Genomic DNA, 127454 nt, shown 5'->3' on the forward strand with positions numbered 1-127454 from the left:
GCAGCTCATCACAGCAGTGAGCACCACAAGCGGGTACCGCAGAGCCCTGCGCGTCACCCTGAGCTGAGGCCGGGCAGCTCATCACAGCAGTGAGCACCACAAGCGGGTACCGCAGAGCCCTGCACGTCACCCTGAGCTGAGGCCGGGCAGCTCATCACAGCAGTGAGCGCCACAAGCGGGTACCGCAGAGCCCTGCGCGTCACCCTGAGCTGAGGCCGGGCAGCTCATCACAGCAGTGAGCGCCGCAAGCGGGTACCGCAGAGCCCTGCACGTCACCCTGAGCTGAGGCCGGGCAGCTCATCACAGCAGTGAGCACCACAAGCGGGTACCGCAGAGCCCTGCACGTCACCCTGAGCTGAGGCTGGGCAGCTCATCACAGCAGTGAGCACCGCAGAGCCCTGCGCGTCACCCTGAGCTGAGGCCGGGCAGCTCATCCCAGCAGTGAGCGCCGCAAGCGGGTACCGCAGAGCCCTGCCCGTCACCCTGAGCCAGGCTCGATGGGTGCTGCGGCCATAACCCTGCGTCCCCCTCTGTGCCACCTCGCTGAGGATGAGGAGCTGGGGGCATCTCCGTCCCCGCTCGCGCAGGCTGGGGCTGTGCTGGGGTCAGGGCTGCCCTACGTGTCCCGCTTACGGGCAGGTTCAAGGTGACCTGCCGGGGTGTTTACCCTCAGAGCCAGGTCCCGGAGGGACTCTGGGCAAAGATAACCCCGGCAAAGGTAACCCCATGTGCCACCTCCTGCCTCCACCGCGGGCAGTGCTGCTCCTCCAGCCCCTGCTGCAGCCGCTCGCCCCAGTCCTACCCCGGCATCTCCAGACGATGCAGAGGTGCTCGGAAAACCTGCCCTGCTCCTACGCGGCTGCCACCGCAGGGGCGCGAGTTCGGTTCGCAGCTGCAGCGGTGCCTCGACGGCACCCCCAGTGCTGGTGGATCTCATCTGGTCCCATCCATCCTGTTTTCTTCCCCCTTTCCTCATGCTCCCCAAGGGCCGGATCAACCCTGGAGAAGCCAAACGAGCTACAAAAGACAGGAGGGAAGGGAAGCAGCAGCACTGCTCCCCACCAGGCCTGTTACTAAGCTAATATCCGGCGGCTGAAGTCATCTGGGGCTGCTGGAAATCTCTGGTTCTCCAGGGAGCAACTCTGGACTCCCAGTACCCCCAGTGCTGGGCTCCAGACTCCGAGTACTGCCAGTGCTCAGGCTAAGCCACCAGCAATGTTACCAGGGCATCGCACAGAGGAGCAGCCGCTGCGTCTTACCAGTCCACGTGTGTACTGGTCGAACTGGTCCAGGATGGAAGTTCACCTCCACGATGCTCCTGAAGCACCTGCGGGCAGCCGTGCCCTGAGCAAGCCCCTTGCCAGGACTGATGCTGGACGGAGGAAAGGACTCAGAGGGTGGGGGGAGACAGAAGGAGACAGGGGTGACAGGAAAGGACAGAGACATCGATGCCCACGGGTGCTGGCAGCCCCAGTGCCCATCGCTTTAGCTGTCTGCAACCCCAAACCTCAGAGAGACCCCAAAGCCCACCCCAAGAAAGGAAACAGAGGCAGAGAGGAGACTTGGTGAGAGGAGATTTGGTAAGAAGAGACTTTTAATCGGACTCCAGTACAGCTGTTACAGGGTTTCTCTCGACTGCCGAGGAGTCCGGCCGGCACGGCACGCGTGGTAGATACACCGGCTACGAGGATACATGGGACGAGTTACTACGAGATCTGTGCTTTTACCTGTACAGGAGGGGTTTGCCAGCATTGTGCTTGGCCGCTGGGGAAGCGGCCGCATCCTGCGTGCTGCCATGGCTCTGCCCGGGCTGCGTCGTGTCCCCCCTGGCCACCAAGGCCACCCGGCTCTGCTCGCCGCTCCTGCCAGTGAGACCCAGGCTTGGGGAAGGATGGGGGACAGGAGGAAGGCAGTGGGAGTTGCTCCAGGGAGGTGCTGGGGTTTAACGTGACCTGCCGGGGTCTGGGTGGGGGCCAGGAGGTGAAGCAGGGGCTGGTTTGGAGGGATTGAGGGGAAGGGGCCAAGGGACACCCGGGGCTGGTGCAAATCAGCAGAGTAGAGCCGGCTCCAGCCGTCCCCTCTGCTTTGCACCAGGGTCAAGGGCAGATCCAGCCCCCACCCCCAGCACCGGCAGCGCAGCCCGATGCTCCGGGACAGAGCATCCCAGCTCCAGCCCTACGGATCCAACCCCTCGGACCCGCAGCACTGCCGTCCCGGCGTGGGCACCCTCCTGCAAAGCTCCTTTCTGCCCTCAGCACCAGCCATCCCCTCTCCAGAGCCACTTAACCCCTCCCCAGCTCTGCCCCCAGAGAGGGGACAGGGTTTTGACCCCTCCTGATCTACCCAGCACCTCCTTGTCCCCCAACCAGGGACACCGTCCCGCTCCGAGCAACAGGATCCGGGCTGGGAACCAAGCGGGGAGCTGGCGTGGGGGACAGGAATATCGGCAGCAGTTCCCCCTCCTTCTCCCACCGCCTGGAGGAAAACCGAAAAGTGCCTGTGCTCACAACTAGCAGCTATTCCCTGTGCCTCTGTGGAGAAAAAGAGGGAAAAAAAGTGATTTTCAGGGCTTCCAGCTGCTGGGGGTCGGCCCGATCCACAGCCCGGGACCCCAAGAAGGTGCATGGAGGGAGAGCCTGCCCCAGCGAGTGGGAGGAACCCCCAACGCAGGCTCCAAAAGTGACCGAGTACAGCGAGAAGTGAATCCTAAACAAAACGCACCCGCACACACGTACACGCGCACACCCCCACGCACGGCATCTACGGACGAACACGCGCACGCTCACACGGCGACGACACGGATCACTTAAAATTTAACACGCACACACACACACCCTCCCCCCAACACCCTGTGTCTAACACCGAGCAAATGCCACAAAGAAATACAGTATTTCCACAGATAAAAATAAAGGTGTCGTCCCTCCTCCTCCTCCTCCTCTCTGTCAGATCCCCGGGGGCAGCTGAACCCCCTGGGGCTGGGCGGGGGACGGCCACCCACCACGCACGAGAAATAAAAAGGTAAAAATATGTCCCGATATACAATGAGAATTGATCTGTACAGCACTGGGAAAGAAAATATGTCACGGGCCACTTTGGAGTACGCTTTGTCATTTAACAGCATTTACAGTGACATTTACAGAATAAATATACAATAGAAATAGAGAATCTCTAGGTTATTATTCCATCTCCTCTCTCTGTATATATTTTATATATATATAATATAGCTTTTTTGTTACCTTCTTATTGACTTTGCCTCTTATTGACGCTGCAAGAAGAGGGGAGGAAAGCCAACGCCTCCCTGGCTGGTTTGGGAATGGTGATGGGAGAGACGGAGGGCCGGATCCTTCCCCCCAGGGTTCGAGGAGCATCACACCATGGGAGCGGATGGGACTAAGCGCTTTGGCTACAGGAGGTGTCCTGCTCCGTTAACTCCATGGGAGCTATGGTGGGAATCCGGCCCCCAGGCTCAGGGACATCGGGACGGTGGCGTTGGGCAACGAGTTGGCTCATCTTGTGTTTTGCTGGTTGGGTGGAGGAGGCTTGGGGACAGAGGGAGAAGAAACAGATGGGAGGGAACACCTTGCCTGATGATGGGGAAACGCCACGGGTTTTGTGCTTCTCCCATTTGGAGACGATGCGGTGGGGATATTTCTATGTCCCTCTGCACGGGCGGGAGAAGGAGAAAGACAGCAGTGGGGATGGTGAAGGGCGGGGGCCGCTGGAGGAGAGACAAGAGCGTGGCTGATCCTGAGTGCACGGGGCCGGTGCTTCTCAGAGCCAAAGATGAGTGCTTTGTTTCAGTCCATGCCTCCATTTCCTCCCTGGAAAAGTGGCTAACGAAGGGCCTGGGCTAATTGTCCAGGAAGAGTCTCCAGGTCACCAGCCAAGCCCATGGAGAAGGACTATAAAGGCTCACAACCCACAAGAGAAACGTCATTGTGGGGGACCTCCTGGCCCCAGGGATGCTAAGAGGAGTCAAGGATGGACCAGGTACTTTCTGCCTTCGCCTCCCAGCTGAAAGGAGAATCGAGGTGGAAGAAAACCCGTTGATAGGAAAGCAAAGGAGAGAAGGGCTCGTGGGCAAGCGCCCACAAACTTGGCCTTCAGACTGGCTTGAAATACCATCATGCGTGATCTAAGCCCAGCAGGACCAAGAATGAGGAGCTCCCTTGGCTTTTGGAGGCCGTAGCAATGTGGTGAGAGGGAAAGAGGCTGCAAGCAGGCTGCCGCACCCTTGTCCCCATGGGGAAAGGAGGAAGATGCCACGTAATACTGGTACCCTTGACAGAAATGCTCGGCTACATGTAGGATTCAGGGAAACAACCCTCAGTCCCAGTGGGAAAGACTCTGAGCTGGAAGATCCCAACCTCTCCTAGATAGCTGGGGAGAAATCAGGTCGCATTAATGTGGTCCCCAGAAAACATGGACGGGCACGATAGAGGCCCCCGGGCTCTAACAGGGGCTCACCAGCCTGGATCAAGGGCTAGCGGGGACACTGGGACCTGGCACTGCTGCGGCTCAGCAGACCCCTGCTGTCCCCAGGAGCTGGTTACCCCCATCCGAAGGCTGGTGAGCCCCTGTGGAGATGCAACGGGAGGCAACGCAGACCCCCTTGGCTCGAAGTTATGAGAAATGAGGACATACGTCCAGAGATAATCACTGCCCAGTTCACCTCAGCTGGTGGGTGCAAGGGAGGTAAGTCAGGGGGTGGTTTCCTGAGAGCTAAACCAGGACTGTGGTAGGACTGGATGCCCCACAGCTTCTCTGCTTGTCCCTCTGGGACATCTAAAGAGAGTGGCAAGAGGAGACGATCACCATGCCAGGGATTTTGGTTCAGCAGAGCATTCCACGTGTCAGGAGTAATTCCAGGAGAGCGCTCCTGACCCCCATCATGGTAACCCTATCCAGACCCCACACACGCTCACACATCCAAACCACCCTCACTTCAGAGGTCCTTCTGCCACTCAGCATGATAACTGCCTAACCACGGAGCATGCTGACCGCTTCGCCTCACGGACGTGACATCTCCGTGTCTCAGAACAACCTACAGGCGCTGTCCCCATGCTGGTGGTAACAAAACAGATACCAAGGATCCACCATCCACTGTCTCACACATTGCAACATCTCAGCCAGCCCTGTGCTGCTCCCTGCCAACCCTGGTCAAAATTTGGGGGTTATTTGGGTGTGTCCACAGCTATAAAAACCTACAGGAGATACAACAACAAGAAGGATGGTGACAACAACAGCACCTTTTTGTGCTATGAACATCAATGGTTAATTGTGCTCGTTGGAATAAGGCCATGACACCTCCCGGCTAAAGGACAACAGACGGGGAGGGAAGAGTGCTGGGTTACAGGAGGAAGCGTGGTTGGCTTTCCACCTGATGCCAGGTCCTTTTTCCAACCATCAGCTGCTTAGAAAAGAGAAATTCTTTGCTTCAGATTTGAGCTGCAAGAGAACAACTCTTGGAAAGATATTGCAGCGTCTCTTGTTCCTCCTTCCTTCCCCAAAGGCAAGCCTGGGGGATCCTGCCTTTCAGCCAAGGGTTGTCGGAGGAGTCCTGCCCCTCCCGCAATCCCTTCTTCCCGATGTCGTCTTAGAAATGGCTGCTTTTGGTTACAATTTTAAGAGGGGTTTCTTCTTCATCTTCCTTATTAATTAATTTTCCTGTTGCCTGGACAGCCAGGATCCACTCCCCAGTGACCTCCTCTCCCGGTGGGGGTGGTCGGCAGGCAACCATCACAGTTCGGATTCAGGGGTGCTGGCCAGTAGGTACCCACTCCCGTATCGTCCATTGGGGACACTGCTCATTTCCATTGGGGAGTTGCTCCCGGGACCCAAGTAGGAACGGTGCGTGGGCATGGGGGATGGGGTCTCGCTGGGCACTTTGCTCAGGATGAAGCGGGTCTCATCATTGTCTTCCAAATTGGAGATGTCTTTCATCATCCGACCCTTCTTGTAGGTGACAGAGAGGGTGTTGGAGCCATCCGACACGAGGTGGAACTGCCGGAGGATGAAGACCAGAGGCAGAGGGAGGGTTGCCAGGATGATCAGAGAGATGAGGATAGCCATGGCCCAGGTTGGGTAGAAAAGGAACTTCTCTGCAGCCTAAGAGAGACAGATATTAGTGTCAAGGGGCTGTTACAGCAAAGGTGATGCACACCAGGTACAACTCCTAAGTGCTAGACAATTCCTGCCGCCTCCTGCCAGACTTCATCCTCAGGGGCACCACACGAAGCTATCAGAAGGTGGGTTCAAGTCAAGGAAAAGGACATGGTCCTGCACACAGCATGTAGCTGTGGAAGCAAACCAAAATCCAAGCTCAAACTTCAGCCCATGGTCAGAGCTGGCTGGAGACTTCTGAGCAGTGTGGACAAACCTGATTGCTTGCAGAGGATGAGCGGCCACAGGCAGGATGTCTCCCAGCAGGAGAGGGGAGGAGAAACAAGCAGAGCTGTGAAGAGCAGGGTGGTCTGCAGCTCTCAGCTGCCCCCTGCTCAGCCTGGCCCTGGGGTGGGGGTGGCTGCAGGGAAGGGAGCTGTGCTCACCTCCTCTCTGATCCATGCACTGTAGCCCGGGGGGCTGACTCCCAGCTGGATGATGCTGGCAGTCATGAGCACGGCCATGCAGATGGGAGAGACGTACTTCCAGGTGTAGTAGTAGAACTGATAGGGCCGGAAACCCAGCATTTCCGTCAGCTCCTGCATGAACCTGCCAAGAAGAAGAGATGAAACCATGCCATTCCCCACCTTTAAGTGAGGAAACTCCCTCCCAGGAGACCCTGTTGTAAATTAGGCTCAAGGTAGAGCCTGAAGAAGAACCCAGCTGATCCAGGCAAGCATCTCAGTGTTCCTCAAGCCTGTAGGACTGGTTGGGAACCTCCTAAGGAAAAGGCATTTGAGCATTAGCCAGAGCCCCCTTTGCTCTGGCCAACTTAAGAAAAACAAGAAGAGGCACTGGGGGGAACAAGGTCCCCTTCCAGAAGGACCTGGAAACCTCAGACGAAAGGGTAATCACAAGTGACAGAGCACCACAACCAACAGTAGATACCCACTAGAAGGACCTGCTCCTGGGGCCGGGTCACACCTAGGGCAGGGCAAGAGGATCAAGGTGAACTGAGGTCCTGCCTCTATAAGGTAGCTGCCCCTGGGACATTTGCTCCATCAGAGCTGGCCTCTTAGGGAAAAAGTCATATGGAAAAGAGCTGGAAGGAGGGGTTTTTTTTAGCCAGGAGTTACAGCATGTTATTCTCTTCATTGTACAAACGTCTTACTTCTTGGTGCCGTAAATCCAGGCCACAGCAATGTTCTCCAGGATAACCACGACTGTGAGCGGCAGCGTAGCTGAATAATCGTCAAACATGGTGACGAAGTAATTCCCAGAGCGCTGCACAAAGATCAGTCCCACCACGAAAGCGAAGATGCAGGAACCAACTATGGGGAGCAAATGGGCATGGTCAGCAGAGCACCCCAAGGGGAACCAAGGCCTCCACCACAAGGTCCATTCCCTGCATTAGCAGGGCCCAGGACATGTCCACCACATCCACGCTCTTCTGGAGTGACTCCCCAGGGCAACGGGGACCCTCCACCCCTTCCCCAGGAGGTTGCAGGAGAAAAGACCTCACCTGTGAACACTTCCTTCCGCACCTTGAAGGTGTCGATGATGGGTGTAGTGATGCCTGACATCGTCCCGATCATGCTCCCCAACCCCAGGTTTATCAGCATCAGGAAGAACATGACGGACCAAAACGGTGAGGCTGGGAAGTGGGTCATGGCTTCTGTGAAGGCAATGAAGGCCAGGCCAGTTCCTTGCACTGACTATTCAGGGGGAGAAAGGACCAAAAGATGAGAAGAAACATGTCAGGGACACAGCCTGCAAGCCCCTGCGTGCCTCAGGTCTCTCTCACTGAACCACTCTTCAAGGAAAGAAAAATCCAGTCTGGCACCCCAGCCTGGAAGTGGTGATGACCCTGCTAGGTTTGCTATGGGTAGAGTTTTCCCCCATCCCAGGAAGGACCACTGTATGCTGGGGAAGACCACAGGGACAGGGAATCCCCATCCTTGGAGGGTCTCTTAAAATAGATTTTCCAGATCCATGTGCCAGAAGTGACACAAGTAGAGCAGCTCCTACCAGGGAGAGGCAATGGGGTAGGTGTCCTCCTGGTCCTACTAGGAGTGCACCAGGTACCTTGTCGAGCTCGTCCTCCAACAGGCAGGCATCCAAGCCCAGTTCTTTGAAGTGTCCCTCTTTCACTGTCATGATCACCCTGTACATCTCATTGTAGTCTTTGGCAGTGAGGTGGGAGAAGTTCACGTGGGGTGGGATGAGGTCGTGGCTCAGCACATTGGTGTTCAGGTAGCCCAAGATCTTCTCAGCGTTCCTAAGGGACAACAGAGCCTGGTCACCCAGAGCTGTCCCCTTCCTCCCAGGGTGGAGGACGGGGCCGGAGCGTGCAAGCCCTTTGCCCCAGGCAGGATGAACCTCCCTGGGTTGCGTTACCCAGGTCTCAGTCAGAGGACCTCTGCAATTTCCCGAGGTGTAAGTAAACATCGCATTAGGCCACATGACAGAGGATGCAGATGGGGGCCCACCAGGGAATGGGCTCTCTGTTCTTCATCCTCAGCTTTATCTCCTACTCTGGGACTCCACACTGCATGGCCTGGATTTTTATGGATGCAGCTCACTGTCTAAAGATAACACTAGGTGCACAAGTTCACCTTCCTCCAGCTACTTCTAGGGTACAGCAGAGCAGCTCCCTTAACCTTGCAGACAAGTGGACCCTACAATGAGTGGAAACTGGGGGAAACCCAGGTGATGTGACCAGACATGTTGGATTTACCCTCAATTTGCAGGCTAAGAGCCCATCTTAGGGCTGGATTTTAGGTTGGAGGAGCTGAATACCCAACTCCTTCAGCTACAGCAGGACATCTCTGGAGGTCTTGACCACCAGAAACTTGGGTCCACCATACACAGTATCACCCAACTCCAGAGCACTTACTCTACTGCCTTCAGACCCACCACAACCAGCAGTAGCAAAGACCTTCCCACCCCAAAAAGAGAAAAAGCAAATCTTACTCCACCACACATTTCTCATTCATGATGTTGGCCTTGAAGCCCAGCACAGCAAACACAACCAGGGTGGCCAGGACAGATGTGAAGAAGTTGATGAAGGAGACGAGCGTGGCATCAAAGTGGCAGTTGTTGTCCTGCTTGTTGTAGCTGGAGAAGGCAATGACTCCTCCAAAGCCCAAGCCCAGGGCAAAGAAAACCTGCGTAGCTGCCTCCCGCCACACCTGGGGGTCTAGCATCTTGTCCAGCTTGGAGGGGAGACAGAAGAAGTTAGATCATTTGGTGGCCCCACAGCTCATCCCAGTGGAGCCAGAGCTAAATTAAAAGGCTGCTGTGCCTACAGCCTGGGCTGGTTTTGGAGCAGCCGTGGGCATGCTTTGATCTGCCACAATCAGGCCTTGCATTACCCAGCACTCATAGGTCCTTTTTCTCTTTCCCACAGAGGGGAAAACTGAGGCATGGAGAAGAGCAGGTGAAGATTTGGCCTGACCATGTCTCTGGGTGCTCTATCTGCCCCAGAGCCCAAGCTGGGTGCCTGATCTCCCAGTGCAAAGCCCTACAGCTTCCCAGTGGACCACCCAGCTGCCCTGGGGAGCTGGCATCCATGTCCCCCCACCCAAGGGAGCCACGTGCCACCCAGCGATGGGTGTCCATCCCCCCTGGCCATTTCCTGCCTCCGGAGTGCCTGGAGCACTTGAAATCAAATGTCTCGGCTGGCAGGTTTGTTTAACCTCCCGTCCCCCAACCACATCCCACCTCTCCTGCAACCCAGAGCTGCAGGCTGGAGGGCCTCCGAGCATCATTCTTCAAGAAATCATAATTAATTAGTATCTTCTAACAGCCTTGCCGGCTGAGCTGATTCATCTACATCTCTGCTTAATTAATTAAGTAGCTGGTTAATTAATGGATGCATACCACCAGCAGAGGTTTTGCTGCCAGCCAGCATCTTCCCATTAAGTCTTTAAATTTATCACCTCAGGCACCCCCCCACCCCCACCCTGGCATCTGGGCACCTAAAGGTGATGGGAGTGATGCCAAGGCTCAAAGCAGCTCCAGGGTGGTGAGTCTGCGAGGCTCTTGGCTGTCCTGGCCATACCCCATATTTAGGGTGCTGCTGGCACATCCTGATGATATATCAGGATCTCCAAGGTAGTTTGGGGTTGGTACTCTGGTTTTTGGGGTGGAGAGCATAAGGGAAAATAGAGTGTGGCCAGCTGGGAGGAGAACCTGCTTGGAGACTCTTACCTTGGGTGTGAACATGTGCATGATCCCATCCACCGCCCCGCGCAGCAGAAGTCCCCGCACCAAGAAGCAAACCAGCACCACGTAGGGGAAGAGCGAGCTGAAGTACATCACCTAGGGCAAGAAGGACGCAACCCGGGCACAAGCTCATTTACTGCCCGCTGAGCTCAGCCACCTCCCCATCCAACCCATGGACAGCTCAACAGGGGTGAGAAGGGAAGGTTACCCTCCCCAAAATGAGGTCTGCTTCTCAGGCAGAGCAGGATGCTACAAGTGCTGAAGCTCAGGTGGATTTGCAAAGTGCTTGGACACACTTAAGAGAGAAAACCCGTTGGGGCTGCTGAGTGCGAAGATGCTGGTGTTGGCTCAGAAAATCCCTGAAACACCAACTGCTGGTGCCTGGGGGAGCCCAAGGGAAGGACAGCTCTGCACCCCCACCCCTTCCCCCAGCATCTGCCAAGGGCTGCCGGCAGCCCCAGCTGGTTCCTGAGGCGTTTCCAGTACCCCGATCAGCAGATGTGGATGGGGCTTCATCCTGGGCAAGAGGAGACCTGCTGCTGCCATGGCCCTGCTCCTGCAGCTCACTCTCCCCCCCCTGCTCTTGGGGCCACGGGGCAGGGGTCTCATTGCCCTCTGCTACCTGCTAACGCACCAGAAGTTTTGTAGAGCACATCTGGAGACAGGGATGTTCAGGTGTCCCAGGAGACCATACCCTTCTGCATCTGATCCCACTGCTTACACAGCCTTGCTTGAAATGTCAACGGCCTCTGCAAGCTAATGGCATCCCTCTCCCAAAGCTTTCTGTTCCTCCCTGCCCTACTTCTCGTGTACAGAGTCCCAATGCCCCCTCTGCAGAAGCAGGCTCAGCTCTCACCCCTACTTCCTACGAGCGTCCATCGAGATGGCGTGCATCAGGGGATGAGAGAGTTGAGGGCCCCCGAATGCAGGGGCTGGGGCAGGCGATTTGGCTAGCCTGATGTGGCTGAGCCCTGGGCCATTGCTGCAGGTGTCAGCTGGACCAAACCTCTTCCCTACACCCACTTTTGATCTTATTCTGGACCCCCCCAGGAGATGGCCCCAACTCTGGAGTGGGTGTGAGCATTCCCCAGGGGACACAGCATCCTCCAGCCACCCCAGATCAGGCAGGAGAGCATGGTCCAGGCTGGAGGTTTCTGCCTCAAGGACAGACCCCAGCCAGGTTCAGGTGGCCACCGATACCCACCTTCCCCGAGGACTGGATGCCTTTGATCATGGCCAAGCCAACAAGGCTCCAGGCCACCAACAGACACAGGGTCATCTTCCAGTTGAGCCCTCCGCTCTCCGAGATGGAGTTGGAGATGTCCAGGGTCTCCCGGTACCAGAAGTAGGTGGTGGCCGAGCTCCTCTCGCATTCGGTCTCCACAACTGCAATTGAGCAGAAGCAGGAGAGTGTGAGGGGGCTGGAGGAGTCACCCACCATGTCTTAGGGGATGAACGTCAATTAATGTCACAGACCTGCCGGAGCCGGCCAGGGAAGGCAGGCACCCCTGGAGACTAAGGGACAGGAATTAATGGGACTTATTTTTAGCAGGAAAAAGAAGAGACAGGACATAAAGCCATTGTCAGGTGAAAGTCATAGAATCATAGAATGCTTTGGGTTGGAAGGGACTTTGAGAGATCATCGAGCCCAACCCCCCTGCAGTAAGCAGGGATTGAACCTGTGAACTTGGCGTTATTAGCACCATGCTCTAACCAACTGAGCTAACCCGATATAAGATGTTAAATACAGGGAGAGACATTTGCATTTGCTAAAGAACCTGCCAGAGTGTCCCAAGGAGATGCTCAGACGCTATTAAACACCATTAGCTCCATCAGCATCTCAGTCAGGCACCGATGGAGCAGCCAGGTGAGCCCTGCCTGGCTCTTGCTGCCTCCCTCCATGGGTCGGATCCTGGCCCCGAGCACTGAGGCAACCTGGAGACCCAAGCTCTGGATCCCCCAACTGGCATCAAATCCCATCATCGGGGACAGACCCTGAGGGGACAGCACGGGATAGACTCATCCAACCCAAGGGAAACATCTCCATATCATCAAGGCAGCTGGACCGGAGAGGACCCAGTGCCCCGGGAGACACCTCAACCTCCGGCGTCCCCAACCTGTGATAGCTACAGATATTGAGGGGTCCCCAGTGTCCCACAGCCCCCTTCCCTGGGACTGGCTCCCCCCTGCGCCAGCGGCCATCCCTTACCGGCCACTGAGCCGTTCTTCACGATGGGGCACTCGCTCCACGGAAGAGGGTACTGGAAGGACTTAAAGAAGTAAAAGATGCTCCAGCCGATGATGACGTTGTAATAAAGACCGACAAAAAAACAGACCTGGGGGGAGGAAGGAGGACACGGTATTAAATCACAGGGCAGTGACACTGTCCCCAGCACACCTCCCGCTGGGCAGGGACCCCCGGGGGAGCAGGGCTGTTGGGATCAGGGGACGGGCACATTCCCATCCAGCCCTAAGCCCACGGGTGGAGCTGGAAAAACTCCCCTTGACCTCTCAAACCTCCACACGGGGCCCCTCAAGGTTTGCTTCTAGGCCACCCACACACACAGAGCTAGCAATGCTGTCCCATGCACCCCGAGGTGGGGGTCCGAGGGGACCCATGGGTGCACTCACGAGGCAGCTGGCGTAGCCGATGCCCCCCAGGCGAGGACAGATGTAATTCCAGACGCCGATGCTGCCCCGGCGGATCCGCTGCCCCACCGCCAGCTCCAGGAAGAAGAGGGGGAGCCCGATGATGATGAGCAGGACCAGGTACGGGACCAGGTAGGCACCTGGCAGAGGAGAGAAAGCTCTTCATGGACCCGTCTCTGCCTGCTCTCATGCAGCCAAGGATGGACGGACAGGGATGGACAGGCAGGGCAGAGCTGAGACAGGCTCTGCCCGCTCCATCGGTTCATTTGCAATGGATCTGGGAATGCAGAGCAACGCTTGGGCAGCAGAGAAGACAGTCATGGAGCGGAGCAAGCACACGTGCGTGGAAGGGGAGGGTGCAACATCCCCTGCCAGCGTGAGTGAGTGTGCGATAGACCCCAACACACCTAAAGACACACCGCATCCACACAGGCGCATCACCCTATGGGCAAGGAGACACCTCCGGAAGCCAGCCCATGGGGACAGGCACACGTTCCCAGCCATCTCAGACACACAGGCAGGCAGGAGCCCTCCTGTTCACCCAGCTCCTGCCTGCACACGCGTGTCTGGACACAGTCGAGCCCGCTGCACCGACACCCCCGCCACGGACACCCCGCATGCCGGTGGCAGCATTCACCATGCCACGTGCTGCCCAGCGCCGAGCGACGTCCTCTGGTAGGGGTAGCAAGAGCTCACATTCGAAACACGGTTAATCTCTGCCTAATTGAGGAGGCCGGAGAGAAAGGAGCAGTTCCCGAAGCATAACCAAATGACCGTAAAGGATGCGATGACTCACGCTGCAGCGCCCGGCTGATGAATTCCTCCAACTCCTGCCAGGGGCTGAGGAAGAGGCTCGGGAGCGTGTGGCTCGCTCCCACGGGGCGGCAGGCGATCCAAAAGCATGCACCAGAGCCCGGTTGCTTTGGGCAAATTCCCGGCTGGTTTTACGCCCCGGTGAAAGCCACCATCCCCTGGCCCGGGGACAGGACCTGTGGCAGCTGATGCTGCTCTGAGCAGCGGGTGCTGCAAAGCGGTTCAGGTGGGGAGATAAATTAAGATGCAGCAGCGCAGGGCGATGAGGAGGATGAAAGGAGAGGCAGAGATCAGGGCAGGGCTGGAGCCCAGTGTAATTCCAGAAGGACCACGAGCACCCCATCTCTGCAACGCCCTCCTGCGCATCCACATCTCGACCTGCGGACGGACGGAGCGTGAGACAGACGGACAGATTCAGGTGCAAATTTGTCCAATATTGGAGATTTTTTTTCCTGTGATCCCTGGAAAGATGGGCACCAGCTCATGCCCCGTGCATCGCTATGCCCGGCAGCACCTGCGTGGAAGTGTGGCGGGCAGCGTTGCCAGCCCGTGCCAGCTCCTGGCACACTGAGTCCTGGAAATTTGGCTCCAGCCCATCTCACCAGCGGCACGCAGCCATTCTCCCCTGCAGACACCTGCCTGGGGAGCAGGAGAGAAAGCAGCAGCCGCCACCACATCCCGGGGCTGCTCAGCACACCCAGAAGTGGTCTGTCCATCGCTCCCCAGCTCCCGCATCCGTCTGTCTGGCACCAGCCTCACAGCCCTGTGGGAATCCCTGAGGATTAAACATGGTGGGAAGAAAAGGCAGAAAACCAGTGTCTGCCCCATGGGACAGGGGAGATGATGCCACTTGGCTGAAAGAAAAACTGCAGGAAAGCTCAGCAACCTGCTGCTGAAGCCAGCTCCCAGCTCCGTGCCTCAGTTTCCCCATCTGTAAAATAAGGGCGATGGTTGGAGCCGCTTGTAAAGCCTTTTTTGAGACCTGCTGCAGGAAGATGTTATACAACAGTAAGGAGCTCCTCAAACCAGCCGCTTGTCCCGGTCCCTGCCTGGCTCAGTGCCCCTGTGTCACGCCGCAGGATGGGGCTGAGCCGCCGAGTTCAGCACACCCGTCTCCTCCGCTGCAGCGGGTCTCAGGGCTGTTGTAAGATCAATTCCCCGTCCCCACTTCACATCCCATCTGGCCTTTTGTCTAAAAACACTTGCTTAATGCTCCCCACCTACAGCCAGGAAATTCAGCCCTGGATTTGCTAGGGAATACACCAGGATGAATCCCAGCCGGGGAACACAAGCTGCTGCTGCTGTTACCCAGCGCCTGAGACAGCCGAGGCTAAAGCCCCACAAACGTAGAGAACAGCAGAGACCTCAGCATAAGCTGAGAAATTTTCATTCATTGCACTAATTAAAGTTAGTTATCAACTGCTGTGCCAGTGGGGAAACTGAGGCACGGCTGAGTTAAGTGCTTCCAGAGAACAGGACTCTGAATCTCCAACCTCTGGGTCTGAGTTGGATCCCAATCTCGTTTAATCAGGAAAACCTGCTTGGAAGTCAGAGGCCAGATGCAGAGAGTTGTGTAATTGTCCTGGTTTCAGCTGGGATAGAGTTAATTTTCTTCCTAGTAGCAGGCACAGTGCTGTGTTTTGGGTTTAGGATGAGAATAACGCTGATAACACACCGATGTTTGAGTTGTTGCTCAGTACTGCTCACACCAGGCAAGGACTTTTCAGGTTCCCATGCTCTGCCAGGGGCACAAGCAGCTGGGAGGGGGCACAGCCAGAATAGTTGACCCCAACTGCCCCAAGGGCTGTTCCATCCCATACGGCGTCATGCCCAGTATAGAAACTGGGGGGGGTTGGCCGGGGGGCTGCGATCGCTGCTCGGGGACAGGCTGGGCATTGGTCGGCAGGTGGTGAGCAATTGCATTGGGTATCACTTGCTTTGTATATTATTATTATTATTATTTTCCCTTCTTTTTCTGTCCTAGTAAACTGCCTTTATCTCAACCCACGAATTTTACTTTTTTTTTTCCAGTTGTCTCCCCCATTCCACTGGGGAGGGGGAGAGTGAGTGAATGGCCGTGTGGCCTTCAGCTGCCTGCCGGGTTAAACCACAGCAGTAATGACAGCAGCAGGGCCGTATCAATCCATCCCAGCCCTGAATTTACCCCAGGCTCTGCCTCCGACCTCCTTCAGGCCACGCGTACAACCCTCCGCGCTGCATGCGATGCACACGCGCACCGGCACGTGCAATGCAGCTAACGCAGGCGTTTGCGCCCCGTTAAGCCAAGACCACGCCGAGACCCCCACCGTCGGCTTTGCAACGTGGCGAATGCACTGTGAAAAGCTGTGCCGCACCGAAACCGAGCCTCGCCTGGACCCAAACGGGGGCACCGGGAGCCAAGCGTGCCAGCGGCGGGGGAGACGCTGGGCTGCAGGAGCCGGCCGCAGCGTGCTCCATCCCGGCGGGCAAGGGAAGGCGATGGGCGTGCGAGCAGCCCCGGGGTGGGAAGTGCTGACTGCACAGGTCTTCATTTGGGAGAATGACTCATCGTGAAGATGACACCAGAAACGTTTTAATTATTGAGAGCGCTGCAGGCTCGCCAGCTCCGGGGCTGGGGGCATGCCGAACGATGCAGCGCCGGGAACAGGGCGAGGGCAAGGGGGAGAGGGGAAAGCTGGGCTGATCCTGGCTTTGTTCAGTGCCGCAGGCAGGGGCTGCTTCCCATCGCTGCAAAGGGCAGTGCTGCGCGGGAGAGGCCTCGAGGGCTGGGGTGGGATTAACGATGAGCAGCCTGCTCTCTCATCAGTGTCACGAAGGGTGTCGGGTCTCAGCACAGCTGAAGGGACCTGGCCCTCCAGGCTGCTCCTGGAAGCCCAAGGAGAGGGCACGGGCTGGGACGGGAGGACAGGCTGGCTGGAAGGAGGCTTTGGGAAGGGGCTGGAGCCTACACAACACAGCTTCAGGACCTAGGGACATGGAAGGACACTCTCTTCTTTTTTCCCCCCCTAGTTTCCAAATTGCCCCAACAGGAATTGTGGGCTGCAGTGAGAAATCCTGGCTCCCGGCCTGGGATTCGCCCTGAGTTTGGAGCAGGCAGGCGGACCCCCTTTAGGAAGAAGCTGTCCTGAAGGTTTCTGCACCTCTGCACTGATGCACGCACAGCGGCGAGCGGCTCCTGGCTGCTCCTTCAGAGCCCAAATAACCCCCATCCCAACCTGGGATCCGCACGCCGACGTGCAGCGAGGCAGGATTGGGCCGTACCCTCTTCCCCAAGGGCTGAGCCCAGCTCTGCCCCACCTCTCACCTCCTCCGTTCTTCTGGCAGAGGTAGGGGAAGCGCCAGACATTGCCCAGCCCCACGGAGTAGCCGATCTGCGCCAGGATGTACTGCAGCTTGCTGTTCCATGCCGGCCGGTTCTCCGCATCCAGCTCTTCCTCTCCATCCTTCTGCTTGTCCCAGGTCTCCCCCGTCACGTTGAGGACGCTGCGTTTGTAGTCCACGGGCTCTTCATGGGCCAGCAAGTCAGCCACCGACTCGGTGACATGCTCGCTGCTGTGCTCCCGCTGCGTCACCTTGCTGTTCTTCGGCATCGGGACGGCTCCGCACGGCCCCGGGGGGCGGGATGGGGCGAGGGGAGAAGATGAGCGTCCCGCAGGGAACGGCGCCCGTGTGAGCTATAGCTCGGGCCTCACCTCCTCTTCATCAGCAGGACCTGGGTGGGGAAGGGGTCAACAGAGGATGAGTTGGTTTTGCCTTACCCCAAGGGTGTCCTGGTGCTGGTGGGAGCGGCAGCACCAGGGGAGAAGGGTCTCCATCACCCCATGCCTTGGGGACCTCCCTCTGGGCTGGGGGATGCTAAGGGCCCCCCTCTCCATGAATGATGAACCAGAAGCAACCCCCTGGTTCGGTATTCATGGAGAAGAGCCTCCCGCAACCCACAGGAGGGAATTTCCCTGGGCTGCAGGGGATGGTGATGAGCAATGGAGCCGGTCACATCGCCGTGACACCTCTTTTATCCTCTAACAACCCCGTTCCCGGGCCAGCAGCACTGCTGAGGGCTGACACCGCATCCAGCTCTGGCCAGGGCTCTGCCCTCCCTGCCCTCCTGGCCCAGGCTCAGCCCCACGATGGCTCGAAAGCACTGGGGGCACAGTGACAAACGCCCAGGCTATCTCTCCATCCCTGGACATTATCAGCAGTGACTTAAAAGCCTGGGAGCCTGCAGCTAAATCTTCCCAGGCAGCTTTACAACAGATAAGGGCTACAAAACAGCGGCTGCCGAGGCAAAGCCATCAATCGTCCCAGCCCCTCCACCTTCCCAGCCTTCATCGTGGGCCAGCTTTGGCTGGGGAGAGCGATACCAGTCCCACAGCATCCACGCGGTTACACCAGTTACACCAGTTTGTCCCCACTGCCTCATTCCCAAAACCGATGGCACCAGATCCCACGGGCGCGGGGCTGGGATGGGCGCAGGCAGGGTAATTTTTGGACCCGTGGAAGGGAGCATGGGTGGGAGCATGGGTTCACCGCTGGCGTGGTGATGAGTGGATATGCGTGGCAGGTCGTGTTTGCAAACAGGCTGCTGCGTGCTTGCACCAGGGACGACTCCGGCTGTGGGAGCCATCCCGCATGGAGGCCTTTCAGGGGGTGCACACAACCCGGCCCAGCCCTGCTCACCCCTGCTTCAAAAAGCTTGGGGGCATCAGGGAAATCCACTCTGCCGGGCTGGGGATCCCCAACCTGGGAAAGCACCATGGTCTCTCCTCGCCATACTGGGAGAACTGGGGTCGAACTGGCAGCTCCCACCCCAGCTGGGACCGTGGAGTTTTACCAGCTGGGAAAAAGACAAAGAAAACCCCCAAGAAACCCCACATCTTGGAAAAATGACTCTCCCAAGGGGCCACGCTTGCTGCTTTTCTCTCCCCAGCCTCCCTGCTTCCCAGGGGACAGCAGGCTTGTCACCAGCCCCTGGAAGAGCGATGGTGCCGTGCCCGAGGGCCTGTCCCACCCCAGCCTGGCCACAGCATCATTTCACCCTCACCCTGGGGGCTTTCTCCTTCAGTTCAAGGCTCGTACAAGCTGGGTCTCAGCCACCAGCACAGTCCTTGGGCAGCCAACCCTCGGTGCGGGTGGCCGGTCCCTACCAGGGTAGATGATACAGGATGGGCGATGCGGGAGGGACCTCCCGCTGTGCCCCTCGAGGCGAGCAGAAGGAAAACTCACATTATTCCAGAGCCACCCCCAGCTCTCCTTTCCTTTGGACAAACATCCACTTTCTTGACCTAATTCAGCCCCAACCAAAGCCCACAATCCCAAAACTTGCCAGAGCAGTGGGTTCAGCCCAGGCACCAAAACCCATTCCCAACCATCGCGCTGAGGTCCCAACCTGGGAGGGAAGCAAAGCATTGGCAGCAGGAAACCTCACCCTCCCTCACCCTCACCTTGGTGTTTTTTCACCCCTGAAGAAAGTTCCCCGTTTGCCCGGCCCCGTTCTTATTAGAAAAGCTATTTTCGGCTGTCGGCTGCATCTGTTGCCAGGCAACCGTGTCGGCTCCATATCTTTCCTGGATCCGGCTCCTCCGGAGAAGCCGTTTGAATTATTCTTTCAAGCCTGGCCCAGCAATGTTTAATTTCCTAACGAGGGCTCATTCACGTAAACCGCTCATGGCTCGATCGCGGCAATTACTGGCACGTGGCTGCCTGGGGCTGGAGCATCCTGAGCTGGGATGGGGACAGGCGCAGAGGGTAGGGAAGGGCCTCATCCAGCAGCCAGGAAATCACTGTGATTTCCATCGATTTTGGATCAGGCTCTGTATAGATTAGTGCAGACCCGGTTGAATCACCCAGGAGCTGTTTGCTGCTCCCTGTCTGCTCAGCAGCCACTTAAGCTCCTTCCGAGCGAGGGTGACTCAGACCTTCGGAAGGACTCAGCCTCGGGGGCCTAAGTCTCTCTTTATATTGGGGATAGAGCCCAGAATATCTAGGATCTGCTGGCTGAGCCCCCAGAGCTCAGTGCCCCATGGCGAAGGCACCCAAACTGCTCTCCTGGGACAGCTCAACCCCTTGGAGCAAAGCCTGGGAGGTGCCCAGCTCTGGGGAACGTGATGTTGAGGGGCCAGCATGATGGGGTCAGGACAGAGCCCACAGCATCTCTCTCTGGATCTCTACCTCTCCCCCTCCTCAGTTTAGGTCCCCCCCCAGAGTTATCCTTAGGAGCTGAGAGGCAGCAGGACACGGCGGTCCTTGAGGAGCAGGTTTCTTCAAGCACCTCCAAAGCCCCAGAGGCTCTCAGTGTCTTGGAGGAAACTCAAGACAGCAACATTCCCAAAGGATTTGGGGATCAAAAGGGGTGCTTGGCTGCTCTCCTGGGGCTGGGGCAAGGGCTCTCTAGGCTTTGGGATGAGATGACACCAGAGGATGAGAGGAGGGTGAAGGAGCAGAGGTACAAGTCTTCCTCCCCATGGAAGATGTGCCCAAATTGAACTAGAGCAGGGGAAAACCATGGTAGAGGTCCAAATCTTGATCCCGGCATGGCTCTGCCACTGTGTCCCCATGGCTTGCTTGGGGAGGTGCTGCTCAGCCCCTGCCTGCTGATGGTGGTGTTGCCCAGAGGAGATCCAGGCCCGAAGGAGAGAGGACCGTTCCTGACAGCGACACCGTGAGCGTACCCAACCTTTGCCGCCTACATCCCTGCCAGTACCGTGAGGCGATCCCAGCCAAAACCAGCACAAAGCCACCGACCCATACGGCACAGGGACCCAGTCCAGGGAGCAGCGAGGTCAAGAGGGCTCTTCCTATTCACTTCCCCAGCATTTTGCATCAGCCCCAAGGTCCGCACCCCTCAGATCGGAAAGCACTGTCCAAATCCATCTGAGAAAGGTATTTCTACTCATTTCTTTGATTGAAAAGGGAATTTAATAAAAAAATCATCTGCCAAAAATAATAACCGCCCCGCGAGAAAGACGAGGCAGATCAGCTGACAACCAGGAGCTTTCCGGGCTGGAGAGAGATAGAAAACCCTTGTCACTGACAGATGGAGATTCAGCTTGTTTACTTAGCCCTCATGACCTTAATTTTCTTAAATGTGCATTTTTTTCTTTCTCTTTAGAAGACTGATTAGGGTCTTTCAGAGCCCAAAGCTTGTAATAACCTCACTTGCGCTGCCGGACCAGGGGTGCCTTTGCACCAACCACCTTGCCCAGGTAAAGCTGGTGCTGATGCCACCCAGGCAGGCACCTGGAGAGGGACCGTGGCTTTTCCACGGCAGGACCAGGGAAAGGACCGGCTTGTGCTGGGTCAGTGCCACTGTCTCTGGAGATGACTTGAGAGCAGCCAACACCATCCCACAGGGCATTATGAGGGGAGACGTTGGGGAAAGCATCACTGGGTTGTCCCTGGGGATAACTTACCTCCTGCGTCTCCCACCGCTCGATGTCCCTAGGTAGCTCCTTGAATGAGATTCCCACTTTCATGGTCCCCCGCGGGTGCCTTCACGTCTAACCCCGTGCAGGACCTCAGCCCCCCCTGCAAAGCAACCACCATCCCCTGAGCCCCGCTCCCGCCCCAGACCCACTGGCTGAGCCGGGGGCTCCTGCTTGCACCAAGTGACAATCCCCTGCCCATGTCCCCCCGTCCAGGTGACACAGGGGTGGCCTCGACCACCATATCCCTTCACACTGACGGCTCAGGAGCCACCAGTGCAGCGGGGCGAAGGCACATGGCGATGGTTTGCCGTGGTACAGGCTAGATTCACCCCACCCAGGGACGGGGCAGAGATGGAGAAGCTCTTGCTTCGCTACACCCAGGGGGTTTAAGCCCTGCCCGGAGTCTCCCATCGATCGCAGCTGGAGATGGAAACACCCACTGGGGAAAAGCTGCTATTTGGGATGAGCGAAGACCTCTGGGAGCCGAGGGCACCATATTCCCCAGCCCTGCCAGCAGCATCACGAATGGGTCAGCGGAGGAAGGATGCTCCAAGATGCGTGTCCTGCCTCGGCCCGACCTTGCTTTCTCAGGAAGGCAGCTGGGGAGCAATAAAGCAGGCTGGAAACGTGTCAGCAAAGCTTTCAGCTAGGCCTGGGAGCGCAGAGGCAGGCAGGGACGAGATGGGGATTTACAGCAGCCTCCGAGGAGAGCAACCACCAACAGCAAACACGCTCTGGGTCTGAAGGATGGGCACGAGGGGAGATTTCTCCTCTCCTGTGTCCAAATTTTACACTTATACCCTGTTTGGGTCCACAAAGGGGAAACTGAGGCAGGAAAAAACACAGGCTGAGACTGGGGGAGTTCAAAATCAACGTTTAGACTGTGGGGACTCTCTGGTCCCTCCCTACCCCATCACCTCTCCTCCTTCAGCTGTAACCCCGCTGCCCTCAGCTTCGAGGCAAATCCCCAGCAGCTCCTGAAGGAGAGGGGAAAGATGCTCCCAGTGCATTCAGCGCACCGGGAAGGTCTGGCTCACTCCATCAAGGTCACAGAGCAGGGAAGGGAGGGAAGAGCAAAGGGGCCAGAGGCACAGAGGGATTTCAGGAGGTGGAAGGCCACTCTCAGGTTCAGGCTGGGAGATCTGAGCATCAATTTGCAGCTCCGCACCCTCCCCAACACGCAAAGGGCCAGGGAAACCTTGCACCCAGGGCCAGACTATTTGGTGCAGATTGGGAGACTGAAGCAGGGAGGAGAAGGGATGGATCCAAGGTCACCCAGGAAGCCAGGGAGCCCGGGAAGGAGAGGCAGAGGGAAGGAACAAGCATCCCTCCCGTCGTCCCTCTGTACGCCGCAAAGCCAAGCAGCAAAGGGAAGGAGCCCTGGATCCACATCCCGGCTTTGAGACCAAATCATGAGAAAAACAGCTCCAGGCCCCTCCCTGCAGCTCCCCGCGGTCAGGAGCCCCTCTGCGATGGGAGAGGGATCGCCCTCGCAGAGCGGGTCCTTTGGGAGGTATCCCACCTTCGGAGATGTCCCACTCTTACAAGCCGCAAGAAATCAAGGGCAGGACCCTCCCAGCAGCACCCAAACTCTGCTTCAAAGCCCCGAGAAGAGATTTTTACCCAACGCAGAAGCATTGCAGCTCTGATCCCTCCAGCCCTGCTCCTGCAGCCTCCATCATGCAAACTTCCCTTCCACGAGCCCAGGCCACTCCAAGATGCCTCCATCTTAAAGCTATTCAGTGCCGGGGCTTGCTCGTCCCTGCTCATCCTCTCTGGCTCCATGGGGAAGGGTTTTGCCATCTGGGCTCATTAGGGCTGCTCCCTCTCTCCCCTTCTTTAAACGATCCCTGTTAATTAGCGCCAGGCTCTCACCGCCCTGCGGAGATGCCACGCAGTGACTCAGTCCCACCAGCCGAGCTGCATCCCGGTGCACTCCCTCCCTTACACCCACGCATGGAGAGGCGCAAACTTTGGACGGGGTCAGCGTGAGCAGATGGGAGAGCGCAGGGGTGCCCGAGGACAAGGGCACCCGCAAAAAGCTTCACTGGAAACCAAGCTCCCAGCCCCGGCGTGGGGTTGAGAGCAGCTCAGCACCATGCACCCGGCATTTCCCCGCCGGAGATGCTCTGCGCCGCGTCCTTCCCGTGCGAACGCCCGGGCCCGCTTTAGCATCATGAGACGGGAGCGGTTCACGTTCGCTGATGAATCAGAGCTGCCTCCGCTTTTGTCTTACACCTACCTAAGTGGCTTTCGCCAGCAAAAGAGCCCAGATGTTATAAATAACCCCCAGCTCCTATAAAGGCAAGCAGAGGTGGGGCTACCCCAGCCACCGCCACCCGCTCCACCCCAGAGGTGGGTGTGTTTCCCACCGCCCCCAGCTCAGGTTCTTTTACGCCCCGTGGTAGGTTGTGACATTACAGCGACTCTTTTTTCTTTAATAGGCGCCAAGAAACCTTCGGAAAGGGCACTTTTGCTGATGGGTCATGAGACAGACACAACAGCACCGGAGGAGGGGAAGTCTTGGCACTCGGGTTTGTCACGAAGTGTGTGAGCCCATTGATTCATCGCATTTGGTCTCCTTTCCTCTCTCATTTAGTATCATGAAAACATACATCAGCCGCATCAGCGTGACACCGTATCAAAGCCAACCGTCATATGATTCCTTCGGGGCTCCATTTGATTCACCAGATGACTGGGAACAGTTAGATCCCAGTGATCCCTCTTAACTCACCCGCTCCGGCTGACGGTTAGTGACTGAACCCCAAACCAGTCCAGGTTTATCCAAAAAGGCAGCAAACAGGCAGCATCCAAATCCCTCTGCACGCTCTGCTTTTCCCTATTGTACTTCACGAAGCTGCTGCTACGTTTGTAAACAAAGTCGTCCAAATGCAAGCCAGGATGGGGTAAAACAAGAGCCTCTCCTCCCAAGGCAATGGTTTAGTCTGGATGTGCGTAGGTCAGGATCTGATCTAGGGAAAATTTGATCCTCGTGACTCCGGCTCGGCTCTGGTATAACTCCAGCTTCCCTGCTCTGTGCAAGCCTGAAGTAGCAGCAGAGTCACTCCAGATTTAAACCAAACCCTTTTATTCCGATTGACTTCAGCGGAGCCGTCTCCAATTTATCCCGGAGGGCAGCTCAGACCCGCATTTTATTTCCCTTCCAAGCAGCTGAGCTACAGTCAAACCACCATCCAGGTTCCTTGACCTAGTCCCGACACCTCCAGAGAGATATTCGCAAGAAACTCTATGCCCTGCTAAGAATAACTCGGCTGCCGTGGCATTTTGGGTTTTTTCCTACCAAGACCAGAAATAGTTGCATCAGCTCCTGACGGATTCAAACCTCAGGTGCCTCAGACACAAGGCACGATCCAAGAAGCAGAAGGATTTCACCTTCTGGGTCCTTTACAAAGAGCTGGGACCAGATTTCTCAGCCGGTCTAAGCCCCACGTCCCCAGAACGATCCAAATCTGCACCTGGCCAAGACGCCAGCCCAAAACACGCACCTTCGGGCACATCCAGCGATGCAAGAAATGCACAGAAGGAAAGAAGGACTCCCCACACCCAATACTAAGAATTGCACGAAAGCAGGACCCCAAGCTCCATTTTTCTGCCTCACAAAACCAGCCAGCCACGTTCAGGGAGCAACGTACCCAAAAAAAAAAAAAAAAAAAAAAAAGATAAAATAAATCCCCAACACTTGGGGGGCCAGGAAGGAAACACTCCATGCAGCCGAATGCTTTCTCCTCTCCCAATGTTATTGTCAAGGTCAATCTGGAAGCTGCATTTTCACCCATCCTCAGGCAGCGGCTGGGAGGGGATGAGCCCCCCGCCAGCCCCAGCCGGGCAGCCAGTGCCGCCCCCCCGGCGGCTGCCCCCGCCTCTCCGGGGTGGCCGAAGCCATTTTTGTCCCTAAGGGTTCCCCCCAACCCTCGATGCCACCACCCTTAGGGCCACGCCTGATGCCTCCAGACTTCGGTGTCGCCCCCCCCCAGCACCTTCCCCTCCCAAAAAGGCCCCGAGAGCAGCGGTGGGGAGGGGGCAAACAAAGCAGGCAGCACCCGCTGAGGCGGGGACCCCCCCAGGAGCGGCACCCGGGGGCGGGGGGCGAAGGGAGCAGCCTTACCTGGGCGCTGCGGCGGCTGCCGGGGAGGGGGAAATTGATCCGTTCCCGCGAGAAATTGACCAGCTTCCCGGGAGAAATTGACCAGCTTCCCGGGAGAAATTGACCCGGTTGCTCCCGCCCCGGTGCTGCGGGCGGGGAGGGGGCGGCGGCGGGGCCGGTACGCGGTTACCGGTGCTGCACAGGACCGGGCAGCCGCCGGGGAAGCAGCGGCCGGGAAAGCAGCCGGGAAAAAAGCAGCCGGGAAAAAAGCAGCCGCCGCCGCCGCCTCCGCACCCCGCGGCGGGGAAGCTGCGCCGGTCCCGGTGGCTGCGCGCCGGGCGGCCGCTGTCCTCCCCCCCCCGCCCCGCCACCGCCCGGCGGATGCGCGCTGGGCTCGGCCCGGCCCCGCTCCCCTTCGCCGGAGGGGAGGTAACTCGGCTGGGCTCCGGGAAAAAAAAAAAAAGGATAAGCAATTTAAAAAAAAAAAAAAAAAAAAAAAATTAAAAAAAAAAAAAAATACGGGACACGCAGCCCCTGACGCAGGCTTGAGTCACCGGGGCTGCGCGTCAAAGCTGGGGTGCCGGGCAACCCCCCCCCCCCCACCTCTCCGAGGGGGGCTTTTGCATTAAAGAAAAAAAAAAAAAAAAAACAGCGAGTCCTGGCAGGAGGGGTGAGCCCACGTTCAGCTTTGCCCACCCCGGTGCTGTGGTGTGTGGGGTGGTGGGCGCAAAACCCCCTTCGTAATGGCCCCCCCCGGGCAAAAAAAGCGGCCCCAGAGGGTGCCCCCCCGGGCGCTGCTGTGGCTCTGCCCTGGGCGAGGGGCGACGATGCGGTCACCCCTCTCCCCCAAGGATAACTCGAGATATTAGAGGGGTCGCTTTGCCTCAGACCACGCAGGGACAAAGGGAGGCAGGAGGAGCGGCGGGGACCCAAATTCCGCTCCCCGTAACGCGGGGGCAAATCTGGAGCCTGCCCGTTGAAGGCAGCGATGCTCAGCGCTGGCCCAAAGCCCGGTGACACCCGGGGACCCCAGCCCCAGCGCTGGCATCCCCCGCCGCGCCAGGTCCCCCTCACACCAAAGCTGAGCCCAGGAGCGGCACGGGCTGGAACGAAGCTGAGCTGGGGGTGTAAACCAGCTTTGGAGGGGGAGGTATTCACACTTCTTAACCCACTTTTAATGCCGACGGTGAAATTCTGCAGGCAAAAGGGTCCCCATCCCAACAGGACACAGCGGGATACAGTGGCACCAGGTATTTTATCAAGAGGAAGGCAGACATACACGTGCACAAACAGCTCTTCAGGGCAAGCAAACCCCAAATCCAGCTTCTTAGGCTTAATTTATCACAGCCTCTGAGGCCGCTTTGATGCGGTAACGGCGGTGCAGCTAGCGGGGGGGCCAAGCACACCTGTAGGGCTCAGCCCTCCCCTTTTATTCAGCGCTGCCAAGAGTCCTGCCCTCCGAAAACGTCTAATTGGGTTAATCAGGAAAGCCAGAGGGCTGTTAGGTTGGTTTACTGGTGGGGAAAAGGAGTTTTTAAAGGAGTTTTTAAAGGAGTTTTTAAAGGAGTTTTTAAAGGAGTTCATTGCTGGTTCAGCACCTGATGGAAATGATTAAGGTCTCTGGGTCCTGAAAACCCAAATTCAGCCCGCCCAAACCCCAGCAGCGTAGCCTGAACACATTTCTCCAACCAGTGTGATACTGGTACGGGGGATACTGGTACCAGTATCCAGCTCCTGGGCCTGTGAGAAACCCTGACAGGAGGAAAAATATATTTGGAAGAGAAACCCCAGAGGATTCAGACCTCCAGCCCCGAACCACGCTCCTTCCAGCTCCCGGATCTCAACGCTCATGCACGTCTCTGGCCTTTGGAGCCGTTTCCCTTTCCAGCCTATTAGGCACAAAATGATCAATTCTCCCAGGTGCTTGGGAGCTCAGCCAGCGCCTGCACCGGGATCCAGTGGCCGAGCGCAAGAACGCCGGTCGTAACTCTCCCTCCTGTCCCCCCGGGAGAAATGAGGCCACACTCCATTAAATCTGTGCCTTTACCCAGCCCAGGCAGGGGTAAGGCAGCTCGACGCGGCACTTGAAGGGGAAGAGGTGCGTCGCGCTCGTGATTTAACCCCGTCCAACATCCCCAGCATCTGCTCAGCTTATTGCGATGTTTCCGCACATCTCACGGGGGCCGATGGACCCTGGCAGGGGCGAGGGGAGTTTGAGGCTGATGCAAAACAGCCTGGAAGAAACGGGCTGTGGGTCAAAGCCTGCCAGGGGCTCCTCTGCTTTGCTGTCAGCCTTCGTGAGCTCTCCAAAAATTTGATGCTTTCTGTGTTTTAAACGCGGCATCTTGTCGCAGTCCTTCCTGTGGGTCACGCTTTCTGCTTGATAGGAGAAGCAAACGTGGAGGGCATGGATGCAATGCCCGGGCTGGGGAGGGAAGGTGATGCTTGGAGCTGTCACAGCCGGGACACGGATGGGGGGGTGCTCTGCTCCCTCCTGGGGGGACAGGCAGGGGACGGGCAGCGCAGGTATTAACGAGCAGGGAGAGAGAAACGTGCCCCGCAGCATGTCACCTCCCCACCTCCCTGGGGACCGAGAGCCCTCCGCGGGGACGCTCCCTGCTCCGCTCCCACGCAACTGCCCGGGGGCCTGGCTGCAGTCGGGGGCCGGGGACGAAGCCGTGGGGGAGAGGGGCCAGGAGACCTCATGGGGTTTGGAGGAGCTTCAATTCAACCCCACGCAGGGTTGGCGCGAGACGGGCTCTGCCCCGGCTGCAAGGTGACGGCCACCCCGGTGCAGAGCAGCACCAGGCTCGTCACGTGCGCTGGGAAGAGCCCAGTGATGGGAGGAAGGCTCTGCTGTCTGCAGGCGTGAGAAAAACTTCCTAATTTCCAAGTTTTATTGCATCCCAGCGCTGTCCCCATGGGGAGATGGGTACAAGCTTGGGAGGGCTGGGGAAGGGGAACTGCAGAGTCCACGGCTGCAAACGCCAGCAGCGTAAAGCTCTCTGCACGCCCAGAGATTAAACAAGAGAAGATTGAGTAACATAATTAAAGGGGTCTGAAGCAAAGGGAAATCAAGCAACCTTATTAAGAGGGGCTGAACCAGCCATTCGGCTCCCCTGCCTCTGCACATCTCAGTGGGGAGCAGGGATGAGCCTACGCGAGCTGGGGAGGGGGCAGTTCCTGGGTCACGGGGGGACTCGATGACACCTTGAGGTGTCAGAACCCCTCCCCTGAGGATGTAAAGATCTCCCTTTGGCTGGCCACGCATCACCGAAGCGTGTTGCCAGTTGGTAAACTGAGGCACGGAAAGATCTCCAGCCACATCGGAGCTAAAAAAAGACTGGACGAGGCTGGATCCGGGCTCTGCCATGTACGCCCAGGACTGAAATTCCAGGTTACGACCCAGGCTGTCACACTGCAGACAGTGCCCGCGATGGGCGCAGAAGATGCCACGGGCAGATGCAAGAAGCTCTGGCTACAGCTGCCTTTGGCTGAGGCTGAGCCAGAAACTCAGGCTCAAAAAAAAAAAAAAAAAAAAAAGAAAAAAAGAATCCCCCAAACCCAGAGAGCTCGGTACTTTTCCAACACCAGCCTGAGCAGCGGGAACAGTCTGGATTAAAGCAGAGCATGAGTAATGCCTCTCCTGGAAGAGCAGTGCCCCAGAGAGCCAGCGAAGGGCTGATACCACGGTTGAAGATAGACGCATTTCCATAAACGCTGGAGCAGCAGCCTATAAATAACCGCCTGAATTTACCGCTGCTCTCATGTGACCCTGATCCCCGCATTTTCGGCTGCCATCTGTCACCATGGAAATGGCATCACGGGGCCACCAACCATTCATTCATAGGACTGGTCCAGGGGAGGGGGCCTGGCGTGGGGGAGGCATCGCCGAGGCTTTTTAAAGAAGGAAAGTTGCAATCCGGGGAGGAAAAATACAGCGGGGAAGGTTTAGAGGGAGAGGGTGAGGGTGGAGCGGTCCTTCCCAGGAGGGATGCGGCAGAGCCTGCGTTTCCAAACATGCTGCAGCCGGGCAGGGGCACCCAGGCAGAGCTATGGGAAGGGAGGGACAGACAGACAAGCCTGGATGGCCAGAGAGCGGGGATGGACGGACATCTGCAGGGAGCAGAGAGATGAGCAAATCCCTCCTTGGCCAGTCCCTGGCAGTTTGGAGCATCACGAGGGTGCTGCCAGCGTGGGGAGATGCATTTACCACCCTGTCTCCCCCCAAATCCCTCCTGGCCGCAGGGACCACCCCTGTGCCTTTAGGAGATGGCTGCCTTAATAATTTACCTTATTGCCTCCTCCGCTGGTGAAATGGCTCCTAAGCCCGGCTTTTCCCCCCCAAAGCAGGGTGTGAACAGGGAGGGATTAACAGGACAGTGAGCGTGGAGCTGTCGGTGCGCTCAGAAGATGATTTTCCACCTAAGCTGCCAAGCCGACCTACATTCAAGTGATAATAATCAAAGGGGATAATGCCCTCCGGTTTCTAAATATGTATTTGCCTGCAAAGCCAGGGCCTGTCGCGGCTCATTCGAGGCCGGGCGCTGCTAACGCGGAGGGAAAGCAGCAGAGCCTGGGAAAGGCGAGCCCGGCCTGACTCAGAGCAGAGGAATTTCTGGCTCTTACGGAGCATTTTCCACCCAAGGATCCCGACTCGCCGTGCCAGGCTGCTTCCCCCATCCCGCGGGGCGAAGGGATGCGCCCAAGGCTGCAGGTGAGGCGGTGGCGCAGCCGGGATCCCGACCAGGACGTTCCCCTTGGATTTGCCCTGCCCATCCCAGAGAAGCCCCATCCTCATCAGCACGAGGGGGAACAGGGACACCTTGGGTGACCATCGAGCCCACGCAGACGTGGTGGCAATTCCGAGGGCTCCCAAACCTCGGGGTCATCCAAGAGCAGACGACAACCCCGCAGGGTACCGTGTCCCCAGGAGAGGGACAAACGCCAGACAGCCCCAGCTGGAAACGCCAAGAAACACAGAGAAAATGACCTTTAAAAGAAACAGCTACCATTTATTAGTGCTCTTAATGAAACCAGCCTCGATACCCCTCTGCGCACTCACCTGTCGGCTGGTTTTTCTCCAGGGCTGCAAGGAGCAGGGACCATCTATTTTTGTCCTGGAGATCATGTCTAAAAAACAAAAGGGTGGTTGGGAGGAGGCAATAAGCCGCGTCTGAGCGCAAGAAGAAAAACCACACTGCTTCATTCAGCCCCGGGGGACAAGCATGCAGGGAATAAAGGGGATTCTGCACAATAGAAGGAAAAATAATAAACCCCAGCACAGGCGTAGGAATGAGAACCATGTCCCATCGCCCCTGGGCAAGGGCTCCTAGCAGCGGGACAACACGCTTTAAAGAGCTGCTGCTCCTGAGTTCTGGTCTTAATTTTCTTCACATGTCGAGCTGCCATCGGATCAAGACGCGGCCGCGTCTGCTTCGTGCAAGGGGACAAATTCACGAGTGCCAGGGCTGGGTGGCACCGCGCTGGCTCGCGCTGCCGTGGCGGATCAGGCTCTGTTTCCAGGTGGTTTTGGTGGCCTGGATGGGTCTTTTTGAAGGGGTTTTGAGTGGTCTAAGAGGGTTTTTTGAAGGCTTCTGCCCATGGCTTGGCTGATGCTTTCCCCCACAGATTCCCAGTGCTGCCCCTCGCTGCCTGCGCTCCCCAGCTGAGCCACCTCCATCTCCCTGGAGGGTTTGCAGTGGGACAGACCCCAAAAGCCCTCCCTCACGGCCGGATCCAGCCCTCCCTGCCCAGCACAGGGGCCTGAGTCAGGGATCTGGGACGGTCTCAGTGCCTGGACCCGCTCTGGGGAGCTGCATGGTCCTTGGACATTTTGTCCTTGGAAATGAAAACAAAAACCCTTCAAAGGGCTGCTGAGCCTCAGATCTCCTTGCACGGCCGCTGCCGGCTGTGCCATTTATTCCTGGAGGAATAAAGAGAGAGACCTCAGCCTGCCTTTGGGCTGGCTTCTTTGAGAAGGGGCATGTGTCCCATTTCTGAGTCCCGAAGGGAGGACACAGCCCGGCGGGGAAGGAGTTTGCTATGGCCTTGTCTGATGCTGCCCGAACCAGCACACGGCTCATTTCTCCGATGCTCATCCTGACCGTGCAACCTGCCTGGCAGACTCAACAGGGCTCCAAGCGCCAAAACTAGGGGATTTTCACCCCAACCCACATTCCCTCGGGGGAAAAGAAAAAAAAATTTAAAAATCCTGGGCTCTTGAGCCAACCCCGCTGAGCTGCTCATCATCCCTGCCCTTCCCGGGGGAGATAACCCCCAGCGACTTGGCACCCGGCATCGTTCTCTCCCCAGCTAACGAGAAGCAGCCAGACGCCATCCAGCCGGGCCCCACCAGTAGCTGCTTTCAACAGAAGTCACCCAGGATCCGCCCCGGGGCCGTGCAGCCGCAGCCCCGGCTGCCGGGGAGCAGATGGGAGCCAGCCGGCCACCTGCGGTCCCCCCGGCCGCCTGCCACCGGCCAGCCCTCCCCACCGTCCCCGGCCCGCCAGCACAGCTCCCGGCTCATGGGAGCCACTGGAAGAAGGGAGCAGAGAAAGCAAAACCGCCGGCTTCAGCGGGGAGATGTTTCCCACCCCATCCCCAAGGCTCCCGCAGGACTCGGTGCGTGGAGCCCATCGGCTCCGGTTTCACCAGCAGCCATGTGATTTTGCCGTGGATATATTTTAAGAGCTGCCTTTGACGTCATACCTGCTTCCCCAGGATGCTGCTTTCTATACGTTTCCAGGTAAAACAGTCCCCAAATCTCCCCTTCTGCTTCCCCCCCATCAGGCACTGAGCTCCCCTGGCCCAAATTTCCCCCGTCCCCTGTGGTATCGCCTCCCCACAGCCAGGTCACCCCTTCGCAGCTGAACAGAGCTGAGGATGAGGGAGGGGATATTTAATAATCCCCTTCGGCAGAACAAGGAAAAGGTGGAAAAAACCCACAGGCTGCGAGATGCCCGGCTCACCCGGCAATCGGACTCGGGGCAGGACCGGTCCGTGGGCCCCACAGGGCGGATGCGGAAAGCAAGACGTCAGGAGATGGAGCCACCCAGGGTGGGGGGCTCACCCAGCTCCCTCCTTCCTTTCAGAGCTGGGTGCAAGTGAAAAATCCTTCCCATGCCCCAACCGACCGCCCTGCCAAGCCCCATCGGGCCTCACAGGATCTGCATCAAACTGGGAGCCAGACCTCATCCCATCCCCTCCATCCCAGCTGCTCTCCTGGATTCGTCCCAGCCCCAAACTGAATTGCTGCGTCCTGCCCCAGAGCAGGAGCAAGGCTCCGAATCCCTCACCTCCCAGGCCTGAGCACCTCCAGGAGCGGGATACGGCCATCTGGGGAGAAGGACGCGGGCAGGGACGGAGCAGCAGGGCTGCTGCGCTTGTTCCAGCAGCTGGGGAGCGTTTTGCAGCACTGCAGCACAAACGCACACTGAGCTCTTCGCGTGCATGTCTCGTCCCCGAAACAGCCGCCGTCCGTCCCCAGAGACCTTCACATGAGCCTTGCTTTACCTCCCATCGAGCTGTCTGGGCTGACCCATGACTGGTGGAGAGCAGCAGAAGGCAAAGATCCGACCTGTTTTTTCCCCTCCTCCTGGGAATTTTCACCTGCAGCTCGCTCTCAGCACATCCCACTGGATCTCGGTGCCAGCGCCAGGCACACAAGTGCCTCCGTGTCCTTCCTCGGAGGTCCCCAAAGTCCGGCTGCCCGTGGAGATGCTGTGGGGATACCCACTGCCCCGTACCCCGCACAAACCCACCCTTCAATGTCCTGTGAGTGCCCCTGGCCCGGGAGAAACCCAAAACATCTGGCCGAGGGAGCGTGTTTCCTTACCCCAGCCCCTGGGCACAGCCGAATTTTTCTCTTTGAATCCCCTGGCCATCACCCAGCCGGGAATTTCCATGGGCTCTCCTGCATCTCACCTCCCGGTGGGATGCCCCCGGCTGCGGTTCAGCCCCCATTTGAGCCATACTGGCGGGAGGGGGAAAACACAAGATATCTTGGGGCTGGGAGAGGTCACTCGGCAGGCTAAAGCAGCTGATAAAAAAGAAAAAAAAAAAATCCCATCCCAGCAGCTCAGCTGGAATCGATCATCCACGTGAAGACAAGCGGGTTGGGACAAGCCGCCCTCCCCTCCCTCGTGCCCCCGAACCCTGTGAGCTCCCCACGCAAGGGGGTTTCACTGCGCTTTAAGGACAGAGCAAGCCCCAAGGTATGTGAAACGCTGCTGGAGAGAAGAGCCTGGATGCCATCCCTCGCCCTCCCCACTGAGCTGCCATCCACCCAGCGAGACAGCCGCCCGCGGGGCTGCCTCTCCCCTGCCTCGGTGCGGAGAAGCCGCTGATGCTCGGTCCCTCCGGAGCCCTCTCCCATTGGGAAGAGCCGGGCAGCCCCACTGTAGCTGGCAAGAACGAAGGCATCTCCCCCCATTAGCCCCCTGGGGCTGATTCTTCTCCTCTCCTACCCAACAGCACAGACCCAGCCCAGCTGCAGCGGGGCCAGGAGGAGGAATCGGGCTCGGGAGAGCTTTGAGCAGCGTTTCTGCCTGGGCAGCATCTCCTGGGCTGAGCCGTGCGGGTCCGACATGGCCACGCTGCCCTGGCCCACCCGCACCAGGGATGCAGGCTCATGCCTTGAGCATCCTGCACTGAGGCAGAGTTTGCTGCAGCTTTGCAAGGAGCTGGGAGAGCGGCATTTTCCTCCCCACAGCTCCTTACCTGGACAGGGGTGACAGCGGGAGATGGCTCTGCCGAGGGGAGATGTGCCGGCCACGCAGCGTGATGGGTGCTACCCCTGACCGGAGTGGGGCTGGCTGTGGTTTGGGGTCTGGCTTCGTACCTGTTCAATCCTGCCGCGTTTCTGGCTTCTCCTCCTTTTCCCCAGCGCCCAGAGCTTTCTGTGCCGGCTGCGCGGTGGGGGTTCCCCCGCTGCCCCCCACCATGCCTTCCCCGGAGGCTCCAGCACCGCCTGGAGCCAAGCGAAGCGGGAGACGGCGCTGAGATCAAGCAGCACTTGATGGGATCAGGGAAGGATTTACTCAGGCCTCAGGAAACAGGACTTCCCTCCCTGTTAACAGCACTCCGACCTTCAGCGAACGCACAGCGGGATCCCAGCTGGGACCCACCCCCCACAGGGCACCCCCCCACACACAAGAGCACCTCAAACCCAGCCATTTAGGGACCTCCCAGGGCATCTTCCAGTGGAAACACCCACCCAGCTCAGCCCCCACGTGGGAAACCATCCAGGCACCAACCACCCGTCGGTTCCCATCCCATGTGCGTCCCCCCCGCAGCATCCCCGCGGCTGTCGGCACGCAGAGCTGCTGCCAAGACAGCAGCACGCTCCATTGTGCGGGTCAGGCTTTGGCCGCTGCCACCCGAGAGGAGGTTTGGATACCCAACAAAACTGGCAACGCCAAAGAGACCCCGGAGGTGGTGAAGAGACAAACAACCGGAGAAATCAACCCCGAAAAAACAATGCAGCTTTTTCAGGCCGGGATAAAGCCCATCGTCCCCGCTGCAGGGCTCGACCTCGGCTGAATGACACGGCCACCGCTGCTGAGAAAGGGACCGTGGAGGAATGCAGCCACGCAGGGGTCCCCGGGGGGGGGGACATGGGGGACGTTCGTGTTTGGGAGAGGGGATTGCAAAGCCCGTGGCCTTTCGAGCTACGGCCCTGTCAGAGACGAATGTTTGCGGCTCCATTTCGGCCGCACCATCTGGAAATTTAACCCACGGGCAGAGCTGGGGCTGAGTCCAAGCCAGGAGCTGGGGAGGGGGCTGCGAATCAAGGGGAGGGTGGGGGGGGTGCAGGAGGAGCTTGGACAAAATAGGAACCATTCAACCAGGCTGATTTTAGAGACATTTTAACCTTCCCTTCTCTTTGTTACCTGGAATTTACAGCCCCTTCCAGAAGATGCTCAAAGCTGGAGCCGAGGGCACAAAACACGCAGCACCAGCTCTCTGTAGCTGGGGACGGGGAAGATGAGATGGAACCAGCAGGTCCCAGTCCCCATCACGCTTTAATTTCTCCACGTATGAAGATATCTCCCTGTGGTGGGGTGACCCTGGCTGGATGCTGGGTGCCCACCAAAGCCGCTCTGTCACTCCCCTCCTCAGCTGGACAGGGGAGAGAAAACAGAACAAAAAGCTCGTGGGTCGAGATAAGGGCAGGGAGATCACTCACCCATCGCTGTCAGGGGCAAAACCGCCTCGACTTTGCGGAAATTAGTTTAATTTATTACCGATCAAATCAGAGTAGGGTAATGAGAAATAAAACCTAGTCCTAAAACACCTTCCCCCCACCCCTCCCTTCTTCCCAGGCTCAAGTTCACTCCCGAATCCTCTCCCTCCTCCCGCCAGTGGCGCAGGGCGACGGGGAATGGGGGTTGCGGTCAGTTCATCACTCGGTTCATTCACTCGTCACCTTTGCTGCTCCTTCCTCCTCAGGGGAGGACTCCTCACACTCCTCCCCTGCTCCAGCGTGGGCTCCCTCCCACAGCAGACAGTCCTCCATGAACTGCTCCAGCGTGGGTGCTTCCCACGGGCTGCAGCTCTTCATGAAATGCTCCAGCGTGGGTCCCTTCCATGGGTGCAGCCCCTCAGGAGCAGCCTGCTCCAGCGTGGGTCCCTTCCATGGGTGCAGCCCCTCAGGAGCTGCCTGTTCCGGCGTAGGTCCCCCGTGAGGTCCCAATTCCTGCCACCAAACCTGCTCCAGCCTGGGCTCCTCTCCCCACGGGGCCACAGCTCCTGCCAGGAGCCTGCTCCAGCGCAGGCTTCCCCCGGGGTCCCAGCCTCCTCCGGGCACATCCCCTGCTGCGGCGTGGGCTCCTCCCCGGGTGCAGGGGGATCCCTGCTCCCCCGGGGGCCCCCATGGGTGCAGGGCACAGCTGCCTCGCCACGGGCTGCACCAGGGGTGCGGGGGAATCTCTGCTCTGTGCCTGGAGCACCTCCTGCCCTTGACCTTGGTGCCTGCCGGGCCATTTCTTGCACATATTCTCACTCCTCTCTCCGGCTGCAGATGTGTAGGTTTGGGTTTTTCCCCCAAGGTTTGGGTTTTTCCCCCACCTTCTTAAATACGTTATCCCAGAGGCGCTACCACCATCGCTGATGGGCCTTGGCCAGCAGTGGGTCCGTCCTGGAGCCGGCTGGCATTGGCTCTATCGGACATGAGGGAAGCTTCTAGCAGGTTCTTACAGAAGCCACCCTTGTAGCCCCCCCCGCTACCAAAACCTTGCCAACCCAATGCACTCATCTAAACACCTGAGCTCAGCGCGTTAGGCTTCGGGTTTGCACTCTGAGCCGCCGTTCGGGGTGGAAACAGGGGCTGGGGGTGCAGGGGAAGGTGGGGGTCCTGCTCTGGGAAAGGGTTGGGAGGTCCTGGGGGGTAAGTCAGCAAAAACAAGAATAAGAGGAGTCAGGAGAGAGGATGAGGAAAAGGAAGAGCGAAGAGGCGGCGGTGGCGGGGAGACAGACTGCACCGACCATCTGCTGCGGGTGCTTTTAATTGCTTGGGCTCGTTTCAGCTCCACTGCCTCGGCTTTGCTGCAAGAGCTGCCAGCGATGGGAGCTGGTCCCCAGCACCAGCCTGGACAGCAAGGGATGGGGCAGGATGAGACCCAGCCCCGGGGCAGGCCAGGGGCGATGAGGGCAAAGAAAGGAGCTGGGTTTTGCAGGGCTGAGCTGGGGAAAGCAGCATCTGTGCCAAGGACGGGACCAGCCAGGGCTCCATCACCAAAGCACCCGCTGGGGCCAGGAGCCTCCGGCTACTGGCTCCAGGAGAGCCACGCTGGAGCAGGGGAAGGAAAAGCTGCTCAGAGCAGCCGCAGTTGCTTTACACAACCAGGCAGATGCCCCAGTCCCTCGCAGCTTTTTAAAGATACCTCAATCCAAGCACTCGAGAAGGGGACGTGCACCTGGGGCTGCTGAGCTCTGCTCCAGACTATAATTATCCCTCCTCTCTCCCAGCAGCTCCGTCTGCACCTCCTGACACCTCCCTCGCTCTTCCCATCGCTGCCCTCCTGCCTGTACCCCCCCAAAACCCCTCACCTGGGGGTCCCTATCCCTGCAGCGTTGCTTTCCCCACACCCCAAAATCACCTACACCAACCTGATGCCAACCAGCAGGAATGGGCATAAAAATCACCGGCTGTAAATTCGGGCACCCCCCGCCCTCCTCAGCATGGGATCTCTCTCACCAGACCAGGAACCCCCATCAGGGGACCAGCACCGTGCTGGTGGCCAAGGCCACCAGCCCCTGCCACACTGCAGCCCACTCTGGGTGGTTTCGGGGGTCCCCACCATCGCAAGGGCTGTAGCCCATGAGGTCTTTGTCTCAGCCCTACCATAACACAAAGAATAACAACAAGCCCTTGCGCTCCCCACAGCCCTTTTGTTCCCTGTTTGGGGGGTCAGGGAAAACCCAGCTGTTAATTATCCCTTCATTACATATGCAAAAAGCCAGCTGCCTATTGGCTGAACCACATGAATCTACTCACATGATGAAGCATCAGCTCTCCCATTGGCTTAGTAGCCGGCAGTGATTTACGGGCTGGGCATCACCTGCCCTTCGGGGCATTCCCAGGCTCCCAAAAGGCCCCAAATCCCTCACCGGGCTGGCCCGGATCTGCCCCCCACCTCCGCAGATCCCGTTAACCGGGGCCTGTTTGTTGTTTGCACGTAGCTGGGATGGTCCCAGGAGGAAAACAGGGGGACGATGCTGCACCACAACCCGCACGTCTCTGTACACACTGGGAAAAACCAGCAGGAGCTGCAGATCCCGGCTCCTGGCACCATGGGGTTTTTGCAGGGGGAGTCCATGGGGGATCCCAGCATCTCCATACTGGGAGCGCTGAGAATGCTGAGCTCTCCGTGTTGTCTCGTGACCGGGATCACCTGTATCCTGCAAAACTGCTGGGTGTTAGGATTCAGAGGGGAAAAGGCAGCCCGGCTGCCCATGTCGGAGGTGCGTGCTGGGTGGGAGGGATCAGGGTGGTCCGGTTGGGAAGCCGAGGTGCTCGGCCAAGCACCGGAGCCATGCGTCCTTCGCCGGGTGTTTAAACAGGATTAGTGCTGCCGGCAGATTAAACGTGCTGTGCCTGGGGTTTAATTTCCTTCCTTGGGAAAGTTGGATACTGAAATCCAAGGCTACAGCGTCCAAGTGCTGGGTGCCAGCTGTGATGATTTTGTCGGGCCTCTGCTGGTGCTCGGTCTCTGAGCCACTCGCCAACCCCAGCGGGTGAAATCATATCGGTAAAGCCAAAAGCTGGGGATGGACCCTGGCGGCATCAGTGGAGGTGGGAGGCTGAGGGCGGCGGAGGGGATCTGGGAGCCAAATCGGTGCCCTGTGTTTGGGGGGAGCCAGCAGGTCCCCATCAGACCCTGAGCCCAGGCAGCTCCTTTCCAAAAACCTGCCCCAAAGGGACAGCCCAGGCAAAATTGGGAAGATACATCCAAAGCGATCACTCACCAAGCAGCTTAACGCAATCAGCTTAGAGCACCAAGGAGAAAAAGCCGCGGCTGAAAGAAGTCAGACCCTTAATCTTGGAGCAAATCCCGCTCCGAGCCCTCCCCTCCCTGCCCCATCCATCCCCTTGGGACTTCACCCTCCTTTTTCCAGCATCCCAGGAGGGTTTTTCCATGTGTGGATTATGGGGAGCAGGGTCAGGCTGGGGACGGGCCAAGCGCTGGGGACATCCAGCTGCAAACACACGGAGAAAGGCAAAAGGGAGCCTGTGGGAGACGCTTTGTGACCCTGCCATGGGGAATCTTGCGGGTAAGGCTGGCACGCGTGGGGCTGGGGAGAAAGGCTGGTATTCGGGGGGAGCCACCACTGCTGGGATAAAGCCTGAGGGTCAGGAGTTTGAGCGTTAAAAGGGGAAAAAAGGGTGGTTGGAAAGGGGTGGCTTCAGCAGGATGCGGCCGAGGCACCGTACTGCAAACACAGGGGTCCCCTCCCCAAGAGGGACAGGGACCCCGCTCCCCATTTACCGCAGGACCGAGAGGGACAGGGACCCCGCTCCCCATTTACCCCAGGACCGAGAGGGACAGGGACCCCGCTCCCGATTTATCCCAGGACCGGCCGGGCAGGGATCCCACACGCAGCCGTGCTGGGAGAGAGCGCCAGCCCCTCTTCCATCTCCCTTCACCAGGTAATTGCCTCTCCCAATTACACAATTAGCGTAAGCAAAGGTAATTACAGAACGGAGGCGTACAATCACACAGCGACTGCCATGATTTCAGGTGGCAAACTGTGGTGCGAGACACATTTGGGGAGACGATGCTGGGAGGGAAATCACCCCCAAAAAGCAGGGGACGGGGACAAGACGGCGGCCTCGCACACACCTTTGCACACGCGTGTGCGCTAACAGTCCTTACGGTCCCATTAACAGCTTGGTGGAAGGATGAATTACGGAGCCAGGCAGCTGCCAGGCGATTTGGGATTGCGCTGCGTTAATTATATTAACGCACACAGGTCCTCTGCCCCGTTTCTTCCTCTTCCTCTGGCGCAGGGCTCAGGTCTGCAGCATTTTTCTGCTTTATAATCGCCCGGAGGGAGGCATTAATGGCCTAGTGGAAGGATAAATTGCAAGGCCGGGCAAGCTGCTAGCAGTTTAGGATTGCAACGTGTTAATTATGTTAAAGGCACTAAATAATTTCCCTGTTTTGATGAGGGAAGGGAGGGAGGAGGTGGCGGAGAGATGCTCCGGGAGGCTGCGGCGTGTCCAAGATGCTGGAGGGAATCGGGTACCTACAGCCAGAGATGCACAGGCACCTTGTTCGCACCAGCTCCTTTGGAAAAAGCAAGTTTTTAAAATATAACAGCTGGATCTGGAGATGCGTAGAGCCTGAGCACATCGTGTTCGGACAACCAGGGCTGGAGAAGCCGTGTCCCCCCCGGCGATGCCAGGCTGCCCAGGCAGGCGCCCGCGGCGGGTTGCGCAGGGGAGGACAGCGGGGAAACGCTCTGTCCTTGCAGGGAAGAAATGGGGCGTGATGGAGAAACCTCCTTTGGCCGGGGGAGCCGGCCCAGCTCCGCTCCCAGCCCCCCTCCCGGGGCCCCGTTGTCACTAGATGGCAGTGGAGCATCTCCGTGAGGTTTTGGGGGAGCCCGCAGCCTCGGGAGACCCCCCCCCGAGCCTCTCCCATCCCCTCCAGCCAGACCCCCGAGTGATGCCCGGAGCCATCCTACCCCAGTGCTGGTCCAAAGGGATCCCAGATTGGATCGCAGCAAACCCGAGCCACGAGGCATCGGTGTTGCCCTGGATACAGCCCGTTTTCTGGCTGAGGTTTTATTTGGGTGGAAAAAAATTAAGATCTTGGCTGCTTAGCAGGGATTTCTTCTGCAACAGTCTCGGTTCTGGGCTCACGTGCGCTGCCCACGTTTCTGCCCGACGGAGCCCAGGCACAAGTGCGATGCAGATCCCAAATTCCCCGCTCGGTTCCGGCGCTGCAATATAATCCCCAGCCCTTGCACAGAGCCCGGCTGTCCCCTCGCCACAGGGACAGGGCCACATGCAGGGACCCCATGCTATACAAGCTATAAATGGGAGGCAATCAAACCCTGGAGCTGCCATCCCCATCCTGGGCTACCATCTCTCTGGGGTAAAAACAGACTCTTTACCCAGGCACAATCCTGTGGGAACAGGGAATTAAGCTGCCCGGCCGGACTGGCAGCAGAGCGGCCGATGCCAGCACTCCCGAACGAGAAATCCCTCAAGAAAATCAGTTTAGTTCAATCGCTGCAGCGGTCGGCACATGGCTACAAACCAATCTAGAAGCCAGCTCCATTAAATTGGTGTTATTTCTGGGCATGCATCGGCTCTGGTTTTACAGTCCTTCAAGCAGGGCGCTCCGTTTACAGCAGAGTGGACGTTTGGAGATGTCCGGTTTTTCCTGCCTCAGCATCGCACCTTCCCTCTGCCCTCCAGGACCAGCAGCCGGGATGGGGCAGCCCTGGAGCTGAATCAATTCCTGCTTGGGAAAGAGACAGCAAAACCTGGAGAAGGTCTCTCTCCAACGTGGTCAGGTCTGGGACGTGCAGCTCCAGGCTCAAACACCTGGTGAAAATGCACAGGAACACCTGAAAAGGCAGAAATTCACCCCAAATTCAAGACTAGCTGGGAGGACAAAGCCCCCAGACCCAGCAGAGCAGGGGGACACTGCAGCACCGGGGTGCAGGGTTGGGGGTGAGCTCAGGGAATGGACGTATCCTGAGCCGGGTTGATAAAGGATGGGAATAAATAAGCCAGAATTGCTCAGCTCCCCCGGTCCGCATGGAGGGGCAGGGCTGGTGTGATATGAGATGTGCCCCCAAGCCCAGCCAACCCAGTATCCCACCAGCACCTTCATCTGGAAAAATCCACAGCACCCACCACCTGCCCAATATGGGCTCCCAGAGCTGCTTGGCAGAGAGATTTTAGGGTTTCTCCCTTCTTTTGGGCATGGCCAGGCCAGACCCCAGACAAGGGGAGGTGAAGAGGGACGGAAAAACCAGACAGAGCCTTGCTTTGCAATCGCTGACTCAAAACTTACCAGGGAACAGTGGGATCTGCGAGTCCCTGGGACTTCAGCAGCCACAGCAAAGCCTAAAAAAAGGGGTGACATTAAATCACCCAGTTATTTATTGGGTGCTTCAGTGGGCACAGGTGTGCCTGGCAGCTTCTAACCGCGTAGAAACCAACACCCCTGGCACAAATCAGGGTGACGCAGTCCAGCCGCGGTGCCAGAGAGCGGCACTAAGACCACATCCATCCTCCAAAGGGATTTATTTCTTTGGCAGCGAGCAGGAGGGAAAACAGCAAGATCTGTTCATTCTCAGCTGCGTTTCCACAGTCCCCCAGGACCTGCGGTCCCTGACACCGGGGCATCGGATTTCCACGGCTGAGGATCAGCCTCTTATCGCCAGGGTCTGCAGGAAATTGGGGCTGATGGGAGGCCCTGGGAGCCAGGATGGGGTTTGGAGGCTGATGCCTTCAGACCGAAGGCGCCCGTTGTCCCGGTTGCTGCTGGGACAGGCACAGAGCCCAGGTCCCTTGGGGTACTATGGGCTGGGTAAAACACGATGGGTGCACCCCCGGGGGGCATTTGGGATTTACCCCAGGGACTGGGGGAGGGCACAGCACTCGCCTCCTGCCTTCTCGCGTCACCACACAGGTCCTGGGATGGGCGCGTGAAATCGGGTAGCGGGGAGAACACGAGCCTGCGCTGGGCTCTGCAGCCAGCGTGGCAGGGAGCCATCCTCCTCCTCCTCTCCTACAGGCTGCGGGAGAAGGAAGGAAAAATGTTTGGAGGCAGCCCCCAAGAAAAGAAACCCCAAGGGCTCAACCCCATGTCCCGTTACCCCTCAGCCTCTACCCTAAACCAAGAGGAAAAGAGGAGGCAGCAGGTATTGAACAGGAGCCCCGCCACCTGCTGTCAATCACCCTGACTTGGGACAGCTGATGACAGTGATTGACAGCAGCTCAGGATGGGGCTGAGCCCCTCTGCCAGGGTCTTCCCTGCTCTCCCTCCCTCCCAGCCCATCCAGCTCCTGGGAGGAGAGCTACCCCACGCTGGATCTGTCTGTTCCGTATTTATTAAAACAACAAACAGGGGCTCTGCTCCAGGTGCCCTCGCGTATTCCTGCGGGGACAGCAGGAGCCAGAGCCGGCGGCGGGTGCCTCGGAAAAAAGCATCATCCCACACCCGGCTGGCTCCATGTCCTACCGAGCCGCCCCGTGAGATGGGGGGTCCCCGTGGGAAGGGGGGTTGGCGCAGCACGCCGGGTGCCGCCGAGGCGGAGGTGTCCCAGCAAGCAGCAAAGGGGTGGTGGGATGATGGAGCTCGTCGTGGTGCACGACTCCTGCACCTGACTCTGGCAGAGCTCGTGCAATTTTTCTTCTTATAGCAAATGCGCCTTCTGCCCAGTTCCCACCCAGGGAGGGTATTTCTGCTGCCCTTTGCTGGCTTTTGGGGGCTGCATACAACTCCCCCACTCCTTCCTGCGATAAACCACTACCTTGAGCGGCTGGTAAAAGGCTGCCACGCTCTCACCCCGAAGTGGTTGCGTTAGTGGGCAAAAGTGGGGGGGAATTAATCCTCCATGCACAGCCGAGGGGAATCGGCTGGGCTGGGAGATGGCCCCGCTGGAATCAATGAAAGGATGGATTTCAGCCTGCAAGACATCGCAGCCGCGACAGGGTCAGCGTGTCCACGCTGCCAGGGTCTGGCTTCCTTTGAATGAAACAACTTAATGAAATTACTGCAAATTGAAGGGACACAGAGGAGTCTCTGTGCCTTCCTCCACGGAAAAGCGTTCCCACATTCAGCTCACCAATACTCCCTCCGTGCCAGGGACCGTGGCATCCGCGGGGGATGCCACGCAGGGCAGGAGTGAGGGGATGCTGCAAATTCCACCCCCCCCGGGCATCTGCTCTCGGTGCCCTGCTCTTGCCCGGGCTGGCGGGTGCTGCTGGACGGGCTGGTCCGACAGGCAGAGAGGATGCTGCTGTGCCGGAGGGATGGAAAGCAAATCAAACACCGCTACAGCAAAACAGACAGCGAAGAAAGATGCTGCAGCAACCTTATCACTCCCTGCTGCCAATTAACCTTCCCATGCAATTTTATCCTCTGCCCGGATCAGCAGGTCCCCCAGGCACGGTTTGGGGTGGGTTGTGAGGATGGGGCAGCCCCTTCTCGGCTCCTCGGGGAGCAGAGGCACAGCGAGGGGCATTCCGCCTCCCCTCCGGTGCCGCCGGCCTCGGCTAACAACCATGACTCCTCCGCCTGGCAGAGGAAGCGGGGTTAATGCCGAGGAAAGCCTCGGCCGGCTCCGCTGAGCTCATGCCCTCAGTGAAGTTATTGAATTTACTTCCCTCCCCGCAACGAGCTGAAGGCAAGAGCAGAGCGGGCTGCCGTAGGGCTCGCTGCGCCTGGGAGCCAGGTGGGACCCATTAAACCCCGCTCTGGGGACGAGGCAGCACCGTCCCACCGGTCCCACGTGTCCCCGGGACAAGGGTGGGGGCCCTGCTTCCCCTCGCCCCAGCAATGTCCTCCTGAAAATGGGGCTGGGAGAAAACCCCGAGAGCAGGGAAGGATGGAGGGACAGACAGAGACGCTGTTGGGGAGCAAGGAGGGGAGCAAAGGGGGGTTGCTGGTGCAGGTCAGATCCTGCTCGTGGGGTAACTCCATCAGCCTGCGAGCGGACACGCTGGGATCTGTATTACCCAAATCAGCAGCTTTAGACTCAAATACGATGGTCACGCGAGCTTCTAGCCTGTGCGAGCATCTCTCTGCTCCAAGAACCTCTGCCCCGATGAAACCATCTCGTACGGAGGCCCCCTGCTACCGCAGGGTCCCCCGAGACCCCAGCACCCAGAGACCCCCGTCCCTGCCGAGGGCCCAGCGCAAGGGGCTCCATCCCCGGCTCCCCCCGGCACGTGGGTCCCCTCTCCAGCTCCTCGCTCCAGCTTTCGGGGCTCTGCACAGCCGAGCTAGGGTGGGGAACCCCCCTCGAAGATGCTCAGAAGGAGCAGCAACAAAAAAAGATAATCACAAATCAACACTTTTCCCCCAGAATGGCCCAATTTCAAATAGGAACATGGTGCCCAGACCCCATCAGGATTTTTCCCCTGACCCAACCCCCTAAAACACTCGTTTTCCCCAAAATTACCTGGATTTGATGACTTCCCCATAGGCTGCACATCCTGGGATCTCAGCTCTCTGGGTGATCCCTCCGGGACCATCCTCTCCCGGGAGCTGGACCATGGGGTGAGCTGCTGAGCCCTTACCCCCTGCTCCAGGAGGCAACAGCCCCTTTTACCCTTGGCTCCATGCAGAAAGGGCTGATCCTGGCTGTTTCTTCCTCCCCGACTACTCTGGGCACAGACATTTAATGTGAAAACGCTGGGGGCTGTTTGGGGAGCGGGAGGAAGACATCTTTTACTCCAATTTGGCAGGGGTTGCCTCCACTTATTGCTCTAAGCTTCCCCCCCTGCTGCTCCGGAGGCTTTGAACCAGCTTAGATCCCATTAATGGGGTTAACCAACAGCAGGGAAAACGTAGGGTTAGTATCAGAGGAAATATAGGGAGCCTGCTGGTGTTTAGGACCTGATTCTGCGGGATGCTCAGGCTCTCCATCACCTGGGACAGCCCCGTGTTTCATGCCGTGGAGCTGTTCTTGATAAACGCCCAGCGCAGGGAAAAACAGCAGCGCGGAAAAGCTCAAGTCGTGGAAACCAAGCGGGGATGTATTTGGGGAAAGCAGCGTGGCACGCTGCTCTCCTCCACCCCGTGGGCTCACACACAGCGAGACACAGCCCACGTCCACGCTGCAGCGAGGGGAACGTGGTCCCGAGAGCCTTAAACCTGGAGCGAGCATCCACCAGGACGCAGGACCTCTGCCCGATCCCCCGCGGAGCTGAGCACGCTCCCCTTTGCAGAGCCGCTGAGTCTCCCGCTGTTGTGTTTATACCAATTAACTCACTCAAAGCAATTAATGAGCTCCAACACCTCCAGCCATTGCCTTCCTGTAACAGCGGCGGCTCAGAGGGTGTAAGCAAAGAGCAGGACACGTCGCCGAGCTGCACCGCACCGCTTTGGGATGGGAAAGAAAGCAAGGATGGAGATTTGCTTCTATAGGCGCATCGTGCGTCTGCTGAAATCCCAGGGGTTAAATCACCCTTTCCCAATGAGCCTGTCTCATGCAAACTTGCGCCATCACTTCTCATCCATGATGGCCCACGTGTCTGTCCCCAGTCCCCCTGGGGCCGGCAGAGGTAAAGGTCTCAGTGTGATCAGGGTCTCTCACTCTCAGAGAAGAGGAAAGGAGGTGCCAAGTCCCCCCCAAGCCTTTGCACCATGTTGGTGTGTCTCCACAGGTGAGTGCAGCAGCCAAAAGGCAGAGAGCAGATGACCGACGCTCCAGGCAACCCATCAACCCAAGACACCTCTGAGATGAGTTGCACATGCTGGCCCCATTCCCCAGCAGGGTTAAAACCACCCGGTGCTCTTCAGTTGAGCTTTTTTTTGGGTGGCTAAGAGTTTTTTTGGGGTGAAATTGCTTAAAAGTTCAATGGCACGGTTTTTGTTTCCTATCAAGGGACCTTTGAGATATGGAACAGCTTGCAGCTCCTTGCAGGGAGATTTGCAGTTGAAAGGTCAAAGCTGTTTCTGGTTCTCCTTATCAGCGTTGGCCGAGCGAGAAGGAAACCTTTTGCCATCTGGGTCGGGTAGGGGAGGTCATGCTGGGGACAGAGCACCAGGGCACCGGGGATCCGGAGATGAGGCGCCGATGGCAGAAGGTGGGAAGAAACCCAGGAGACAGGAATTATGCCCTATCTCCAGACCTACAGCAAGGCCACGGAGGGGAAGGCGACCCTTCCCACCACCCTGGCAGACCCCACAGTCCCATCCGCTGGAGAACCAAAGGCAGTGGGACGCGATGGTTTGGGGGATACCGTTGCCCAAAGTGGATTTGGCCACTGCAACCATGGGGCTGGCCCCACTGGTGGCCACTCATCTCCCTGGCCCTGCTCCACGTCCCTCCCAGCACTGCTGGGTTTGGTTTGGCTTGCACCGTGGACACGGATGAGGACCCATGTTGGGCTCGGGTGCTGGGACCCCTTCAGGGCTCTGCAGAAACACGGCAGTGGCCAGGCACAAAACCCCCAAAGCAAGGCAGAAGCAGCGTTTGCTTTACAAGACCAAGGTCTCCTGAGCACAAACAGAGTCCTGGCCCTGAGGGACGAGTTTCTCCACAGCCAAGTGACACAACGCGTGTCCCATCCGACCACCTTTGCCTTCCTGACCCAAATAACCAGGTGCTAGAAGCATCCTCCAGTGATAGCAAAGCTTGAATGCTTCTGGGCTCAGCTCTTACCCAGCCCTGCTTTGTTCCCAGCCTTTATCCCCCTCTTTCCATCCATCCATCCATCCATCCCAGACCATAGCACCACGTTGCCAATCCAACCAGTGCTCCAAGCTGTTGGGCACTTTGATCTCCCGCTTGCTTGCTCCTGCCTGCCTGCTCCTTCCCATTCCCCGCACGAGCGGGTCCTCACACACCTTAAATCAGCCAACCCAGCCAGGCTGGGAGCTGGGAAAGGCGAAACAAATCGGTGGGAAGCAAGAAGCCTTGACAGCCCATCTGGTTTTCGCGCAACCCCCCTCCCAGCGCTCTCCGTGTTGTCACCTTTCATTCATCCTGACAGGTACAGAGATCACCACCAGCCCGATCTCTTGACGTCTTGACATGCACAGTCCCGTTAGGGAAATACAAGAGCTCCTGCTAATGTGCCTTTGGGGAACGCAAAACTCTCTGCAAAGCCCTTGGTTGGGAAAAGTGGAAACCGCATGGCGAGGAGGGGAAAAACACCGCCCGAGATGCATGAAGGTGGCTCCTTGGGGTCAACCTCACCTCCCCTGGCTTCCTCCAGCTGTAAAGAGAGCCAAGCATCATCAACCCAGCAGCAAAACCACCCAAGGAAGAGCTGGTGGGATGTCTGCAACCTCTGTCAGTGCCCCATGCCTCAGTTTCCCCAACTGAAAGAGGAGCACTTTGTCCCCTGGCGTTGTCTCCTTGATGGGACCATGAGGGTAAGGAGACATCCAACGCCTTAAACACCCATGAGCCGGAGCATCCCATATGGTACATGCACCATGCACGCTCCCGTACCGCGTCCGTCTGTCCGAGCGGGTCTCGCCCGGCGGCGGGGCTCACACGAACGTGTGAGCCCCGCCGCCGGGCGAGACCCGCTCGGACAGACAGACGGACAGATGCGGTACGGGAGCAACAGCAGTGAGAAAATACAGCTCTCCCCGCAGAGCCCCCGGGGACGGCTCCTTCCCCCCCCGCCACCAGCCGCCAAAAAAAAAAAGCCAATTACTTTCAGGTGTCGGCCAGTTAATAAAATAAATCTTCCCCTTAAGGAGAGAGGAGGTTTGCAAGGGGGGATTTTTTTTTTTTTTTTCTCCTTCTCCAAAGGCTAAACGCAAACCAGAAGGCAACGGACTCCGGCACGTTGGCTCCACTGTCCGTTCGGGACACAGTCGGAGACACTCGGCTTTATTTTTTTTTCCCCTTGCTTCACCGCCCGCCAAAAAATCTTCCTTAATTTTTAGGGGCTGCTGCAAACTTATCCCCAGTAATCACAAGGCAATGCCACCCCTCCGGCTCGGCCCCGGGGAGTTACTTGCATCGTTGTTTGTTACGGACTCTCCGGAGAAAACTATTCCTTTCCCTGCAATAAATTTTCCACTTACATTTTAAGGGAAGAAAATGTTTTCCGGTGCTTTTTCTGGCTCTCTGTCGGGAATGATTACTCCCAGATTTATTGGGATTTGCAAAGGAGGCGGTGATACCTGGGATCTCCGAAATTCGCCGGGATAATGATGCAGGCAGCACTTGTCAGCCTCAGATCTGATTTATGGAGCAAGATTTCGTCCATCCCGGTGCGTATAATTTACTGGGATCTGGAAGTGGCTCATTAGGGGATGAGATGAATAAATCCATCAGTCCCCAGGGGAGGGGGAAGAGCTTTGTCCAGCTCAAAAAAACCCAAGGTGGGGTTTGGGGGTTTTCCTCGGTGGCAGCCGGCTGGGGAGCAGGGCCCTCACTGGGATAATTCAGCACCACCGGCACGGCACGGGACCCACCGCCGGCTGCTGGGATGGCTGAGCCCCGGCTGGGGGGATAAATGAGCCCCAAAGGTGGGGGGGAGCATCCTGGGGCATCCCCGGGCACGGCGCGGGTGCTGCTCCCGGGACAGCCAGGCGCGAAGCGGGGGGGTGCTGAGCCCCCCAGCGCGGCGTTGGGTCCCGCTCCTCGGATGCCGAACAAGCAGGAGAAGCTGGAGCCAAATGCGTTTGCTCTTACAAAGCTGATTTCTGGCAGGGCTTCGATTTATTCCCGATCCCTCCTGAGCTCCGAGTCGGTTCGGCTCTTTCTCACCGCACAGGCAGGAGCTGGGCTGAACCCCCCCCCCAGCACCCCAAAGCCATGCCCCACATCAGCTCCCTTTTCCCGTTTTTTCCCCCCCCATTTCCACCATTTTTCAGCCATTTTCCAGATAAAGCCCAAACTCTGCCCAGGGTCTCGCCATGCAAACCCAGAATAACCGCGCCGACTGGGAAATGCTCAGCCCAGCCCCGCAGCGACGGGGAATAATTCCCCCAGCCGCGGAGCCGGCCAGGCTGTTGTGCATCCTACGGGCAGCATAAATCTGCAATAACACCCGGCAGCAAGTTATTCTGATTTACACCTATTTAACCAGCTGCCGCGTTAATTCGGGGGCCGAATCCTGCTCCCGGTTACGTATATGTTCAATCCAAAGTGACTCCACTTATTTAGTGGCGTTATTTCAGATTTACGCCACGTAACGGCGTTACTCTAAAATGAGAAACACAGACCGACTCGAATCCTACCACTTCCCGGTGGAGCAAATCTGGAACAAATTCCCTTTAATCCCTAGGCGTATTCCTGATTTTGCAATCGCTATCAGATTTTTCGGAGTCAAAAGACCCGTTCAGCTCCCAGCTACACATCTTTTACTGGGATTAACTCCATAAGCACGCATCCAGCCCAGCATCTCCCCCAAATCCCAGCCGCTGCCGCTCCCAGGCTTCATTTCAGCCCTTTTTTTCTTTTTTTATAATATATATATTTGGAGCAGCTGGAAGGAAAAACAAGCCTGAACTTGGCATCCTGAAGCACTTTCCAAAGCAGCCTGAAAATCCCTCACATGGACAAAGCGCAAATCTTTCCTTATTAAAGCAGAAAGCCGCTCGGCGTAACGGCACGGCACCGGGACGGCGACGGGAGAAGGGATCCATCCCTCCGGCTGGGAGCTGGCAACGCAGGGCTCGCGAGTCCCCTCTGCCTCCCAGCATAAAATCGAGTTTATAGAGACCAAATAAACCGGCGGTGGAAATCCACCCCATGGCCCTGGCTGCAAGGACGGGGCCGGATCCTTGTTTAAAGCAGCCCAAGGGAATTAAGCTGATTTATTCCCTGCAGCTCCTCTAAAGGCCACTACATCCCCAAAGCACTTTATAAACACTTGGGTTTTTTTAATTCAGCAGCTGCAAAAAACCTGCTAATTTTTACGTTGGTTTGAATCAAGCCAAAATAACGTTGATTTTTTTTTTTTCTTTTTTTTTTTTTTTTTCTTTCCCCCTAATCTCTCTCCATGAAATGCAAACGAAAACAAAAGCGACGGGGCTTGGCTTTCCCGCCGGGTTTAAGCCCATCCGCAGCCCCGCAGTTTGTTTTCACGGGTTTTGTTTCCTCGCCTGTTATTGCTATCGTTAATTTACGGCACGCTTCGACACCGAACGCTGCTCTGAAGCGAGCGCTGGAAAGCAGCGCCAGGACGATAATGGCAACTTAGAGATTTCAACAACCAAAGAAAGAACCGAAAAAAACCTGCCAAAAAATTGCGATTTCAACAAATTCACTGTTTTCCGGAAAAAAATCCGCCCTCCCCGGTTGCCAGCGCTGACGGTGTCCATGTGTTACTGCAGGAGACGCGTACCCCTCCTCGCTACAGCCACAGGGCTCTAATCCAGCTCCACCGGGCTGCACGTCCGGGCGATACGATCGTAACATATTTGTACAAATTTAGGTATTCGTGCAATCCGGCGGGCGTGATTCCCACACGCTCATCCGTAGCTCTCCGCAATCTAGACGCAAACTTCCATGCGTTTAGCGTCCATGTGCTGGTAACGTGAACCGATACAGAAATACACTGTGTGTGTGTGCAAAATTACAATACGCATTTGCATGGGATTAAATTATCGGTGCATATATCTGGGTGGCTATAAATATGCATGTGTATATAAACGTGCGCGTGTATATAAATACGCATGCACGTATATACATATATACGCGTGCATGTAAAGCACGTGTGTGGCACGGAGGCTGTCGCCTGCCTTTGTGCCTCCTTACTGCACGTGGGTGGATATTCAGGTTTGTGCTTTGCTTTTGTGAGACCTGGAAACAGGACCATTTTCTCCGTCGTCAGCCTCGTTAAATAACAAATCTGGCCCCGGCTCGGTGGACCCCGATGGGTTTCCGGCAGGGTCAGACCGACGGGCTCCGTCTCCCACTCGCTAACGCAAACCAGGGTTGCAATCAGCAAGGGAGATTTCCCCAGGTGAATTAATAAAGTCATTTTTCCTGCCGTCAACGTGCACATTCCTGAGAGAGACCGAACCGTCGCTTGGGATGAAACTCTACGATGAGTCGGACGTTAGGAATTGGAGGATTTTCTGGGGTATCTGGGAGGCAGAGAGGGATGTGCAGACGGACAAGGGCTGAGGATTGAACCCGTGATAGCTCTGCAGCTTTAGCAAAAAAAAAAAAAGTAAGCAAGGGCACAGATTCCCTTCGTAGAATCATCGAATCGTTTAGGTTGGAAAAGACCTTTTAAGATCATCCAGCCCAACCATTAACCTAACACTACCGAGTCCACCACTAAGCCAATTAAGGGTAGAATAATAATTAATTATTACTTTGCTGCTCAGGGACAAGATTATTGTCCCTGCATGACAGAGAGATGCAGGGACGTGCCCAAGATAAACTAGAAGACAACGTTGGCACCTAACAAGGGGCGTAAACCAGCCAGGGATGAATCTCCGCTGGGGATGAGGAGACGGTCCTGAGCCCCACACCTTCCTCGGGCAAGGGAGGAACCTCATGGGCTTCCCCAAAATGCGTGTCCTTGCAAAGGAGGGAGGGAACGGCCTTCGCTGTGTCATCCCAGCGCCTGTTGTCCACACGCGGTGTTTCTGCAGGCTGAGGACCTGGCCTGGGCACGGAGAGAAGCAGAAGAGCTGGAGAGCAGCCTCCAAGCCCGGGGCCAAGCTTGGTCAGCACCCGCCCAGCACAGCTGGGGATGCTCCAGGCTAGAGGGGGGCTTTGGTGTCTAAAAGTGCCATCAGGAGGACGGTTGTCCCCAGACTCTGTCCCTTCTGCCCCGACCCTGAAGCTCATGTGCCAGAGGCACGTTGAGCTGAGCTGCCTCCCTGCTTTCCAGAGGAAGCCATAGCTTTTTCTCAGCAGGCTCCCAGGAACGGGCTCGCTTCCCAAACTGCAGATCGCAGAGGCAAACATAATAAAAATCAACCCCCTTGAGAAAACGCCCGCGGGCTGGACCACGACTGCTGGTCCTCATCTACGCTGCCCACGGCTCGACCTTCAGCCTGGGCGGGAAAGCGTGTCCTTGGCGAAGGAGAAGCCCGTTCCCGGTCCCGTGCGTTAGGCATTGCTCCGTGCCTCGCCAGCATTTCCAAGGCTCTGGGTAACGTTGCAAAGTCTCGGCTGTGCAGGGGCGTTCGTACAAACCACAGAGCTATGCAAACCCTCCCGGCCTCCCGCTGAGCTCTTCAGTGACATCTCCCGATCCCAGGGGAGGCGAGGCAGCTCTCTGGGATGGTTGGAGACAATCGGGAAAGCCAATGGGATGCAAAGAGGGGGAAAAGAATTCCTCCTCCCAGCAAACGAGAGAGAAACCGAAAACAGAAGACGTTTGCCCACAGAGCATCCCGCCGGAGTCCTCCCGCTGCACTTGGCGGCTCTCTTGTGTGGCTCGTTTGGTGGCAGATGCAATTAAAACAGGGCCACAAAATGTCATTTCAATCCAAGAGCCGACCCACCGGCGCTTCCCCTTGCAGAGACGTCGGAGTCGGGCACCGTGACATTGTAAAAAGTTTCTCCCGGAAGCTTTTCAGCTGAGGAGTTTGTTGGGATCGTCCTTTGCCCACAAATAACCTGGTTTGTGGCAAACGAACCCCAGCGAGCCCCGGAAGCCCCACGGGGACCTCCCTGCCCCGGTCGGTCCCGTACCGGCACCCATCCATGGTGCCTAAGGAGAGGCACCCACCTTGGTGTCCCCCAGCAGCCTTTCCCCCCATCTCAAAGCACCCCACACATCCGCGCGCCGAGGAGGATGAGGCAGCCTGGTCTGGCTCCACACACCAAAAAAAACCAGGGCAGAGGGTTGGAGGAGACCCCCGGAGTCCTGGTCCTCAGCCCTGCTCAGCGGAGGGACCAAACTGGCACCTCCACGAACCGCCACCACCACCACAAATATCCAAAAGATCTCAGCAAACCCCCCCTTCACGCTGCCTTCAGCTCCCAAATACCCCAAACCCCAGGAGACCAAACACCTTCCCAAGCCCTCTGCCACCGGCCAGGGAGGGTCCCAGCAATGGCTCAAGCCCCAAAACCAGCACCCCCCAAACCAGCCCGCCCGTCGCCCTCCGCACCGCCGGCACACATGGACTCATCCCTCTGCTGTTAAAATCCTTTAAATGCCAGCAGTAAAACTGGGAGAGGTACGTTGAAACTAATAAGCCTTTACAGGAGTTATGTTATGTTTAACAATATTTAATGACTTGTTGCGTGCCAGAGGACTCACAGTCCCTATTTAGCAATAATTTACAACACGCAGCGAGCTGTGGACTGTCGAACAGGGAAAATCTCGGCAGCTCCAGCTGCTGTGAAGGGAAAGCGTCAGGGAACGCCGCGGGATGCGGGATGCAGAGGGAGCCGTCGTGGGCATTTCGAGGGTGGGTGAGGAGGGGGCACCGCACGTTCAGACCCCCATTTGCAGAGCCAGCCCCTCGCAGGATTTGCTGCCACAAGAAGTTTGAGCCCAGGATCGCAACCCAGCCCCTATTTTTCCTGCAAATACAGTTTCCCTACCCAGGGACTGGAAAATCCAGCCGCGATTTATACCACACGCCACAAACCCGGCGCTCCTGCGGTAACACCGGGTTTTGCAACGACCCGACAACGTCGTATCAATCCTGCGACGGCTGCCAAGACACAGGGGTGACATTATATTTTTCTCATAAGCTCTTTGAAAGAAGATTGTCCAGCGATCCCAGATTTGCACCATACCTGGGATAACAAAGTACTGCCCCAGCAGCACCAATAAACCGATAGCACGCTGCATAACGGTATTTAATGGTCAGTGTTATCCTCTCGTTCCGCTACTTCATATCACGCGTCTGTGATCCGCCTGCTCCTTCCCCGCCTCTTTTCGCTGCTCCCATGCAGTTCATCCCCTGCCCTGCAGCCCCAGTACCTGCGAGTTTATTTTTTCCTGGACCTCGAGCAAGGAGCGACGCCCTGGGATGCGTTAAAAGCCGTGGTCTGCGTCATGCGGAGGGGAAAACGGCAAATGGGGGTGTAAAACATCAGCCCTCAGCCCAGATATCTGCTCCTTTCGCCGTGCCCGATATTTAATCCCTTCTCTCTTTCACGCTGAGCCTTTGAATTGCCAAACTTGCCCCATCATTTTGCATTCAAACACCCCAAAAACTGTATAACCCCCCCTCCGCAAAGCCAAACGCCCGGCCCTGGGGAGCAGCCGAAGCGGCTCCAAAGCGGATGGATGCAGGGGAGCAAAAAGGGAGCAGAGAGGGTGAAGCAGGCAAAAAAAAAAAGCCCAGGCAATCTCTGATCTGCTCTGCCCCAACCCCGACGCCCGCTGCGAAAGCCAAAGCCAGGCTGCTGGGATGGGGGGACCCAAATCCAGGGATGTGGGACCAGCGGCAGGGACACGCGGGGAGCAGGATAGGACCTCCCCGGTGCTGGGAGCAAACACCTCCCACGCCAGCAGAGCCCAGCGCCTGCTCCAAGGGCGGACACGGCACCGTGGGATCCTGGATCCCGTGTCCCAGGGTCACGCTCATCCCTGCACCGACCTGCCCAGGCCTCAGCCCCAGCCTTGGGGAGGGAGCGGCTACAAATGGGTTCCGTACAGCTTGGGAAGGGGGGAAAAAACCCCAGAGGGTGCCTGAAAACTGGAAGTTTCTCCCCCTGCCTGGGATTTTGAGCTGCTCGTAGCAGTTGGGGATGAAGCTTTAAATCAAGGAAGGGCCCTGGGCATTTCCTGTGGCTGGGAGACACTGGGAGCGCTGGGAGGGGAGGAGCGGGGCTCCCCCCACGGCCCCTGCCTCGGGAATGGGGGGGGGGGGGGGGCTGCTGGGCTCCGACCCACTCGGGAAAGGGACCTTGGGGCTGGGGGAATTGGGATTAGAGGGTTAACGAAGTGGCTGGGAGGACGCACGTGACTGGCTGTGGAGTGGGGGAAGTGGGCTGGGGTGTGCGAGTGGGTGTGGGGGTGGGTGGGGGTGGGGGGGGTGCTTGGCGATCCCTCCCTTCCCACCGCCACCATCCCCCTCCTCCCCGGCCCCCCGCACAAAATCCGCTCCCCGCCGCTGCCCCCGTTCCCTCCAACCTGCGGCATGGAGGCACCGGGCTGCCCGGCCTTCCCCCCGCCTCGCCGGGCCGGACCCCCCCCGGGGCTCCCCCGGGCTCCCACCGCCTTCACGGGCGGGCCCCCGGGCCCCCCCCGGCAGCCGCCGCCGCTCAGCCCCCGCCCGGGCCGCTGCCCGCCGGACAAGGCAGAGCCCCGGTACCGGGGGGTCGCCGGCCCGGGCCCCCTCGCCGTGGCCGTCAATGGGAAGCCCTTCTACCCGGCCGGGGCTGCAGGTACCGGGGCGAGCGGCGGGTGGAGGGGGGGAGCCGGGGCCGCCGTCCCCCTCCCCGGCCCCTTCTGCTTCTCTTTCCCCCTCCCTCCCCCCGCCCGGGGGCCTGATGCTGCCGCTGCCCTCGGTGTCTGCCGGCACCCCCAGCCCTGACACCCCCCCCGCGAGCGCCCTATCGCCCGGCTTCCCCGAGGCGGCCGCTGTCGCGATATGGCCCCGTCGGAGCGGAGGCCGCCGGGGCATCCCCCTCGACGGGAGCCGGGCCGGTGCTCCCGTGTGTCGGGCAGGCGGGACCGTGTCGCGACAGAGACCGAGGTCTCCGGGATCGTCCCCGCCCTCCCGGAGCGTGGGGAGAGGGAGAAGGGCCGGGGGCAGGGACCCGGCCCCGCGGCCGCGACGGCGGGGACCGGCCCGGGCCCGGGCGGAGGAGCGGCGGCTCCCGGCGGGGCCGAGCCCCTGACCGGGCCCGGAGAGCGGCCCCGGCCCCTCGGAGGAGGCCGGGAAGGCGCTGCCGGCCGCCACCCGCCGTGCCCGGGCCTCACCGGGCGGGACCGGCGGCAGCAACCGGTGCAGCGGCCGCACGGACCGGCCCGCGGCTCCGCGCCCGGGCAGCGCCGGCAGCTCCGGGCCTGGGGGGCCGGGCCGCGGGGCTTGCAGGGCGCGGGGCTCGCCGGTGCACGGCTCCGGGGCTCCCGGTTCCCTGGGGCTCCCCCGTGCCCGGCTGCCGGGGCTCCCCCGTGCCCGGTTCCCCGGTGCCCGCCGGGGCTCCGCACCCCGCTCCAGGCTCCAGGACCAGGCTCTTCCCGGGGCTTCCCCATCGCTTCCACCGACCCGGGGCTTCCCCATCGCTTCCACCGGCCCAGCGACACCCGCCGCTCCCTCGCCTCGCACTTTCCCTCCCGGCCGGGACCGTCGGGGGCTCCCGGGCTCAGCCCGTCCCCCCGGGGCTCCCCGCTCCCACGGGCCTTTTACCCCCCCCCCCCCCCCGTCTTTTTTCTCCCTTCGCTTTAATATAAGAAGAAAAAGGCAGCGCCGCGGGTGTAATGGGAACCAGGTGGGGCCTGGCAAAAGCTGCCCCGCTCCCGGCCGGGGGGAACAGGTAGAAAAAGCCCCGGGGACCCCGGGCCCGTCCCCTCCGCCACCCTTACCTGCTCCCGCCGCGGCGGGCGACGCCGCCATCCCCGGGGTGGCTTTCGGTGGCGGCTGCCGTATCTTCCCCCCGGTTCCCGGGAGCCCTTGCCGTGCCCCCATCCCTTCGCTAATGATCCCTTTGAGTTCTCCTTTCCCCTCCTGGTTAACCCAAGAATTGTACAGCTGTTCCCCAGCTGCTGGCTTCCCCAGCGCCGCCAAATCTTTCAGGGGGTGTCAGTTTAGGAAGGGGGGGTGGGGGGAATATCTATATCTTCCCTTTTTCCCATCCTCTTTGTCCCCCTGCGACGCCGTGTTTATTTAGCTACGCACCCGTATCCTGCTCCTTTCCTGCCTTCTCCTTCTTTCTGGCCATTTATTTATTTGTCTCCAAAGCCGAAACCCGCGGGTCGCTCGGAAATGCGGCGTGTTGCCTTTGAAAAGGGGGGAAAAACCCCAAACCCGACGCATTTATCGGACCGCTTTGTGCAGCGGGAGTTTTTTAGTTCGGTCATTTTTCCTTCTTTTCAATCACGGTTGGGTTTTCTGCCTTCGCTCCGCTCCTTGGTGGGGCTTATTTTTTATCATTAAACCCCTCCCGGCCTGGCGGCTGAGCCCTTCAGAGGACAAAGCGGGGAGGAAACGGCAATTTGGCCTCATCCCTTCGCCATTACCCACCGCTGGGCACGTAGACAGGTCGGTACCGAGAGGGACGGGGAGCAATTGCCCCCCAAATCCTCCCCCCAGATAACGTTTTCCCATTAATTCAAAGCAGCTGGACCTCGGCTCTCGGCTGCGCGCCGTAACCCCCAAATTGCCTTAATTAGGAAACAACCAAAAATCAAAACTGAAAGTCCGGAAAAGGCCGCGGCAGGGGCTGGTTTGGGGGGCACGGAGCCCCGGGTTGGTCCGCAGGGATGGGGACCCCGTACCCCGCTCCACCGGGACGTACTCGTTAACGGGCTAGGAAGAAAGATCCATCCTGAAGGAGATGATTTCCCCCCGCGCTGGCCCCGTGGGCCTGATCCTGCCCTTCTGAGGGGGCCAGTGGTCTCCACCTGCAGCCAGCCCGAGCCTCAGGAGCTGGTGCTCGGGGTGGGGGTGAGACTGGGGCAAAACCCAGCATTTTCAGGTTGTCTCCTTCCCAGGTGACACCCCTGTGTCCCCTTGGCTGCTGGGGGACCCCAAGCCACCTCCCCCAATCCACCAAGTCCCCCCCTCCGTTCTCCCTTCACCAGTTCAGCTCCTCAGGATCCCAGCAGCGCCCGGCATCGGCTGGAGCCTCCGAGCTCCATGTGTCCCCGTGGGGGGACAAACAACCCTCCCGGGGGGCAAAGGTGACGCCCAAAACGCACGGCCATGACTTATCTCCTTGAAGCCATTTCATGAGACCCCCCCCAGAGATGCCGCAGCAGCAAGAGGAAGGGGGGAACCCCCAAATTTCTTGCTCTGGCCCCCCCGGTCCCGTGGGAGGGTGGGGAAAGGGAGCTGTTCTTGAGCGAAAAGGCGGGGGGTATTTTTCCCTCCTTTCCAAACGGTTCCCTGCGAGTTCCAGCTACAGGGAGGTGCTGGCCCGGGGGCAGGCAGAGGCTCCCCTGGAAGCGAGCTGGGGCGCGGGACTCTGGCTGCAGCCCAGCGCTGGGGCGGGCTGGGGGGACTGGTGGAGCCCATGCCCCTGCCCCGGGCGCAGCGGAGCAGGGAGCGGGAGCAGAGGGACGAGGAGAGCTGAGCGAAGCCCTGTCTGCAAACGGATCCCGTGCTCGCCTTCTCTGTCCACCCGCCTCGCCCACCCCACATCCCTTGGCAGCAGCACCCAAGGGGGTCCCCAAGCACCCACTGCTCCGGCCAGGCTTCCCTCCCGCACCCTGGGGGAGCAGCACCAGCCCGCAGCTCCCCTGGGGAGCCGGGATTTTGCCCTCCCCGGCGCTCGATTTGAGCGCTGCGCGCTTGCACCGAGCCCCTTTCTCCTGCGACCGCACCCCCACATCCCCCCGGGGTGACCGTGCCCGGGGGCCTCGGGTCCTGCAGGGGTGGGAGGGGAGGTTTGGGGCTGCGGGCTTTTGCTTCGTTAACGCCTTTAACACCACCCCGTCGTGTGCCTCTCCCCGTGCCAGGCAGCGAGAAGGGGTGCAAAGGCGGGTACCAGGCGATGCCCACAGCCTGCCGGGCCCCCCTGAAAGCCGGGGGGGAGCTGGGGTGCCCGCTGGCAGCACCCCTGGGCAGCCTACGGGAGCACGGGGTCCCCGAGCTCCCTGAGCCCCTGGGCAAGAGCAAGAGCAAGAAGCGGAGGAACAGGACGACCTTCAGCACGTTCCAGCTGGAGGAGCTGGAGAAGGTCTTCCAGAAGACACATTACCCCGACGTCTATGCCCGCGAGCAGCTGGCACTACGGACAGACCTGACCGAAGCCAGGGTGCAGGTACGGGCACGGCTCCCCGGCTCCCGTAGGGATGGGCACGGCCGTGCCGGGTGGTGCTGGGCAGAGCTGGGGATGCTTTTTCCTCCTCCACAGGGTGATGCTGAGTTGGAAGCTGGTTTTCCCAGGAGGATTTTGCTAAGCCCCGGAGGGGAAATCCCAGCCCAAGCACTCGCTTCACCCATCGCCACAGGGTGCGGGTACCGGTTGCCTCTCCGGTTCTCCCCTTATCCCCTGTCTGCAGGACCCAAGGGGTGGGAAGAGGCAAAATTTGGGGGGTCATTGCCAACCTCCCCTCTCAGCATCCCCTAACATGATCCTCCCTGCCCTCCATGCATCCATCATCCCCAGCTCAGCTCCCTGAAGCTCAGGATGAGCAGCAACGGAGCTGCCATCCCCGGAGAGGGGTCCCCGGGGGCTCAGCGCAGACGGGGCTGGGGGTGGTGCATCCCAGGACGTGGGGCAGGATGAGGCCCTCCCTCGCCACCCGGCATCACGCCTGCGTCAGGCCGGCAAAGCTCCTTCCCGAGGCCTCTCCATGTGGTTTGAGGCTCCCGGTGGGAAGAGGCAGCTGGAGGGGGCACCCAGCAGGGAGAAAAGCGAAGGCAGGCGGGTAACGAAGCGAGCAGGGAGCACCCATCGGGCGCTGGGTGCCTCGAGCCACCGAGTCCTGGGTGCTGCCCTTCCCGTGGGGCAGGAGCTGGGGACAAGGCAAGGGACAGGAGCTGGGGACAAGGCGGGGACAGGAGCTGGGGACAAGGCAGGGGCAGGAGCTGGGGACAAGGCAGGGGTTGCGCGCCCTGAGCCTGCAGCCACCCAGCCGCCAGCACCCAAGCCCTGATTTGAGGTGGATTTAGATGAAATTACCTGCAAGCACGGGAGGCCTGTGGCAAGCGTCCCGGTGCCACCCCCTCCTCTCCGGGGAGATGCTGCGGGAGCCGTCGCCGCCCCAGCCGGTGGCACGGGGGGGATGCACGGGTGGCTCGTGGTGACCACGCAGGACCCAAAGAGCCTCATTCTGCAACAAAAACCTGGGGTAAATGAAGCCCAGAAGCCCAAGGGAGAGAAAAGGACCGTGCCCGGAGCAGGACTGCTTATTTCCCAAGCGGGATAACAGAGATTTCTGCTCTTGGTAGAGAAAAAAGCTGGTGCGCTCAAACAGGGCTGTGCACAAGGGCAGCTTCCTCCGTTCATCTCCAGTTTACCGGGATGCTGGGGCGTGGCGTGAGGGCTCTTTTCCTGCCGGGAAGATGAGCATGGACCCGGGCAGAGAGCTGCCCATCTCGCCCCGGGGCGGGCAGGGGTCCCTGCGCCTCAGCCCCCTCCTCCATCCCCCAGGTCTGGTTCCAGAACCGACGGGCCAAGTGGCGGAAACGGGAACGTTACGGAAAAATCCAGGAGGTGAGAGATGCCGCGGCGGCTGCCTGCCCCAGCCCTGTCCCCTGCGAGGGCAGGGGTCCCGTCCCATTGCACCCGGGGTCCCTGTGGGGTGACCCACATCACCCATTTTTTGCCCCTTCTCTCCCACGGGCCCTGCGGTTCCATGTGCCCTTGGGAAAAGCACGTGGCCCCGGGGGGGAGAGATGCAGCATCGCATTTTGGCACACACAGGACGATGCTGCTTTACGTCCCCCTCCGTCTCCAGTGGGACGATGCCCTTTGGGGCAGGTTTTGGGGTGCTCCCCCCTGAGAAACCCCCTTAGCTGTCCCATATCCAGCAGTGCTTCCTGCTCCCCTTTTTGGCAAAACTGCCTGGGGGATTTTTTTGTCCACGTTGAAAAGCGTAGAAATAATTTAAAACTCAGCTTCACGCGCATCTCCGATGCCGTACTCTTCCACGGCTGCCCTGCACGGGAGGCAGGGAGGAAGATTTCAATCAGGATTCAACCTCCCCACCGCAGGCAATTAAAATAAAGCAAAGGCGCCCATCGCTCTGCACCTTGCGGGTAGGTGGGATCCAAGGGGGGGGTGGCGTGGTCCCCACCCACATCTGGCCTCCCCCTCCCGCTTCGCTTTTGGCTTCTTATTTTGGCTTTTTTTTTTTTTTTTTTTTTTGGTCCTTTCTTCCAGCTGCAGAACAACCTGTGGCCAAGCTCCGGCCCCGGGAGCCCTGCGGGGCTCCTGCCCCCCGAGAGCATCCCGTCCCCCTGCATGTCTCCGTACCCCCACGCTCACAGCAACATCGCCGGCTTCATGGGCATCCCCGCTTCTCCCAGCCCCCACCCCGGCATCAACAGCCTCTACTCCCTGCATGGCCTCCCCCCCGCAGCCCTGGGCACCCACCCCTTCGAGCCGGCACCCGAACACGACTACAAGTCGCCCACCCTGGTGCCGCTGAGGATGAAGAGCAAAGAGGCGACCGGCAGCCTGCTGAGCTGGGCTACGTGATCCCCCCCCGGGGAGGGACACGGACCGTTCACCACCCCCCCCCCCCCCCCAGCACCAGGGTTTGGGAGCAGGTTGGTGGGGTCACCCTTACCCCCCCCCCCCCCCAGTGCACCCCAATCTCCGTGAGCTTCCTGCATCCCACCCCGCTCCGTCTCCCTGCTGTCACCCCCCGCCCCGGGTGAGGGGTGTCAAAGCGGGGCTGCTGGGGGGAGGGTAAAGGGTCACCCCCAAACCCAGCCTGCCCTGGCAGGGCTGGCCCTGGCTGCTCAGGACCCCAAAAGCAGCTCCTAAAATACCTGAGCCCCCCCCCAAGCACGTGCAGAGAATGGGATTTGATGGAGAGAGCCGGTGGCTTGCAGCGGGGTCACAGCCTCTTGCCCCCCCTCCCCGCTGCCTGCAGCCCCCCCGTGCCCAACCCGGGGGGCAGCAGCCGTGGGTGCGTCCGGGGAGGGGACCGTGCAGGTGGGGGGTACCAGGGGAGCACCGTGGCAGGGGCCACTGGGTTGTTTTGGGGGTAGCGCTCCTTTCCCCAGCCAAAATTTGACTGCTGACCCCCCCCCCCCCCACCAGCGCAGCCAGCAATGGCAGAAATTGGGTTCTTCACGTCCCAGTCCAGCCATACTGGGAAGACCCACGCAAGCTGGGAGAGCCGCTGGTGCTCGGGGGGGGTTACTGGGGGCAGAGCAAAACCCCCAGCCACATTCAAGGAGCCCTCGAAGCCCCCCCAAAGCACCGGCAGCCCTTCCTGCTCCCCCGCGGAGGGGAAAGGGGGTTCAGGACAACCCCCCCAGCACAGTCACCAGCTCCAGCAACGCAGGGCCAGGCAATGAACCAGTATGGGGTGGGGGGGCTGCGGGGATAAAGGCACCTAAATTGAAGCCCCCATGTGGTCACCCGTAGCCGCCCCGTGCCTGTTACCCCTCGGATTGATAAGGCCGGGAGGTGCTTTAATCCCAGCGGGTGGGACCCCCATCCCAGGTAGCACCCCGGGTGCCCCAGCTGGGGTGTCGGGGGCACAAGTGGTCAATTTGGAGGGGGTTTCCCCATTTTGGGGGCCCACAGGAAGCCTGTTAGAGGTGCTACCTGTATGGCCAGTCCTGGGTGTCTGAGGCGGGGGGGGGAACATCCGACATCCTTCCTCTGCTCCGGGGGTCCCGGGGCACACCACGAGTCCCTCCAAGCGCCCAGGTCACAGCAGCGTGTCCTGTCCCACCAGAGTGACCCCCCCCACATCAGGCAAACGGCCCAAATCAAGTCACGAGCGGGATCTCCCCTTGCTCCCACTCACCCCAACGCCGGGAGATGCCGTCACACCCCCAAGGGCTCCCTCCTGCCAAAAAAAACCCCAGAAACTGCAATGCCGCCCTGCCCCCAGCTCCTGCTCTCCTGCACCCTGATGCTGGGGAGGGGGAACCTCGGTCGGGCACCACAGACCCCCGACCCGCCGCTCCAGCCCGATTTGGGCCAAAAACCAAGGTTTCCAGCCCAACGCAGCCCAAATTCTCCAAGACCTGTGCGGATGTTGCTCCTCACCCAGCGGACTCGGCACCCCTGGCACAGCCTGGCCGCGGCGGGGGTCCCCCGGGAGGCAGCCCACGGCCCAGCCACGCACCCGATGGGTGCCCACCCTCGCCTGGGACATCTCACGCCCTGGCTCCCGCAGCCCCCCTCCTCCTGCCAGCAGGGATTTTGTTATTCATTTATAAACAATAAAACACATTTTTAATAAGTTATTTATGGCTCCGGCAGCGCTATAAAAGCCGCGGTCTGTGATCAGCCGGCACAGCTGGGGAACATTTTAGAGCAGGCGGAGGGGAGCGAGGTGTGATGGAGAGCTCGCCTCGGCTCACACCTCATCTGCGAGCATCCCGCCGGGCTCCCCGGGCCAGCTCCTGCACCAGGACAGGGTTTTGGGGGCCGGGGTGGTGCTGTGGGACACCCAGGTGGAAGGAAAGCAGCCTGAGGGGCTCTGCACTTTGGAAATAGGTGCATCGCCCATCGCAACGCGGCGGCGGGGGTTGCACCCCACCCCGGCCGGGTCCTGCTCGGGACATGGCCCCCCCGAGCTGTGCTGCTCACAGGGGGACAAGGTCAGGGTGCGGCTTTAGGGACCTCGGAGGGGTCGCTGGGCTCCCCCTTGATGTCACCACCCGTCCCTTGCCCGTGGCTACGGGGAGGAGGGCAGGATGAGTCCCACAGCCCGTCTCACGGCCACACAGTCCGGGGACTTACTAAGGGCACGTTACCGTCGAGGCCGAGCCGGCGCGGCTTCTCTGATGTCTACCACGGGCTGAGTTTGCCGCCTCCGGCCTTCAGAGCCCACAGGGTGGGCTCCAGGGCAGGGGCTGAGCACCCCCAAGGCTGGGTGGGGAGCTGGGGGGCAGGAACAGAGCACAGCCCCCCCAGTTTGTGCCACCCCGATGCACCCCAGCGTGGCACAGCCGCCAGAAAACGGCCTGGAGCCCCCGGGGCAGGGACGGCAGCCGGGGTCGCTCCCGGAGCACCACGGGCTCGGCCATGGTGCATCCCGGCAGGCGAGGGCAAGTGCGTGGGGGCTGCCGCAGCTCCCCTCTGCCCACAGCCCCCTCTGCCCGGGCCCTGCCTCTCCCCACTCAAACCAGCGGTGAAGCTCCCGGGATTTCACCCACCCGAGCTGGCCGGGGCTGCTGCCTCTCTGCCAGGAAAACCGAGACACGGCAAGGGTGCCAAAGAAAATCCTGCTGACACCACCACACCGGTGCCAGAAATCCCAGGGCAGAACTCGGGAGGGTTTGGGCAAATGCCTGCTCGAACCTGCCAGCTCCTGCCCGCACCCCCCTGAGGTCAGCAGCTCCCCCAAGCCAACAGATCCACTCGCAAGATAAATATTCAATCTTTTCGGCGACAGGTAACCCGCTCCCAGCGGGACTTGAGGAATGAGCAGGGTCAAGAACATGAGACAACGAACCCCGAGCACCCACCCAGCCCCGTCGCTGGGTTCACCCGTGGCTGCTTCCCAGGGGCAGGAGGTGACGCGGACAGAGCCCAGACACGCTGGGGTCAGAGATATCGCGAAATATATATATTTATATGTACAGCTCATCCACCCCACCCAGCGGGGCAAGGGAAGACTGCAGTCTCCAGCCCTCCCCAGCCCGGCGGCAAGAGGTCAGCCCCTCAACCCCCCCGCTATCGCCCTCCCAGCACCCCGACCCCGTCACCGTGTCCCCCAGCAAGGTCCGGGCAGGGACAGGCCATTTTCCTGCCACAGCAGCCTCTCCTCCCCGCGTCCCGCAGCAGCGGCGAAGGGGCTCTCGCCCCGCTTTGCCCCGCTCCCCGCACCGCCGCCCGCTCCCCCTTCTTGGCTCTGGCTGGTGGGGGGCAGGAGGAGGATGATGGTGGTGCTGCCTCCGAAAGCATCGACCAAGGGCGCGCACAGGTCCCCCCCCCACCCAACAGGAAACTGTCAGGGCACCGTGGCCTCCACCGAGCCTTCAGCCTTGGCTCGGGGTTGAGCCTGGCACAGCCTGGAAGGAGGCAGAGGGACAGGATGGCGTCTCGGTGAGGACCCCACAGCTCCAGCCTCTTCCCAAGCCTGTCACAAGGGGGTCCAGCACCCACAGACCCCCCAAAACCTCGCTCCCCCTGCCCCTCGGCAGCGGGCCAGCCTCGAGATCTCCCCAAAGCACCCGCTCCTGCCTCCCCGTCGTCCGTCACTGCAGCAGCTCCTCCCAGGAGATGGGTCGGGAGAAGACCTCCCGCTCCAGCCACAGGTCGTAGTTGACCTGGAAATCCTCGGGCAGGTCCACGCGCTGGCCCAGCACGCTCTGCAGGCAGTTGTCCACGGGCAGAAAATCGGGGTTGCTGTGCGCCCGGTCGTAGCGACGCGAGTTGAAGCGCTCGATGCTGGCGCGTAGGGCGCACTCCTCCGCCTGGAAGTCCCAGGGCCGAGCATCCAGGTCTGGGCAGAGGGAAGAGGGGTGTCAGGGGGGAGCTGGGGGCCCTTCAGCCAGCCCAAATCCCTCAGGAAAGGTCTTTGCAGGTCCTTACAAAGAGCAACAGGCAGGGCACGGAGCAGGCAGCAACTAACACCAGCCATTGCCAGCCCTTTCCCTCTTCCCCACGATGCCACCACCCCAAATCCATCCCTGCGGCCCAGCCCTAAGGGCTGCAGGAGTCCCCAGCAGCAAAGGGACAGCTCTGGGCACAGCCACGTCACTGCACAGAGCAGGCAGCACAGCGGGTAACGGGAAGCTCTGCAGCCGCTGCAAAGGACGTACCGTTGCCGTAAGCCCAGTCGTCGTTCAGACGGTGCCGCACTTTCTGGTAGATGGCCGACATGGTCTTCATGTTGCTCTTCCTCCACTGCCGGCCCAGGTACTTGGTCTGTACCTTGAGCAGCTTCAGCACATAGAGCTGCATCATGGCCTGCTTCACCTTCAGCGCCCGCTTCAGGATGGGTGCTGACTTAAACACCACCAGCATCTGCGGGGAACAGCCCCCCGGCAGCCGGGGACAGAGGGGTGATGTGGCTGCAATGGGTACGTGGGTACCTCCCGTCACACACGTGCCAACCCCCTCCCCGCTCCAGCACACACAAACCCTTCCCCGCGGCGTGCGCTCTCCCTCGCCCCTTCCGCCCCCCCTCCCTCGCCTGCTGCTCCCCAACGAGGTCTGGGGTGCAGCACAAAGGGCACCCCAAGGTATCCACAGCCCCCTCAACCCAGTCCAGGCGCCCCGCGACAGCCCGGTCAGGCTGGGCTGAGCCCCAGCACATTCCCCACCCCTCACCATGGTGCGGGAATGCTTCCACTTGGTCAGCTTGTTCAGGATGCGCAGGAGGTTTATGCAGGAGAAGAGGTTCCTCCAGCAAAACTGGTTGTTGTCTCCGGCTTCCTGCGGGAAAGCAGAGGCAGGGGTCAGGCAAGGGATGGGAGCGGGGACGAGGAGAGGCTGTTTTGGCCTGAGGACCCTTGCCCAAAGGAGTAGAGCATGGCACGCAGGCAGGAGATGTCAGCCACCCACCCAAAGCCCCAGCAGTGCCGGGGCAAAGCGCAGGAGTGCTGAGGGTGCTAGGGCTGGCTGCTGGAGCCCTGCTGCCTCCCTGCACCCATGAAACCCTTTGGGGAGCACCCCGGGGTGCCAGGACCTGGCAGAGAAGGGAGCGACTCACCAGGCTCTCTGCCGTCAGCTCGGGCAGCTCGTGCACCACGCAGTAGGGGTAGTCCAGGACGGAAATGCTGCAGGAAGGAGAGGGGGGTGTTGTGCTGCTCCCCCAGATCCTACCTGGCCTGCGGGCAACGCAGCCCCACACCTCCCACCCACCCATCAGCTGCGGTGGGCACCTCCCCGGGTCTACCTGCACCCAGGCCACAGCCAGGGAGGGACTGCGGAGGGGCAAAGCAAGCAGGGACCCCCTCCCCACAGTCGGTAGAGATGCGGGTGGGCATCCCCCTCCACTACCTGTTCTTGGCAGTGATGTAGGACATGATGTTCTGGTTGAAGAACTTCAGGATGAGCGGGATGCAGTTGGCGAAGACCAGATGCTGGGCCATGTACTCAAACTGGGGAGAAAAGCGGGTGAACGGGGACCCATCCTGGGTCCTGCCCATCCCCAAAGCCCCGTGCAGGGCAGCCAGACCCTGGCTCGCCTCACCTGGTAGATGTGATTCAGCTTGAAGTGCTTGAGCAGGAGGAGCAGCACAGCAGAAATGGCTTTGACGATGATCTCCTTGTGCCGATTGACATCCACTCCCAGCTTCATGCTCTGCAGCACTGTGGTCCTGGGGGACACAGAGGGATCCTTGGGCTGGGGCACCGTCCGCACCCGGCCAGCCCCGGAGGTGTCGGCGGACAGTCCTGCCATCCCCCAGGCTCCGAGCAGCCACCCGCAGCCAGCTCCTGCAGCAACACGCAATTCCTGGCACGGCGCCGAGCAGAAGACTGTCAGATCGCCCAGGAGGCCTCAGCACAGCCCCAGTCCAAACCGCGCCACCCTGCCTGGCTCCCTCCCGTCCCCCCCGTCCTTCCTGCCACCACCCAGCACCTCTGCTCGCCCTCCACGGTCACTCACGGCATCTCCTCCGGCAAGACGTCTGCCAGGATGTTGATGGAGTCCGTCTTGGCTTTGGAGGTGGGGGCTGCAGCAAGGAGGATCTTCAGCAGAGCAATCTGGGGAAAAGGGGGAGATGGGAAAAGGGGGAGATGGGAAAAGGGGGAGATGGGAAAAGGGGGAGATGGGAAAAGGGGGAGATGGGAAAAGGGGGAGATGGGAAAAGGGGGAGATGGGAAAAGGGATGGGAGCAAGGGGACTGGCCACAGGCCTCCCTCCCTACTGCAGGAGGGAATAACAGGGATGTACAACATGTGAGGAGGGAAGAAAACCTCGGGGACATAATTGGAAAGGGACGGAGCAGCGGAGGGAGGCCCCAGGGCAAGGCACCGCCAGACCAGCTCCATGCGGACAGAGTGGAGCCGGGGCACCCCCAGTGCTCCCCAGCTCACCATGTACTGCGGCAGGCTGGGCAGCAGGCCCTGGTACAGGATCTCCGCAGGGACTTGCTCCACTTCTTCTTCCCCCTGGTGCCAGGAGAGACCAGAAAACCTCATACCAGGAGCTGCCAGCAGCGCCGTGCACCTGGCTCAGCCCCAGGCTCTCCAACCCCAAGGGCAGGATGCCCCTGGCTCCTGCCCAAAGCCTCCCCACACACCCCACCCTCTGCCCCAGAGAAATCGCTCCTCCTTCCCCAGCGGAGCAAACCCCCAGCCCCATCGACAGCTAAAAGGCCTGGCGGGACCGAGCGCCCCCAGCTCGACAGCTTTGTCCCATCCTCATCCCCACACTCACCCCAGAGAGCGGAGAGCGCAGGTACTCGTCCTCCATGTGCACTTGCACCTCAGCGATCGACGTGTACTTGTGCTGCACGGGCAGAGAGCAGGGGGTCACACCGCGGGCCCCCCCCCCCCAATGCCACCAGCCTGGTCCCGTCACCTTTTTAAGTCCCTCCCTGTTATTCCCGTCCCAGTGGTGACCAACGTTGACGGGCAGGGGGGTGGCCGCTGGCCTCGCCTCTGGGACAGCCCCAGTAAGAAAGGGACGAAGCCAGCGAAGAGAGGGGTTCACAGCCAGCCTGGGAGACCAGGGATGGGATGAAAACTTAAGGCTGCTCCCGCGCTGCAATCGGTGCAGGGGGAAGGGGAAGGGGCACCCACACAACAGCAGGGTGTGGAGGAATTCATTGATGTACTCACCAGCTTCAGGGTTCGGATGCTCTCGTGGATGGGCCTGGGCAAGCCCACCACGGTGTTGGTGTCACTGGAGAGAAGGGAAAGAGCCAGGCTGGGGTGGGGGCAGGAGCAAAGCTGAGCCACCCCGGCGGGGGGTCAGAGACCACCACCCCGAGAACCAGCCACCGAGCTCAGGGCTGCTCTGCTGCCGAGCGGAGGGCAACGGCAGCCCCCACACAAGCAGCCTCTACCGCAGCCCCCCCCCAAATCGGCAGCCCCCCAGGCTGGCTCTGCGGGAACCCACCTGCCCAGAGTATAGCCAATGAACTTGCTGCGGCTGGACTCCAGGAACATCTCAATGTCCTTCTCTCTGCAGCAAAGGGGCAAGGGGAAGAGTCACATCTTCCTGTCCGCCTGGGCACACCGCAGCCCCAGGCACAGGGTGCCAGGAAAAGCCTCACCGTCAGATAAAGGAGATGGTGCTGAGCCTGCTCCACCGAGAGAACACCCACCAAAGTGACCATCAGATCAACCACCCCATCTTCCCCACACTGCTGCTGAAGTTCTCAATATTTACCAGCCTCCGTTTTCCTCAACCCGCTCCAGCTCTCCCCACAGCCTGGCCCAAGGTCAGCCCCACGGACTCACCGGACCTTGGGGGCCCAGGGCAGCCCCTTGGGGCAGGTGATGCGGTCACTGGGGGGATGCTGAGTGGGGGGAGGCATCACTTCGTCCCGTTCGAGGGGGAAGGTCTCTCCCTCCAGGCTGTTGTCATCATCATTTTCCTCCTCTTCCTCACGGGAATCATCAGCTTTGTAAGGGTCCCGCTCGTTAAAGGCATCAAGGTTATCCTGCTTAATCAGGGCCTGGAGAGAGAAGAGCAGGCCGGTGAACATCCTGGGGACAAGCTGCTCCAAGGTCAGTGCCCAGACCCCAGCCGTCCCCTCGTTAATGTCACCGTCCCCAGCTCCTTGCGCTGGCCTCACCTTGTGCTCCCGCCGGCCTCGCTTCTGCTGCTGCTCAATCAGATCGGAGGCGGACGCGGGTGGGGAAGCAGCTCGCATGTTGCGGATCACTTTAATGCTGTCCTCCGGGAGTGGCGGGAGGCCCAGGATCTCCCGCTTCTCTGCCTTCATGCTCTGGAGCTCCTCAAAGCCCCCCAGGGTGCACTGCAAGGGAGACCACGGCACCCTGAGCACGTGGCACCGGGGGCTTCTGCACCTGCCCTCCCCAAATCCACTCTTCAGGTGTCCCAAATCCTTCCCTGGGGTGTAAAACAAGAGCTGCCTGTCCCCACACTGCTCTCGTCATTGTGAAAGGCAGAAGGGACAGGAGGGCGGTCAGGCATCCACAACTGAAGTGTGTGGACCTTTTCTTTCACACAAACCCCATCCAGGGAGCTTGCTTTGGGTCCGTCCTTGGTATCCAGCTCCAGACACCAATATCCAATGCTCTCCTATGGGGTGAAACCTGGAGGTGGGTTTAATAGGGCGCAAACTACTCGGCTGAATGCCAGAAAAAGAGCATGGAGCAATTACAGCCAGCTCAGAGGGCAGAACTTCCTTCCTCTGCCGCATGTCAAACCGCAAGACGCGTGTTGGCACAGCCCATGGCCTCTCCTTACCAGCACGGTTTTCCAGAGCAAGAGCAGCACCTTCTTCATGGGGAAGTGCGGAGCGTGGCCGCTGCAGAATTTGGTCACCATCCCAAAGAGCATGACAGAGAAGGGCTCGTTGTTGTACAGGGGGGCTCCTGGAACCACACGGCAGCAATAGCCAGGCATTCCTCATCCCTGTCCTCACCCCAACCACCAGCACCACCAGCCCCTTCGCCCTCCCACGGCCTCTGCAGTCCGGCACCCCCCAATCTCTGAGATCCTCGTGTCACCCTAGACAGCTCCTCTCTTCCTTTCCAAGGCCTTGTAACCTCCATGATTTCTTACCTCTGTGTGGAGAGGAAGTGACAGCCCCTGGAAGTTTTTCTCCCCAGGGAGAGAGCACCCAGACAGCAGAAAAGGCTGGCTGGCTTCCTCTGCTCATTCCCCTTTGCCCTACCAGCAAGGTTCAGCCTAGCAGAAACCAAACCAGTGCTGCCAGTCCCCATTAACTGAGGCCTAGAGCCAAACCCCATCTCACTCTCTTGCTCTTCAGCCCTGGAAACCTCCGTCCCATCAAGCGCCAAGCACCTGGTCCTCACCCAGCTCTGCTCGGAAGGTCTGTCTCATGCTCTTCCACTCGGGCTTGTCCCCCTCGGCCTCCTGCCGAACCGTCTCCACGATCAGGTACATGATGTTCAGCAGCACCCTGCAAAAAGCAGAAGGTCAGGGAAATCAACAGAGGTTGGGATGAGTTTTGGAGGCACCACTGGCACCCAGGGCTCTGGGGGAGGCTGGATCTGCCCAGGCCAGAGCCAGCTTCCACACCCCCGCTCCACACCAGGAGATTGGATGCTCTGGGGAAAAAAAGGTCTCTGCAAGTGAAAGCAAGAAAAAAAATTGCTGTCTCGTACTTTACTGCTTTGCCGTCCCCAACCAGCCACACGCCTGCTGTGCGGGCTGAGCGCAGGGGACGTTTACTGGCTGAGCAGACCTGAGTGCACCCGACGGTGCTCACGGAGCCGGGGCAGAAGCTGGGACAGCCCCGGGACACCCGCTGGTGCCTGCGGGCCTGCCTCAGCCCACCAAAGAAACCAGCAAACACGGGGTCCCCGTCTCACCCCCAGAGCATCCCCTCCTCCCGAGCCCTGCTCCGTACCTCAGGTCCGTGCTGTCAGCCAGAGAGATGGCCGGCTTCCTCACGGCACTGCTGCAAGCCGCGCTGTTACTGCAGAGGGAAAAGAGCCTCAGAGGGGCCTTTGGAGACGTTTGAACTCTGCCCCAAGCAACCCACACGCCAAAGCCAAACCCTGGAATAGATATTGCTGCAACGAGTCCTCCATTCACAGTGCAATCGAGGGAGGGGGAACAGACCCACCTCTATTTGCTGCCAGGCAGCATGGCTCATAGCGAATTTCTGTATAAATCAGGTATAACTCTACATTACTTATCCACCCAGAACAGAAGTCATTCTGGCGGCTGCAGGAATCAGATTAGGGATAGACAGAGCTGGAATGGGACTGCCACAAACTGGAAAAACTCTTGCCAAGGAGCTCCAGAGCCATTTCTGAAGTGCTTTCCCCCAGTACTCACTCAATCTCCATGTTCAGCAGCTCCACCAAAGCGTTGAACGTCCCCACTTCCAGCAGGAGGAAGATGTTATACCTCATCCAAGCCTGCACCTCGGCCTCGGAGCCACACTCCCCAAACGTGCCTGCAACGACACCCTCGCTGGATCCCATCTCCGCGGGGATCCCCAGGCCCTCCCACACTGCCAGAGCGCTTTGCAAGGGGAACGAAAAACACAGCCTTAATTTTAAGGCAAAAAGTTGGTTGCAGAGGACGGAACTGCCCTCCTGCGGGTAATGCAGCCCAGGACTGGCAGAGCCGGGATAGCACGGGGAAGTCGGCCAAATTTTGGACCAAACTCCTATAAACTGTCTGGCTCCCATGAGAATTAGCTTCCTTCCAGACATCCCAAGTGAAATCAAAAATGCAAGGAAAGAAACCGATTTTAAATATTTTAAATCATAGAATCATTTAGGTTAGAAAAGCCCTTTAAGATCATCCAGTCCAACCATTAACCTACACTGCTAAGTCCACACTAAACCAATCAAGGGTAGACTAGACTAAACCATGTCCCCAAGTGCCACATCTACCCGTGTTTTGAACACTTCCAGGGATGGGGACTCCACCACCTCTCTGGGCAGCCTGTTCCAATGCTTGACCACCCTTTCCATAAAGAAATTTTTCCTAATTTCCAACCTAAATCTCCCCTGGTGCAGCTTGAGTCCATTTCCTCTCATCCTATCGCTAACTACATGGGAGAAGAGCCCAACACCCCCCTCACTGCACCCTCCTTTCAGGGAGTTGTAGAGAGCGATAAGGTCTCCCCTCAGCCTCCTCTTCTCTAGGCTAAACAACCCCAGTTCCCTCAGCCGCTCCCCATCAGCCCTGTGCTCCAGACCCTTCCCCAGCTTCCTTGCCCTTCTCTGAACACGCTCCAGCACCTCAACAAAAAATCGATAGCCTCCAATCCATTACCCGGATTTAGCAATGGGGAAAACTAAGGGGGCAGAGGTCTGGTGTCACCTTGGGCAACGTAAAGGATGGCTCGGGCAACCCTCAGCCTCTTCTCCCGCGCGGTGACCTCCAGCCCATCGAGGAGCCGCATGGCGTGAGTGCGGTGCTGGTTCTTGTCCAGCTCGGTCCATTTCTTGTCCCGCACTGAAAAGCCAAAGCAGGCAGGCTGAGGGCACGGGGCACCTCTGCCTGCCCTGGACACAAACCATCACAGAACAGCTCAAAAGGATTCAGCATGACGGAAAACAGGGCTGCCCCAGGCAACATCACATCCATCTGAACCAGCGCTGGCAGCTGATGGGAAATGAGCTGGATACTCTTGCTGCTGCACAGCTGTCCTGGCGCCGATGAACCGCCTCAGACATCAACATCAGTAAACACTGAGCGTGTTGGAGGCAGCGAGCTGCGCTCCGGGGCCAGCCCACGCACACTAACGAGATCTCCAGTCCAAGCCGCATGAAGATTGTCAGCGTACGGCTCGAGCTCTCTGACGCAGCATTAATGCATCAATCCCCGTGTCTCCTTCGGGAGATCCCTGTCCCTCCCCAGAGGGGTGAGAGGTCCAAGAGAAGGGTCTTACCGTGGATCCTGAAGTCCTCCTCGAAGCACTTGCGGTTGAGCAGGAACTCTGGGCCTTCTGTGTAGCTGTACAGCTCTGCCAAAAGAGCACAGAGGAAAATCTCCAGCAACCTGCACCGAGCTGTCAGAGGAAGCTGCAACTTGGCCACGTTAATTGCAGTTTTATCCAAGATGAGGGAAATGCAAAAAACACACCCAGCATAAGGCTAAAAAAATCAATTACACAATATCACTTCCCTTTTAGTGTGACTAAGGTGTTTAAAGACAATAATGGAGCAATACTGGAATTGATGGAGCTCCTTTCATCACTACCAGGAAAGAAAATTAAGGCTGATTCATTGATCCATCAAGACGAATTCCTTACCAGAGAGCTCTGCAGCCCATTTGTCCGTATCTGCATATTCAAACTCCAGGTCTGGGGACTCGGAATAGCCCTGAAAGCAGAGGAAGAATTCAGTTTACATTACAGTGTGTTTCAGGAAAACCAAAATCCCCAAGACATTCACAATTCACCTCATCCTCCCGCGACTCCAGGACTGTATCTTCCGTTCGAGACCAAAAATGTACCCGCAGCAGCATAAACGTTACCAAGGCAACTCCTACCCACCTCCTGCATCTCCATCCCAGCTCTCCCCAGCTCCGCCGCATTGAGCCACGCTGCGCTTCGCCGGTGGGCAGCCCCTGCTGCTGCACCACCTCTAAAACACTCCGGGAGCCCCAAAAGGCCAAAAAATAAAGCAGGAGACAGGGCGTGTTTAATCGCAGGGCAGGGAGGGCGTCATGTGGGACCAGGGTGCTCTCAGAGCTCACCCATTTTGCATAGATGTGTGAAAATTTGGGCTATCCCCCCAGTGCCGACTGCAGGGATGCCAGTGGATGTGAACAGTGAGAATGAAACAACTCCAGGCAGCTTTAGTGAGGCTGAAAAAACATCCAGAAGAAGCCTTAGAGTATGAAGTATCTGTTCCCTTTAAGGAATTCATCAACATGGGCCCAAAGCAAAACCCTCCTGAATGTCAGGGCACCCACTCCTGAGCAGATCCAACCCGCTGGGGTTGGGTCTGTGCTGCTCTGCAGGGCTGGGAGCAGTTCCCCGGCACCCAAGGATCATGCAGACCTTCTTGTGACCCTCTCCCATCATTTCGGGGAGCGTTCCCCATGCCGGTGAGGACACCCGTGGAAGCGGATGGCTCCAGAGCCACCCCAGGAATGAACCAGATTTGGGGGACGTGATGGGAAAGCCCCGGGGTAAATCAAATCAGCTCCACCCAGTCCCACAAAATCCTGATCCCCCCCGGCTCAGGAGGCCCCACCGGGACCTCGGGGTCTCCTTGGAGGGGTCGGTCACCTCTTGCCAGAGCCATCCCGGGACCGATCCGATGCGTGGGGACCCGACAACCCAGCCCTTGCCGCACAGGGCCCCTACTGACCGGCAAAGCTGGGGAGAAGCCCCCGGCCGGGGCGGTGAGAGCCCAGCGCAGCCCTGGAAGCAGGGTGGCCAGTGCCAGGCCTGTTTGGAGACCCAAGACCGAGCCACCCTCATGCCCAGATGGGTCCAACCGACCCAGACTTGGGGAAGAGATGGACGAGCCATGGACGAACGGGAAACCGGCACCGACCCGAGCGCGGTACCGACCCAGGCGGGTTTTGGGCAACCCCGCTACCAAGGCGGCCTGGCAGAGAGGGGCCTCTCGGCTCCACAGAGCTGCTGCCGGCCCGCTCAGCCCCGCTGCCGCCGCGCCAGGCCAAGGCTTTGGGCCGCAGTGGAACCGGTACCGAAGCACCGGCTCCGGGAGAGGGGGGGAGCGGCTGGCCCAGCACCGGCCCGGGGGAAGGCGGAGCCCGAGCAGGGTGGGAAGCACCGCGCGGGTCAGGACTGCAGCGGACAGCGGAGCCCGCGGGCACCGGCACCGCCCGGGCAGGCCCCAGGCCCACGGCGGGGAGGACGACGCGGCCCGGCCCGGCCCGGCCCGCCCCGCCCGGGAAGGCCGCCCCCCCCCGCGGAGCCGGGCCCGGCGGCAGCGGCGCTGACCTCGGAGTCCTTGCGCGGCGGGCGGCCCAGGTCGCGGGCCTTGCCGGGCGGCGCAGCCCCGCCGCGGGCCTTGTTGTTACCCGGGAGCGGCCCCGCGCCCCCGCCGCCGCCGCCGCCGCCCGGCTCCATGTCGGCCGCCCTGCACCGCGCCGAGCTCTCGCGAGGACTCACCCCCCCCTCTCGCGGGAGCGGCAGGGAGAGCCGGGGCAGCGCCGCCGCCATGTTGGGAGTGGCACCGGGCGCGGGGTGGGGGCGTGTGGTGGGGGGTGGTGGTGCTGTCCGGCCGCTCGGGCGGCTGCAACGTGGCTCTGCCCGCCGGCCCCGCCGCCCCGGCCGCCGCCCCGCCCACCGCCGCCCGCCCCCGACGGCCACGGCCGGCGCCGCAGCCGGGCGGGCGGGGAGCTCCGCCCCCGCGCGGCCATCTTAGGAGTGGCGTCAGCCATGTTGGGAGGGGCACTTCCGCCCTCCCTCGGCGCCTACCTTCGGGCCGCCATGTTAGGAGGGGCAGGAAGGGGCAGGGCTGGAGGGGGGCAGACCCCAAGCCGAGGAGGCCTAGAACAAGTGAACCGTCAAATCAAGGGGCTTGGAGGGGCTCAGCCCCCCAAAAAGAGGGGGTCTGGTAGGGCTCAGAGGGGAGCCAGACCCCAACAAAAGGACCTGATGGGGTTTAAAGCCCAAGTGAAAGGGCCCAGAGGGGCTTAGAGGGGGGCAGACACCAAAATCCAGGGCCCTGGAGCTGCTCTGGGAGTGCTGGCGGGGCCCAAAGCCCATCTCGAGGTGGCCAAAGGCAGATCCCAGCCCAGGCCCTGGGCCTGGACACAGCTCCGGGTCCCCAAGGGATTGCATTTGCTCTTTCTTCCAAAGAAACTGCCCACAAGCAAAAGCGCTTTGTTTTTCCTAATAGTTTAATTAGACTTTAATGATTTATTGCTCATCTGCAAGGATTAATATTGCATTCATTAAAAATCATTCATATACAAAATAAACCTCTCCCTCCCGGCCCGACGCTGCCACCGCCATCCCCGGGCTCCCCCCCACGACATGGCTTATGCACAGAGCCCTTACGCCGAGGTTCGACCCTAACGTGGATGGGAAACGGGGGGACCGTGACCCCAAATGCAGGGGTCCTGGCGTGGGTCCCCTCACGGGGAAGAAGGGGACGCTCTCGCTCCCTCCCCGCAGACGCCCATCCCGGCTCACTGAGCCAGGCATGAGCCCCCCCTGCCCTGTGAAGTTTGAGGGAGGATGGAGGGGTCCCTGTGAGGCAGGTGATCCCCAAAATCTCTGGGCAGAGCGAGAGACCCAGCGACAGTCCAGGAGGAGACCGGGCAGGGTGAGAAAGAGGAATAGTCAAAGGACAAGGAGGCGGAGGGGAAAAGAGGGAGGTGATGAAAGCCACGAGCATACCTCCCCTCTTCCTTCCATCCCCACGAAGGAGCTTTGCACCCCCCGGGGAAGCGGCGGCACCCCCAACCCTGCAAAGCCCCGGGGAGGGTCCCACCCAGGCGGCACTAAAAAGGCATCCCCGGTCCGCGGGACGGGGTGCCCGGAGGTGAAGGAGCAGCCCCGGTCATGGGTAGCACAGCATCTCCATTACCCGTGTACCAGGAGATGCAGGCAGGGCAGGCAGCGGGGGTCCTCCTTCCCTCCCCGCTCTGGCCTTGGCTGGGGGAAGAAAAAGGCATTTTGGGGAGAGGGGGAGGATAAAAAAGCCAAGAGAAACCTCACTGGGTTGCAAGGAGCTTCCCCCATCCCAGGACAAGCTGCAAGAGATGGAAAAGAGAAAGATGTCACCACTGAGGATGGGGAAGGGGATGGACGAGGCGATGAGAGTGGCTGAAACGCACTGCGAGAGGGCAGGGAAGAGCTGAGAAAGCCCAGCCCGAGGGCCGGGGCAGCGACGGGGAGCCGAGGGCTTTGCGCAGGGGGCTGTGGCGCAGAGGGCCCAGGCTGGGCTACGGGGAAGGCTCAACTCTGCGTCCGTCTCAAAAAGAAAAAGGGAAACACCCCCCAAAGAAAAACCCCCAGCCCTCACCCTTAAAATCACCCCGTGCCTCTCGGTGGGAGATGGGGCCGCTCGGACGCAGCGAGCGCCCGGACTCGGCAGGCAGCTGCATGCCCGACGCTTCCCCTCCCCTTTAAAACATCTCTTTAAGGATCAAAAAGGAAAAGAGGAAAAACCAAAGAAATAACAACAAAAAAAGTTTTTAACTCAATTAAGGTGCAGTTTGGCTAAAAAAAAAACCCAGGAGAGATGAGGATAATGCTGGGTAAGTGACCCCCGTCCAAATTCAGATTAGCACCCTGAAACAGTGAACTCCTCCGTATCCGGCCAGCCACCAAACTTGGGCCAGCGGCCACCAAACCTGGACCACCTCAGCGCAGGGACCGTGGCCAGGCTTGGGGACAGTCACCTATTCGTGAGGTGGCCAGCAGGCGCCACTCTGCTCCCAAGCAGCGCTAGGAGCAGCGATCTAGCAGCTAAAACTGGGCTCTTTAAGGCAATTTAGAAGTTGCAGATAATCCACACAAAGAAAGAAACGTTAAGATAAGGTAGAACAGCATCTCTGTATCTGCAGGGATCCCAGCTGAGACTAACGCAGGCTGGAAAGGTGGGGAAAAAAAAAAAAAAAAAAAAAAAATCCCAAAACCAAACAAACATCGCTGCAGGAATGAACTGCCCTTGGCATATCAGGAAAGGGAAACCCTCTCCAGGAGCCAGGGCTGGGAGCCACCAGCGGCTTCAGCCACATGAAAGCAAGAAGCGAATCCCAGGTTGTCTGCCAAGATCAGACAGAGATGTAATCACATAAAAGGGTGAAACGGGGGGGGGGGGGGGAGAAAAAAAAGAAGTGACCTTAAAAATCACACTGATAAATGTAAAAACAGGTTTCTCTGTTGGTTTTTTAAAAAAAGAAAAAGGTAAACCAAAATAAAATGATCTTTAAAAATAATCTCTCTAATGTTGCCTTGTGTGGTCTGGTCCTTCATGGATATGGTCCATCAGTATCTAGAAGAGAAGGGAGGGGACAGTGAGGCCGTGGGTGCCTGGGGCCGCAGCTCCTGGGAGCTGATGCTGTCCCAGCACAAGGAGATGCCCCCAACGGCACCCACTGGGTGGGGAGACGGCAGCTCCCTGCCCCGGCCGGCACTGACCTGTAGTAATTGGGTTTGAAAGGCCCGTTTTTGTTGAGTCCCAGGTATTTTGCCTGATCGTCCGTCAGTTCTGTCAGGTGGGCATCGAACGAAGGCAGATGCAAGCTGGCGACGTACTCGTCTGGGAAGGGGGAAAGAGGGGATCAGGGGGTGCACGTCCCCCACTGCACTGCCGGGGAGATGATGTATGGACTCATCATATGGCACCAAAAGGGCCGGGGCACCATGCCGGGTCTGGCCAGGCAGTCCTTGCCATCTAGCACCATGGATTCACCATCACATTAAGCCTACGGCAGAGCTGAGCCCAAGCCCTGGTGCTGAGCAGGGCTGGATGAGCATCAGAAGGCACAGGGGTTGCCTGAAAAGCCTCAGAGCAAGGAATACAAGACAGACATTGGGGTGCTGGAGCGTGTCCAGAGAAGGGCAGCGGAGCTGGGGAAGGGTCTGGAGCACAGGGCTGATGGGGAGCAGCTGAGGGAGCTGGGGGTGTTCAGCCTGGAGAAGAGGAGGCTGAGGGGAGACCTGATCGCTCTGCAGCTCCTGACAGGAGGGGGCAGGGAGGGGGGTGTTGGTCTCTTCTCCCAGGTAGTTAGCGATAGGACGAGAGGAAATGGGCTCAAGCTGTGCCAGGGGAGGTTTAGATTGGGTATTGGGAAAAATTTCTTTATGGAAAGGGTGGTCAAGCATTGGAACGGGCTGCCCAGAGAGGTGGTGGAGTCCCCATCCCTGGAGGTGTTAAAAAAATGGGCAGAGGTGGCACTTTGGGATATGGTTTAGTGGGCATGGGGGTGTTGGGTTGATGGTTGGGCTGATGATCTTAGAGATCCTTTCCAATCTTAATGATTCCTAGTTTTTACTTTCATTATAAATGATCCAGCCACCAAGCCAGGAGGCATGGGGTTGCTACTCTCCCCTTGATTGGTTTAGCAGTAGACTTGGTAGTGTTAGGTTAATGGTTGGACTGGATGATCTTAAAGGTCTTTTCCAACCTAAACAATTCTATGAATCTGCAGGATAAGGAACGCCTGCCACGCTGCAGAACATCAAGGAAAATAAATCTAACAACCTGCAAGCGTTTTAAGGTTGCTGCCTCTGATGCCTTCCCTGAACTCATCCTCTCCCTGAAAGTTTTGTCCAGCCCAGTTTCTTTTACGTCCAAAAGTGCTGGCCCACAGCAGGCCAGGGGATAAGTCAGTCTGGGTTCCCTTCACTCACCCATCTTCTTCGGCAGCAGGTACACATCCTGTTTGTAACGGCCCTCGGGAGCGTTGTAGAGCTCAATCAGAGCCAGAGCCTGCAGAGATCACAGGGGACAGCCCGGGGACAGTCAGGGACAGCCACAAGCCGGGCAGCGCTGAACACCCACAACTGCACAAAGCTCTCGGTAGTGGAGATAAGGGTTTGGGAGCCTGAGGGAGGGGGCAAGCATTTCCAAAATGCCCTGAAGGAAAGGCTTCCACCTAAGGGTACGTCCCTCTCTGGGTCTCTGTGATCCCACTAATGGGGAGGACCAGAGAGATGGGAGATGAGATGCCACCCAGCTTGTTTGCAGCATCTGGGCTTAACACCCCAGGGAAATCCAGAACACGAGGGTGGAGGAGAGGGGAGCAGCTCTAATTCTCTTAAACCATACGGCTGCTGCATCACACGGAAATGAAGGGATTGCTCGTTTTAAGCTGGCGGTATCGCTGCAAAACCCATGGCCACTCCAGCAGAAATAAAACTGCATCTCCCCCGAGTGCTAGTTCACGCAGCTGAGAGCCAGGTCCAAAACACGGCCCCCGGTCCCCGTTGGTTTGGACTGACAAGTGTGAGGAAAAGGAAATTCCCCACCATTAGCATGGCTGGCCTCCCCCACCATCGCAGCCCCCAGCCATCAGTCCCCTCCATGTTTCCAGCCCAGCAGGTTTCTTCCATCGCTCGCTGACCGAGGGCCGCACCAGCCTCAGCTGCTCGCACAGCCAGCGCTGACTGCAGATCTCAGAGCGGAGCCAAATTTAATCATAGTTTTCTTTGGAAAGGCAGAGTCACAACAAACAGTGCAAGACACAAGCCATGTCCGCCCAGCACTGAGCCAGCACTGATGCTGGGGAGCATTTTAACCACTGGCCTCCAGATCCCCAAAACTCACCCCAATTTTTTTTTTTAGTGACGTAGAAATCAAGAGTCCAAAGACAAAGCAAAGCCTTGCTTTGAGGTAAGCTTAAACCTGTGCCAGGGGAGCTCTCCAGTGGCTTACAGCTCGGCAGGAGCTCTGCCACAAAGCCTGGCTCATTTAAAAGCTCTCTCCCAGCTGTAACCAAAGCAGTAAGTTCACATCACCATTAACTGCATCCCAGCCGAGAGGTGGTGGCTACGGTATCTCTGGCACCGGTGCCATCCCAAGGACCCATCCAACTGCGCGTTCCCAGCTTCTTCCAAACCATCCCCACCCCAAGAAGCTCGTGCAAGGCCCCAGAGCATCGCCCACTCCTCGCGCCCCGGCCCTGCAGCGTACGGACCTGAGTGGTGGCTGTGATGGAGAGAACGAAGGTGGGAACCGTGGAGCAGCTCAGGTTGAGAAGACGGCCCTAGGAGACAGCAGGAGGGGTTTGCAGAGAGCTGACCTTGCCCCCAAAGCCGAACCGAATCGCGTCTTGAGGTAAGATTCACCTCTACCCCCTCCCTGGGGCAGGGGGCAACCACAGCACAGTGATTCAAGGGCCACCTATGTGACCAGGGTGTTCAAACTCTGCCTGTTTCCACCCTAACCCTCAGCTTTAAGGCAGGGAGATTTTGTGGTCCCTAGAAAGAGCCAGTCCTTCCTACTGCCAGGAGAGCTCCAGTGGGAAGAGGAGACACCCAGCCAGTTTGCTGCGTGGGAAACCCTGCCAAAGCCAGAAGCAGATGGCGTTTGGCTGATAGGGACGGCTCCCGGCTCGAAAGAACGGAGCCAGATGGCACCTCTGTGGCTGCACGTGGTACATGATCCCTCCCCTGCCTCAAGAAAAGGAAAATTAAAAAAATAAATCAATCAGGAAACCCTTTCCTGAGCTCTGAACCTCATCCTATGTACAAAGCTTCCCAGCCCCTTTCCACCTGGTTAAATCTCTGTTACAAACTCTGGCATGCAGCAATTTCCCAATAAAGCAACGTTGTGGCACAGCTCTTGGCGCACCTCAGCCAGCAACACCACCCGCTTCCCATCCGGCCAGATGACGTGGTCCACTTGGGAGCGAACCCGCTCCCAGGTCAGCTCCGGGGTCCGGAGGCTGGTCTGCAAGAGGAGGAGGAAGAGGCTGGAGTCATCGCGGGAGGACAGCGGGGCGGACGCAGCCGTCGAGGTGGCAGGCAGACTCACCACATCGATCTCGGTGTTGGAATGGCCCATGTTGCACACAATGCAGCTGTTCTTCATCCGATCCAGGTGTTCTCTGGTCACGACGTTCTTGTTTCCTGCAGAGGGGGCACAGATGAACCCAAGGCAGTGGAAATATAAAACCTCCGATTTCTCCTTCCCTGCACTTGGGTCAGAGAAGCTCAGCTTGGGGCAACATCGGATGAACTTCAACCAGAACGAGAGCCCTCCTGGCTGTGACAACAGAGAAACGCATGGGATGAGTGCTGATCTTTGGTCCCACAAATTAACCAGGCTCTAGGAGACCCCAAAATACTTCTGGGGACACGTGGCTGTGATGTCCCTCCTCCCAGCAGCTGAGGAGGACCGTGGCCAAATAGCAGACTGGGGGGGGTAGGAGGAAAAGTTCTTGCCAGAGCACAGCTATTGCTCTTGTAAAATTAGCAGCACATGGCAGCAAAGTGTCCTCCATCCCCAGCTCCCCCAGAACCCTTGAGACACCTGCTTGGGAAAGACTGCTCCTTCTCAGCCTGCTCCAAGGCTCACCCATGACCTTCTCCCTCCCTACCTGTGCAGGTGATGACGACATCCACCTGACGGATTACTTCACTCAGCTTCACCACCCGAAATCCGTCCATGCTGGCAAAAAAGGGGGAGAGGGACCACAATGAGGAGGAGAAGCCTTGTTCCCGCTCTGCCCCAGGCCAGGAGGGATCTCAGCACTGTATTGCCGCAGCAGCTCCAAATTCCTCACACAGCAGCCAGGCAATTGCTGGCTTCCACACCCCCAGGGACGCCAGATGCAAGAGGAAGGGCTGTGCAAAGGATGTGGCGTCAAACCTGCTCTCACAAATGTTGGAGGAGCCGGGGGATGCGTGGAGCATTCAGCCAGCCCTGCACGAACCCTCGAGCAGCCTTCCCAAGCCAGCTGGTGCAGGTGCCTGCCGCCTGGTACCCCACAGCCCTGAACGCTGCCCTTCCCCATCACAACCCAACAAGACAGATATTCTCTGAGACGAGCCACAGGATCCTCCTGGCTCTGTTTCAGCCTCTGTCAGGGTTTACAGGAGGCCAGAGAGCAGAGGAAGAGATGGTCACAAGCAGCGTGTAACATCTTACCAAGCTTGGAGAGCGCAGATGGGGTCGATCTCCGTGACGTAGACTATGGCTCCCAGGGCTTTCAGAGCGGCGCAGCATCCCTTGCCGACCTGCCAAGGCAAAGCGTCAGCACGAAGCTGAACGCGGGATGTGCCGAGTGCTACAATCCCTTCCCTGAAACAGCCCGAGTGTGTCTCAGGCTGGGAGATGCTCGTCCCGGCCATCTGCCTGATGCCAGGAGCAGCTCAGCGATGTACCTGGCGAGTGGCACTTCTGCCGCAAGCCCAGCTCCCCCTCCAAGGCCACCAGCCCTCCAGCATGGCAACCAGCTGGCAGGAGCTTTCCAAAACCATCACGCTCGCAGCCTGTGCAGCCCCCGGCACCACAGGAGCCCTTCTGAGCTCTCCTCCAAGAGGAGATTAAAGCCAGTCTGGATGAGCATGCAATTCCCCCATGTGCCTTGAAGCCAAAGGGTTTCTTTGGCCTTCAGAGCTGTCCTGCACTGATCAGGGGACAGATCCTCCAGCCCACACTCCCCACATCAGCACGGGAGAGAGCAGAGCTCCTGTAACAGCGTCTCTGACTCTACCCCTCTCCTCACTACAGAATTAAACTGAAGTCCAGCTCTCCACACCACTCACCCACCCTAACACCTGGCTAATCCGCACGTACCCATGCTCAGCCCCGTTTTCTGACCAGCAAGATGCTGCTGGGTGAGAAACATCTCCAGAGACACCCTCACTTATCACCCAGCTCCAACCTCAGGTCTCCTGAAAACAGACAGGCAGGGCAAACTGGGACTCCAACCCACATCCCAACGGGAAAACAAATGAGGGTGGAAGGAATCCCTTGTTTTGAAGAAGTCCAGTAAAACTCAGGACAGGCCCTGGAGACTACAACTCCCAGCACAACTCAAGGCTGGAGAATCAGACGCCACCCCGGAGCGCCTTGGCAAGAGCCAGCGCAGCCTCTTGGTCGAGCAGAGCTGGGCTCCACTGGTGTCTAAATAAATTAGTAAGAGTGCTCCTGCTGGGAAGAGCATTTGCAGCTACTGCCAGGCCCTTTGCAGCGCGGGAAGATAAACACCCACGCAGACAGTGCACAGATGGAGGGAAGGTGTCAGCTCCCAGCTCGGTGCTCTTCCAGGGCAGAATCATTTACAAGTTCGTGATACGATTCCCCTCTGCCAGAACATTACCCACCAGCGAGATGCAGCCTGCCCCTCCACCTCCTCTGTCACAGGCTTGGTGACAGCCAGGCTGGATGCTGAACTCAGTCCAGGGACAGCAGATGGGAGCACCCATGGGTAGTTATAATTCAGCCCAGCATTCCCAGCAACTGTCGTATTTGCAGCCCAGCTAATCTGCAGGCAAACTGGGAAATCTGCTGCTTGTTCTCCAGCCTCTCAGCAGGCTCTAGCAAGACTTCCCTGGTAATCGCTCACCAGGTTTGATCTACTCCTATATCAAGGGCACGTGGACTTTGCACAGGGAAGAAGCAGGATGCTGAGCTCAGGGGAAGGATGGCTCGGGGGGAGGCTGACTCACAGCTCCACCGACTGCCGCTTATGAAACTCACCTCCCCATAACCACAAACCACCACTTGCTTCCCTCCAAACATCACATCCGTGGTCCTCTTCAGGCTGGGGGACAGAGAGAGACCTGTGTTGGGATTAGTCAAGCGCACACCGCTGACAGCACAGGGCAGCGCTCCGCTGCAAGAGCCCCCAAAACCAGGTCCTGCAAGCACACGGCAAGGGCAAAGCAGCAAAGAGCCCAATCTCTGCGCAAGAGGAGTCAGAGCCAAATCCACCAGTGTGAGGGTGTCCTGGTTTCAGCTGGGATAGAGTTAATTTTCTTCCTAGTAGCAGGCACAGTGCTGTGTTTTGGGTTTAGGATGAGAATAACGCTGATAACACACCGATGTTTGAGTTGTTGCTCAGTACTGCTCACACCAGGCAAGGACTTTTCAGGTTCCCATGCTCTGCCAGGGGCACAAGAAGCTGGGAGGGGGCACAGCCAGGCCAGCTGACCCCAACTGCCCCAAGGGCTGTTCCATCCCATACAGAGTCATGCCCAGTATAGAAATTGGGGGGGTTGGCCGGGGGGCTGAGATTGCTGCTCGGGGACAGGCTGGGCATCAGTCAGCAGGTGGTGAGCAACTGCATTGCACATCACTTGCTTTGTATATTCTTTTATCATTATTATTATTTTCTCTTCCTCTGCTGTCCTATTAAACTGTCTTTACCTCAACCCACAGGTTTTACAATTTTTTTCCAGTTCTCTCCCCCATCCTACCGGGAGCGGGGAGGGTGAGCAAGCGGCTCTGCGGTCCTTAGTTGCTGACTGGGTTTAAACCACAACAGAGTGATGGTGCAGATGAGGAGAAAGGTTGGACTCACCCGTCCAGGATGGATTCCCGGCAGCAATATAGATTATCGAATTTCTGTTTGGTGACAGAGTCGTTCACGTTCATGGCTGGGACACACAGCTTCCCGGCCTTGGAGAGCTGGTACAGCCTGGAAGAGGACAGAGGCAGGTCAGAGCAGAGAGCAGCAACCCAAGAGGAGATCTCCAGACCAGCCTTCCCAAACCTCCTACCTGTGCACACCAGTCACACTCTCCTCCACAATCCCTCGGATCTTCTTGAATACGTTGGGGTATTTCTTATAAACCCAATGGGTCAGGTCCCCACCATCATCCAGGATCTAGAGAACATGGAGAAGGAACATGGAGCAGTCAGGCCTTCCACTGGGAAAAGCACCCGCTGGGGGCAGGACAGGGAAAAAGAGATGGAGCACCTTCAGGCCCCGATGGAGGGCTGTTTGGGCAGAGGCCTGGGGGCCAGGACTCCTGGGTTCACCTAGTTGCCAGCAGCTTGGGGTCTCCTCCAAAACACAGAGGATTTCTTACCCCCTGCATGGAGCTGAAGGATCCTAACAAGGTTTTCTGTCCCTGCTATCGCTCTGCAGCCTGGAAACGTGACCACAGGCAGCACTAACTAAACAGGCTGAGGTCAGAAGGACGCCACAACATTCATGCCCTGAACGCAAACAGTTGAGAGGAAAGGCTGCGGGAGCTGTCGCGGCCCACTGACACACGCTATGGCACCATTAGCAATCACGGACCGTGCATCAAGGCGGTGAGGCGTCATCTGCTCTCAGCAAGGGAAAGGGACCCTGCAGCGACCACACTCTCTTTGGGAAAGGGTGGATGGGATCTGTGTTGAGAGAGGAGCAGTTGGGGCAGCTCCCGTAGGACTGACCCTGGGGGAAAAGAGGTCCCGTGGTTTTTCTCGACTCATTGGCAGCTCCGGCAGGAGCTGCTCCCATGCCATCGGGCTGTACCAACTCAGGACGCTGTCTCCGCAGCTCCCACAATGCCCACGGTGGCCCCCAACCCAGCACCGGCTGCCGTTCTCCAGCACCCCCACTTTAACGGGGACTCGGAGGCCTTTGCAACGCCAGCAGATGCCCAAGGCAGCCCCAGCAGGTTCCCAGGAACAGCCCCGGGGAGGGAAGGGTGAGGAGCACCCAGTGACCACTCCACAGAGGAAGGGCTAGAAGAAGGCTCATTACCATGTTGGCCTGCCAGCCATCTACATTAACACAGCGGTCAATGCACCACCAGAAGTCATCCTCCGACTCCCCCTTCCAGGCAAATACGGCAACACCTAGAAGAAGAGGAGCATCCTTGGCATCTGCCGAGTTTGGCAGAGCTCTCTCCTGCTTGGCCAACTCAGGAAAGCCACAGGCAGGAGAGCCAAGGGGCCATGCAGAGATCAAACCGCAGCCCACGACAGGATCAGACCTGTTTATCCCTCCCTAAAAGATACGTGGTCCAAACCATTCCTGAAATTATTGCTCTACCCTTAATTGGTTTAGTAGTGGACTTGGCAGTGTTAGGTTAATGGTTGGACTGGATGATCTTAAAGGTCTTTTCCAACCTAAACGATTCGATAATTCTGTGATTCTATAAGTTAAACTGACCGGCTGGGACACGGCTGCAGAGCCAAGAGGGGCTGGAAGGGCTCTGTGTCCCCAGGCTCAGCTGTACTCACCAGCTTCTGCCAAGGCAGCCGCCACTTCATTCTGAGTGGAGTAGATGTTACAGGCAGACCAGCGGCACTGCGCTCCCAGTGCGCACAGCGTCTCGATCAGCACCTGCGAGACAGCGGGGTGAGCGGCAGGCCCGGGGGAGCGGTGATGGGCACAAGCACACCAGCACGGCGCAGGGCTCCAAGCACAGCTTTGTGCAATGGGCGGCAAGGAACCGATCCGAGATCAGCCCCAGCAAACACTGCCCTGGGGAAATGCGGGTGGCAGAAGCTCTCCAAGATGTTTGCAAAAAAGTGAAGGTGCCCCCTCCAATTTCCCAAGGCTGGGAAAGTTAAGAGACTTTTTTCCCCAGGGAAACAAATGGTCTCTCCTACCCCAGATGCCCCAAATAAGCAGCCACTCACCGCAGTCTGCGCTGTAATGTGGGTACAGCCCACGATTTTAGCTCCAGCCAAAGGCTTCTCCCCTTGAGCTCGTTTCCTGAGCGAAATCAGAGCAGACATGTCTGCAAAAGGAACAGAGGGGTTTTAATGACAGCTTAGGCCAGAGAGGCACCTCTCTGCCAGACCAGCTCTCTTTTCTGGGGTCTCCCAGGTTACATCCAGCCCCACAGTTTTTGCTGTAGTCGTTACACAGTCAGGGAGAAAACCCCTCGTCCCGGGCCTGGCAGGTCTGTCCAAAATGGGACCAAAACACCAGTGTCATTTGTCACTTGACCATGTAACAAGAGAGGTTAGGACAGGCACTGCCCAAGGAAGGCAATCTGATGCGCCCCAGCTAAGGACAGTCACCAGCCCTGCAGCAGAACAGCACCCTGGAGAAGCACCTAAAGAAGATGAAAACAGTGCTGCCACATCTCAGAAGGGCTGCTCTAAATGTGCCTGGATTATCCTCCCCTTCTAAGGCTTTGGCAGCATGCGTGTAAAAGGAGCCCGAAAGCAAAGTTACCCAATCACCCCACTGGAAATGGTAACTCAGCTTCCCACAAGCCCCAGGGGAAGGGGTTGGGACTGTCAGTTTTCATGTCTCCGAAGGCGTTGCAAGATCCTCGCCCACTGAGGTTTCTCATCCAAAGCCACCAGAACATTAAACCCTGCAAGAGCCCTGCTGTCATTAGAAAATGGATGCCACACGTCGCTAACGTTTGCTGTCGCGTCTAGCTCTTCCCCACATAATGTGTTGATTCGGGGGGAAAAAACAGGGCATCCGAGGCTGTAGCATGAGTTGTGGGAATTGCCATGGCTCAGCTCCTGGACTCCGGAGAGCGCGGCACCCAGCCGCAAGCCCCACGCTTCACTTTTACCTTGTTCAGCAATCTCGATCTCCCGGCGCCCAAACTCTGCCTGCTTGATGTTCTTCACACAGAAATTGCTGCTGCCTTTGGAGTTGGTTTGTTGTTTCTCTCGGGGGGACACCTCATCATCAGAGCTGTCCGTGTAGGAGGCAGCTAAAGCAGGAGAGGAATGCATGTTACCCCAGGTCTCAGGAGTCCGCGCACCTCCTACCCTTCAGGTTCCGGCTCTGTTTCGCTTCCCAGCTTTCACGCACACACACACTCATGGCTCAAACTACAAATCTCCTAAGGAAAGCCAATGTCCAGAAGGAATTTGGCACTCTTGCTCCCTAAAACAACCCAGAACTAACTGGGTTATCAACTGGTAATCAATGCCTGAGCTTCAGGAAGCCCCAGAATTATCCCCTCCACGTCCAAGTACAACAGAGCAGCGTGGAGCATCCTGACATGCAATGTGAGCAGCCCGTTCACAGGAGCACCAACACCAGATTTGGGAGAGGACCAGGCATGGACAAGGAGCCCAGCACCTACCAGAGCTGTAGCTGTCAGTGGAAGACTGGGAGATGGAGCGGGACAAGGACCGACGGCCCGTCTTTGTCGGGAACTTGGTGAACTCCTGCATGTCATCTGCAAACTGGATTTGCTGAGAAGTGCAAAGGAAGAGAAGTGCTAAATCAGCAGGTGCTCCTTACGGCACATCATCTTTCCAGGCTATACGGGCCCGTGGCTCCCTTCAGTCCACCTTGACTGCTGTGGTTGCAGAAATGAGCATCACCAAATGCATCAAGGAACAGCTGTGTGGCTACAGATGCCAAAAATTGAATCCCCTCCTCTGCCTGATCACCTCTGTCATCAGAAGGTTAAAGCAGATTTTACACCTAACACCTGAAGATAAAAAAAAGCAGCACCCAGCGAGGCTTGAAACATTCCCTTTAGCCCACCTCTGGCTCCTTGAGGCTTCTCCAGGAAAGTCAGACTGCTCGTACAACACAAATACCGTGCAGCCCTCCAGACAAGCCCTGTGCAGGCAGAGCCTCCGCTCCAACCCCAACCGGTCCCAACTGATTTCTGCCCAAAAGTGCAGCAGCAAGAAAGCTGGGGTGGTCCCAGCAGAAACTCAGATCCCTGGTGCTTCCAGGCTCTTCCCCTGGAGCAGAGCATCCCGCAGGTTAAAAACACGGCGCATCCTTCCAAAATCAACACTAAAAGCAGGGGGAAAAAAACTCAGCAAGAGAGAACATTTCAACAAAAAGTAGTTGACATTGCATTGCCTTTCACTCTCCTCTGCCTTACAGATGTTTCCATTGTAAGGAGAAGCCCTAAAACAGCCACCCCTCCTTCCTCTCTCGGCCAGAGGCAACTCAAGGCTCCAGCACCTACCACCAGCTCATCAAATTCAAATGCGTTGGGCCAAAAGGAAGGGAAAAATAGCCCCAAACTGCTCAGCTGCTGCACTCATCCCGTGTGACCAGCTAGCAAAAAGCCTTATTGCTGCTTCTGCAAGAGAAAGGCACCAGAGATGAAAGGGAATTAGGAAAAGGGCCAGCAAATCCAGCCTCATGCCCCCCTCCCCGGCACGCTGCCATGCAGAAGACCCTGACAAAGAGCCCCAGCATGGCCTCTTCCCTCTGATCGTGTCGCTGCAGGATTTAATTTTGCCACTTAACAGGGATGAGACGTCATCGCAGTGGGATTAACAAAGCATCCCCACAGACCCAGGAGACCTCGAGAAGAATCCTGAAGAAATCAAGTTGATGGAAAGAGGCAAGCCACAGTGGCCTCGAGGAGGGGTTTTCCATGCCACAACAATCCCAAAAGCTCCCCGAAAGCTTTGATGCGGGAAACAGCCTTCAAAGGGAGAAGAATTAAACTATTTAGTTGAGATGATCCAATCCAGAAAGGAGGAATCTGCATAGTCTGGGTCTGGGGTGTCTGCAGCGCTAGCATGGCTATTTGGGCTGTAAAACAGAGCCACGGTTCCTGGAGAAACCCAGCTGACGGGCCAAAAGCAGCGTTGGTATTCTGCTCAGGAGGGGAAAGAGGGACATGAAACCCACGGCTCAGTCCAAGGGAGGACATGTGGGGTGATGTGGGGCGATGGAGATGACTCCAGCATCCCCTCCAGGAACAGACTAGCACCAGACCAAGCCCATCATCACACTCAGGCAGGCATCCCAGGCATTTTTGTGGGTGCTGCTGCTAAAAGGCTTTTAGCCAGCTCCTCCGCACTGGATACGTTACAGCCTGGTATCTGCTTCCCAGACCAGACTTCCCAGCAGACGCCGTGCGATTCTGACGCAAATTGCATGAATTTGCATCAGCGGAAGGAATAGGAACGCTAAATGGGAGTTTGCAAGTTGGGTTTTGCAACTGTTTTAGGTCATTTGGTGCAGAGGGAGGAACTGGAGGGCATCGATACCTACAGCACTGCCAGGAGAGCTGGCACCAAGAGATAAGAGGTGCAGAAGCACTTCCAGCAAGCAGCACCAGGCAGGTAACAGCAGTGTCCCGGAGCTGGCAGGCACAGCGGTTTCCCAACCAAGGAATGATATTGCTGGAATTTGTTCAAGGTCAATCTTCCCCGAAACAGCCTGAGAAAGGCTCGTGCCACCTCCATGCTGGCGCATTGCTCATGGGCATTTCCAGGGGCAGGCAGCGAGGAAGATCAGCAATTTCAGAACAGCAAGGTTTCCACCCCTTCGCACCCACCTCTTCAAACCCATCAAACCAGAGGGTGTAAACATGCCCCATAAACCAGCTGCTGGCATTGCAACAGCTTAAAGTGTTAGCTGCGGAATTTTCTCCACTTCAGGGAAAGGTTTCCAGGGAAGAGTTGAACCCAGGAGGGAAAAACCACATAATCCAGGCTTTGCTGCTCCAGCCCAGGGTGCAGCTGGGCATCTGTCCATGCTTACAGCATCCAGAACACGGGAACCCCGGGCCAGGGCACGTCCCTGCAGTGCAATGTGCTGCCTGGATGGCCTCAAAAAAAGGTCATTTGGGATGCAAGGGGAAGGAGAGGGTGGGGATGGAGGGCTGCTGCGCTCTCCAGCTCCACGCCATCCCCACACCACCAAGACAACCGAGATCGACCAGACACCATCGTCCCCTTCAGGGGACCAGTTGTGGGTGCTGAGCCAGCTCGAAGCCACAGTCCCACTTTTTAGGAGAAACAGCAGTTCTAGAAATGGGGGGTTTGGGGGAAAAAAAAAAAAAAAAAAATCACCACTAAAGAAACCAAGCGCTGAATTAACCACAGTAATCCCCGCCGTGGCTTTACCAGAGCTCATCTGAACTCCACAGCTTAGCAAAATCTGCCCTGTCTAAAATTATCATCAAACATTGCAAGCAGCTTCCAAATCGAATGAACCGTTCGCACATCAAACCCCCTCCAAGCCCAGCAAATTAACGCAGCGTCCGGCAACCAGCCGAGAGGAAGATGAGGGAGGACGGCGGGTGCTGCGGTCAGGCAAAGCGACCGAGCCGACTGGTGATGTGCGTGACCATCGGCCGTATTACCTTCCACGTGCCGGGCTCTCTAGCTGCATTAAGGCGACGGAGAAAATCTCGTAATCCCTCAGCTTGTCATGGGAATTTGAATGAACGGCATCCCCGGCCGGGGGATGCGGATGAGTCGACTGCAGCTGACTGAAGCTGGGCTGGCTGCGGCGACAGGGTACCGGGATCGGGACCGCCCGGCTGTGGAGAGCACGATCGCGAATCACATCCCAAACTTCATCCTGCTGGAAGCAGCTTTTCCAACTGGGTGGAGCACAAGGGTTTAAGAGCAAGGAAAATATTTCTTCGTCCCAGCAATTCATGACCAAGGAGGCAAAACAACACAGCGCTGGTTTCTCCGCACAGGAAGAGCCGGGGCGTGTTCTGGCATGGCTACTCCCTTACAAGGAGGGGACGGGGTCCTGATGGAGCCCTGTGCCAAACGAGCAGCTCCCTGCTTGGTAAAGCAGGGGGTTTTTTGGGGAGATGCCCTGTAGGAAAACACCAGGATCCAACACCTCCTGCCAAGTTTTCACAAGCAACGCCGAACACTGCCTGCTCCCAGTCACACCTGCCGAGCCAGAAGTACATTTTCTCCCCTTGCGAAACCTGGCGCGACCGTGCTCATTCCCACGCGGATCCGACTTCCCAACAACGGCTGCTCGTGTTCAGCTCAAACCACCCCTCCAGGCGCTGGGTCTGGCCAGGCAGGAGGTGCGGGAACACCATCTTTGCCGATACAGCACCGCATCCCAAAAAGGGTCAAAAGAGGTGCTAGGGACCCTCGGGCTCTCCCAAGGCAAGCGCCGGTCACCTTGTTTGGTTGTGCTGCCCGGCGCATCCCAAAACCACCGTGAAGCTAAACAATCGGCTTCCAGGAGTTTCTCCCTACGCTATAAGGTGCCTGCCCATACGTGGGCACATTGGCCGGGCAGTCCCGAACCCAGAAGCACACATGCCCCCAGCACGTACAGCCTCATTTGTTTAATTATTACAACATAGGAAGGGCAAACAGATTCCAGATCTGGACTGCTACCATCTAAACGAACCGGCAGCTCGTGACTGCTGGGTGTGCCATTCTCAACGGTTTATCCTGCGGTTTTCCCCGGTTTTCCCCAGCAGTCAGGCTAGAGAGCAGCTTTTTGAGCTTACCGATTAAGAGAAGTTCGCCCTCCCTGCCTCCGAGCTGCAGAGGACTTTGTCAATCCAGCTGGATTTACCTCAGGCACAGATGAGCCAGGCACGTCCCTCTCACACAAGGCAACCCCACTTTTAATTTTAAAACTCCTTCCATCCCCAGAATGGCTCCAGAGAGGATGTTTGAGCTCCTTCGCCATGCTACGCATCCCTGATTGCATCCCGTGCAGCCTCGGGGGACAGCGGCGGAGCAGGTTGCGGAAGGAGGAGGAGGAGGAAGATTTGGAAAGCATCCACCAACTCACAGCCATCCCCGGGGCTGCACGCTGACCCGGTTCACCAAGGCACAGGCTCCACGGGGGAAAGGACACGTGCTGGGGAGCAGCTCCAGGCTCCCATCTTACCACCACCAAGTTTGCCTTAGCAACCTTTTTTTTTTTTGTTCAATTATTATTTTTCATTAGGAACAACATGAGTGATGGCACATCCACAGTGGTGTAAAAAAAGTGCCCTTATAGCCACTCCTGCACTAGAGTAACCGGGTGGGTACAAGAGCAGGCCGTGCACATCGCCCAAGATGGGAAGGAAGCAGTGAACCACCTAAAACCCTCCAGCCTCCTAAATTTTCTCCACCATATCTGTGGACATGACAACACAGCGCAGTGACCCAGGTAGAAACAGCAAAATCGGGGCAGAGCACGTTCTCGCAGCAACACAACCGCCTGGAAAGCAAGAAAGTCTCTGTAACCCACTTCTGCCCTCCCAGGAGAAAGTCTGAAAGGATCCGGGGTCCTGGGACCTTTCCTTTGCCTGCAGAAAGCCAGCAGCAGAGATCAGGACTATTCAGGGCAGCCAATTCCCCTTATTCCATCTCCTCTCCCCAACAAAAACGCTCTGGCAGAGGCTGGGAGGGCACTGCCGGTTGCCCACGCTGCGAAGGCAGCCCTGACGTGACCTGTCTTTTAAGTTCATAATTTCTTTGTCATTCCTGGAAATTCAGCCAGACTGGAAATGCTTTACAGCTCAAATCAGCACTCATCCTCCTCACCAGCCCCACTCGCGCATGAGACGTGATCAGCAGCTTGTACCAGGGCTGAGTTTCGCAGACCTGGAGATGGGCACCTTCAAACACCGAGGATTTGTTATCTGCAGAAAGACAACTTCCCCAGCACCATCTCCTCCCGGGAAGCCACGACGGGTTTCTCACGAGGAGCTGGTTCCTGCCGCACTGATGGGTTCAGGCGTTTCTAAAGCACGAGTTGTTTTAATCCACTTATTTGCAGAAGCAAGTCGTCACGTTCAGTCAACGCAGCAGCAAGGGAGGGAAGAGGCACCCCGGGGGCTGAGGTCTCTTCAGCCACGCATCAGCGGAAGGAAAAAAATAAAATGAGCAGCATGAGGCTTTTTGTGTATTCTAGGTCAAAAAGAAGAGCTGAGCAGCAGGTTTACTTGTGCCACCTCCCTGGAGAGGGGACAGCACTCTTTTGGGCCCTGCTCCTGCAGCCACCTGGGTTCCAGAGGGGACCCCATGCTTCCTGACCAGGAGAAAAGAGCCTCCCCAAAGCCCCCTGCCACATTTGCCCCCCTTGGGACGAGGGGCTGAAGCCACCCCAAGCCCGCTCGCTGCAGGTTCCCAGCGTCTCTCCCCCGTGCTGGCCCCAGGGCTGGCAGCAGTCCCGCCGCGGCTGGGGGAACCGGAGAGCGTGGCCATGCCAGGGCGCTTGGTTTGTTCAGAGGACTTGGCTGCCGCTGTCCTCAGGTCCCCTCTGCCCTGCTTCCAGGCTGGGAGAGCCAAGCCCCTGTTCCCACTTTCTGCAGGACAGCGTCTGGACAAGGGACAGGGAGCCCACCGCAGCCCCCAGCCCTCCAGCACGCAGGGGGACACAGCTCCTACTCCACGACCCGACAGGACACATCATGTATTTTTGGGGTGGAAATCAGCAAGGCAGACGTAGATGTTTTTAACGTTCCTCTCCTGTGAGGTTACCCAGCCGTGGAGGGGTGTTTCTGGACCACAGCATCCCATAAGGATTGGAGGAAAGGAAAAATACTCAGAGCAGAGGGATGGGAGCATCGAGTGAGGCTCCCACCCTGAGCATTCACCGTCCTCAGCCCCAAACCACCAGCAAGGGCAGGCTTTTGAGGTAGATCTGGCTACGTGATTCATAAACCACCGCGTTTTACCACCTCCAAGCTCTGGCCAAGTGAGCCAGCACACACCTAGATGACAAGCGGCTGCATTAATTCACATGAGGTTACGGCCGAGCTCATGGGACAACCACATTTCCGATTCAAATCGGCTCAGCAGCAAAAGATACCCCAGCCAGAGCACAAGGCCAGGCGCAGGCAGGGGGGTTTGCGTTCGCAGTGCCCATGGCTTCAGCCCCACCGTGCTGCAGGGATGCCAGAGGAACAGGTCGGCAGCCGGGCGCTCAGCAGGCATCTTCGGATCCTCCACACCCGCTGGCAGCGCACCAAGGGCCCTGGGGAGAGCTGCGAGTGCCACAGCCCTGGCTAGAGAAGTTTTATGGAGGAACAGGACCTGCTTCTGCTCCAGGTGTGGCCTTTGCAACAGGAGGACTTTCTCCTGATGGTTCCCCCAACCCAAACCTTTAAAAGAAACTTCCAAGTGCTTCGTTTGGACAACACAGCTGGGAAGAGCTGCCTGAGGGTGCTGCTCTGCTTCGTGGATCGAAGCACGATCAATGCCGAATTCAGTGCTGCTCGGATCTGAGCTCACGGAGGGTTCACAGGGCAGGTTTTTCTCCCTGGAGAGGCAGAGACCTGCCTGGCACGCTCCCCGCAGACTCCCCAAGCAGGAACCGCAGCCAGATCTCTGCCTGGAAACCTTTACACTGTTCCTGACAAGGAAATAAGGGCACTGAGGTCCTGGCAAAGTAAACTGGCCAAGCCCTGATACCAGCCTCCATCCTTCACTGGCAGAGAAGAGCTGGTTGGGCAAAGCACTGGGGGGGGAGGGGGGGAAACCCAAACCACACCACCACAAGTTTCCGTGAGTACAAGAGGAGAATTAAGGACTTTCACACGAATCCCAAAGCTCAGAAAAGAAGAATCACCAGGAAAGAAGTGAGCCCATTCCAAAGGTTATTAGGCTGGAAATCACCGCAAGATTTCAGTCATCATGGGAATCACTGTAAACGCTAGTTAAAGAAAAAACAAACAAAAGGCGGGATTAAATAAAATAAATGTGATTTTGAGTGCCCAGCTGTTAAATAGTAACTGGGAATAACTACTGCCTTATAAACACCTTGAGGTCAAAGGTGCACTGCCTCCAGCAAGAGGACAGGGAAAGCTCCCCACCAGCAGATAAGGCATCTACTCCTTGGACTCCAGGAACCGAGGCAAAGGCTTGCTCCCGGCTTTAACGCAGAGGGGCATCTCCTTGACAGCAGGAACAGCACAAGTCCGATACCTGGGATCCTTAAGGGCCATGAATTCCCGTCACGTTTCACAGGTTAACACCACAAACCCAGCACAGCTACCCAGAGGGGCAAACATCGCTTCCCACAGCGCAAAAAGCCATCGGTTTAAAGACATCCCAGACTTCTCACCTGTGGATTCATCTGCGGCGCCCGCCCAGCCGCGCACCTGTGGCACACCAAGTGTTTGGGCAATGGGATAATTGGTATTAATTGGAATTAGCTCACCAGGAGCATTGCATGGATGGGACTGTGGGTTAAATCATTTGCAGCGGCTTGTGGGGCAAACCGAGGACGAACGGCCTCAAACGGGCCGGCTGGCTGCTTCGGAGCCAGGAGCCCATGGAAATGTGTTTGTGTGTCACGGGTGATAGGGAATAATCTTTAATTAGCATCAATTTTTAAATGAATTAGAAAACTCCTCTACAACCACAGCTGTACAAGACCAAGGGAACACTTAGAAGTGCTGTCAGAGGGCTCGTGCTGTTCCACTACACAGGTCTGAAGTGAGGGTTAGCCACAAAAAATAAATTGAAAAACCCAAAACCTCTGCTCCATAATACTAAAGCAGCCCCTGTGTTTTGAGGGAGAAATCAGTCTACCCGGCACCCCGGGTGCCCCACCTGCCCTTTTTTCTCCCCCAAAACTGGCTCGCAGAATCACAGCCTTTCAAGATCTCTTTTGGTCTTTCGAGAGACCAATACAGCAAACGCCACCCAGGCGAGGCTCCAGCTACTCTCAGCTACACGTAGAAGACCCTCCATCCCTACACCACGGCTCTAAGGGAAAATGCACCGCAGAATCAGCATCAAAACAGGAGCAGCCTGTTTGCAATACATCCCAGAGAGTCAGGAAATAACAGCTGTGCGATCGGAAAATTGGAAATACACCTTCCCCATGCCCCCTGCCCTGGCTGACCCCCAAAAGCCCCTCGCAGTGGTATTTCCACAAATGCATCACCCAGAGCTCATTCACCAGCATGCTCTATGTTCAGCCCTGGAAAAGACTTTGCTTTTGATGCGTCTGATTAGAGGCAAGGAAGGAGAGAAACCCCAGGCTTCAGCTTAGGCTGTTTGCTGCTCAGGACTCAGAGGAATCACCACCAGGATGGACAAACATCACCCTCCTGGACACTGACTCCTCGCCTCGGAGCAAAGCCGACCCCTTCCTGCAGAGAGGGTTGATTCAATTAAACCCTTTTCTTTTAAATGGGGCAGGAGGAATAAGAAGTGATGTCTTGTGGGGATGGCGAGCTCAGAGAGTATTTGGAGAAGGGGTTGGTTAACGTAGGGAGACGCAGGCTGCGCTGCCTGCAAGAGGCTGACAGCTCCAAGGTCAACAGGGATCGGCCAGATGTTCTCGCTCCAAAACATGCCCAGGTTGGATGCAAGCCTCTCCCCACGGTGCAAGAATGTGTGAGATTCTTTGCGCCCTTTGCCTGTGGCGAGACAGAAAACAGCAGACACAGGTCGAACCTCACCTCAGGCCATCTGAAAGGAGGAACCAAAACGTGAATTTCGGCAAGGCAAAGCCCCGAGGAACCTCCATTCCAGGTTGCCTACCTTCTCTCTCCCCACAGAAGGCTGGAAGGAGCTATTTCCTACGCCCACACCTTGTAGATAAACCAGGCTCCCACAACCCCCACCCAAATCATGGCTCCTGAATTAAGGCGGCTCCTCCGCCAGGCACGGACGGGTCCGGCCAGCGAACTCCAGGCCCGCAGGAGGCAGCCAAGGGGAAGCTGTACCCACCTCCGAGGACCGCAGGAGCCTCACCCGAATTACAATGCAGCCTCTTTGACGAGCTGGAACATCATGTCCTCGGCCACCTAAGTTCTTTGGCTGTCACCAACCTGAAGTAAACAGATTCTGCAGCAGCAATAAGCTCGTTACCAAGGCCACCGTATTGATCCCAAAGTATAATTAAAATTCACAGTTCAAGCAGCCCAACGCGACAGGGCAACCGGGGCAACCTCTGAAAGGCATGAATAGCCCCAGCTTCCGCATCACGCTTTCTCAGAGGCAGGGAGCCCACGGGGCAAGATTGGCTGCTCAAAACACCCCCAAAGTGGCAGCTTTCTCTTTGGACCATCAACCGAGATGCCCCAGAGCACCCATTCCCCATGCCCTGCCGAGGGTTAACCACGCCGGGGCAGCGTGCCGAGATGACAATTAGCCCAAAGTTAGAGGGGTACGGTGCAGACCAGGTTCAGGTGTTGCCGAGGGTGGCCAAGTCCCCAGGGTTTTGACAAGGGGCTCCCATACCCTGCTGAGAAGGTAACAAGATGCTCCTCCTTGGTGGGACTCCCTGACCCTCCTACAGCAGCCCCCAGCCCCGCACTGACCCAACCCACGGTCCCATTGAGAAAGAGCAGGGTCACGCTCCGCAGAAGTGTTAGCACAAGGTGCTTTGCACCCGCAGCTCCACGGGGCCAGCGGCAGGCCCTGGGACAGTCACCTCGAACGTCACCACCATCTGCTGAGTGAAGGTGAGTCAGAGTCCCCAGATAAGCAGCCCTGATCAAAGGGCTCAGCAGGAAACGCAACAAGCCCTCTGCAAACGCGAACGTCGCCCGCAGGAAACTCCTGATGATAAAAGGCACGGCCAGGCACGAGCAAATCTTTTCAGCTGAGTGCTGCTCCGAGCAGGCAAGTCCCACCTCTTCCCCTGCTCAAACACCTGGGGCCAGGCACTCGCCGGCTCCTCAGAGAAACAACACGGACAGGATCCTCAAAGCCCTGCATCAAGCCGGTTGGTTATCCAGAAGGATCAACTCCAACCTGGCCCTGAAGAGCTGGTTTCCAGAGCAAAAAATCCCAGCCTCAACCTCTAGCAGAGAGCACAGGAACAGGCTCCAACATTTGCATGGGCTGGAAAGCCCGGTGAAAACTGTTCAGGTCCCAAAGAAAGTATTGTGGTAGGCTGGTCCCTAGCAGAAGATAATCTCACATTTTGGGAAAGGCCTAAAGAAAACACGGCGGTTCTGCTGCCAGCAGGCTTGCCGTGCTCCAGACCTGGCTGCTTCTGGGGGAAGGAGGCTCCCACCAAGCCCAGCGGGGCTCGTAGGAGAACCAGCACCGCTCGGATGGGCAGCGCCCACACCATCAAAAATGACCAGAGATGCTTCTGAAGACTGGGGAGAATGAATATCCAACTCCTCTCCCATCGCTAAAGGGTGGAAATCCAGCCTACCTCATGGGACCACAGGAGGATGAGAACGGAAAAGCAAAAGCCACACGCCCTGGCACATTGTTCTGAAGATGGCTCGTGTCCGTCAGACCCCGAAAATCTCCTTTCTTCCTGCTCTCCAGTTCCGTAACTTAATTAAGCATCTTCTGGCCTTGCAGTAGTGCTGGCTCACAAGAACAAGCTTTTCCTCTGGACAGCAATGAGACCCTCCAAAAAGCCAAAGTAATGAGAAGGACCCAAGAGCAACTTACAACAGAAATAATTGCGATTCTGTCATATAATACAGCACCACCAGTGACCTGTCTGCTCCCAGCCCCCATGTAAATCATCTCTGTTCAAAGCACGCTCGTGGTTTGCTCTCAGCATGGGTCAGAGTATGACCAGCTCAGCCTGTGACCACCTAACCACAGCAACATGTTCACCTATTAGGGCTTTCCCGCACCCCAAGGAAGGCCAGACCCATCCCAGGTGGTCCATACGGAGCAGAATGAGCCGTTCAACTCATCCCAGCCCAGGCAACTCATTACGAGAAGGAAAAACTGCAGGGAGAGGAGAGTGAGAAAGCAAAAGAACAGAGGATTTGGGCAAGGAAGCAAAGACGGTCGAGTATACAGCGTCTGGCTAAACAACCAGGAGAGGAGGTGGTGGCCACTGCCCTGGACAAGCACACAAAGGCAGAGGAGGATTTACGAGCAGCCCGTCTAAGGGATGAAATTAAAGAAAGCGGAAAAACAAGCGACTCCAGGAGCTCTGTCAGTCCAGACGAGGACAGCCTCATCCCCCTGACAGGCTGAAGGGGAAGGTGGTTTATTAGCACCCGGCCTGGCAGAGCTGCAGGGACCCAAGATGACTCGGGACTGAGAAAAACGGGGCAGAAAACCCAGCTCTGGGAAGGGGCTGTGCGCGGGGCAGGGAAGCCACAGACTGCAGCAAGGTCAGACACTGCTCAGGCAGCCGGAGAGCGGCTCTGCAGGCAACTGCAAAAAGCAGCAGCAGAACCGATGATCCAGAGAAGGTGTCCAGCCCTCCCCAGGGGACAGCAGCTCCCCGCAGGCTCCATCCCCCTCTCCCCAGCCTTCCCCTGCTCCCATCTCCAGCCACCCCCGTGCCAGCCAGCGCACAGCTCCGGCTCCCTACCACTGCAAAGCTGCAGCGCTGTGCATTAGCATTCCCCGCCGCGCAGCCTCAGCGGGATTCCTCCGGCGCCGGCATCCGCAGGGGCGCAGCACCAACCCAAACACACCGGCCGTGGGCTCGCCGGCTTCTTGGGGCAACGGCGGTGCCGCGTAGCTCAGCTCCCCCGAAAGCAAATTCGAGGCTTTAGCCCATTTCACGCTCCAGGCGTGCTGCATGAGTAAGCAGATCTGTCTGCAGAGCGTCCATCTGTCTGTCTGCCGGCACCCAGGCGTGAAGGAGCCCACCGAACGGCGATCCCCACGCGACAAGGACGCAACGGGGGATCAGGTGAAGTGACAGACAGGGACGGCACCTGCCAAGCCCCCCTGCCTTGCCACCCATCTCTAAGCACGGCAGCATGTCCTGCCCGCTCGAGGACACCCACAGCTCGGCTCGGCCGGGAGTTGCAGGCTCCGTCGACCGGCTGGCGTGGATTCGGAAAGCAACTGCTGTCAAGGGCACCTACGGTCTCTGAGGAGACAGAAGAGCAGATGCCCAGACGCAGCGGTGATGGCACAGAGGGATCTGGAACAGCACAACCTGCACCCTTGAGCTCTCCCTTCATCCCCACACCCGTATCCACTTAACTGGGGCAAGACACAAGCCTCAGTGTTTCCAAACCCCCTCCCGCCCCAGCAACATCGAGGCACACGCTGGAGAAAGTAGGAAGCTCGGCATCGCTCACCTCTGCCTTTAAAACCACTCCCCGCCAAAGAACCGCCTCGCTCTGACCAAAGCTGGTGTTATTTTGCTGACAGCCCAACTTCCCATAAACTGCAGCAAAAAAGGAGCTTCGGCAAAGCCAGGCAACCCCAGCTCTTGGGAGAAAACAGCCCCATTTCTGCAGAAAGGACTCAGCTCCGTTCACCTCAACTGCGTCGGCTCCTACTTAAATCCAGAGCTGATCATATTTAATCTCTTAATCTCTTACCTCCTGCTGTTTCACTTTTTCACCTCAAACAAGTCACTGACAAGAGAGGAAACAAAGACGTCAGCGATCCCCCAGGCTGGCTGCACAGCTCGGGCTCGCTCCGCGTGCCCCCGACGCAGCCTGCCAACGGCAAGGAGGACGATGCCGACTTCTTCACAGCAGCCGCGGGGCCGACGTGCCTCCAGCTACGCCCGACATGCTCCCCCAGCTCCGAGCTGGGCACGGGACGCTGGCGGGCTCACGCCAGCTCTTCCGCTGCGCACTGGTGCTTTCCCGGAGCACCAGCACAAGTTAAGGCTCCTCTTTGAAAAAGCTATTCAGTGGCAGGTCACACGGAGGAGATGGAGCCTGCACTAAGCTTGGCCACGTTCCCACCCTCCCCATCTCCAAACGCCTTATGCAAACTGCATCAGCAAAGTTCAAGGAGCCTAAAAACCCTGGGAGCGAGCCGCTTCAGCAGCACACCACGATTTCCCCTACCTCGATGCCGATAAATCGTACCTCAGCATCTTCTTTGCTGGCCTCTGACCACGCTGAGAGCTCCGTGGCCAGCGAGCACAAAAGTCACTTCGACTTGCATTGAAACAGAAAGGCGTTTTAATGGTTTAATTGCAATCCTGCTTCGAAGGCATCTGAGCTGGGGGCACTCGACATCTTATCTCAGGAGGGCAATTCTCCCTCCCTCGTCCTTTTATCCTTCTGCCAACGCCTCCGCTATTACCGAGCGCTATTCGCAGTAACTAGCCAGGCAAGGAAAACTGTGGCCCGAAGCGTTTTGTTCCTTGACCTCAGCCACATCGCACGCTCCCCAAGATCTTGCTGGCTGCTGATATTATCAGCCTCAAATGTCGTGTGTCGCTCTGGGCACTTTAATATCATCACCCAGCCAGGAAAGGCTGCAGCAGCCACCGAGTCTGACTGTGGCTCCTCATGTCGTGCAACAAACCTGTGCGTACGGCAGCAAATTCAGGGTGATACAAAACCCCTTGGCCCCTGAGACACGAGCAAACTTTGCCTCTGAGGATGCTGAATCGATTCCCCCCTACACGTACATCGCATTTCTTTTTATGACACATATTTGGCCCCCATAGGATACTTCAGGATTAGTAGTTTGCTCTCCCCTCTCAGATCAGCCAGCTGCAGCCTCCCACTGTTAGCTCCCCAGCTTTGAGAAAGATGACGGCAATGAAAAGGTAAAAACAATCCCCGAGTTTGAGCTGTGCTGAGCCACCGCTGGAAGAGGCAGATCCCAGCTCTGCATTCCTCTGCTCCTTCCCTCCAGGCTATATCCACAGCCCGGATAAACAGGGCCAGGGTGCAGGGAGAGCCTCCAGACCCGAGCCTGGGTGAGGAGAGATGCCTCAAACACGGCCACCTGACAGCAGCCCCTCCACGGGGGTCAGACGCTCCCCTAATCCCACCCCTGGCCAGAGCCAGCAAAAGGGATGTTCCCCCAGAGAAGGGGGACGTTCGCATTCACTGCGACTGCTTTGCCTTTGCTTCCAGCGCGGAGGCAGGCGGCTGCAGCCCCGGGGGGAACACGATGTTCAGCACAGCGGGGACCTCTGGCCGCAGCTGCGCGGATCCGTGCAGTGCTCGGAGCACAAATCCACCTCGCTGGCGGGACCGGGACTTCAGCAGCACGTTACCGAGCCCAGGAGGTCCGCACCAAGCCGGGAGCACAGGTTTCTGCACGTTCGCTCATCTAAAAGCCCGTTACCCGAGTTAGCGGAGGGCCCGCACCCTGCTACGGCGGCATGGCCAGCACTCGCCCGGCCACGGTGCCATCCGGACACCCCATAAGGGTTACGCAAGCAGGGCCCGCACCGCCGGCAGCGGGGAGCGGCACCGGGAGATCTCAGGAGCTCCTGCAAGAAGGCCTTCAAGGATGAAAGGGTAAAGAGGTGACTCGGGAAACCTCAGCGCTGGGGGCTGCTCTGGCAGCCTCTTCCCTACGCCCAAACGTGCTCCCACCCGCACCACCAACGGACCCCCTACCCCAAAAAGAGTTCAACTCTCCGAATTTCCTCCTGCCGCCCTTCAGGGTGACCTACAGCAGGATCTCCAGGTCACTGCTGCCAGCTCGTCCTGTTTAACGGGTCCCCCTCCTCTGTCCCCACCACAGAGCGCTGGCACCTCCACGCACCCACCGTGGCCCCGACACGCGGGGTCCCCAGCCCCGCTCCCCCGACCTTACCTGCCTGCCCCCTCGCCTGGGGTCACCCTGACCCCCAGGCACCCCTGTACCACAGCCAAGCCCCCCGTTCCGCTCCCCAGCTTCCACCCCCCGGCCCCGAGCTGGGCCAGGCCTGGCCCCAGCCCCCCCAAACCGGGCCACGGCTCCACCCTGCCGGTACCAGCCCCCAGCAGCACCCCCGGCTGCACCCCAGCACAGGCCCCTCTCTCCCCAGTGCCCAGTCCCTCCCCATTCCACCCCAAACTGGGCCAGCATCCCCCGTCGGGCACCTCTGCCCCCCACGCTCGGTACCAGCGGCCCCCAGGGCCAGCCCCCCCTCGCCGGTACCAGTGCCCTCCCAGCACGGTACCGGTTTCCCTCCCCTCCACTGAATGGGGAGCCCCCCCCCCCTTCCCAGTTACCCCCCAACTGGACCAGTTCCCACTTTCCCAGCATCCACACACACACCCGCGGGGCTGCTCCCCCCCCGAACCGGGGGCTGCTCCCCCCCCCCCCAAACCGGGGCCAGCCTCCCGCCCCACACCGTGGGGCTGCTCCCCCCCCCCAACCGGGGGCTGCTCCCCCCCCCGACCGGGGGCTGCTCCCCCCCCCCGACCGGGGGCTGCTCCCCCCCGAACCGTGCCGACCCCCGCCGGTACCGGTACCTTCTTGGGGGCCTTGGTGACGGTGGCCATGAAGGAATACTTCTCGGCGTCCTCCACCTCCTTGGCCTGCTTCACCTCCTCGCCGCCGGCGGGCTCCGGCACCGACATCCTGAGGAGGAGGCGGCGGGGCGGGCCGCGGCCGCCTGCGGTACCGGGCGGGGAGGGGAGGGGCGCGGCGGGCGGGCCGGGAGCGCTCGGGTTGGGCTGGGCCCGCCTGGGCTGGGCTGGGCCCGGCCGGTGCCGCGGCGGAGGCTCCGGTAGCGCCGGCTCGCAGCGCGCTGCGGCGGGGACTGCGGCCGCCGCGCTCGGCGCCAGGGGCGGCCCTGCCGTGACGTCAGCGCGTACAGACGTCAGCGCGCACCCGCCGGGCAAGCGAGGCCGCACGGCGGCGCCGGGAGGAAGGGGGGCGGCGCCGCGGCGCCCCCTGGCGGCGGCGGGCGGGGACGGCGCGGGGGCGGAGCCAGGGGCGGGGCGGAGCCAGGGGCGGGGCGGAGCCGGGGCGGGGGCGGAGCCTGGGGAGGGGGCGGAGCCTGGGGACATTAATCAGGGGACAAATCCAGATTAAAATCACAAAAGATAAAAGAACAAGGTTTTTCGGGAAGAAATATTTATGTTTATTCAGGGGAAAAACTTCAATCGGGGGAAAAATTAGAAAGGAATCAGGGAAAAAAAAAATTAAATAAATCATGGAGGGGGCAAAAATAAATCGGGGAAAAAAATTAAAAATTCAAGACTATGGAGAAATCACGGGGAAAAGTCAGAGGAGGTGGGATGGCGGCAGAGCAGGATGCGGGCAGGCAGCCCCGCGGCGGGCACGGCCCGTGGGAGCGGGGACACGGGCCTGATCCTGCCCCGCTCTCGCCTGCGAGCCCGGGAGGGCAGAGGGAGAGGGGTCCCAGGGACATCGGGGGGTGGGGGTCCCCGGTGGGTGCTCAGCCCCAGCTGGGTGCACGACCCAGGTAGGTGCCCGGCCCAGAGTGGGTGCCAGCACCCACCAGCACGGCAGCCCCCGGCGCAGCGCCAGCGTAGGGTCGGGTCCATGACCTCCCCGGCCCTCGTTACCCATTAACAAGCTGAGCCCTGAGGTCCCCAGGGATCACCCGCCTGCATCCTCAGCCTGGGCACAGGGTGCTGAGGTCCCCCGGGATCACCCGCCTCCATCCCCAGCCTGGGCACAGGGTGCTGAGGTCCCCCGGGATCACCCGCCTCCATCCCCAGCCTGGGCACAGGGTGCTGAGGTCCCCGGGGATCACCCGCCTCCATCCCCAGCCTGGGCACAGGGTGCTGAGGTCCCCGGGGATCACCCGCCTCCATCCCCAGCCTGGGCACAGGGTGCTGAGGTCCCCCGGGATCACCCGCCTCCATCCCCAGCCTGGGCACAGGGTGCTGAGGTCCCCGGGGATCACCCGCCTCCATCCCCAGCCTGGGCACAGGGTGCTGAGGTCCCCCGGGATCACCCGCCTCCATCCCCAGCCTGGGCACAGGGTGCTGAGGTCCCCGGGGATCACCCGCCTCCATCCCCAGCCTGGGCACAGGGTGCTGAGGTCCCCCGGGATCACCCGCCTCCATCCCCAGCCTGGGCACAGGGTGCTGAGGTCCCCAGGGATCACCCGCCTCCATCCCCAGCCTGGGCACAGGGTGCTGAGGTCCCCGGGGATCACCCGCCTCCATCCCCAGCCTGGGCACAGGGTGCTGAGCCCTGTTTGGGGGTGCTGGGCCCAAGCAAGGCTGCCTTCCTCCCTTCCTCCTCCTCCCCAGCAGGGTCCCCCACAGTGGGGGGACACCCACACCCTGTCCGTAGGGTGACGGAAACCGAGGGGCCGCATCCTGCACCGCAGCCGGGGCTCAGGGAAGAGTGCCAACGGGGGCACCCGCCCGGGACCCTCGAGAGCCCCCGCACCCCTCCGGCAGCATGCAAGGGGGGGTCTGAGGGCGCAGGCATGGGTCCTGGCAGTGCCGATGGGTGTCCGTCTGTCCTGCTGGGCATCGCCCCACTTCTGGCCCTGCCGATGGGTGCTTGCCCACCCTGCCCGAGCATCACCCCCAGGTCCGTAGGGTCCCCAAAGGGGCGCTGGGGATGGGTTGGGGTCTGTCCCAGGACAGGCAGGACAGCAGCAGCCCTGCCCGGGGGGCACCCTGACCCCGTCCCCAAACCCCCCAGGCAGCCGGTGGCACGGTATCCAAGCCCCACTCGGGCTTCACTTTCCCAGGGGCATTCCCTTAAAATACTGGGAAAACAGCAACATTTGGGTTAAAACCCCAGAGGGGGGGGTGCGCAGATAACATTTTTTAACCAAAATTGCTACGTCTGGCCACAAAACGGCTTCTGGCCACCAAAATCCTCCAGCAGCTCCTTGGCCAAAACCTTGTCCTGGACCCGCTGTGCCCCGGGAACCGCGGCCCCGGGGCCCTTTCCGGGCGCCTCTGCCCCGTCAGCAGCTCTGCGGTGCCCGCAGCGGCGCTGGGGGACTTTCCCAGGGTGGGCAAAGCCTTCTTGGGGTGCTTGGGGGGTCTCGGAGTGCTTGGGGGTCTTGGGGTGCTTGGGAGGGTCTCGGGGTGCTTGGGAGTCTCGGGGTGCTTGGGGGATCTCGGGGTGCTTGGGAGTCTCGGGGTGCTTGGGGGATCTCGGGGTGTTTGGGGGTCTCGGGGTGCTTGGGGGGGTCTCGGGGTGCTTGGGGGTCTTGGGGTGCTTGGGGGGGTCTCAGGGTGCTTGGGGGTCTTGGGGTGCTTGGGAGGGTCTCAGGGTGCTTGGGGTGCTTGGGGGTCTTGGGGTGCTTGGGGGCATCTCGGTGCTTGGGGGTCTTGGGGTGCTTGGGGGGGTCTCAGGGTGCTTGGGGGTCTTGGGGTGCTTGGGGGGTCTCAGGGTGCTTGGGGGTCTTGGGGTGCTTGGGGGGTCTCGGGGTGCTTGGGGTTCTTGGGGTGCTTGGGGGGGTCTCGGGGTGCTTGGGGGTCTTGGGGTGCTCGGGGGGGTCTCGGGGTGCTTGGGGGGGTCTCGGGGTGCTTGGGGGTCTTGGGGTGCTCGGGGGGGTCTCGGGGTGCTTGGGGGTCTTGGGGTGCTTGGGAGGGTCTCGGGGTACTTGGGGGGGTCTCAGGGTGCTTGGGGTGCTTGGGGGTCTTGGGGTGCTTGGGGGCATCTCGGTGCTTGGGGGTCTTGGGGTGCTTGGGGGGGTCTCAGGGTGCTTGGGGGGTCTTGGGGTGCTTGGGGGTCTCAGGGTGCTTGGGGGTCTTGGGGTGCTCGGGGGGGTCTCGGGGTGCTTGGGGTTCTTGGGGTGCTTGGGGGGGTCTCAGGGTGCTTGGGGGTCTTGGGGTGCTTGGGGGCATCTCGGTGCTTGGGGGTCTTGGGGTGCTTGGGGGGGTCTCAGGGTGCTTGGGGGGTCTTGGGGTGCTTGGGGGTCTCAGGGTGCTTGGGGGTCTTGGGGTGCTCGGGGGGGTCTCGGGGTGCTTGGGGTTCTTGGGGTGCTTGGGGGGGTCTCAGGGTGCTTGGGGGTCTTGGGGTGCTTGGGGGGGGTCTCGGGGTGCTTGGGGTTCTTGGGGTGCTTGGGGGGGTCTCAGGGTGCTTGGGGGTCTTGGGGTGCTCGGGGGGGTCTCGGGGTGCTTGGGGTTCTTGGGGTGCTTGGGGGGGTCTCAGGGTGCTTGGGGGTCTTGGGGTGCTCGGGGGGGTCTCGGGGTGCTTGGGGGTCTTGGGGTGCTTGGGGGGGGTCTCGGGGTGCTTGGGGTTCTTGGGGTGCTTGGGAGGGTCTCAGGGTGCTTGGGGGGGTCTCAGGGTGCTTGGGGTGCTTGGGGGTCTTGGGGTGCTTGGGGGCATCTCGGTGCTTGGGGGTCTTGGGGTGCTTGGGGGGGGTCTCAGGGTGCTTGGGGGGGTCTCGGGGTGCTTGGGGGGGTCTTGGGGTGCTTGGGAGGGTCTCGGGGTGCTTGGGGGTCTTAGGGTGCTTGGGGGGGTCTCGGGGTGCTTGGGGGGTCTCGGGGTGCTTGGGGGTCTTGGGGTGCTTGGGGGGGTCTCGGAGTGCTTGGGGGTCTCGGGGTGCTTGGGGGGGTCTCGGGGTGCTTGGGGGGGTCTCAGGGCAGCAGGAAGAGCCTGGGAGGTCCCAGCCCACACCCCCGATGTCGCAAGCACCGGGGATGCGGGTGACGCCCGGGTTCGGTGCTGGGGTGTTGGGGCAGGGTGCCCCTGCTCTGTGCCACCCCGTGCCAGCCCAGTGCCACTACCCGGCAGGTCCCAGGGGCCACTCAGCGATGCCTTCCTCTCTTTTCCTGAAAAAAAAAAAAAAAAAAAAAAAAAAAAATCACCTTTTTTCAGCCTGTCGAGGCAGCTTTTTAAGGCACAAACACCCATTTTGCACCCCAGGAGGGACCCCGGGGCTGCCACCACCCTCCGTGCCCCGCTCAACCTTGGTGGGGTGGGATTTCTTTTCCACCCTCCCCTACAAGTGCGGAGGGACAGGGACACGGCTCCGTGTCCCCCCCAGCTATGGGATCCCTGACGTGGGGGGCTGAGGGCAGGTTTTGCCCCCCAAAATTGCAGGGGGCTGGGAGGGGGGAGCTGCTCGGGGCAGGGAATCACCTCTCTGCTCCCAGCCGGCTCGGTAATAGGGTGGGGAAGAGGCCACCGGCTGGGGACATGAGAAGCAGAGGGACCCTCCTGGCCCAAACCCTGGGGCAGGGGGACCGGTTTTTGCTTTTTTCCTGCATTTTCCATGTGCCTTCATACAGGTTTGGGCTGCTTGAAGCAGCCGGGGGGGGTCAGGGATGAGGGTTTGTGGGGTATAAATTTGGATGGGGCTTCTCATATCCCCCCAGCAGCCAGGGACCCTCCCACCTCTGCTCGTCTGAGCTCTACCAAAGCGTTAAACCGCTGTCATAGCCCTGCCATCATTCAGCTCCAGAGTTAACGCGCTCTCTTGTGCAGCCGGCTTCCACCTGGAGCTGCCGGCAGCGCAGGGGCTCGCTGTCCCAGCACCCAAGCCCAGGCACCCTGCCCACCCGTAAGAGCAGCCTCTGACCTAAATACCCCCCAAATCCAACCATAATGACTGTGGCCTGAAGCCGGCGGGATATATATAGGTCCCACTTCCCTGGGAAGGGGATGTGGACCTGGGAAACCCCCAGCTGCTGCTGGGGAGAGGAAGGGCTGGGCTGAGTCAGCTCCCCTCGAGGAATCCTGTTTGTCAGCAAACGCGGCAGCGGGCTCAGCACCGACACCCGCAAAAGGCTCCCGGGCCCCATCCTGCCCTTCCCGTCCCCCCTGGGCGAGCGATAGCGGGGCTTAACCCTGCACCCCCCCACCACCAACCCCCCCTGCCATGAGCATGCTGGTGGGGGGCTCGGGATGGCGTCGAAGCCCCGGGGACCCCCCTGGAGATGCTGGATCCATGCAAGGGGAGCGGGATGCGGGGCTCCCCCGTTCCTGGAAGGCAAGGGGAGCCTGGGGGGGGTGGGGGGGGGAGGAAATGCCTCTTCAAGTGCTGCCTCTCCAAGCGAAGTGTTTGCAGGAAGCTCTGCGAAGAGCAGCCTCAGTGTGTTTGCATTAAACAGCTGCTTCCCACCCCTTCGTATGGATCTCAGGGGGGCCCCGCTGCTGGGAAGGGGACCCCACGCCTGGAGCCCCTCAGCCGGGCGATGCCAGAGGGATGCGGGTGGGCTGGGGGGCAGGAAGGCCGGACCCATCCCGCTGCCCTGGCGCTGCTGGCCATGAACTCCTGCGTGCATCAACAGGAAAGCGGGTCAGGGCAGCACGGCCGGCAGCCTGACCCCGAGCCCTCGCCACGCCGCCGGCCACATCCAGACCTCTGCCCCGGGCTCCGGCAACTTCCCCGGGGGGACCCCCCCACATCAGCTCCTGGGGACCCCCCCATTGCAGGACGCCACCCCGGCGCGGGGCGCAAGCAGGAGGGGACGCAGCCCTGGGTCCTGGATGGGGCCCGGGAGCATCCCCGAGCCAGGATGGGGGCAATTCCATCCCCACCCCCCTTCACATCCCAGGGTGTGGGGGGGCTCCGGCAGGACCCCTGTGTCTCCCCCCAGTACTCAGCCCAATGCACTGGGGACGGGTCCCCTCTCCACCCCCCCATCAGGGACCCCAGGGCTGGGACGGGGGGGTCCTAGGTTGCGTCCCCCCCTCACCCACCTCCCTGTCCCCCCCGGCAACTCCCACGCTTCACACAGCGCTACACATCTTTGTTTATTAATAATATTAAATATACAAGCTGTTTGCTATTATTTTCTTTAAATAGACTTCTATAAATGACTTTGTATAAAATATTTAAACACTTCGTTGTATCAAAAAAAAGAAAAAAAAAAAACCCAAAAAAACAACAAACCGAAACAACACACCAAAACCCAGAGACAAAATAAATCCGACACAGCTCGAAGGTAAGCGTTCTCCCCCAGGAGCGGGGCCAGCGCGGTGTAAGCGTCTCCTCCACCGTGCAAATGGGCGCTGAGCCGGTGGCTTACACCGGCGGCGAGTTTGGCCCCAGCCTCCCTGCTGTGGTCAGGGCTTTCTTCCCGATTCACACCAGTCCTTCGCACTGAAAACCCCTCCTTTTGGCAGTTATAAATACATGTATAGATAAAAAAAAAAAAAAATTAATAGTAATGTTTTCTTTAAAAACAGTTTGGTTTGTCCACATTTTCTTCCGTCGTATAAAAATAATACTTCAAAACCCAAAAGCAGTGCGGGCCACGCTTCACATTTGGGGCCGGAGGGATGCTGCGGTCAGGCAGGATGCGGCCCAAGCCCGGGATTTGGGGTATCCAGGGGGGGTGGTGCACCCCAAACCAGGCTCCTCCCAAAGCCGGGCAGGGGGCTGAGCCAAAAAGCCCCCGGGTCTCTGGCTGGGGCACCTCCAGCTCTTACGCCCACGTCGATCCAGTCCTTCCCCAGCCCCGTTTCCCTTCTCTAAAGCGCAGTCACCAAAAAAAAAAAAAAAAAAATCCAGTTGCAAGCAAGGCCAGCTCGCAGCAAAAACCCTGTGAGGAGGCAGGACGGGCCCCCCGTAAAATAATTCTGTGGGATAAAGACCTTCATCCGCTATATTAAAATAAAACCCTAACAGCATGACGGCAAGCCGAGGCCAGCTCGGCGTGCAGGACCAGAGCCAGATCTCCGGCGGCAGGAGGATCGGGATCGGGACTGGGACGGTGCCAAGCATCACCCCCCCCACGCCCGGCCCCACGCGGGGACGCGGGCACGGGTGGGCTTTAAATATTCACAGTGTAAGGGTTGAAGTTGGGAGTCGGGGCTGGGGTCGTGCAGCCCGGCGGGGGTGGGAGTCCCGGCGACTGGCCGCACCCCGGCATCTGGGATGCTCCGGCATCTGGGATGCTCCGGCTAAAGCCTCGGGAAAGGCAGGGTGAAGGTGAGGGGCGATGGGTGCTGCTCCAAACGCCGCTGCGCTGGGGTGGGAGACGAGCCCGGGGATTCAGGGAGCTGGTCCTCTCCATCTTCAGCCAGCGCTGGCCATGTCCGAGTGGGATCCCTCATCCCGCATCCAGTGCCAGCCTCTCCGTTATCCTGCTCGGCACCACGGTGTCACACCAGCCACCACCGCCGTCCCGGCAAAGCCCTTCGGTGACGGTCTGACGCCTTCCAGCCCTTCGCTTCCCGGGGGTCCCGCTCAGGGCGCATCCCCCCATCCTTTCATCCCTGCCTGGGAGCTTTTTTTGCAGTCTCTGGCGCGGAGCGAGGGAAGAGGGAGCGTCAGCATCATGGTGGGACCGGAGGGGTCAGCGCGTGCCAACCCTCCTTCGCGTGGCGAGGAGCATCCAAATCCGTCCCCCAAGCAGCTTCACATCCCGCCTCGGGCCCTGCGGAAAGGAGGAGAAGGATGAGTGGGAGCTGAGGCTCTGCCAGGGAGGGCGGGGGGGTGGAGAGCAACACATAAAAACCACAGGAAAAAATGCTATATATATTAAGAACATGCTGGTAATGGATTAATGGGCTGCAAAACCGCATGCTGGCAGCGCCGGGGCACAGACCTGCTCCTCTCCGCGTCTTCCCACCCCATCCACTCCCTGCCAGCAGCCGAATTTTCCCTGCCCGTGGCTGTGGTCAGTGCTGGGGGGGCCGGTCCCGGGGACTCGCCGTTGTCCCCGCTCTGCGGGGGCTCAGACCGAAGCCCTGCGAGGTCCCATCCAGCCCCTGCTCACCTTAGAGGTCCTGAGTCTCCAGCTCTGGAAATCCCCTTGCTCCCTGCAGCGCCCTGCGAGGGAAAAACCGGGGGGGGTTTAGGGCAGGGTGGCCCCAGGGGGGTCCCCCCAAAGCCCCCCCAGGCAGGAGGGTATCACACCCACCTCCTCTCCGGCTCCTCGGGCTCGCAGCCTCCGTCTTCCAGCGGCCGCTCCAGGACCTGTGCGGAGGGAAGGGGGGAGATGAGCCCTGGGGAAGGGCAGGGGGCTGCGGCAGGGGGGGCTCTCACCCCCAGCCCATTGCGTTGGGGGGGGGGGGAATCTCCCAAACAACATCCGCCCAACCCCACTCAGCACCACCACTGTGTCCCCCCCCCAAATCCCAAAATGATGGGGAAAGGGGGGGCTCAACCCACACAGACCAAGAGGCGAGTGGGGAAACTGAGGCAAGAGAGGACGCTTGCGCCCGGGGAGGGGGCTTACCCTGGATTTATACTTGTAGAAGAGCAGCCCTCCCATGGCCAGCAAGACGGCTACCACGCTGGCCACTATGACGTAAATCAGGGGCTCCCAGCGGTCCTCCCTGACGGCCGGCTCCTTCCTGCGCTGCTCTGCGCTCGGAACAAAGCTAGAGTCAAAGCTGGGGCCGGCCCCACCATCCTCGGGCCCCCGCAGCCGGCTCAGCCCCCAGCCTTGCACCCTCGCCCACTCCCCGGGGCCGCCCGGCGCTCGGCCCCGCATCTCCGGGGCCATCCTGGAGAACCGGAGCTGCGTGATGGGCTCGGATGCCTCAGTGGGACGGATCCTGGCTCCGCCGCCTGCCAAGCCGGCGCTGGGGGATGCTGCCGGCGTGGTGGTCCTGAGCCTGCCGGGATGATCCAGGAGGACGGAGGCTCCCCGTTGCTGGGCCAGATCCTGCGGCGAGTGGCTGGCCACCATTTCGGTGGCCCCCTCCACCAGTTCTCCATCCCCACGCAGGATGGAGACGTCCACCGCCATCAGGCTGAGGGTCCCAGCCGGATCCAGGAGGGCTTCGGCATTGTCGGCTGGAGCTGTCTGCTGCATCGCGGGGGACGGCGCCGACGCCGTGTCACCTACCCCGGCACCCAGGACCTCCTCGGCCCCCGAGCCGCCGTCCGTGCTACTGGGGGGCTGAGATGGGGCGTCTAAGTCAGTGAGGGTGGCATGGAGGAGGCTGTAAGGGACCTGGGTGCTAGCGGGTGCCACCTCCCTGCCAGCATGGGTGGCAGCGGAGAGGGAAGGCTGGGTGGCAGAAGGGAGGGCAGGGGACAGGCAATTGCAGTCAGGATCTGTCCCCACACCTGAAAGAAGCAGAGAGAAGAGACGGCCGTAGGGTCACCAGCCTCCAAGAGGGGCACAGCCAGCAGATCTGAGGTCGGGGGCAGCGTCCCCGTCCCTCCCCGCAGCCCCGGGCAAGCGGGTCAAGCGGCCCCCCGCAAAAAAATAGGGAGAGCGAAGGTGAGGCAGGGAACAGGCAGGGAGCAGGCAGGGACAGACGCGGCAGCACAAAGATGACAAGCAGCGGACAGGATGAAGCAAACCCGGATCACCGGGTCTCCTGAGCCGATGGCAGCGGGTTATCCACGACCGGCAGGAGCCGGACAGCCACATTTAACATCCCCCATGGCACAGGGACACGGCACGGCTCCGACACACGGACGACAGCGAGAGGTCTCCTCCGCAGGCATGCAAACACACGGCACGGGCGCTTGTGAAAGCACGGACGGCAACATGGGCTCTTCCACCCCGGCGGGCAATGCTCTCCCCAAAGGCTTGGTCAGGGGAAACTGAGGCAGGGGGGCAGCTGAAGTGACGCAGCCGAGGTCATGCAGCACGTCGGTGGCAGAGGGGTCCCGGCGCCTCGATTTCTCCGTGTTAGCTCAACCCAGGCGCTGCGGCTTGGAGACGGAGCCCAGCCTGATGCCTCCGGCTGGGCCGATGAAGGTGCCTCCTTATTCCCCTCCAGCATCTCTCTGTGGCCTTGTTTCCAGCAGGATTCGGCCCAAATCTCCCCCCGAAAGGCTGGCCAGCCCCCTCGTCCCACCCCCGGCTCTCTCCAGACACAGACGCAGAGCTCACCGACACACCGCCAAGGCCACCCCGCAGGGCCGGCCACCAGCCGAGCGACAGAGACGGGGACCAACGCAGACACGTGCCGTGCCCACGGCGCCCGCGTGTGCCCACGGACGGGGACACGCGGCTGTCAAGCTGCTCCATGCAGGCGAGCCCCAGCCCCCCAGCCCGGCACAGGTTGGCCGGGCAAAGGCAAAGCCTCGGCATCTCACCTGGGGAGGATCCGGCTTTCCGGGGCCCCAGGCAGGTCCTGCGGTAGACCTGGCTGCAATCCTTCTCGAAGGTCTCCTGTTTCTGCAGCAGCTGGTTGATGTCCTGGAAGAATTGCTTCACCAGCACCAGCATCTCATAGGGGGAGGTGGTGAACTCCTCGAAGCACATCTGCGAGAGCTGGAGGAAGAGCCAGGCTCACCATCAGCTCCACGACCGTGCCGGGCAGCCGGTGGCACCGCCACGGGGGTACCACGCTGCACCCAGGGTTTGACCCCCCCATGGCTCCCTGCATCCACGCACACCCCATCTCTGCTCCACTTCAAGGTCCTGCCCACGCAGCTACCCCAGGATGCTCTGGACACCCCATTTCACCCAAGGAGGAGGACTCAGACCCACATCCCTGCAGATCCGGCACCCCGCGAGGCAGGGGACACCGTACCTTTCTCTCCTCATCATCCTCCTCCCTAATGCAGGGGTCGACGTTCTCGTCGATGCGGTCATACATCCTGCGCACCATCTGCATCTTCTTGGCGTTGGATGAGTTCTCCTTGAACTCCGTTCGCTCCAGGATCTCGCCCAGCAGAGGAAAAGCAGCTTTCACGTAGCAGACGGAGTCGTTCTGTGAGGACACGGACGCCCCCCCAAAAAAAAAAGCAAGTCTGGTTACTTGGGCAGAGGCAGCAGCACCCATCCCACTGTGCCTGGGGGAAACTGAGGCACGGAGCCACAAAATGCCTTTCTATGGTCCCACAGGCTGCCCAAGCTGGGACTCGACAGCCGCCTGGCCAGGAAGGATGGGTCCCTCCTGGGCCACCTCCCACAAAGGGGGACAGGAGAGGGGAGGCTGGGGACCCAGGGACCCCCCGTGCACCAGCCAGCCCTGCTCCCTGTCCCCCTGTGTCCCCCCGTGCCCAGCAAGGAGCCACTCACCAGCCGCATCTTATTGATGAACTTGAAGGAGACCTTGCCCGGGTGCTGCATCTGGGTGTCAGCCTGGAAGGAGAGAGCAGGATGTCACCCCACGGCCCCGGGGAGGCAGGGATAACGCAGCGGGAAAGGGCAGCGGAGCCAACGCCGGCACCCCGAGGGCATGAAGGGGTGCCTGAGCCCCCCCATGAATCCGCAGGGCTGGAGGGGTTCTGCTCCCACCCCTGCTTCATCCCACACCATCCTCCTCCTCCTCCTCACACAGATGCTTCCCTAAGGTCCAACCTCTGCTCCCACCCGGACATTGCGCTCCCCGCACCAAGGATGCCTGCCTCCACCTCTATTCCTCCTCCTCCTCTTCCTCCCAGAGCCCAGCCCTGCTCAATTCTCCCAAATCTGCTTGCTCGCTCCGCTAAAGCCGAGCTGCGAAAGAGCATCCTGCCATGCAGGAGGTGGTCGTGACACCGAGGTCACGTATCCCCTGGCGTCACACAATGCCGGCGTCCCGCACACAGCGCTGCCGCCCCCCCCCCCCCCCAACCCCATACCATGACCCTTTCCGATGGGGGTGAAAACCCATCCCAAAAAAAAAAAAAAAAAAGCCCCCTGCCTCCGGGCCGGCATCCCAGGCTGGGAGGGCGAGGGCTGCCAGAATTGCCGGCCGGCAATTCTGGCAGCCCTCGCCCTCCCAGCCTGGGATGCCGGCCCGGAAACAATTGCTCCATTATCCCGCAGGGGCTGGAGCGAGGGCCGGCTTCTCCGCCAGCGGGAAGAGGAGAGGGCTGCAATCCCCGGCAGGGAAACCAACAACTTCCATTCAAACCTGCTCCCTCCCTTTCTCTCCCCCCAAGCACACCCCCACTTTTAATCCCCGGGGATTGCAAAGCAAAGGTTCCTTGGGGATGTGGGGTGCTGGTGCTGCAGGGACAGCTCGGGGCAGAGGAAGCTGAGCTTGCACATATCTGCCAGCTCCTGGCATCACAGCTCGGTGCTTAAAGAGGAAGAGGTAAAGCGAGCCCGGACACAGCGGTTACGTGCTGCGAGACAGAGAGCTCGATGCAAAGCAAGCGGACAGCAAGGATTCGGGAGGCACCGCTGTCGCCTCTCACCCGCGCACCCAGCTCGCTGCAACGGCAGCATTTAATCTGTGACAACCGTGCAAATCCCTGCGTGCCCCCGATTCCCATTTCTCTCCCAAGCATCCGCGTGATTTCCCCACTCAGAGGTGAGCCAAGGGCCAGGGTGGGATATGGCCCCAGCAGCCGGGACGGAGCCAGGAGTTGCCTCCCTTTGGGGTGGGTGCGAGCACCCAGAGCTGCCCACGGGATGAAGGCACCCATCGCCCCAGCCTGGCTGGCTCCATCGCCCAGCTAGCCTGGCCAGCGGCCCCCCTCGCTGCCTGCCACCCACCCACAGCCCCATTGCCAGCCCAGCTTCCAGGCAAGCAGCTGGACTCAGGAATGCAGCCGGATTCCTCAGCTTAACCCCTGCGCAGCCGCCCGGAAAACGCCACAGCCCCACAGCACCGGTCCCCTCCACCGCTTCCCCATCACCCCCGCACCCATCCAGCCCCACTCATGCCCCCTTCCCGGCCATGCTCCCGCCAGCTCCCGCTTCCCCTCTTCTTCCATTTCTCCCCCGGCACCTTTCCGTGGCCACCCTTGCTAAAGGCACCATGGTGCATCACCCCCCCAGCGCCCGCCTGTCCCTCGTGCCCACGGATGCTCAGCTCCTGGGTACCACCACTTTGCTGGTGGAGCTGAAAAGAAGCGGATTTGCTGCTTTTCAGCCCTAAATAAGGGCTGATTTCCGCCTGCCTGGCCCCGTCGAGCCCCCCGTCCCACAGCGGAGCCCGGGGAGGGCACTCACCAGCTCCTCCAGCTCGTCCAGGTGCTTCTGCGTGATGATTTGCTGGCAGTAGCTGTTCTGCTCCGTCTCATGGATGCTGCAAACCAGGAGGAGGAGGAAGGACGACAGCAGGGTGCAGCGGAGCAGGCACACCTGAGCATGGCAGAGCAAAGGCTTGGAGCAGGGTTAACCCCCCCCCCCGAGCCCCCCTGCCCTTCCCCACCGCCCCCCGGAGCGGCCACTTTTGTGGCGAACAAGGCTCGACCACGATCCAGCGGTGTAACCCCACCACCGTCCTCCAACCCCGTGCCCGTCCCCATCCTGCTATTTTTAGGAGCGCCAGGGCAGCGGGGAATTTCCCAGTGCCCAGTGCGGGGGCTGCGTGGCCGCGGCCCGGCTGGCACAAGCCCGGACACGGCTCTCGGCCACCTCCACATTCCTTATCCAGTCCTTATCCCCTCTCCCACACCATTTCTCCGTCTCTCCTGCAAAGTCTTCTTCTCCACCCCGGCTCCGGGGAGCTGTCTGACGCACTGACCCACCCATCCCCAAAAATCCTCTTCCCACCCTCCGGACCCCCCCCAGCCTCCAAGTGCCTGCACCCGCCGGGCTCTTTCCACGCAGCGGCTCTGGCGTCGCCCCAAATTCCCCTCCCAATCTCCCTGCAAAGAAACGGGGAGGCCCCAAATCGTGGCAGGACCCCAGTGGGCAACGGGGCTTGTCCCAGGGCCGGGACCCCCGAGGCGGGGATGGAGCAGACCCCCGGGGTGGGTGCATGTGCCCCCCAACCCCCGGTGCACCCGGCACCGAGAGGGTGCCTGGGTGATTGGGGCGGGGAGGGGGGGGGAATTTCCCTTGGAGCTCGTCCAGAAATCCTCCCCTCTTGTGAAACTGCAAGATGCCGCCCGGGCCACAGCCGAGCCCCGGCCACGGCTGGCCGGAGCCTCACCCCGCCGGGCAGGGCTGCAGCCCGGGGCCGGGGATGGAGCCGGGGGGACGGGACGGGGCCGGGGATGGAGCCGGAGCCGAGAACCGGGGCCGGGGATGGAGCCTCACCCCACCGGGCAGGACTGCAGCCCGGGGCCGGGGATAGAGCCGGGGGGACCGGACGGGGCCGGGGATGGAGCCGGGGGGACCGGACGGGGCCGGGGATGGAGCCGGGGGGACCGGACGGGGCCGGGGATGGAGCCGGAGCCGGAGCCGAGAACCGGGGCCGGGGATGGAGCCGGAGCCGGAGCCGAGAACCGGGGCCGGGGATGGAGCCTCACCCCGCCGGGCAGAGCTGCAGCCCGGGGCCGGGGATGGAGCCGGGGGGACGGGCCGGGGCCGGGGCCGGGGCTGGAGCCGGAGCCGAGAACCGGGGCCGGGCCGGGGCTGGAGTGGGAGACCGGAGCCTCAACCCGCGTTGCCGGGAACCGAGCCGGGGCCAGAGCATCACCGGGCCGGGAGCCGGGACCCCCGCGGAGGGGCTTTACCACGTCCCCCTGCGTGACCGAGCAGCGGGGGGGGGGGGGGGGGGCGCGGGGGCTGCTCCCCACGGGGACCCCGCGCAGGTGGCAGCGGGCGCCGTGCCGGGAGGGGCCGCCGTACCTTGGCTCCGAGGCGGGGCATGGGGGCTGCCGGGGGCTGCGGCGGGGCCGGGCGGTGCAGGCGAGGCGGCGGCGGGGCCGAGCGGGGCCGAGCTGAGCCGCCGCCGCCGCCGCGCTCCCCTTTATAGCGCCGCGGCAGCATGTGGTTTATGAGAAAGGGCTGGCGGCCCGCCAGCGCCCGCGGCTCGGCTCGGCTCGGCTCGGCTCGGCCCCGCTCGGCTCGGCCCGGCCCCCTCGGCCCGGCCCCCTCGGCCCGGCCCCCTCGCTCGGATCGGCTCGGATCGGCCCCGCTCAGGATCGGATCGGCTCGGATCGGCTCCGCCCTGCTCGGCTCGGCTCGGCCCCGCTCGGGTCCGCTCGGCTCGGCCCCGTTCGGCTCGGCTGGGCTCGGCTCGGCTCGGCCCCGCTCAGGATCGGATCGGCTCCAGCCCGCCTGGGCTCGGCCCTGCTCGGCTCGGATCGGATCGGGTCCAGCCCGGCTCGGCTCGGCCCTGCTCGGGTCTGCTCGGATCGGATCGGATCGGGTCCGCTCAGCTCAGCTCCGCTCGGCTCGGCTCGGCCCCGCTCAGCTCAGCTTGGCTCGGCTCAGCTCAGGTCAGATCGGGTCGGGTCCAGCCCGGCTCAGCTCGGCCCTGCTCGGCTCGGGTCGGATCGGATCAGATCAGGTCCACTCGGCTTGGCTCCACTTGGCTCCGTTCGGCCCCGCTCAGCTCAGCTCAGCCCTGCTCGGCTCAGCCCTGCTCGGCTCGGCTCAGCTCGGATCGGATCGGGTCCAGCCCGGTTCGGCTCGGCCCTGCTCGGCTCGGGTCAGATCGGATCAGATTGGGTCCGCTCGGCTCAGCTCCACTCGGCTCTGTTCGGCCCCGCTCAGCTCAGCTCAGCTCGGCTCGGCCCTGCTCAGCTCAGCTCAGGTCAGATCGGATCGGGTCCAGCCCAGCTCGGCTTGGCCCTGCTCGGATCGGGTCGGATTGGGTCGGATCGGATCGGGTCCAGCCCGGCTCGGCTCAGCTCGGCTTGGCTCGGCTCCACTTGGTTTGGCTCGGCTCGGCCCTGCTCAGCTCGGCTCGGCCCCGTTCGGCTCGGCTCGGCTCAGCTCCACTCAGCTCCGCTCAGCTCAGCTCGGCCCCACTCAGCTCGGCTCAGCCCTGCTCGGGTTGGGTCGGATCGGATAGGGTCCGCTCGGCTCAGCTCGGCTTGGCTCGGCTCCACTTGGTTCGGCTCGGCTCGGCCCTGCTCAGCTCGGCTCGGCCCCGTTCGGCTCGGCTCGGCTCAGCTCCACTCAGCTCCGCTCAGCTCAGCTCGGCCCCACTCAGCTCGGCTCAGCCCTGCTCGGGTTGGGTCGGATCGGATAGGGTCCGCTCGGCTCAGCTCGGCTTGGCTCGGCTCCACTTGGTTCGGCTCGGCTCGGCCCTGCTCAGCTCGGCTCGGCCCCGTTCGGCTCGGCTCGGCTCAGCTCCACTCAGCTCCGCTCAGCTCAGCTCGGCCCCACTCAGCTCGGCTCAGCCCTGCTCGGGTTGGGTCGGATCGGATCGGGTCCGCTCGGCTCAGCTCGGCTTGGCTCGGCTCCACTTGGTTCGGCTCGGCTCGGCCCTGCTCAGCTCGGCTCGGCCCCGTTCGGCTCGGCTCGGCTCAGCTCCACTCAGCTCCGCTCAGCTCAGCTCGGCCCCACTCAGCTCGGCTCAGCCCTGCTCGGGTTGGGTCGGATCGGATCGGGTCCGCTCGGCTCGGCTCGGCCCTGCTCGGCTCCGCTCAGCTCGGCTCCACTCGGTTTGGCTCGGCTCGGCCCTGCTCGGCTCGGCTCGGCTCGGCCCTGCTCGGGTCGGATCGGATCAGATTGGGTCCAACCCAGCTCGGCTCGGCCCCGCTCAACTTCGCTTGGTTCGGCTCGGCTCGGCTCGGCCCCTCGGCTCGGCTCGGGATACCCGCAGCGCTGGGCACTGTGTGCGGGACCCAGGCACCCCTGCACCATCACGCACACACACGCATGCACACCCCGGGCACACGCACACGCACACACACATACATGCATATATGTGCCTGCGCTGGAGACGGACACCCCCCCAGTATGTGCGTGCACACCCCTTGGAACACGTACATATGCACACACACATGCACGCCCAGCACCGGGGCATGCACGTGTGCACACACTGCTGTATGCGCAGCTTGCACACGTGTATGTGCATGGTCACCCCCGGGCACTTGTACCCATGTGCGCGTGTGCCTTGGGGCTTGCACGCATGCATATGTGCATGCTTACCCCTGAGCACATGCACACACGTGACACCACGTGTGCACGCATGCACAGCCACGCCGGCACACCCATGCACACACACCCCCCACCCGCATACACACTGCATGTCTGCATGCAAACACACACCCGCTGCGCACACATGCATAAACTCCTACGTGCACACACACTTGCACACGCACACGTGTAACCATGCAGCTGTGCGCGCACCCCCACACATGTACACTCCACACTCACAGGGTTACACGTGTATATTCGCGCGCAACCCACAAACACACACGCATACCCCACGCGCGCAGGTGTGCACCCACAGTCCCGTGTGCAGCGCGCACAAACGCGTTCACACGCACACCGACACGCACTCCAGTGCATCGGCGAAGCCGACGCGCAGCCCCTGCTGCGACGTCGTGCCTTGCTCCTGGGCCACGCCCTAAGTTTTCCTGCAGAAAATCCTGCACGGCTTTGCAGCGTGCGCCCGGTTCCTCCCCGAAACCCCGCCGTGCGCGACCCGTCGCAGCCGAGATGCCCTCGAGAGACGTTTCTGCCACGCAGAGGTTGCAGGCGATTCGGGAGCGGGGTGCCCTCGCCGTGCCGGGGTGCAGGGCGCAGGGCTCGTAGGTGCGCTGGGTGCTGCGAGCAGCGGCAGGGGGGAATTTGGGGCGTCGGGGTGCATGAGCGGGGCAGGAGCCGGGGACAAGAGGGTGGTGAGAGGCCCCAGGGCGTCCGGCAGCAGCTGATTCAGGCTCCCCCGGCTGCTTTTCCTATTGCTGGGGCCAGGCAGGCAGCAGGCACAGAGGTGTGAGTGGATCCGTGCGCGTGGGCGTGCACGGACAGATCCGTGTGTGCAGGGATGGGTCCGTTGGTGTGGGTGTGCGTGGACAGATCTGTGCGTGCATGGATGGATCTGTGTGTGCATGGATGATGCCCACGTGCATGGATGGATCTGTGCGTGCATGGATGGATCTGTGCGTGCATGGATGGATCTGTGTGTGCATGGATGATCCCCACATGCATGGATGGATCTGTGTGTGCATGGATGATCCCCACGTGCATGGATGGATCTGTGTGTGCATGGATGGATTCCCATGTGCACAAGCAGATCCATTTGCATGGGCGTGCATAGACAGATCCACGTGTGCAGGGATGGGTCCATTGGCGTGAGCGTGCGTGGACAGATCTGTGTGTGCATGGATGGATCCCTAAGCACATGGATGGATCCCGATGTGCATGGAGGATCCCCATGTGCACAAGCAGGTCCAGTTGCATGGGTGTGCATGGACAGATCTGTGTGCACACGTGCGTGGATGGATTCCCGTGTGCATGGATGGATCCCCATGCGCACAAGCAGCTCCATTTGCACAGGCATGCAGGAAGGGATCCATGCCCATGCAGACGGATCCGTGGGAGTGCACGAACAGATCCATCAGAGACGGATCTGGGGACAGAAACCAAGCGGCGGCGGCGGGCACGCAGAAAGCCCTGTCTGCTGCTTCGGGGATTTTTCTGTTTGCTGCCTGTTTGTTTTGCAGGCGCCTGGAAACAATTAGTCACCATGAGGTGAACCGTTGCCTTGCAAAGCGTTCATCACCCCAACAGAAGCCGAAAGCAAAATACTCCGCAACTGGATGCAAGCGGCGGCCCCGGGCTGCGGCTGTGACAAGGGTACGGCGGCAACAGGGCCACGTGTCGGTGACAGCCGCCACATCCGTGCTTCGAGGAAGCAGCAGTATCTGTTCCTGCGGCCAGAAACGCCGACGGACTTTCCGAAGCTGCTGAGAGTTTTTCTTGGAGCTGAGAGAACTCCAAGCGAGCGGAGGGCCAGGATCGAGGAGCTGGCGGAGGAACGACGGGGATTTGGGGTTTGGGGAAGAGCTGGGAGCCATCCAGAGATGGGGACAGCAGTGACAGCCCCGCAACGGCATCAAATCTGCACCGGTTTACGGGTGCCACTTGCACCCTTATCACCCATGGGTGGCCTCTAGCAACTGCACACAGATAAACATCGATGCTGACGCTGATGAGGACGGGGGGGGGGGGGAGGAAGGATGCTGGGGTTAAGAATGAGCCACGCTCACAGCGTAACCCCCTTTCTCCTCCCAAATGCTGAGACATTATCTGCATTTTCTCCCACGAGCTGTCCTGGCAGCCCCAGGAGCACCCAGCAGCGGAGGGCACCGGGGTGTGCGCCCAAGGGACGCAGCTGGGTGACGCCAGCGGCGGTGGGGGTGACTCAGGGGGACCCCGTGCCAGCGCGTGAGGCCCCTTTACGCTGGCTGAGGACCACGCTCCTTCTTATCTCCTGCACACTCATCCTGCCCCCCACCCCCCCCAGCTTTTTAAGTGACCGGAAAAGTGTCACATCTCCGAGTCATGAGACAAGCGAGCGCGGGCAGGGGGACGGAGCGACAGAGGGACGGCGTTGCGCTTGGTTAATAATCCACCCCCTGCGTGACGGAGGGCGAGAGCTGCAGCTGCATTTTTTTTTTTTTTTTTTTTTTGGCAAGGAAGTGGCTTTTGCCCCTCCTCCCCTCCCAAACCTGCCAAAAATCCCTGAGTCAAGGGGCAGAAATAGAGACCACATCAAGAACGGCGGTGGGTGACAGCAGTGACAGCACCCCTGTGCCTGCACCGTGGCCAGCCTCAGCGAGGCAAAATTTGGGCTGGGGTGGACCTGGCTGTGCCTCTCCCGGTTGCAAACTGGGACCAGTGGCACCGTCACCACTCTGGTACTGCCTGGAGGCTGCTGTCCCCATTTCCCCCGCAGCCATGTCCAAGCCCTGGGGCTGTCACCCGGGGCGGGGAAGGCAGGATGAGGCCGTGGGGGTTCGTGGGCATGCCGGGGGGGGGTCTCCAGGTCTGCTGGCCCCCAGCGCAGGGGGGATGCAGGCGGAGGGGATGCAGGATGCTCCCGGCTCCGAAGAGCTTGGCCCAGACGCTGGTACCATCCCACTTCGAACCCCATCTCCTCCGTGTCGGAGGTTAGAGCATCCCTGGACCTCGACGCTCAGGGAGCTGGAGGAACACTGGCCGGGCAGCTTCAGCAGCAGCGATTCCCCCTCTTCCCATCCCCGATGGGAGCGGGAGCACATCCCAACCCAAGGCCTCATTTTGGGAGGCTTTTTCAGGCCAGCAAGCACCAAAGTGCGGGGGGGGGGGGGTAAAACCTGCAGAACATCCGAAGCCCCCCCGGCTGCATCGGTGGACCAGCCTTGGGCTGCAAACTGCCTCTGTGGAGAAAGTTATTTCCAGCAAGAAAGTGCTGCGAGCTCTTAATCAGTTCCTTCCCCGGTGATTCACCGCGGGGCCGGGACGCTCTCCCCACAGCCGGTGGACCAGTCTCCCCGAGCGCTGCAGCCGAGCCAGGACCGCAGGGCCCTCCTAGCACGATCCGGGTTGGAGCGGTGTGTTGCCCAGGCTGGAAATCCCCGTGGGAAGGTCCCGAGCCGGTTCCTTGAGGAGCAGAGGAATGCGGGTGGCAGGCGCTCGTCCCGGCCCGCTGCCAGCGGTGGGGACTCAGGATGTCACGAGCAGGCGGCAGGATGAGGCTGGAGCCTTCGTTCCGCAGCAAGCCCCCCGCTTCCTCCCCTCCATCCCTCCCGTGCCGCCTGCTCCAGACCGGGACCCTCTGTCCTGCTCTGGATGTCCCCATCCAGCCCCAATCGTCCCCATCCAGCCCCAATCGTCCCCATCCAGCCCCAATTGTCCCCATCCTCGGGGTCCCCCAGCAGCAGCCCCCTCCCCGTGGGACAGGCACCCATGGGAGCGGAGCGCTGGCTGGATCTGGGCGCAGGGGAACCGGGGGCTGTCGGCTGGCCAGGCTGGGAGCACGGGAACCGCAGGGTCAGGCTGCATCCAGCACTCGCAGAGAAAGTCCCTTTTTAGAGTTATCATAACCCAGGGTCCGGCCATCCTCGACCGCGGAGGCTCCCGGGGGACCCACCACCCTCCTCGGCGCGCGCCAAGGGGGGTCCCTGGGCAGGGACAAAGCTCAGCCCTTGGCTTGGGGAGGGGTCGCCTGCGCCAGGGGTGCGTGCCACGCGGCCTGGGGGGACAGAGGGTGGGTTATGGCCCCACATGGGTCACCAGCGCGTCCCCAGCCCTCGCAATCAGGGTTGAGTCACAGCAGGCTCCGGCTCCGCTCCTCCCTCCACCGAGGAATGTGGCCGGTGCTGGAGCCAAAAACCTTCCCGGGCGGCTGCCCGCCGGCACCCACCGAGGCCAGGGGGGACAACGGGGGGCAGGAGGTGCCACCTGCAGCCCCTCTGCTGCAGCGGTTTTGGGGCAGTGGCAGGAGGCTGCCCACCCTGCAGCATCTCCGTGTGCCCACGCTCCGGGGGGGCTGCACCCATGGGTGCTGCCAGCACCCCCAGTACACCCTGAAGCAGGGTGATTGGGGGGGGGGGGGTTCACAGCCCCCCGCTGTGCCCCATCCCCTGCTCAGCCCCACACAGGGAGTGCCCACCGGCTTGGCATCACCCGGTGCTTGTGGCATGGTGCCGCGTGGGTGCAGCCCCGGCACCCTCCAGCTCAGCCCGGCTGGAGCCAAGCGGGTGCCGACGCATGGCGGGGGGGTCTGGGGGCTGCGCCGGGAGCAGCTGGGCACAGGTGGGTGCGGGCGGCCGAGCGGCGGTGGGGGGAGCGCGGCTCTGCGCCAGGACCGGGGGCAGGATGGGCAAAGGGCTTGGGAGCGCTCCGGGGAAGCCTGGCCTTGGCGCCGGGGATGGGCACAAGCTCCTGCCAAAGCCTCGCCGGGATGCCGCGGCCCTCGGGCTGCTGTGATGGATGGAGACAGCATCATCCCTGACCTCGGCACGTGTCCAAGGCGGCTAAATCCCCCCCTCTCCCCCAAATCAGGCATCTGCACCCCACGTGGGTCCAGCCCCAGGCTGGCAGCCCTGTGCCACCCACAGATGTGGGGCTGGAGCGGGCGTTTCAAGCCACCGACCCCGAGCGACGGAGATGCTGCTGGAGCATCGTGAGGAGGGTCCAGAGCCGCCCCGGCCACAAACAGAAGAGCTGTTTGTCCTCCCCGCTGGGACTGGTTGTTTATCTGCAGCCGGAGCCGTTTACATCAGCGACTGGCCCCGATCTCCACCACGGACACCCACACGTGGGGCCCCAGCCCCGGCTGCACCCCCCGGGTCCCCCGGTGCAGCCGGGGCTTTGCCCGGGGCAGGAGGAGGAGAGGGGACGGATCGGGGCGTGCGAGAGCCCTGGCGAGGGCTGAGTTATGGCCTCATCCTGCTCCACACCCAGCAGCCGTCCCACCCTGCCGCCAGCAGCAGCTCTCCCCCACGCAGGATCCGGCCCCGGGACCTGCGGAGCCCCTTTCCCTGCTCACATCCTTGAAAGCAGGGGGGACCCCCAGCCCCAAGGGACATCTCTGCCAGCCAAAGTGACACCCTGGGGGACAAGGATCGGGCCCCGGGTGTTGCAGGGGGCAGAGGGGCTCAGCCCCCATCATCTTCCTCACTGTGGATGGAGGGAGACCGAGACAAGTGCCTATGGGGCAAGCTGGATGGATGGGCA

At 59.8% G+C, this 127454-nt stretch overlaps 5 protein-coding genes across 6 annotated transcripts; 1 reads left to right on the forward strand and 4 right to left on the reverse strand.

Annotated features, from left to right (window-relative positions):
- Positions 1-5739: 5739 nt before the first annotated feature.
- Positions 5740-17381, reverse strand: SLC6A17 (solute carrier family 6 member 17). 2 transcript variants are annotated; one of them, XM_075722342.1, is made up of 11 exons: positions 17096-17381; positions 12961-13118; positions 12539-12665; positions 11534-11715; positions 10315-10425; positions 9076-9317; positions 8188-8380; positions 7625-7817; positions 7274-7433; positions 6549-6711; positions 5740-6108 (listed from the first exon to the last, which is right to left on the reverse strand). In XM_075722342.1, exons 1-11 carry the CDS (start codon positions 17379-17381, stop codon positions 5740-5742), a joined length of 2184 nt encoding a protein of 727 aa, XP_075578457.1. The 2 variants fall into 2 exon arrangements, with proteins under 2 accessions (XP_075578457.1, XP_075578458.1); XM_075722343.1 differs by having other exon boundaries at positions 7625-7807; positions 8181-8380.
- Positions 17382-55450: 38069 nt separating this feature from the next.
- On the forward strand, positions 55451-61731 carry ALX3 (ALX homeobox 3). Its single transcript, XM_075722349.1, has 4 exons — positions 55451-55803; positions 59042-59346; positions 60682-60744; positions 61414-61731. The coding sequence occupies exons 1-4, from the start codon at positions 55557-55559 to the stop codon at positions 61729-61731; spliced, it is 933 nt and encodes a 310-aa protein (XP_075578464.1). The 5' UTR covers positions 55451-55556.
- A 3342-nt stretch (positions 61732-65073) lies between these two features.
- Positions 65074-75854, reverse strand: STRIP1 (striatin interacting protein 1). Its single transcript, XM_075722335.1, has 21 exons — positions 75726-75854; positions 74058-74127; positions 73695-73769; positions 73124-73258; positions 72125-72245; positions 71691-71759; positions 71134-71240; positions 70562-70689; positions 69924-70106; positions 69586-69803; positions 69242-69307; positions 68962-69025; positions 68558-68629; positions 68215-68289; positions 67784-67881; positions 67367-67493; positions 67174-67274; positions 66884-66950; positions 66502-66606; positions 65991-66195; positions 65074-65671 (listed from the first exon to the last, which is right to left on the reverse strand). Exons 1-21 carry the CDS (start codon positions 75852-75854, stop codon positions 65424-65426), a joined length of 2463 nt encoding a protein of 820 aa, XP_075578450.1. The 3' UTR covers positions 65074-65423.
- A 2717-nt stretch (positions 75855-78571) lies between these two features.
- AHCYL1 (adenosylhomocysteinase like 1) lies at positions 78572-104987 on the reverse strand. The gene is made up of 17 exons (XM_075722345.1): positions 104880-104987; positions 89199-89310; positions 88677-88820; positions 87778-87878; positions 87376-87478; positions 86894-86988; positions 85917-86023; positions 85718-85834; positions 84895-84958; positions 83338-83426; positions 82787-82857; positions 82222-82316; positions 82039-82137; positions 81383-81451; positions 80097-80175; positions 78882-79002; positions 78572-78735 (listed from the first exon to the last, which is right to left on the reverse strand). Exons 1-17 carry the CDS (start codon positions 104985-104987, stop codon positions 78729-78731), a joined length of 1581 nt encoding a protein of 526 aa, XP_075578460.1. The 3' UTR covers positions 78572-78728.
- Positions 104988-113028: 8041 nt separating this feature from the next.
- CSF1 (colony stimulating factor 1) lies at positions 113029-119699 on the reverse strand. Its single transcript, XM_075722347.1, has 8 exons — positions 119679-119699; positions 118110-118241; positions 116244-116306; positions 115753-115932; positions 115313-115490; positions 113490-113617; positions 113172-113227; positions 113029-113080 (listed from the first exon to the last, which is right to left on the reverse strand). The coding sequence occupies exons 1-8, from the start codon at positions 119697-119699 to the stop codon at positions 113029-113031; spliced, it is 810 nt and encodes a 269-aa protein (XP_075578462.1).
- Positions 119700-127454: the final 7755 nt, after the last annotated feature.

Source organism: Pelecanus crispus, chromosome 17 (assembly GCF_030463565.1).
Source record: "Pelecanus crispus isolate bPelCri1 chromosome 17, bPelCri1.pri, whole genome shotgun sequence".
Classification (NCBI taxonomy): Eukaryota; Metazoa; Chordata; class Aves; order Pelecaniformes; family Pelecanidae; genus Pelecanus; species Pelecanus crispus.

Coding starts and splice junctions, on each gene's coding strand:
- SLC6A17 (XM_075722342.1), bottom strand. CDS start 17,381: ATGCCGAAGAACAGCAAGGTGACGCAGCGGGAGCACAGCAGCGAGCAT. Junction 13,119..17,095: donor CTGCCAGAAGAACGGAGGAG/GTGAGAGGTGGG, acceptor CTCCTCTGCCAG/GTGCCTACCTGGTCCCGTAC. Junction 9,318..10,314: donor TGCACATGTTCACACCCAAG/GTAAGAGTCTCC, acceptor CTCCCCTCCAAG/CTGGACAAGATGCTAGACCC.
- ALX3 (XM_075722349.1), top strand. CDS start 55,557: ATGGAGGCACCGGGCTGCCCGGCCTTCCCCCCGCCTCGCCGGGCCGGA. Junction 59,347..60,681: donor TGACCGAAGCCAGGGTGCAG/GTACGGGCACGG, acceptor TCCATCCCCCAG/GTCTGGTTCCAGAACCGACG. Junction 60,745..61,413: donor GTTACGGAAAAATCCAGGAG/GTGAGAGATGCC, acceptor CCTTTCTTCCAG/CTGCAGAACAACCTGTGGCC.
- STRIP1 (XM_075722335.1), bottom strand. CDS start 75,854: ATGGAGCCGGGCGGCGGCGGCGGCGGCGGGGGCGCGGGGCCGCTCCCG. Junction 71,760..72,124: donor CTGCTGAACATGGAGATTGA/GTGAGTACTGGG, acceptor TTCCCTCTGCAG/TAACAGCGCGGCTTGCAGCA. Junction 67,882..68,214: donor CCAGCCTGCCGCAGTACATG/GTGAGCTGGGGA, acceptor CCTTTTCCCCAG/ATTGCTCTGCTGAAGATCCT.
- AHCYL1 (XM_075722345.1), bottom strand. CDS start 104,987: ATGTCGGTGCCGGAGCCCGCCGGCGGCGAGGAGGTGAAGCAGGCCAAG. Junction 88,821..89,198: donor CACTGACAGCTACAGCTCTG/GTAGGTGCTGGG, acceptor CTCCTGCTTTAG/CTGCCTCCTACACGGACAGC. Junction 87,879..88,676: donor GATCGAGATTGCTGAACAAG/GTAAAAGTGAAG, acceptor TTCCTTTTGCAG/ACATGTCTGCTCTGATTTCG.
- CSF1 (XM_075722347.1), bottom strand. CDS start 119,699: ATGCCCCGCCTCGGAGCCAAG. Junction 118,242..119,678: donor TGCCCCGCCTCGGAGCCAAG/GTACGGCGGCCC, acceptor TGCCATGCTCAG/GTGTGCCTGCTCCGCTGCAC. Junction 113,618..115,312: donor GAAAGCCGGATCCTCCCCAG/GTGAGATGCCGA, acceptor TTCCGAGCGCAG/AGCAGCGCAGGAAGGAGCCG.